At 43.5% G+C, this 104,963-nt stretch overlaps 3 protein-coding genes and 1 non-coding gene across 6 annotated transcripts in view; 1 reads left to right on the top strand and 3 right to left on the bottom strand.

The window, feature by feature from the left end:
* Positions 1 to 15,904: 15,904 nt before the first annotated feature.
* Positions 15,905 to 88,177, bottom strand: BLNK (B cell linker). Of its 3 annotated transcripts, XM_059660933.1 has the most exons (18): positions 87,883 to 88,177; positions 64,547 to 64,612; positions 62,104 to 62,143; positions 60,981 to 61,030; positions 52,990 to 53,030; positions 48,209 to 48,365; positions 43,975 to 44,135; positions 41,285 to 41,366; positions 40,052 to 40,123; positions 31,621 to 31,693; positions 30,798 to 30,825; positions 29,960 to 30,002; positions 27,288 to 27,372; positions 26,801 to 26,832; positions 23,853 to 23,929; positions 22,979 to 23,062; positions 20,723 to 20,878; positions 15,905 to 16,292 (listed from the first exon to the last, which is right to left on the bottom strand). In XM_059660933.1, exons 3-18 carry the CDS (start codon positions 62,136 to 62,138, stop codon positions 16,173 to 16,175), a joined length of 1,296 nt encoding a protein of 431 aa, XP_059516916.1. In that variant the 5' UTR covers positions 62,139 to 62,143; positions 64,547 to 64,612; positions 87,883 to 88,177; the 3' UTR covers positions 15,905 to 16,172. The 3 variants fall into 3 exon arrangements, with proteins under 3 accessions (XP_059516916.1, XP_059516915.1, XP_059516917.1); XM_059660932.1 differs by lacking the exon at positions 62,104 to 62,143 and having other exon boundaries at positions 87,883 to 88,174; XM_059660934.1 differs by lacking the exons at positions 64,547 to 64,612; positions 87,883 to 88,177 and having other exon boundaries at positions 62,108 to 62,126.
* LOC132215083 (U6 spliceosomal RNA) lies at positions 50,449 to 50,555 on the bottom strand. The gene has a single exon (XR_009448438.1). It is a non-coding gene; the product is annotated as a U6 spliceosomal RNA (small nuclear RNA).
* Positions 71,253 to 72,354, top strand: LOC132214614 (heterogeneous nuclear ribonucleoprotein A0-like). Its single transcript, XM_059661954.1, has one exon. The coding sequence runs from the start codon at positions 71,395 to 71,397 to the stop codon at positions 72,352 to 72,354; it is 960 nt and encodes a 319-aa protein (XP_059517937.1). The 5' UTR covers positions 71,253 to 71,394.
* A 5,369-nt stretch (positions 88,178 to 93,546) lies between the features above and the next one.
* The window catches only part of LOC132214176 (sodium-dependent serotonin transporter-like), a 16,581-nt gene continuing 5,164 nt past the window's right edge, over positions 93,547 to 104,963 (bottom strand). Inside the window, exons 6-13 of the mRNA XM_059660931.1 lie at positions 104,743 to 104,846; positions 103,394 to 103,521; positions 103,030 to 103,142; positions 102,212 to 102,343; positions 101,067 to 101,166; positions 99,271 to 99,371; positions 97,408 to 97,575; positions 93,547 to 94,694 (exon numbers count right to left, since the gene is read on the bottom strand). Of these exons, the coding sequence (XP_059516914.1) occupies positions 94,620 to 94,694; positions 97,408 to 97,575; positions 99,271 to 99,371; positions 101,067 to 101,166; positions 102,212 to 102,343; positions 103,030 to 103,142; positions 103,394 to 103,521; positions 104,743 to 104,846 (921 nt within the window). The 3' untranslated portion in view covers positions 93,547 to 94,619. The remainder of the gene's footprint in view (positions 94,695 to 97,407; positions 97,576 to 99,270; positions 99,372 to 101,066; positions 101,167 to 102,211; positions 102,344 to 103,029; positions 103,143 to 103,393; positions 103,522 to 104,742; positions 104,847 to 104,963) is intronic.

The raw sequence follows: 104,963 nt of genomic DNA on the forward strand, positions 1-104,963 counted from the left end.
GGTAGTCACTTTTTCGGACTTTGTTAGCATGGATTATTCTGAAGGAGCCAAACCTTTTTGGAGCTACTTTATTGCCAGAGGAGATAATTCAGAAACAAAACCCTCTATCCTTTTCTCTCTGCTGAAACTGAGCTAAAGATGCCTTTACAAAATATGATATTCAGTAGTTTGAGGTACTTATCTACACTAATAAAAGACAAACATGCAAATTGACCATACCTTCACGATGCCTTAAGCCATGGCCACCAGCCAATCAGAATGATTATATGCAAGTTAACCCGACCAAGATGACAGCCGGCAGCCATGGAGCTGGAGTGAGCAGGAGGCTTGGTTGCCCCAATGATGGAGGAAGCCAAGCTTCCCGGCCGGCTCTGAGCTCCATTCAAAGCAACAAAGTTTTAATTATAGAAGGTAAATAATCACCAGATACAGCTTTCAGCCCGCCGTGGCCACGGAGATGGAGCGAGCAGGTGGCTTTCCCTCCCGCCTGCCCTGGCTGGCTCTCAGCTCCTCTCAAGGCTACAAAGTTTCAATTACAGAAGGTAAATCCCAGAAAAAAAAAAGAGAGACTGGGAGCTTCAGTTGCCGGAGGGCTTGGCCAGCCTGCAAACGACCATCAGCCCCTCACCCAGGCTGGCCAGGCACCCCAGTGGGGACCCCCACTCTGAAGGGGGTGTGACCAGCTGCAAACATCCATCAGCACCTCACCCAGGCTGGCCAGGCACCCTAGCGGGACCCCCACCCTGATCCAGGACACCCTTCAGGGCAAACCAGCCGGCCCCCACCCATGCACCAGGCCTCTATCCTATATAATAAAAGGGTAATATGCAAACTGACCCTAACAGCAGAAAGACTGGGAATGACTGGTCACTATGATACACACTGGCCACCAGGGGGCAGACACTCAATGCAGGAGCTGCCCCCTGGTGGTCAGTGCTCTCCCACAAGGGGAGCTCTGCTCAGCCACAAGCCAGGCTGCCAGCTGCCAGTACAGCGGTGGTAGTGGGAGCCTCTCCCACCTACTCAGCAGCACTAAGGGTGTCCGACTGCAGCTTAGGCCTGCTCCGTGCTGGCAAGTGGACATCCCCTAGGTGCTCCCGGGGTGCCAGAGTAATGTCTAACTGCTAACAGGCCCAATTCCCCAGGGAGTGGGCCTAAACCAGCAGGTGGTCATCCCCCAAGGGGTCCCAGACTGCGAAAGGGCACAGGCCCGGCTGAGGAACCCTCCCCACCCCCTGAGTGCACAAATTTTTGTGCACCAGGCCTCTAGTTATAACTAGAAGAGTAAGTTTTATTTTTGCAATCTAAAATGAATCAGGAATTTGTTTTATTTTCCTCCCTATTTATCCATCTCCATTGAAATATGGGCCTCACTATTTGGCACTAATTTCAAAAAAGTTTTAAATTTTTTTAAAAAATATTTTTATTGATTTCAGAGAGGAAGGAGAGAGAGAGAGAGAGAGAGAGAGAGAGAGAGAGAGAGAGAGAGAGAGAGAGAGAGAGAGAGAGGAGAGAGAGAGAGAGCGCAACATCAATGGTGAGAGAGATTTCATTGATTGGCTGCCTCCTGCACGCCTCACACTGGGGATCAAGCCCACAACGTGGACATATGCCCTGATTGGGAATCGAACCGTGACCTGGTTCATAGGTCAACACTCAACTTCTGAGCCATGCCGGCAGGACAAAAAAAGTTTAATTTTTAAAGAGTTTACCATCTTCTAAGCATTCAGTAGTACAGAGTCAAATGTAATAATTTTTTAGTGAAATACTAGTGGCCTGGTGCACATTGAAAGGCAATTATTAGAAGAAAGATTTGTGCGGTAATTATGTTACTGTGAAAAATTACATGTCAAAATAGTATATATAATATAGTATAAAATTAAAATACAAAATATTTTAATATTGCAATTCGCCCTTTATAATAGAAGTGTCAGATGAAAGAAAAGTAGTAAAATGTATGTGAAAATAATATATAAATTGATTAATAAGTAAACAACAGTATAAAAACAAACGACAAAAATGATAGCAATGATTGATAAATTGAGTAACATGATGCAACAACAAAGACATGATATAAAAACAACAAAAGTGATATAAAAACAAAAACATAAAAAACATGATATAACAACTGGTAAAAACGACTGATAAATTGATTACACAATATTTGGTCTTCTGATACATTCTATCAATGACGCCAGCTTCTTTTGTCTTCAGAGATATGTTGTACCAATAGTTGATCTTAAAAGACATATTCTGTTGACGATGTTGCTTTCTTTCGGCTTCAGAAGTACATTGTGCTAATAGTTGGTCTTCAGATATATTCTGGTGTCACATGTGATTGACACCAGTAGAGCTTTATATGTATTGCGCATGCATGAGTCAATGTTTATTTTTAAACTAGTGGCCTGGTGCATGGATTTGTGCACATTGAAAGGCAATTAGAAGTAAGATTTGTGCGGTAATTATGTTACTGCAAAAAATTACATATCGAAATAGTACATAAATCTACACTAATAAAAGAGAAACATGGTAATTGGCGTACAACTGCTACCCTTCCCATTGGCTAATCAGCGAGATATGCAAATTAACTGGCAGCCAAGATGGCGGCCGGCAGCCAGGCAGCTGATGCGAACAGGGAGGCTTGCTTGCCCCAGCATGAGGAAGCCAAGGTTCCCCGTCTGCAGCTGGGGGGCTCTGAGCTCCTGAAGCAACAACTCCAAAAGATACAATGTTTCAATTATAGAAGCTAAAGGATGGCGATTAATTTGCATACTCAGGCTCTAAGCAGAGTGAAGCCAAACAGCCCTGAAGTGGCAGGGCAGAGAGGCCTCCCGGCCCGGGATCAGCTGAGCCGCGAGGCCTCAGGACCCCGGGATCAGCTGAGCCAAGAGGCGTCCCGGCCCCCGGAGCAGCGGAGCCAAGAGGCCTTCCAGCCCCCGGAGCAGCGGAGCCGAGAGGCCTCCCGGCCCCGGGATCAGCAGAGCTGCGAGGCCTCAGGACCCCGGGATCAGCGGAGCCGAGAGGCCTCAGGACCCCGGGATCAGCGGAGCCGAGAGGCCTCCCGGCCCCGGGATCAGCAGAGCTGCGAGGCCTCAGGACCCCGGGATCAGCGGAGCCGCGAGGCATCAGGACCCTGGGATCAACGGAGCCGAGAGGCATCAGGACCCTGGGATCAGCGGAGCCGAGAGGCCTCAGGACCCCGAGATCAGCAGAGCTGCGAGGCCTCAGGACCCCGGGATCAGCGGAGCCGAGAGGCCTCAGGACCCCGGGATCAGCGGAGCCGAGAGGCATCAGGACCCCGGGATCAGCAGAGCCGCGAGGCCTCAGGACCCCGGGATCAGCGGAGCCGCGAGGCATCAGGACCCTGGGATCAACGGAGCCGAGAGGCATCAGGACCCTGGGATCAGCGGAGCCGAGAGGCCTCAGGACCCCGGGATCAGCGGAGCCGAGAGGCCTCCCAGCCCGGGATCAGCAGAGCTGCGAGGCCTCAGGACCCCGGGATCAGCGGAGCCGCGAGGCATCAGGACCCCGGGATCAGCAGAGCCGCGAGGCATCAGGACCCTGGGATCAACGGAGCCGAGAGGCATCAGGACCCTGGGATCAGCGGAGCTGCGAGGCCTCAGGACCCCGGGATCAGCGGAGCCGAGAGGCCTCCCGGCCCGGGATCAGCGGAGCTGAGAGGCCTCAGGACCCCGGGATCAGCGGAGCTGAGAGGCCTCAGGACCCCGGGATCAGCGGAGCCGAGAGGCCTCCCGGCCCGGGATCAGCGGAGCCGAGAGGCCTCAGGACCCCGGGATCAGCGGAGCCGAGAGGCCTCCCGGCCCGGGATCAGCGGAGCAAGAGGGGTCCTGGCACTGGGATCAGCAGAGCAAGGAGACCGCCCAGCACCGGGATCAGCGTGACAGGGGGCATCGACCACACCCCTGATCGCCCTGCAGCTCTGTGCACGACAGGGCGGCGCCCCAACTCCCCAATCGGCCCTGCTCTGAGCCCAACAAGGGCTGCACCTAGGGATTGGGCCTGCCCTCTGCCACCCGGGAGCAGGCCTAAGCCAGCAGGTTGTTATCTCCCGAGGGGTCCCAGACTGCGAGAGGGCACAGGCCAGGCTGAGGGACCCCCCTTCCCCCCCTCCCCCAGTGCACAAATTTTTGTGCACCGGGCCTCTAGTCAACACTAATAAAAGAGAAAAATGGTAATTGGCATACGAGCTACCCTTTTCATTGGCTAATCAGGGCTATATGCAAATTAACTGCCAACAAGATGGCGGTTAATTTGCATATGTAGGCACAATGCAGGGAGGCGAAAGGGAAAGCAGGAAGAAGCCCCCTGCCACTGACAGTGATCGGAAACCCAGCCATTGGAAATACAAGCCCCCCAGCCATGATCGGAGAATCAGGTGCCTTTTCCGCCCTGGCCAGTGATAGCAGGAAGTAGGGGTGGAGCCAGCGATGGGAGCTGGGCACGGTCGAAGCTGGCAGTCCCAGGAGCTAGGGGTCCCTTGCCTGGGCCTAAAGCGAAGCCCACGATCGTGGGGCCGCTGCAGCTGCGGGTCCCCGCTGCCCGGGCCGGACGCCTCAGCCAGAGGTGTCAGGCCTGGGCAAGGGGCCGATCCTGCGATTGGAGGGTGATGGGGGTCAACGCCTGAGGGCTCCCAGTATGTGAGAGGGGGCAGGCTGGGCTGAGGGACACTCCCCCCGACACACACCCAGTGCACGAATTTCGTGCACCGGGCCCCTAGTATAGTATAAAATTAAAACATGTGTGATTGGTGCCAGCAAGCGCTTTATATGTATCATGCATATGTGAGTTAATGTTTGTTTTTAAATTGCCAGTGAATGTCATGTACTGGCTGGTCAGTCAGTTGGACAGTCAATGAATAAATCGTGATGTGGTTCATGTTGAATGTCAACAAAAACAACCAAATTCACGATCAACAATGACAGATTGAAACATGCGTGCGATTGGTGCCAGCAAGAGCTTTATAGGTATTGCGCATGCACTAGTCAACATTTATGTTTAAATTGCCAGTGCGCATCATATGTACCAGTTGGTTGGATGGATGGTTGGTCACTTAGCCTTTTATATATATAGCAGATTGTGGTTTTAAGGGATCAGTGAGGTTTTCCAGTAAGGTGTCCAATAGTAAATAAGTTGGGCTTTTGTAGGCTATTTAGTCTCTGTCATGACTACTTAGCTGTCATAATGCAGAAGCAGCCATAGATAATACATTAGTGAATGACTGTGCCTGTGTTTTAATATTTTTTTAAAATAGGCACTGGGCCAAATTTAGCCCACCAAATAGTTGACCAGACTTTGCTATCTCTCAAAATTTTGCTCTTTAGGTACGATTTTTTATTAAAAACAGAATGTTTGATATAGTTTCTTGTGATATACATCACCTATATAAAAGTTACAAACTATAAAAACTAAAATGTGTGTAAAGTTACCAATTTCGATGTGTTTGTTTAAAAGTGAAGAACTAAATGTAATGAAAATAATGACGGGTAAAGTAGATAGGTCATTTGTGTGCTGAGGGCAATGCAACTTAGGGATATTAATTTCATACAGCCAATTTCTGATTTTTAAGTAAAGTGATCCCTTTTCACCACTGACAACTGCTTGCTTAACTTGGAATATGTCCCATTTGTGTTAGGGTATTGGCTCTGTTCCTTGCCATAGCAATTTTCTAGGATCCTAGTTTTCAGCAAAATCCTTGACTCATTATCTAGCAAAACGTGTTGGAGAGATTTTCAGGGCATTATTTGTCTCTGGTTAGGAGTTTGGCATTAGCAGAAAATTTTCCCTATAATGGAGAGTTGAAATAGCATCAGTTTGATTATTTTGGTGCTTATTAATTCAAGTATGCTTTCCTTAACAATAGGACAATTGAGAAATAATCAGTATCCTTGGAGCGGTGTTTGACAGTCTTCTTTGAATTATTGTTTGACTAGTTTGGTGTCTAAAAGAGCTCTATAATAAATGCCCCAAAGTTAAGAATCTGCTTTCTTTAAAAAATGAATATCACTATTATGACTGTAAACTTTTGGGTGAATAGTGTAGGAAGAGTGTTAGTATAATGTACATCAATTTTTAAAATCATGATTTTGGTCAATATCAAGAATGTACTTACAAAAGAACAAAAAACAAAACCCACCTCATTCTTAGTAAAGACAGGTATAATATGTTAAAAGAGAAATTCCTTCTTAATACTTTAGAGTCCTTCAACCAAAAGTCAGGTTAAGTTCAGATTGCAACTCCAGTTGCTTCTTTCAATTAAGGAGTGCAACATAGATACCTGCTATCATCAATTATTTCATACTAATATAAAAGGATAGGAAAGCAAAATGAAAAACTTGGAGATTAAATTACTCTGCAAATGACTTGATTTCAATATTTTAAAAATCTAAAGGAGTACACTGAAAATTAGCTTTCCTGAACACTTAGCAGGAATCATTTGGGAAAAAATAAAAGAAGACCCACTTATAATAAAAGTATGGAACTGTCAAAAGGAAAAAGCCACAAAACCTAACAGTGATATACAGTGTTTCTGAGTGTGAGATTAAATATACTCCTTTTTGGTAGACCTCACTTTTCACACCTGTGTTCCACAGAAGGCTTATATTGATCAGGTGGTGGCATCTGGTAGAGGAATCAGCAAGCCTGCAGATAGATTGGTAGGGATTATGAAATCTAAAGCACAGACAGAAAAAAGAATGTAGAAAAAAATCTTCACAATGCATTCACAAAAATTAACTCAAAGTTGAACATAAACTAAAATATAAGTAGAAATGATAAAATTGATACTGTAGCAATAAATAGTTGTGACCTTTCTTTAGGCAAAGTTGTCTTAGATATGACACCAAATTCACAAAAACATTAAGAGCAATGGAAAGATACATAGAATTTTTATTAGAAGAGATTAGAACTGATCTATTTCATCTAGTTTGAATTAATATTAATTTAATTTCAATAATAAAACTTTACTCTTATATACCTTCATTTCTTTTTTTTTAAATTAAATCTTTATTGTTCAGATTATTACACTTGTTCCTCTTTTTCCCCCCATAGCTCCCCTCCACCCAGTTCCTATCCCACCCTCTGCCCTTAACCCCCCCCCCCGCCACTGTCCTCATCCATAGGTGTACGATTTTGTCCAGTCTCTTCCTGCACCCCCACACCCCTTTCCCCCCAAGAATTGTCAGTCCACTCCCTTTCTATGCCCCTGATTCTATTATATTCACCAGTTTATTCTGTTCATCAGATTATTTATTCACTTGATTTTTAGATTCACTTGTTGATAGATGTGTATTTGTTGTTCATACTTTGTATCTTTACCTTTTTCTTCTTCTTCCTCTTCTTAAAGGATACCTTTCAGCATTTCATATAATACTGGTTTGGTGGTGATGAACTCCTTTAGCTTTTTCTTATCTGTGAAGCTCTTTATCTGACCTTCAATTCTGAATGATAGCTTTGCTGGGTAAAGTAATCTTGGTTGTAGGTTCTTGCTATTCATCACTTTGAATATTTCTTGCCACTCACTTCTGGCGTGCATAGTTTCTGTTGAGAAATCAGCTGACAGTCGTATGGGTACTCCCTTGTAGGTAACTGAGTTTCTTTCTCTTGCTGCTTTTAAGATTCTCTCTTTGTCTTTTGCGCTTGGCATTTTAATTATGATGTGTCTTGGTGTGGTCCTCTTTGGATTCCTTTTGTTTGGGGTTCTCTGCGCTTCCTGGACTTGTAAGTCTATTTCTTTCACCAGGTAGGGGAAGTTTTCTGTCATTATTTCTTCAAATAGGTTTTCAATATCTTGCTCTCTCTCTTCTTCTGGCACCCCATAATTCGGATGTTGGTACGTTTGAAGTTGTCCCAGAGGCTCCTTACACTATCTTCATATTTTTGGATTCTTTTTTCATTTTGCTTTTCTGGTTGGGTGTTTTATGCTTCTTCGTATTTCAAATCTTTGACTTGATTCTTGCAATCCTCTAGTCTGCTGTTGGAACTCTGTATAATATCCTTTATTTCAGTTAGTGTATGCTTAATTTCTAGTTGGTCCTTTTTCATAACCTCGAGGGTCTCACTAGATTTTTCGAGGGTCTCACTAAATTTATTGGTGGTTTCACTAGACTTATTCAGGTTCTCACTAAATTTATCAGCGCTTTCTAGAAAATTCTTGAAAAATCTTAAAAGTGTGGTTTTGAACTCTATATCCAGTCGTTTGCTTTCCTCCATTTCTGTCGTTTGTCATCTGTTTCTTTGTCTCTGCATTTTTTATGCTTCCCTTTGTTGGTTGAGTGGCTTTCTGTGCTAGGTGTCCTACAGGGCCCAGTGGCTCAGCCTCCCCAATTACCTGAGGTGGGCACTCTTGGTGCACCCCTTTGTGGGCTTTGTGCATAGTCTTGTTATAGTTAAGCCTTGATTGTTGTAGGTATCACTGGGAGGAATTTACCTCCAGGCCAATTGGCTGTGAGAATCAGCTGTGTCTGCAGTGGGAGAACTTCTGTGCTGGAGACACCCTTCTGGGGCAAGACTTGCTTCAGTGGGGCTTTGGTGCTCACTGAGTCTGCCCCCTGAGTGTGTCCCTTATGGATCTGAGGAGTTGTAATCTGGATGGTCCCACTCTGACCACTGGGTACACTGGATCTTGGATCTCTAAGGAGATGCTAATTTAGCCTCTGCCTGAGGCTACCCAGCAGGAGCTATGGAGAGATTCCTCTTCTTTGTTTGGGGTTTGGACGTGCCCAGTTGAGGCCCAGCTGTGAAGCAATGCAAGCTGCTGTGGGGTCTTGGGCCTTTAGGAAGTTCTGGGTCTCTCTGACCCAGCTGCAATTTGTTAGGTAATTTTCAGATTGCAAAGGGCCAGGCCTTTCATATGTAAAAGCCTCTACGCACAGCTTGGGTTGGGGGGAGCGTCTCAAGGGATCAACAGGGCAGAGCAAGCAGCTATTGCTGATCCTCAGTCCTACCCTAAGAGGCCCTGGGTCTTAGTGTCCCAGCAATCGCTGCAAGCACCTCTGAGAGAAAGCCGCCCTCGAGTTCTGCCCAATGCCAAACAGTCCAGTTTCTCCCCGCATGAGTCTGGGTCCTCAGAGACTCACCCAGAACTGGTGTTCAGAGCAGTCGGGAGCTTGAGACTCCCTCCCGATTGAAAAAGACAACCATGTCCTCAGTTGCCAGCCCTTTCCACGTGCGCCGCGTCCTCAGCTGCCAGCCCTTTCGGTGTGCACCTCTGTACCTCTGCACTTTACTTCCGCACCTCCTCTGAGTCTGTGTGCTTTTCTCTTTCCTTCTAGTTGTAGAATTTCCACTCAGCCAGCCTTCCTATGGTTCTGGATGATGTCCGTTTTGTCTTTTAGTTGTATTTTTGAAGTGGTTGTGCGAGGCAGCAATTTCCAGTGTTTACCTATGTCGCCATCTTGGTTTCTCCTAAAAGGTTTTTGTATACCTTCATTTCTTTCCTCCCTGCTGTTATTGTCACAAATATCTTTACAAATTGTGTGCCCATCAACATAGATTTATAATTATTTATGTATTTGTCTTTTAAATTAGGAGGGGGAAGTTACAAATAATACATTTACTCTGTCTTTTATGTTTACCTGTGCTGGTATTTATATTTATCTTTATTCTATATTCTTTGTGTGGGGTTTAAATTACTATCTAGTGTCCTTTCATCCAGAAGGACTCCTGTAGCTGTTTTTCTTTTTTGTAGGACAGGTCTACTAGCAATGGGAATTATCTGACAATTTCTTAAATTTTCCTTTCTGAAGGGTAGTTTTGCAGATATAACTTTGGTTGTTGTTCTCTTCTCTCCCCCCTCCCCCCCCCATTTAGCACTTTGACTCATCTCACTGCCCTCTGGCATCCATGGTTTATTTATTGATTGATTGATTGATTGATTGATTAAGATATTACATATGTGTCCTTGTCCCCACGTTACTCTCTACCCCCCCCCCCCCCGCTCATGCCCTCACCCCCCCGTTGTCCGTGTCCATTGGTTAGGCCTATATGCTTGCATATAAGTCCTTTGGTTGATCTTTCCCCCTTACCCCTCCCCTCCCCTACCTTCCCTCCAAGGCCCGACAGTCCAATCAATGCCTCTCCGTCTCTGGATCAGCCCTTGTTCATCAGTTTATGTTGTTCATTATATTCCACAAATGAGTGAGATCCTGTGGTATTTATCCGCTCTCCAGTTCCATCCATGCTGTGGCAAATGGTAAGAGTTCCTTTTTCTTCTTCCTCTTCTTAAAGAATACCTTTCAGCATTTCATATAATGCTGGTTTGATGGTGATGAACTCCTTTAGCTTTTTCTTATCCATGAAGCTCTTTATCTGACCTTCTATTCTGAATGATAGCTTTGCTGGGTAAAGTAATCTTGGTTGTAGGTTCTTGCTATTCATCACTTTGAATATTTCTTGCCACTCTCTTCTGGCCTGCATGGTTTCTGTTGAGAAATCAGCTGACAGTCGTATGGGTACTCCCTTGTAGGTAACTGAGTTTCTTTCTCTTGCTGCTTTTAAGATTCTCTCTTTATCTTTTGCTCTTGGCATTTTAATTATGATGTGTCTTGGTGTGGTCCTCTTTGGATTCCTTTTGTTTGGGGTTCTCTGCGCTTCCTGGACTTGTAAGTCTATTTCTTTCACCAGGTAGGGGAAGTTTTCTGTCATTATTTCTTCAAAAAGGTTTTCAATATCTTGCCCTCTCTCTCCTTCTGGTACCCCTATAATTCGGATGTTGGTACGCTTGAAGTTGTCCCAGAGGTTCCTTACACTATCTTCATATTTTTGGAATCTCTTTTCTTTTTCCTTTTTCGGTTGGGTATTTTTTGTTTCTTTGTATTTCAAATCTTTGACTTGATTCTTGGGATCCTCTTGTCTGCTGTTGGATCTCTGTAAATTATTCTTTATTTCAGTCAGTGTATGCTTAATTTCTAGTTGGTCCTTTTTCATGTCCTCCATGGTCTCACTATACTTATTGAGGGATTCATTAAATTTATCGGCGGTTTCCATAAAATTCTTGAAAAACCTAAAAAATGTGGCCTTGAACTCTATATCCAGTTGTTTGCTTTCCTCCACTTCTGCCATTTGTGACCTGTTTCTTTGTCTCTGCATTTTGGCTGCTTCCCTGTGTTGATAGAGTGGCCCTGCGCGCCAGGTGTCCTGTAGGGCCCAGTGGCTCAGCCTCCCCAGTTACCTGAGGTGGACACTCTTGGTGCCTTGGTTGTTGTAGGAGCACTGGGAGGAATTGACCTCCAGGCCAATTGGGTGTGAGAATCAGCTGTGTCTGAAGTGGGAGAACTTCTGTGCTGAAGACACCCTTCTGGGGCAAGACTTGCTTCAGTGGGGCTTTGGTGCTCACTGAGTCTGCTCCCTGAGTGTGTCTCTTATGGATCTGAGGAGGTGCAATCTGGATGGTCCCCCTCTGACCACTGGGTACAGTGGCTCCTGGATCTAAGGAGGTGCTAATTCAGCCTCTGCCTGAGGCCACACAGCAGGAGCCACAAAGAGGCTCAGCTGTGAAGCAATGCAAGCCGCTGCGGGGCCTTGGGCCTTCTCTTGGAAGTTCCGGGTCTGCCTGGCTCGGCTGCAGTTAGGTACATTCACATGCAAAAGCCTCTGCCACAGCCTGGGTGGGGCGGGGTCTCAGGGAATCAAAGGGCGGAGCAAAGAGCTATGGCTGATTCTCAGCCCAGCCCTAAGGAGTCGCGGGTCTCAGTGACTGATAGTTGCTGCAAGCACCTCTGAGGGAAAGCCGCCCTCAAGTTCGCCCGCTGCCCGACAGTCCAGCTTCCCGTATGAGTCCTGGGTCCCCAGAGACTTCCCGGAACCGGAGTTCAGAGCAGTCGGGAGCTTGTGATTCAAAAAGACAGCCGAGTCCTCAGGTGCCACCCCCTTTCCGCGCGCGCGCTCGAGCCACCGTACCTCTGCACTTCACCTCCGCAGCTCCTCTGGCTCTCCGTGTGCTTTTCTTTCCTTCTAGTTGTAGAATTTACACTCAGCCAGCCTTCCTGTTTTTCTGGATGATGTCCGCTCTGTCCTTTGCGGTATTTTTCAATTGTTGTGGGAGGCGGCAATTTCCCGGTGTTTATCTATGCCGCCATCTTAGTTTCCAGCATCCATGGTTTTTGATGAGAAATCAGCTGTTAATCTTATTAATGTAATGTGTCACTTCTCTCTGGCTGCTTTCAGGGTTCTCTCTTTTTAAATTGATTTTTAGAGAGAGAAGATGGGAGAGAGAGAGAGAGAGAGAGAGAGGAGAGAAACATTGATTTGTTGATCCACTTATGCATTTATTGGTTAATTCTTTTAAAAATATTTTTATTGATTTCAGAGAGGGATAGGAAGAAAGAGAACACCAATGATGAGAGATAATCACTGATCGGCTGCCTCCTGCATGCCCCCAACTGGGGATTGAGCCTGCAACCCGGGTATGTGCCTTGACCGGAAATCAAACCATGACTTCCTGGTTCATAGTTGATGCTCAACCACTGAGCCACATCAGCCAGGCCATTGGTTGATTTTTGTATGTGCCCTGATCAGGGATTTAACCTGCAACCTTGGCTTATCTAGATGAGGCTTTAATCAACTGTACTACCGGCCAGGGTCTCTTTGTCTTTCAACAGTTTGATTATGATATGTCTGGTGTGCTTCTCTGAGTTTGTTGTAGTTGGAGTTCCTAGGACTTCATGGATTGTTAGATTAATGTTTATCATCAAATTCTTTCTGATGCATTCTTTTTCTTCTCCGAGTCTCACATTATGTATATGCTATTCTTTCTTTTTTTAAAAAATATATTTTATTGATTTTTTATAGAGAGGAGGGGAGAGGGATAGAGAGCTAGAAACATTGATGGGAGAGAAACATCAAGTAGCTGCTGTCTGCACTCCTCCTACTGGGGATGTGCCCGCAACCAAGGTACATGCCCTTGACCAGAATCGAACCTGGGACCTTTCAGTCCACAGGCTGATGCTCTATCCACTGAGCCAAACCAGTTAGGGCTGTATATGCTATTCTTGATGGTATTCCACAAATCTCTGAGGCTCTGTTCATTTCATGTTTGTTTTTTCCTTCTGTTTCTCACACTGGTGTTAGTTGACCTATCTTTAAGCTCATGGATTCTTTCTTCTGCCTTATCAAATCTGTTGGTGATCCCCTCTAGTGAATTTTTTTCATTTCAATTATTGTATTTTTTAACTCTATGTAGACAGTTTTAGAATTAAAAGTTTTTCCTTGCCCTGACTGGTTTGGCTCAGTGGATAGAGCGTCGGCCTGTGGACGAGAGGGTCCCGGGTTCGATTCCGGTCAAGGGCATGTACCTTGGTAGCAGGCACATCCCCAGTGGGGGGTGTGCAGGAGGCAGCTGATGGATGTTTCTCGCTCATTAATGTTTCTAAGTCTCTATCCCTCTCCCTTCCTCTCTGTAAAAAATCAATAAAATATATTTTTAAAAAAAGTTTTTCCATAACTTCTATTTTATATATTCTATTTGGTTGAGACATCATTCTCTTACTTTCCTTTTTGTCTTTAAACTGGTTAGTCTCCTTTAGCTCTTTGACTATATTTAAAACTAGAGGTCCACTGCATGGGATTTGTGCACTGGTGGGGGGCGTGGCCTGCAGGGATCAGCCGGCTGTGGGAGTAGCCACTCATCCCCATCAGCCAAGCAGTGCTCCCATTGTGGGAGTGCACTGACCACCAGGGGGCAGCTCCTGCATTGAGCATCTGCCCCCTGGTGGTCAGTGTGCATCATAGTGACTGGTTCACCAGTCGTTCTGGTCATTCTGCCATTTGATCACTGGACTTTTATTATATAGGATACATTAAAATTTTTGATAGAAAATCCAGAGGTTGGGCTTTCTCAGGATATTTATTTCTCTTGATTGCTTTTCCCTCTGTAGGGGCAATACTTTCCTTCCTTTGCAGCCTTGTAAATTTTTTGAAAACAGGTCATATAAGATGTTATAATGTAGCAACTCTGAAAATCAGGTACTCTACCTTTCTGCTCCCTTCCCCAGGGTTTGTTGTTGTTGCTTATTGTAGTCGTTTTTTGTTTGTTATTAACCTTTCTGAGTTAATTTTTAAAGTCTCTGTTCTTTGTCATGTGTGGCCCTTAACATTTCTCTTATGTTAGCTTAATGATCAGCTGCTAATTGGACAGAGATTTCCTTAAACACCCCAAATTAAAAAAAGTCACCCAGTGTTGGCCAAGACTCTCTAATTGTGCTTTTGTGGTGCATCTTTAAAACTCAGCCAGGGACTTTACAACTCTGCCTTAGCCTTCACTTCATATTTTGGCACAGTCTCCCGGTAAGAGATGACAGCTTGTGGCCTTCTCAGGTCTTTCCTTAGCACACACATGGCCCTGGCATCCATATAGCTTTCTAGATTCCCAGGAATATGTTGGAGCTTTGCAAAGCCCTTTTGGACATCTCATTCCCCGGTTTTTTAGTCTGTTGTTTGCCTGAACGGTTATCTATCACTTTAGGCAACAGCAACTAAAACATTTACCTGTTATACTTTTTAGAATTTCCACTATGTAGCATCTTTAGCTCTGGGCCAGCTTCAAGTCAGACTAAAGCCAGTCTTTTAGGAAGTTAGTACATTCTAAACGATTGTATTGTTTTTCTAGAAGGAAGAAAGAGCTTTCCAAACAAAATTTATAAAACCCATTTGTGTTTTATTTTATTGTCAAAAATGTATATGAATTATATTAGTTTCCTGGTGTTATCATAATGAAGTACTACAAGTGGGGTGACTTAAAAAACAAATTTATTGTCTTCCAGTTCTGGAGACTAGAAATCTGAAATCAAGGTGTCAGCAGGGCCATGTTCCTTTTGAATCCTGTAGAGAAATCCTTCCTTGCCTCTTCTTAGCTTCTGGTATTTACTGGCAATCTTCAGCACGCCTAAGCTTGTAAGTGCATCACTTGAATCCTCTGTCTTCACATGGCGTCTTCCCTGGGTATCTCTTCACTTTGTCTTCCCTCTGTGTATGTCTGTGACTGTGTCCGAATTTACCCTTTTTATAAGGAAACCTATCATATTCGATTAGGGCCCACCCTAATAACCTACATCTTAAAGACCCCATAAGGTCACATTCTGAGGTACTGGGGGTTAGGACTTCAACATATCTTTTTTGGGGAATACAGTTCAACTCATAACATGAATAGTCATCATGACAGTATATGACATTTAAAAATACAGTTACCTTTACAGGTGAGTCTGAGTTACTCATTACCTTCTAGCCTTTCAAAATCCTTTCAGAGATTGCTATATTATCCAGTGATCAAGTATATTCCTCATTTAATTATTAGATTTATCTTAGTTTATCATTTCAATGCTATCTAAAGTCAAAGTATATTCCATTTCTGGGATGAGCTACGATCTTGGATAGGGCTGCTCATAATGATATATCTTTTATTCCTTCGTGTTCATCAGTCTGCTTTCCTGCCCTTGTTCTGTGGGATGTTCCCTAGGCTTTTAGTCTAGTTTTGTCCTCATCTTACTTTGAACTGCATATCAAATTTAGGGTCCATATAATAGACATGCATATCAAAGAGGTATAATTATTTTAATAAGCAAAGTTAACAACATAATTATGGACAGAAACTTCTAGAAAGGTCATTTCTATATCTCCCACAGTTGGGAGTACTCACAAAAGAGAACCATCACACACCCCCCCCTTATCTGTACTTATAACTAAACATTGTATTTTATTTTCTACAAATAAAAATTATAACCAACACATAATTGTCGAGCATTGGCAAGTAGATGTCCTGGTTACATTAGTGCATCAGTGAGCAGTGTACTGGCCTAAATTTCCAGCTGCTTTGTTTTATCCAAGATTACTTTTTTCTTACTTTGAGAATGGAGTGTTATTTTCTTACATGATTGAAAATACTTTACACATGTTTCTTTTAAATAAAAACATTTATTGGGAGGATATTAATAGCACAATAACTCAGTCTCACCAGATATTAACAGTTCATCAGGTCAGGCAATAGAACAAGTCCATGTGAGCTTCTTCTAAGGAAATGGATGACCGCTCCAATAGCTACCTCCATCTTCTATTTTATTATGGGATGATTCATCATCCAAAATATGAAGCTTGGGGACCTTTTCTTAAAAGGAGAAGTAGAGCAAATATCCGAAGCAATGATGTTGACCTTTTAAAAAAAATTATGAAACTTTAACGGCATATTTCAGTCTTGTGGAATCCTTTGTGTTATTTTGACTGTCGATAAGAACCAGGGGACTATGTTGATGATTCTTGATAATTTCAGCAACACTTCCAAAATACTAGAGCAAGAAAACATAGATGAATTATAAATTGGTATTTATGTTAACTTTGAGCTTCACTCCCCCCATCTCCTTCCATTTCCTCAAATTAGTCAAAGTTATGGGGTCCCAGCTGACATACTACCAAAAAAATGTCTAATTTAACAAAGATTGTAACCTTCAAGGTGGCAGACGTTGGCCTTTCTTATATTTAATAATACTAAAAATACAGCCAACAGCTTCAGTTTATTGAGCTGTGATGTAATGTTTTAATATTACACTAAATAATGTCTTTATTTAGTGTAAAACTCATACAGTAAAATTTTCTACATTATTCACTGTTAAGTTGCACAGTCTTAGATACAAGGACTGATGTAATAAATTAATCTTAGAATTTAGTGTCAGGAAAGACTTATTTCCAAGATTCATGTTTTTGTTTTCCTTTTTTGAATGAATAAAGAAAGCTTTATAAACCATCATATTTCCCATTTTTGCTTCAGTGCCCAGTAAGGCTAGAGCTAAATTGGTGCCTAATTGACAATGGAATTTCATGTTAGGTTCTTACCATACATACTTATTTTTCTGCATACTAATTCCTAGTCTCTAGATCTTAAAGTTGTATTTTTCTGAAAAAATGATCAGTGCTCTTTTTGTCTATACTAATTCAGTATATTCGAGATATTCATGCATGTATGGTAACTGAAAATCTCATGATCAATAAAATACAGCAAACAGATGTTAGAGCTATAAAACTACTCAATACTGTATCTATACAATATTAAAACAGTTGCATAGCCCTGGCTGGTTTTGCTCAGTGGATAGAGCTTCAGCCTGGGGACTGAAAAGTCCCAGGTTCAATTCTGGTCAAGGGTACATGCCCGAGTTGTGGGCTTGATTCCCAGTAGGGGGCGTGCAAGAGGCAGCCAATCAATGATTCTCATCATTGATGTTTCTATCTCTCCCTCTCCCTCTTTCTCTCTGAAATCAATAAAAATATATATTAAAAAAACACACAAAACAAACAAACAAAAAACAGTTGCGTAAAAACCTTAAACAGTTAATCAATTGGTTACTTTTTCTACCCATATATATCCAAACACAAATACAGACAGACAGACTTTTCAAAGTATCCTCATGATTCACATCATGTAACTAAAGTTTTCACTTTCCATTCAGATGTTCGGTATATCGGAGAAATAATCTTTTTTTATTATAGATCATTTCAGTAAGAGTTTTAATGGACTCTGTTAATACTTCCAGATGACATTATAATAATACTAGAGGCCCGGTGTATGAAATTTGTGCACTGCGGGGGAGGGGGAGAAGAGGGGTCCCTCAGCCCGGCCTGCACCCTTTCACAGTCCAGGACCCCTTGGGGGATGTCCGCCTAAGCTGGCAGTTGAACATCCTTCTCCCAATCCAGGATCCCTTGCACCTTACTGCCTGCCTGCTCACTCCTTACTGCTTGGCTCACTGCTCCTTAGTGCTGTTGCAAAAGCGGGAGAGGTTCCTGCCACCACTGCTGTGCTTGCCAGCTGTGAGCCTGGCTTCTGGCTGAGCAGTGCTCCCCCTGTGGGAGTGCACTGACTGTCTGCTCCCTGCATTGAGTGTCTGCTCCCTGGTGGTCAGTGTGCATCATAGTAACCAGTCGTTCTGGTCATTCCGCTGTAACGGTTGCTTAGGCTTTTATTATATAGATACTACTTATTTTGGAATCCATAGGCTGGATATGTGGGGAGAAAGATAAAGCTCTGAACTATCCATTCTGAGGTAGGGATGAAGATTTTTTAGGGCAAGAGAAATTTCTGTTTACCAGAGTTTCCTAGCAGAACAGTAAGTCCAGAGCCCCTCTTAGAGCTTAGTTTTTATGAGAGAATTTCAGGACCTCTAAAGAAGACAGCTCCCTCACCCACCCTTAAGCCTCATAGAAGTACTGGACCCCTGAAGAGGCTTTAGAATGAAACCACCTGTCCAAAGACACTCTATTTTACTAGGGTCATCACCATTTCCTAGCACTGATTATTACTATGAGGAGCATTTATTTTAAAAGATTTGTCAGATAAAGTTGCAGTGAGAACAAAGGTTTTTTTGGGAGTAGGGAAAAAAAGCAGACAGTTCTGTTAGAGTGTAACCTAGGTTAATGATGATGCAATCTGCATTTCAAAACCCGACTTTAATCTCGATTAGTTTGTGTTTTCAGATTCAAGAGTTTTGCATTTTCTAACTCTCTGAGACTTTATTAAAAGCAAAATAAAATCCCAAACTATAAAAACGCCTAGAAGAAAACATAGGAGAAAATCTTCATGAGATTGTATTTGGCAATGATTTCTTGGACATGATACCAAAACACAGACAACAAAAGCAAACTTAAACTTAAAAACTTCTGTTCATCATAGATCACAATTAACAGAGTGAAAAATAACCTATGGAATGGAGGAAAATATTTGCAAATTGTCTATCTAGAAGGGGGTTAATATCCAGAATAAGGAAGAACTCCTACAAGTCAACAATAAAGACCAAATAACTTGATTTAAAAATTGGAAAAGCACTTGAATAGACATTTCCTCAAAGTTGACATACAAATGGCAAACGAACATGAAAAGATACTCAGATTCACTAACCATCAGAGAAATGTAAATTAAAACCACAAAGATCACTCATTTAGGATAGCTGCTGTTTAAAAACACACACCAAATAACAAGGGTTGGCAGGGATGTGGAAAATTTGGATTCCTTGTGCACTGTTAGTAGGATTAGGAAATGATGCAATCACTATGGAAAATAACATGGCAATCCCCGCCCCCCAAATTAAAAATAGAACTACTATATGACCCAGCAATCCCACTTCTGGATATATGTCCAGAAGAACTGAAAGCAGAATTTTGAAGAGATATCTGCACACCCATGTTCATAGGAGCACTATTTACAATAGCCAAGAGGTAGAAGTGGCCCAAATGTTCATCAACAGATGAATGAGTAAACGGAATGTGGTATATAATACAGTGGAATACTATGTAGCCTCAAAAAGAAAAGAAATCCTATAAAAAAGAAAAGAAATCCTGTCACATGCTACAACATGGGTGAACCTTAAGGATATTATGCCACGTGGAATAAGGTAGTCACAAAAGAACAAACATTGTATGATCCCATTTATATGAGGTATCCAAAGTAGTCAAATTAATAGAAATAAAAAGTAAATGGTGGTTGTCAGGGACTGAGAAGAGTGGGAAAGGGGGGTTTTCAATGAGTATAGAGTTTCAGATATGCAAGATAAAAAATTGTAGAGATCTGTTTCACAACATTATAAATATAATTAACACTGCTAGACTGCACACTTAAACATTTTATTATATGTGTTGGGTGGGGTTTTTTTAAACCATATTTAAGGAAAAGCAAAATAAAGAATACACTCATTGACATATGACCCTATCAGTTCATTTTACAAATGCTATTCTCCTGCCTGTAATCACTCCATCCACACATCAGTTCATTCATTTAATAAGTAGTTATCAAGCATCCACTGAAGCTAACCTTGTGCTATGGTTCTAGAAATATAGAGATGAACAAGACATAGTGTAGTCCCTGGCCTCATCTAGTGGAGAAGAGACACTTGAGAAGTTATGATACTTTCTAACAATTACTATCTAACAAGTGCTGGGTTTGGAATGGGTGTAGTTATTTCTGAAGGAATACTGAAAATAAACATTTTTAAATTTTTAAAATACTATTTTCTCTGCTTAGATTGTTCTTTCCACTTCTCATCCATTCCAATTTTCATTCCATTTATTCAAATCGGTGCATCATTCAAGACCAGAACAAGTATCATTCCCTTTCTGACCCCTTATAGGAACAAACTGGCTAAACGGAGATATAGTAAGCATCGAGTTTGGTACAGATTAAAGAGGAGTTGAAGTTCATGTTTGGTTAGTATTCAAGAAAGACCTACTGTGATGCTTTTTTCTTACAGCAGGCTCAAAAGCTCATTCTGGCCCAAGGGTATAGTCTAATGCTTCAACTCAGGTTATTGCATCTCTTCTGATCCTTCCCTGGTCATCCACCTTGGTACGATATTTGAACTGAGATCCTAATTCTTGACTTAAGAGCTTTGGACATTGATCTTGATTTTTACAACATTAATTCTAGTTGACATTTCAACCTTGATTTTTATGTTTCCTGGACTAAAATACTGAATCAGACTGAATCCACTAAATAACAGGGTAAAAGGACCAAGATGTAGTCTTAACATCATATCAGTCTTTCCTCCTTTCTGTTCTCTCATAGGATATGCTGCCCCAATATAGTACTTTATCTATTTATAACATGTGTGCAAGCTTTGGACCAAGTACTCTGTATCCTTTCTCCTCATCTCTAGCATCTAATATATGATGCTAGTATGATGCCATTGAGTTCAATATGTAGTTATAGAGTTGTATTAAAAGAGAAATTACTGACCTCTTCACCAGTTTTTTTCCTGCCCAAAGCATACTGTTTTGTTGCTTCAATAAATCGCACAGGGATATTGTATACTCGCTTATTAAAAAATACAACTAATGTATATGGCTGTTTGGAATCATGACCAGAGCTTTTCCGAATGAGAAATGATCCATCCTGTTTATTAAATGAAAAGCATAATTATGGTTAGTATTACTTACACTTCCACACGTTAGAAATAAGTTTATGAAAAATAGCTATGTTATACTTAAAATACAAATATTTATAAGTTTTTCTATTGTTGATAAGTTTGTTTTATTATTTTCCAAGAAAACACTTCAGTAAACTACATACTTATACAAAAATAAACATATTTTATACTTATATATGTTTATATATACTTATAAAAAATCCTGAAATCCATGCACTAAATAAAGATATTATGTTTATAGAATTTAGAAATGTGTGAAGGGACACATTAAGATCAAACCTAGAGGGCACTCTTGAACTAGGAACTATGTCCACAAGTTGCCTATGAATAAAAAAACGTTATCAAACAAATTTTACTCAAAAGTACTTGTAAGAAGAAAGTAGAAATTGTGGGTAAAAATATTTCAGCTGATAAAAATTCTCTCCTTCAAAACTTATATTGAAGCAGATAAAACTGTAACACAACATTCCAAATTGAAATATTTTATAAAATATTCTAGAATCATAAATTCAAAAATTATGAACAAAAAGACAAAAAACAGGAAGAAAAAAGCAAAAACAGTTGAACGAATTCTGCAAAGAAAATAGCCGGCTGGTGTGGCTCAGTCGTTGAGCATAGACACATGAACCAGAAGGTCACAGTTTGATTCTGGGTTAGGGTATGTGCCCATGTTGTGGGCTCGATCACCAGTAGGAGGTGTGCAGGAGGCAGCCAATCAGTAATTATTTCTCATAATTGATAGTTCTATCTCGCTCTCCCTCTCCCTTTCTCCCTCTGAAATCAATAAAAAAACATTTTTTTTTAAAAAAGATTTTAAAAAAAGAAAATAAAGAGAAAGACAAACCTGTCTCAGAAATTAAGAAACAATTACAGGATGCCCAAGGGACAATAGCTTCTGAGTGAAGATATGGAAACCACCAAGACAGAGAGGGGTGGGGGAGATTTTTAAAAAGTACAACAACAGGAGTGGTTGGAATGAAAGAGACAAAAAAGGTCCAAATGCATGTTATTTGAGTCCTTGAAGAAGAAAAACAAAACAATGAAACAGAACTATTCTTTGATACTATAAGAAAACATACTGGAAATAAGAGAAAACTTAAATCTATTTATTGAAAGGGCTCCCCTCTACCTGAAAAAATTGACCTGGAAAGCAACTCTGAGACATATTCTGGTAAAACTATTAAACTTTAAAAACAAAAAATATACAGAGTTTTAGACTAAAATATCAAATTACAGATAAGGACAAGAAAATAACATTAGCATCAGGTAGAAAAAGGCAATCCAGTGGAGCAACACTTAAGCCAGGGCTTTTATATCCAGCCAAGATTTCCTCCATGTATCAGGCTATGAAAAACAGTTTTGAATGTGCAAGAATTCAGGAAATAATGTAAACACTGTCCTTCCTGAGAATACAAGGTGAGCTTCATCAAACAAAAGAGATAACTGGGAAAGCCAGCAAAGGGAATGATGGAAAGCATTTAATATATTTAATTGTAGAGATAAGACTAAAACAAAGGTGGCACAAACAGTATGTAAATATTATATATTCTGACAAAGGGTGCAAGTGGAAAAAATGGCAGGGGAAAAGAGAAAGAAAGGGAAACTGGCACTTTAATCTTGGATTGTTCAAACCGTCCCTAGTGTTCCTACATGATTGGGCTTGGATGCTCCCAAAATCTCTTTCCAAGTACTTTGTGCCATCTTGACCTCAGCTTTTATCCCATGCTCTGGTCCAAAGTAGCCTGTTACTTTGCACTCCTGGATGGATCTCATGTAGCACCAAGCCTTTTAGAGATCTCCCGTGGAGGCTTCTTCTCTCTCACTGTAGGGAGAGCAGAGGAGCCTATGGATCCTTGAGGCAATGAAAGGACAAGTATAGATGAGATGGAGGAACAAAGAGGGAGATGCTTGAAAGAGAGGAGGGAATGGCAGGTCCTTCTGAGTAAGTGAAGACAAAAGATCCCTGCATCCGTAACTGCTGCAGTTATTTAATTAGCATATTATTAGGATGACAACTGTGCCTATTACAGGCTGAGGGCAGGATATGAGATTTTAAATGGCCAAACCTTGTTTGATCTGTATAATGCCTCTTCAGCAGACTTTCGATCACAGGCACCAGCATACCATGGCTTACAGTGAATGTCAGCTTCCTGTGAAATAGAGGGAATTGTTAAGCAAGAGATGGTCCTTCAAAGACACCATACCTTCTGTGCATGAATGACAGTCACATTTTGCCTAACTACATGTGAACCAGTATTGTCATGAGTTTATGCTTCCTTTGATCAATCACAGAGTTATATAATTGATTTTTCCCCCCATTTGGCCTTAGCTGCTAACCTTAGAAATTGAACATAAGAACTAAGTCCTGCGAAATTCCTGAACCATTCATTCCTTTCTCCTAAATAAGTTATGATCTCCCTTTCCATTGTGATCTCACTATTTTTGCTTTGTGGAGTGCTTAACAATTTCAAAGTGTTCTCACAAATGTTATCTTATTTGATTCTTGCAACTACTTTGAAAGCAAGGAGGATAAATACTGTCATCCCCGATTTACATTTGAAAAAGCTTAGAGAGACTTGCCCAAGGACACAGAGATTCCCTGCTCTCTTTATAGACTATGCTGCTTCAGTGTTTTAGTATCATATGCCTCCACAGACCTTCCTGAGAAAATTACACAGTTTCAGTAGAAACTGTGAGAGGAAGAACAATAGAAGGCAACACATTTCTTTTCTAGTTTTGAAGAACCACAAATTGTTATTTAGGGTATCTAGAATACAAAATGGAACAACTGGAGAAAGGTCTTAATAACGGGAAAAAATGTATTCTGTACCCATCAGTAAATGACAATTTAAAATACTCAAGCTTTACTCCAAACCCTCTCTTCTAAGAAGACAGGCCCTTTCTGCAGTTTACCGGTAACAATAAGAGTTCATTTCATACCTGTTCTGACACACTGGGATTAGAGGAAAAGCTGGGTAATGGGACATCCACAGTTGGGCTACCCGCTTCTGGAAACCCTAAAAGGGATTTGGAAAATCAATGGATCTCTGTTATTTCTTGAGCAGTTACTAAACCTATACTTCAACACTATGGTGGTTGCTGCAGGGTACACACACACTGAAAAGTCACACACACACCCAAAAGCCTTAAGAGCAATGGTTCTGAAAGCATAGTCTGAGGCTGCAGGGAATCCCCAAGATCCTTTCAGGGGGTTTTCCATGTCTTTTTCAAATACAAAGCTCTGTGAAGCCCAGTTTTCTTCATATACTTCAACCAGAAAAGCATAGTGCAGTAGATTGAATGTAGAGGCAGATAGGAGAGTCCAGTTATCTCTATTATTCCAGACATTAGAGAGATTTAAACACATGTAAAACAATGCCACTCTCTCCATGAATTGCTTTTGTTTGGAAGATATAGTTATTTTTCATAAAAATATGTTATTTATGTTAACATGCAATGAGTTTAATGGATTATTAAATGTGTTTTAAATGTCTTAATGAATACATTCAATATCAATAGGAAGACATAAACTAAAGTTTTGGGGTCTGATTTTAAGAGTGTTAAATGGTGCCAAGGCCAAAATGTTTGAGAATTGCTGCCTTAGGCATAAATTCAGTCTAAGAGTGAAGACACATGAAATAGAGAAAATTCTTAGCTGGTGTTCGTTCGTTCATTCATTCATTCATTCATTCATGATTATGTGCATGATCAAGGCATCGGGATTATACAAGTCAACAAAACAGCAAAATGCCCTGCCCTCCTGGAGCTTAGTCATAAGTGCTATGGAGAAAAATAAGCAGGGAAGGGGGTTGGAGGAAGCCTCTGACCAGTAGTATGTTTAAATACGCTGGTCAGGGAAGGAAGGCCTCACCGAGGTGACACTTGGGTAAGATCTGCAAATGGAGAGGGAGGAGGCATGTCCTATCCCAGGAAAGAATGTTTTAGGCAGAAGGAGCAGTAAGTGCAAGGCCTGGCATGTGTGAGGAAGAGAGAGGGGGCACTGTGCCCAGAGTGCAGGGAGGAAAGGAGAGAGCAATACGGGGTAAAGTCAGGCAGGAGGTGATAAAGGAACCAGGGTTGTGGGACCTGGTGGACCCCTGACATGCCTTGAGCGTTCACAAGCATGGTATGGGAAGCTTTTGGAGGTTTTTGAACAAGGCAGTAATGGGATCTGCTTGTCTTTGAACAAGATCACGCTGGCTGCAGGGCTGGAAATAGAAGAGGGAAAGAGCCGAGAGAGGAAGCCAGCTCAGTATTCTGCACCCCCAGGCAGGAGATGATGGTGGCTTGGAACAAATGGCATCAATGGAAGTAGTGAGAGTTGGATTCCAGATGTCATTTGAAGAAATAGCTGGAATGTCTTTAAACAAAGCAGGTGAGGAGGTCAGGGTGACCAGAGAAACCAGAGCTGTCCTTAATTAAAAGGCAACGTCTGCAGGAGAAACGGGTTTAGATACAATGAGTGCTTCTGATAAAAGTGTCCAAACGTTCACAGGAGACAGCAGGATGTTCAAAGTAACAGGAGGCAGCAGGAGGGGCTTGCAGGCCCAGCAAGGTTGGGTCTGAAGGAGGGGCCTGCTCTAGGGGTTGGGGAGGAGCCAAGGATGGTGGGCTCTCCCAAGACATAGTACAAGATGTGTGGTGGTTCCTGCGGTCTGGGCATTTGGAGTTCTAGGCTGACATTTTCAGAACTATAAATATGTGCCAGTTCTGTTCCGTTTTCCACATCTTAGCTCATTTTGTCCTCACATCAGCCTTTTGTGGGAGGAGCTATTAGACCCATTTTGCAGAGGAGGCCCATCTAAAAAGAGGTTCTCATTGCCACCATTACTCTCTTCCCCCATACTCTGCTACCTTGCTATGTTTTTCTTTATAGCCCGTTAGCATTTATTTGATGTTATATAATTTATCTGGTTGTTTATTTTGTCCTGTCTGTCGCCTCCAGTAGACTAGAAGCTCCATAAGGGCAGGGACTCCGTTTTATTCGCTACTGTTATTCCCTGTGTCCAGAACAGTGCTTGGTACATGGCAGATGGCCAATAAATACTAGCATTTACCAATTGAAATAATGACTTTGGGATGGAAACAATAAAAGGTATAATAAAGCTTTACACAGTAAAACATAGAATTTCTATAGCCCAACTATTTTCACTTTGTGTTCAGAATTTTAAAAAAATTATATTTAGTATAAGTTTCATGTAAGATGAATACAAAATTAAATTACAAGCTAAAGATCTGATTTCTATTCAGTATAAATCCACAAAATTTTTTGGTATATAACAATTATTTTTTGTATTTAAATTTATTGAATCTTAATTATTTTGGAATATTTTCCAAATTACCCATGTAAGGTAGGATTTGTTGTTTTTGTTTTTTCCCCCCTACATTAAATAGAAAGCAAATCAAGGTTTGGGCAGTAATGTTCTACAGGCCTAACTTACCTGATTCATATATTTTTAGGGTGATGTAATGTTTGCCTTGGGAAAATTATCCAGATATTTTCCAAATCTTTTCAGGGTACCTTTTGTAGATCGATTTTGTGATCATTAAAATGTATGTTAGATTTAATTTAAATAGCTATTATTTATTGAGGACCTTCCATGTACCAAGCACTATACCAAGTACTTTCTATAAATTGTTTTAATCTTCTTTTTCATCTACAAATGAAAAAGTAAAAATTATCTCAAATCTATCTACTTTTCAAAACAACTCCATGAAAAATATTCTTGGCCTCATTTTACAGATGAAACAAGCTGAAGGGGAGACCAGGATACTAAGATCCTCTAGTTGGAGGTGGCAATGTTGTGTTAGAATCCAGGTGACTCAGACAGGAAGATCCAGCCTGAACTATTACCTGATATTACTCTTCATGACTCCATAGTACTTACTTGGCAGAGGTATGGGTTTTTGGTGGACTTGTCTGAAAGGAAGAATTTAAAAATTAATTAAAGGGCAAAGCACAGGTGAATAAGTTTGACTTTCTGTTTACAGTGAATTCTCTATGAACACTCCCATCACCAAGGAATCAACAGGAATTGCCAGTGAAACAGATCTAAAGGTAGGAGAGGCACCAAAACCTTCAAGATAAGAAAAATTGTTCCCTTTACTTTTGAAAAAGGAGGAGCCTTGACTAAGGCATTATATTTTAGTTAATTCCAATAGTTAAGCTGAAAATTAGGTCTCTGAGATTCTAAGCTGTTCTTTTAACGTTGCCTACTTAAAAGCTGAACACCCTTTAAACCTTAATTGCAAAGCAATGACATGTCAGATCTTTACCAAGCGCCACAAGCGTGGGCCACTGTGTGGTGTAACCCTGTGGGCATTAATGCCTGCAGCGACAAGTGGAAGCTCGTTTTTAAAGGAAAGGATTCTTACTTCTGGGCAGGAGGAAGCACTGGTGACTGCATAGCTTCTTGTCTGTGACTAGACCCTCGGTGGCGTTCAGCAGGTACAGGTTTTTCTGTATCAAGAAAGTGCTCATATTAGAATTAGAGGGAAATGTCCGTCCCCGTGCCCAAACCTAGCAGTATCAACCGATAAGCACTGGATGTGGTCAGATGTCTTCCGATGAACATATTTTTACCAGGATGCTATCTGTGTGTGCACCTGTCAGTTTGGTGATGTGTTTGTGCTATTCGACCAGGACTTTCCCGCTCCCCAGTGTTACAGGCATACCCTACTGCCTCTATTTTTATCTCTTAGCAAGGAACATGGGGGCTGAACCCATGGATTTGGACCTTTCAGTGTGTGAGTTCAGGCAGGAGACAGAGATGAGCAAGTTTTAGCTACCTACCTCCTGCTTTCTATGTGGCCCACACAAAGGTGTTACCACACCCTGGGTGTGTCTTCATTAGTCATAAGATGCGACTATAAGGAATTTCTTAATGATAAGTGGTAAAATATGACATTTTAAAAATGATCTACTCTTTTTGAAAAATTAATACAGCAAATTCAAGGTTATCTCGATAGCAATGTTCATCTCTTGTACATTTCACCATGCTTTCTTGAGGGGGAGAGGAAGAGGAGGAGTTATAACTAGTACACAGGGAAATGGGCACCACCCAAAATGTAAGAAATTTATGTTGATGTCCATTGTGAACTTGCAGCTGAGCCATTAATAGGTGTGATTATAAATTATGTGATGCTTTATCCTCCCTCGAGTTTGGTCTAGGGCAGTGATGGCGAACCTATGACACGCGTGTCAGAGGTGACACGCGAACTCATTTTTTTGGTTGATTTTTCTTTGTTAAATGGCATTTAAATATATAAAATAAATATCAAAAATATAAATCTTCGTTTTACTATGGTTGAAAATATCAAAAAATTTCTATATGTGTCACGGCACCAGAGTTAGGGTTTTTCAAAATGCTGACACGCCGAGCTCAAAAGGTTCGCCATCACTGGTCTAGGGTGTGTTAAAATCTGGGTATGTCCATGGTGTGTCCCCTGCTTGGAAGAAGGTTGAGAAGTATGGCTCTCTTGTTATAGGAACCCACAAGGAATAAAAGTAGTAAGATTCTAAGCAGTCCCGGGTTTTGTGCGGTGCACTGAGACTCAGAAGCCTTGGACCTCTGACGACCGTGCTTCAGGTTTGTGGCACATCACTCTGAGCTTCCATGGAGGCGTTTTGTTCACAACCTAACAACTTGGTAGTTTCAGAAGGAGAAACAATGAACCCATTAGGTCCCCACAGCCTTTGATCACATCTTCTTGGCCCTGCTGTCCTGGAGGCTGCTCCCCATTTTGGGTTTGGATGGCCATTGCTATGGTCTTGAAATGAGTCACTAAGGAGATGGCATGCCAACCTCCTGCACTGGGAACCCTTTGGGAATGAGGACATCTGAGCTGCACAGAACATGCCATGAGCCCTTGCTGAGGACAGCAAGGAATGGAAGGACCGCAAGGCGAAAGTATCAATGGAAAGGCAGACGAAAGCAAAACATCAGAAAGAGAGTGATACTTGGAAATAGCTCTTCGGGGAGAAAAGCTGTGTGAGCCAATGTAAAAGCCTATTGAAGAAATTAATGATGAGAACAACTAAACAGACAGGGGAGTTGTAATGGACATTCAGAAAATGTCCACTGCCCATCCTCAAAGAAACCAGAACACTTTATGTAGATCTGCCCATATTAACTCAGGAAGTGGTGAGAAGAGCACTCCCTAAGCTTTTAACAATAGTTAAAAGTGTGGAATCAGATGGGTGCAGGAATTTAACACTTATGTAGTATTTTAAATGTTGAGATTATGGATGATTCTTACTTCTTTCTGTTTTTCCCCCTAGGATTTTGCAAATACAATTTTTTAAGTGGTAATGTTCTAGTAAAAAGTAAATGTAAGGTTCGAGGGTTAGGATAGAACAAAAAAGGGAAAGCATTTGAAGATGTATTAAGACAAACATTTGAACTCTGAAAACATTATTTTGAAAACTTAGCAAAAGGACTGGTTCACATCAACAGGTTTTTAAAAGTTTCATTCCTTAACCAAACAATTAGTCTAAGATACACGAGTGGCCCTGAGTTAGTCTTCCCACCAATGGAAGGCGATGGCCCTGCTTCTGGCAAGCATACCTGTCAGCAAGCAGGCAGGTTTGAGGTGTGTAGTCTGTAAGCCACCCCACAGATGCTTCCCAGGCAAGCTGAGGTCCTGACCACTGCTACTCACTAGTCATTGCAACAGGAGGCTACTTTGTTTAGAAAATTGAGTTGTGCCCTGACTGGTTTGGTTAGGTGGATAGAGTGTTGGCCTGTGGACTGAGGAGTCCCAGGTTCAATTCCAGTCAAGGGCATGTGCCTTGGTTGTGGGCACATCCCCAGTGTGGGGTGTGCAGGAGGCAGCTGATCCATGTTTCTAACTCTCTATCCCTCTCACTTCCTCTCTGTAAAAAATCAATAAAATATATTTTTTTTAAAAAGAAAAAAGAAAATTGAGTTGCATAGTTACAGTTACCTTAAAAATAATGACAGAATTTAGAAAGACATTTATATAGAAATCCTCAATTAAAAAGACTTTTAGGGCCACACTCCTCCTTTAAAATAAGATAGATTTACCTTCACAAACACTTGAGGCATTCTGTTGAGAGGCAAGAGGAGTCTATTAAAAAAAAAAAAAAAGCGAAGATATTCAATACAGTTGAAGGTGGAAATAAAAGTCAAAGCAATATTATTGAAACAAGTATTTGAGGAGAACATTTCTCTGATGCAAAGCCATTCTTTTAGTCATAAAAACAACAATTAGAATGCAGTCTCCAGTCTAAGCTTTGCATTAAGTGACAACTCACTGGAGGTGTCTCATGGGAGGAGCAACGTGGTCTTGGTGTTGGGCCTTCCCTGCTCTGTCAGTGGGGTTGATGGATAGCAGGACCCCCAGCAGCTGCTGGGCAGTAGCACTTGTGCAGTGGGAATCCAGCATATGGCTTTGTCTCAGGGTTTGGTGGCTGATTATAAATGTCAGGCTACAGAGTGGATACCAGGTCAAGGTGGGCTTCCTTGAGTAGTGGACTGCTCCAGGTTCCCTTTGTTCTGGCCAGAATTTGAATTTAGTCAGGCCTGCTTGTGCCTGCTACGCAATTGCCAGGTCCCAGCCAGAGGGTTGGAAATGGACACAGGGGAACCCCAAGGGGAAGACAGATGTTAGGGGAGGCCGACCCTGGCGGCTGATCTGCCAGGGCTACTCAGTAAAGCTGCCGGGGTCAATGAGGATGAACTCCCAGGCAGCATCTTCCCAGGCTCACTGAGGATTCCGAGTTTTTCTAGGACTGCCCAGACAACACCTTCAGGGCTAATATTTCTGTGTTCACCTTTGCTGGGAGCATTGTCAACTTTAAATAAGTGGGTACCAATAAATACTGGGAAATAGGAAGTGTGTTTCACTGCAACAGTAACTTACCGTCTTCAGTGTTGTAGCTGGCTTTTTCCTGGGGGATTAAAAAAAAAAAAAAGATTGGCTTTGTTGCAACATGAAAAGATAAAGTAGAACTACCTGCTTATCATTTTCTTCTCAAATTTAAATTAGAGCAATGAAAGTGGTACGAGTGTGTAGGAAGGTCTCCTGGAAGGGCGGAGAGGGAGGAAGCAGGATTCAGTAGTGCCACGCCCTCCCCCCCAACCCCCCACATAGGATCCACTGGCAGATGGCAAAGGGGTTAATTGGGGATAAACAGGAGCACCAGTAGCCAGGGAGTCGGCATAACTGAGCTCCTATTCCAGTTCTGTTACGAATTACGCTGTGACTCAGGCCTCTCTGTCAGCTGTGAGGCCACTGTCAGCTGTGAGGCAAGTCGGAGATTTAGTTTCTTCATCTGTAAAATGAGGACCAGACTCAGTGTTTTCAATGTGCACACAGAGTCCTCCCCTCCACCAACAGCACCCCAGGCTACTGCTTGGGGATGGAGACTGGAGATATGAGGGTGGCCATGCAGGTGAGGTTGCAGCTGGCACCCCCTCATGCCAACTTCCGCCTGCTTCTAGGTGTCTGTTCTTTACTAAACTTCTGCCCAGGGTTTCATTCCGAACAGAGAAATCCAAGACCAACACAAGTTTGATCATCACTGTGGTCTGTGGTCCTGCAGGTGTGCTCTTCTGGACGGAAACAGTGGAAAAGCACCCTCCACCCCGATTCCCTTTGTGGCTCCATGCAGGCCCTGCTCACAGCAGTGGTGGCACCATCCACTCCCATCTCACAGAGCTGCTTGTCTGTGGCAGGTACTCACCCGGCCCTGGGCAGTGGGGACGGCACAGCCGGTAACGAAGACGACTTAGTGTCCCAGGCCCCGCTGCTTCGACCTGCACAAACATGTACACAGGTCAGTCTCAAGTTCTGAATCTGGGGCTGATGGTCACAGGGAGGCTGGCCTTAGGGCAGGCTCAGAAGTACACATATTTATTCTTTTCAGTAAAGCATGTATTGAAGCTACTGGGGAAAACCTTTTAGGCCTGCGGTTCTCAACCTGTGGGTCGCGACCCCTTTGGGGGTCGAACGACCCTTTCACAGGGGTCGCCTAAGACCATCGGAAAACACATATATAATTACATATTGTTTTTGTGATTAATCACTATGCTTTAATTATGTTCAATTTGTAACAATGAAAATACATCCTGCATATCAGATATTTACATTATGATTCATAACAGTAGCAAAATTACAGTTATGAAATAGCAACAAAAATAATTTTATGGTTGGGGGTCACCACAACATGAGGAACCGTATTAAAGGATCGTGGCATTAGGAAGGTTGAGAACCACTGTTTTAGGCAAAGGTGATGAAACATTTTAATAAATATCCACTTATTGGCTCAGAACTAGGATGTAAATTAGGGACTTGGTCATAGATACAGAGAACAGACTGATGGTTGCCAAAGGGAAGGGGTTTGGGGGAATGGGTGAAAAGAGTGAAGGGATTGAAAAGTGCAAATTGGTAGTGAAAAAATAGTCATGGGGATGTAAAGTACAGCCTAGAGAATATGGTCAATAACATTAACGTTTCTAAGTAACTTCTCTTTTCCCCCATGGGACAAACCCAGAGTCTCTGATTCTGTGGGCTCAGTGAGAGCCACACAAGGAGTCCTATGGGAGGGAGCCAGGAGCTCACACTTGCAATACATGCACACCAGAGGTGCCTAGAGATGAGGCACAGACCTGCCACTCCTGATACACACTGGTGGATATCGCTCATTCATAATCACACAAGCACTGACACCTGCACCTAACTTCACATTCTTAGATACTCATTCATTCACCTGACTTCTCAGGGCTTTTGCTCATTGCACAAACAGACAAATTGAGACAAGTTAAGCTACTGTCCTGATCTAATTTCTGAGGTCACAGAAGGGACCCAAAGGGCCTTGTCCACTGCATCCCATTTCCCCCTGCCCAATCCTAAAGATAGAAGCCAGACAATCACTATGAGGGAAAACTACGAGACAGGCAGCGCTTCATCACTGGGGCAGAGAGCAGGCCTGGAGGCGGAGAGGCCAGAAGCTAAGCCAGCTCCCCTCAGCATATCCCGGGCCTCCTCTTAGGCCCATGCTCGCCTGCCTGCACATTACTGCTCAGTGAGACAAAGCCTATTTATTGAATTAAATTGAACTGGAAAAGTATTTTATGAAGAACCTACATTTATAAGTCCAGAATTCCTATTGGACTTAAAGAGGATACTCTGCAAATGCAGGTTGGACTTACCCTTAGTCTATGTTATTTTGGTTTGCGAGACAAAGCACACATAAGTAAACACTGAAGTAATAATCAACTACCAAGAATTCCTGAGGAGCTGGTGTGCAGGAAGCTCTATGTTAGGGGCTGGGGAAGAGGGAAGAAGTAACGCTAGGCCGCTGCCCTCTCAGAAGTTACAACAGGAGAAAACGTGTACCTCATGCCACCTCATCTGATAGAACCACCTATTCTAAACACAGAAAAGAAAGGCCTCAAAAAGTATTAAAAATAGAGATCTTTATGTTTATTCTCATGCACTTGACCAGAGACCTTCAGGCTTTCCCACAGAATCCACCTGCTCTTTCTCCACACACAATTGTTTTTTTTCTCTCTCAATTATAGTTTACATTCCATATTATTCTGTATTAGTTTCAGATGCACAGCACAGTGGCTAGACAGTCACACACTCTAAGAGTAGTCCCTCCCCTGCCCCAAGCACCAGCTGGCCCCATACAGAGCCTGGAAGATAGTATTGTCCATATTCCCCACGCTGCAATCCGCATCTCTGTGACTGCTCTGCAACAGCCAACGTGTACCTCCCAGTGCCGTCTTCTACACACCATTCTTATGTAGGGCCCATTTCCATAACGCTTAGCGGCACAGAGTGGGTGGTGTTGATTTCATGAGCTGCCTCCCGACTCCCTATAAAGGAATGCCCCCTCCCAGGAGATTCCTACTTACATGTCACCTGACCTAGATGTGATTTTCAAAAAGAGACTACATCTGGAATTTGTAACATTGCGCGTGACAATAAACTGAAATATCATCTGAGTATGTAGTATGAGTCCCACTATGTTCCCTTAGCTACTGTATCAAATTGATAGTGTTCTTCAGTTCTTCATAGCTGAGATGGACCTTAAAATACATTTGGTTAGGCCATGGCAGAGCAGCTCCGTTGGTTGGAGCATAGTCCCAATACACCAAGGTTTTGGGTTCAATCCTCGGTCAGGGCACATACAAGAATCAACCAATGAATGCAGATAAGGAAACAACAAATAGATCTCTTTCTCTCTAAAAATCAACCAATCAATAAAAATACACTTGGCTACTCATAGATTTTAATGAAGATTTCAGGGAAGAGGAACAAAAACCTTCCCTGAAAAATAAGGAAGTGTAAAGAAGGTCTAAGTCAGAATTTCCTCCCAGGGGTTCTCCTTAACTACCAAGGGCCCATGCGGCCTGGGTTCATTATCATTGTCACATCTGCTGCCTGGCTTTTCTACGCAGCTTCCCTCTTCATATCTCCAACAGCCTGCCAACGGCTTCCTTCCCCTTCCCTCCTTATAAATAACCTCTGCGATCAGATGGGAGGACAGGCCCATTCTCCTCTGGTGGTGCGGAGGACAGACTGGTGGAGACCTACGGTCTTGCATCAGGAAGACAAGGTTCTAGTTATTTCTCTGCCAGAAAACTGGCTGGGTGACCTCTTACAAGTCACTTTCCCAGTTTCCCCTCTGTGAAACGGGGACACCACCACCTACCTTACCTAACTCAGAGTTACTGTGGTAAGATAATAGGACAACTTTTTAAAAAGTATATATTTTTATTGATTTTTAGAGAGAGAGGAAGGGAGAAGGGGGGAGAGAAACATCAATAATGAGAATCATTGATCGGTTGCCTGCTGCACGCCCCCTACTAGGGATTGAGCCCACAATCCCGGGCATATACCCTTGACCAGAATCGAACCCAGGACCCTTTATTCCACAGGCTGACACACTACCCACTGAGCAAAACCAGCTAGGAGGATAATCAGACAACTTTAAACATGTAAAAAATTAGCCAAATATAAAGTAACATTGTTGGAAAGGGATTAAAAATATTTGAGGTTTAAAAACATTATGTTAAGTAAAAAGAGCCAGATGGAAAAGACTACATATTTTATAGCTCCATCTACATGAAATGTCCAGAAAAGACTAATCTATAGCAACAGAAAGCAGACTGGTGGTTGCTCAGGACTGGGGGTGGGAACAGCATTGGCCATGAACGGGCATAAGGGATCTTTTAGCTTTGAGGTGGGCACGAAACTTTCTAAAACTGGATTGCAGTTATGGTTACAAAACTCTGTAAATGCAATGATTTACAAAACTCATTGGATTGTATGTGAAAAATAAGTGAAAAATTGTAAGTCATAAAGAAACTCAGTAAATATTATTGCTGTTTCTGTGTTACCATCTTGTTATCCACCACCACAAGTACCTGAGCACCGTACCAGGTACTTTAAATGTGCCTTCTCTAAGCCTCACTTAATATCCAGTGGAGCAAACCGAGTCTCAGAAAGGCTACCAGGCAGGGCTGGGGTTGAACACCAAAGCCATTTGAGTTTAAAGCCCAGGCAGCACTTTCCTTTCCAGCCAGTGCCTCATAATGCTACTCGGGGGCATGATTTGGTGTGTGGAATCACTTGCTGCTTCTCCCTCCATTGGGGAAAGATTGGTGAAACAGAGGTCTGTTTAAAAATAAAAATAATTAATAACAAAGAAACAGATCTGCTTTTGTGGATGCTCATGGAGGATGGAGCATGACTCTTCTATTTAAGGGCCAGTGACCCTTTCTGCTGTGCTGGGCCTGAAGTCAGACCCAGGACCACGAAGGGATAGGACAACCTAGTACCCTCCTCATGGCCAGTAGCTCCCCTTCCCCAGTCCTGACAAGCAAAGAAGTATTCAAATGTTGCCAAGTGTCCATGGGGGGTGGTGAGGGGAGGGGGGGCAGGCAAAATCACTCTCAGTTAAGAACCAAATTCTTGGTTGGAATACTCTGAGGAAGAATTTGGGAATGTGCTAGAAGGAGACATGTCCAAAAGCATAATGACAAAAGTGAAAAATAAGTTTTGTTTTAATTGTGTTGAGGAAAATATTATGTTAATAATGATACAACATTGCAGGCTTTGGACGAGCTGGTACTTACCCCAGTTTCTCAACTAAGAAAGTAATGTACCCTTAGTTTTTCCTTATACTACATATGTTTTATGCATCATTCTCTTTTTAGTTTTACATATGACGTTGGTAAGTTTCCATAATTCTTTTCTTTTTAGATGTTTTTTTAAATTGAATTGATTAGGGTGACATTGGCTAATAAAATTATATATGTTTCAGGGGTACAATTCTATAATATCATCTGATTTTCCCTAATTCTTAATGACTCCAATGTTGGCATTCTAAGCCCTCGGGATTTAACTGCCTTTTAGCTGTTATAGAAAACACATTATCATTAGGGGCTTGCACACCAGCTGGAGCCGCCCTTACTACTCTCAGGCGCTGCATGGACTCTTGCAAAATAAAGAGATTTAATTGAACAGCTTCAGGACAATTTTGGCGATAGTTAACATTTAGCTTACATATTAGCAGGGAATTGTAAACTCCCAAACTCCTCCCGTTTTAGGAAATAAGAACATAGACTGCTTTTTAATGCTATTTACTTAGAGACGAAGTTCAGAAATACAAGCCCTGTTTACCCTCTTCTGACAAAAATTACAAATCAGTCAGAGGTTGCAGCACCTCCTTCTAAATGCTCATTTAGAGATAAATCACCGTGGGTGTGAGCCTTTCAGTTTGTTTAGAGCAGTGGTTCTTAACTGGGAGTGATTTTGCACCCCCCACCCCCTAAACACACACACACACACACACACACACACACACACACACACACACACACACGGCAACGTCTGAAGACTTCTTTGTTTGTCAGGACTGGGGAAGAGGAGCTACTGGCATCTAGTGGGCAGAGGCCAGGGATGCTGCTAAATATCCCACAGTGTACGGACAGCCCCCAGAGCAAAGAATTATCCAGCCCCAAATGCCATACTACTGAGGCTGAGAAACCCTGATTTGGAGGAAAACTTTATATGAAGAGGAAGATACACAACTGTTTCCTGAGATATGTACAGGATGCTCTGCCAAGACTGTTCATGGATTTAGGCAGGTTAAACTAGGGGATCTGAATAATAACAGTGATAAGTAACACATTTTAGGAATCATTTTAGGAATGTGATTCATATGTCTTTACCCATTTAATTCTCACAATACCTCTAGGTGCAAGTGGCATTTTCTCCTCCATTTTTCAGAGGAGGACACTGAAAACCAGCAAGGTTACTTAGCTTGTTTGAAGTCTGGTATATTGTAAGGGTCAGAGCCAGGACCTGAGCCTCTGGCTTTGGAGTGTGTGGTCAGTCCTGCTCAGGGCTTCTCAGTCTGGAACACACAGGGCAGGGAGAGCCTGCCACTGTACCTAACTCACTATGTAACCCCCAGCAAGCACCTTCACAGCCATCAAAGAGCCAAAAGCAACATTAACCAGAGGCAGCAACATGGTGTGGTACTTGGACAGAAACACCAAGCTGAAACCTTAGCCCTTTCATGATGTCTATCGGGGCACTGTCGGAAGCTTTGAAAGGATCACAGAGGGTAGGTTATTCAAAGACACACACAAGTAGTCTAATCATTCAAATGATCTCGCTTCCTCCTTCTCCTGTACTTTCTCCTGTCTGTATCCAACAATCATATAATCAGGACGTTATTTTCTTGTTCAGGCTTAGTTTCTTCATCTGATACCTCTAGCATTAAATACACCTATACTAGATTAATAGAAAATGAACGAACAAGTCCAGTGGGCCAATGCCCTCATGATGGTGCCATGTGATTCTTTAAATATTATCGCCAGTGTTGGGGACTCAGCCACTCTCACCACCAACTGACCCATCCACATTTCAGCACCTACTCTGAGCCAGTTGTGTGTAGGCCCTGGAAACACAGCTGTGAGCAAGACGTGACACTGATGTTTTTATAGGAGAGAGAGAGAGAGAGAGAGAGAGAGAGAGAGAGAGAGAGAACTCAGGAGGGATCGGGAGTTAAAGGGGGAGTGTAGAGAACTAGAGGAGTGCACACCAAGGGGGATCTAGCCCAAAGTGGGGTCAAGAAAGGCCTCCTGAGCAAGTGACATTCAAGTCAATGTATTTAAGGAGCTTTCAATGTAGTTATGGAGATTAGACTAAGACACAAAGTAATTAGAGGACAGGTATGGGGCCAGTGTAAGTGGGATGAGAGGACAAAGGAAAGCTCTCTCAGGGCTACAGAAACCATAGGAGGCTTCCTGGAGCGGGAGACCTCAGGCTGGGCCGTGAAGGATAGTTAGAATTTGATGTCATAAAGGTGAGAACACAAAGACCAAAAGGTAGGACCCATGAAATACAGAATGATTGGAGTATTGGGTGTGTTTTAGGAAGAAAAAGTCCTTGTTTGGTAAGAGCATTTTAAGATGCAAACACCACAGATGATTAAACTGTTCTTCCAAAGGAGGGTGCAGGCCTTCATTTATCTATTTCAATAAAAGATTTTCTGTTCCAGTCATAGCAGCCCTTCTCCTCAGTAATGAGTCAGGAGTATCCATTTCAGCTGGGATCAAAGCAGTCATCACCGATTAGATGATATTGACATTTGATCCTAGGAGTTCAATGAGCTGGACAAGATGGCCCTGACTGTTACTCCCGAAATATAAAGAGCCCGTGACTTTTGAGGGAGAGGAGAAATAAGACAAGAACTTGTGAAGAGGTTGAACAATTGCACAAGAAATGAATCTAGGAAAAGGTTGAAAAACATAATCTTCTTTCATGTTTTCTCAAGGATCATGGTTCAGGAAGCAGAGCTCCATCTGCCAATCTCTTGTGTTCAGCCTTTAGCTCTGGAGGGGAGGAGCGGGGGGGGGGAGAGAGAGAGAGAGAGAGAGAGAGAGAGAGAGAGAGAGAGAGAGAGAGAGAGAGAGAGAGAGAGGATGAAGGGGAGAGGGAGAAGGAGGGAGGACTGGAGAGGAGGCTCCTGAACCTCTCTGTGCTGTAATAGGGTGGATGTGTAGGTACCACTCAGCTTCGTGGGCTTCAGTTTGGGGGTTGCCAAACCCTACGAGAACCACTGGGAGTTCATGGTTCAGGTAGTGGTTACATGGTAAAAACCAACTTTGTAATGGAATAAAACTGGCAACATATGGAGGCATTCAGAAGCTTAGTCTAGTGACCAAGAAGAGAGCCTAGAGCAAGGGTGTGGCTAGTGACACTCACAGGCAGAAGGTGTGAGGTGATTAAGTAAAGGAAGCCTGGACTAGGGTGGTGACAACTAAAATAGTAGAAAATTTCCAGGAAAAATAACCAGCAGCCTTTGGAAAGAACACAGGCATGCCGAGACACTCAGGCTGGAGGCCGACAGGCAAAGAGCAGTAGGGATGCCCAAAGGGTGATGGGTGCACTGGGAGGTAGTGGGAATGTCAAGGTGTTCAGAAGGAAAAGCAGGTCAGCATTGGACACCAGAGCTATCACCAGAGACAAGAGAAATAAAACCAGAAGAATTAATGAACCCTAAAGAAAACACATACCATTTCTTTTGTATTTTGCAGGATTTATTTGGGTGGAGATGTTTAATGTAAAAAATAATACCCTTACTGAGCACCTACTGTGGGTTGAAAGTTTCACACTCACAATTTCAGAATTCTCCTGCCTCAGTGCACTAACCCCATTTACAGGCCCAAAGTGGTACATCTGGTAACTGGGATTCCAACCCAGATCTGTCTGGCTCAAAACCACGCTCTTAACCACCACCATATTCTGAAAGAAGAGCAAGGGCTGAGGACTGAATGAGGCAGACATCCTCAGTCAGGGACAGAAGAAGAAACCAACCAAGTGCCCATGAGGTAGGATGAAAACTAGGGCTTGTCTAGTAGAGGTCCAGGTACATCAGAGGGAGCGGGGAGGGCTCCTTCAACATGGGTGCCACCAGACAGTACATGAGGATGAGGGCTTCTGCTATCATTTATTTAAATATACAAGCAATTATTTCTTAATATTTGATCTCAGTTGTTTATCTTATTTGCAATAGATTAAAAACCAACCCCCCAAATGTAATCATTCCATTATTTCAAAAAAAACAGCACATCACACATATACTTTACCTGAAGCCATCACTGGAGGAGGGGCTGGCTTCAAGGAGTTACTTGGCTTGGTTGATCTATTCACCATGGGAGCTTAAACACACAAATATGCACAGAATGATTATAGATACAGTCCACTGAAGGGGATTCCCACTTACGGGAAAATGCATTGTGGAAATGATGGGTCAGACTGGAGAGTTTGGAGGGAATAGGAAACATACTCATTAAACCTATAAGCCATTAAAAAGCCTCCTCAGAAAACAACAACAACACACTGTTAGAATGAATATATTAATGATTAAAGGAACAATGAAATATTTTATTATAGGAATTTTGTTAACGTGAATACTGGCTTGGAATTCCCTTTGCCAAACTGGAGGTGTAGGAGGTGAATACTTTTTTTTATAAATTAGAAGTGTATTGAACCTAATAGTGAAGGGGCCAAATTAGCAGCCCTACCCTCCCTGCCACAGCAACTCATACCATTTCTTTTGTATTTTCAGGATTTGTTTGGGTGGAGATGTGTAATATGTGTTTATTTTCATGGTGATGGGTGGCCAGGAATTCAGGTGGGTCTTCAAGCCGTTGGTGATGTGTAGGGAATGCAGGAGAGGGTTGCGACATAGTGGCAGTGTGAAAACTGAGCACTGCTACTCTAGAGTTTATTAGCTGAATAATGTTCCTTGAAGAGATATCCCTCACACGGGAGTATATTCCTCATAGTGACTATATCCAGAGTAAGCAGGCGCTGTTCCACGGAGGATACGCGGCACTGGCTTTTCAACATAATTTGTTTGTAATTGCATTTGTTATTTTCTGGAGCATTTACAAACAAAATGTTCCTGAAATAGCACTAAATTTAAAGACTCAGGATACAGAGCATATTTTACTCTTTCATATTTTTCAGGCCTCTGCAGAAATTGTGCCTGGTGCAATATTTGTAAGGCCGGCATGGTGGCTTGTGACTTTGTATTAGGTTTTGTGAGATATCCATTCCAGTTGAGGACAGCTAACGATAAGCACCTAGGTGCTTTCATAATTTAAGATGGGAAGAGGACAGAAGAAGAAGGGAAAGACTATGAAATTCAGAGATGGCTCACTCAACCTGTCAAAGCAAGCAAATGCTGTGGACACAGACGAGAGAGGCCTGAGCACCATCACTTCTGAGCCCCTTAGTGCTTGCTCCCAAATAATCTCATATACCCCCCATCAACTGGTAGAAATGTTCAGGTGCTTAAGACTACAAACGCTTGCCTTTTTCAGACGGGAGTGAGCTGCTTTCTGTGGGATGAATATAGTTTTCATCTTCATCTTCTACAGGGACCACATAATCAGCCTAAAAGAAATGCAGAAGTGAATGAGAAGAATGCTGTACTGTATGGCTACTGTATGGGAAGAAGTGATTAAAAAATATCTTTACTGAGATATAATTTATATACCATTAAATTTCCCTATGTAAAGTGCATAATTTAGTGGTGTTATTTTTCCTTTTTTTAAAATTTAGTGGTTTTTAGTATAGTTGCAGAGTGTGAAACCATCACTGTAATCTAATTTTAAAACATTTTCATCACCCCAAAAAGGAATGCTATGCCCATTAGTCACTACCCATCTCCCCGCTTCCCATGACCTAGTCAACCAATAATCCACTTTCTGTCTTTAATATTTGCCCATTCTGGACATTGGTGTAAATGAAATCATACAACATGTAGTCTTTTGTGACTTCTTTCACTTAGCATAATATTTTCAGGGTTCCACCATATATAGGATATATCATTGCTTCATTCCATTTTATGGCCAAATAACATCCATTGTATGACTATACCATGGTTTGTTTATTCATTCATCAGTTGATGGACATTTGAGTTGTTTTCACTTTTTGACTATTATGAATAATGTTGCTATGAACATCCATGTACAAGTTTTTATGTAGGTGTACATCTCTCTTGGGAATATGCCTAGAATTCCTGGGTCATGTTGTAGCTCTATGTTTAACTGTTTGAGGAGTTGCCAAACTCTTTCCCACTAGCAATTTCTCCACATGCTCATCAATACTTGTTGTCTGTCTGTCTTTTTTATTATAATTATCATCATGGATGTGAAGTGGTATTAACTATGGTTTTGATATGCATTTCCCTGATAGTTAATGATATTGAACATCTCAATTCCTTTGACCATTTTGAATTGGGTTGTATGTCTTTTTATTATTGTGTTGTAAGAGTTCTTTAAATGTTCTAAAAATAAGTCTCTTATCAGATATATAATTTTAAAAAATGTTCTCCCATTCTATAAGTTGTCTTTTTCCTTTCTTCGTGGCATCATTTGCAGCACAAAAGTTTTAAATTTTGAAGCTCATTTAATATATATGTTTTTTTGTTTCTTGTGCTTTTGGTGTTGTGTCTAAGAAATTATTGCCTAATCCTGTCATACCTGTTTTCTTGTAAAAGTTTTATAGTTTTAGCTCTTGCATTTAGGTCTAAGGTCCATTTTTAGTTAATTTTTTTATATAGTATGAGAGTTCCACTTTTATTCATTTGCATGTATCTGCACAGTCATTCTAGCATGGTTTTTTTTTTTTAAAAAAATGATCCTTTCCCCATTGAATTATCTTGGCACCTGTGTTAATAATCAATTGATCATAAATATAGGATATCAAAAAATGTATATACACACTTTGAATACAGGCAGTGTTTATTAAAATACATTTCATTTTAAAAATTGAGCTATCAGCTGTTAAATTGTGTATACATTTTTTTGGGCACTCTGTATAGGGAAGGAATGATTTTTAAAAAAATATATTTTATTGATTTTTTACAGAGAGGAAGGGAGAGGGATAGAGAGTTAGAAACATCGATGAGAGAGAAACATCGATCAGCTGCTTCCTGCACACTCCCTACTGGGAGTGCAACCAAGGTACGTGCCCTTGACTGGAATCGAACCCAGGACCCTTGAGTCCACAGGCCAATGCTCTATCCACTGAGCCAAACTGGTTAGGGCGGGAAAGAGTGATTTTTATATTGATATGAATCTAATGAGGTAATCAGATCTCAAAAGTCATTTTACAACCTGCCTTGGTGGGTAGCCAAGATGAGTACCGAGAGAAAAATAAACTAAACCTTTATTGAGCACTTGTTGCCAGGTGTTCATCTGAGTACTTTATATGTGTTGTGTCATTTAATCGTTATAACAACTTAATAAAGCAGATACTACTATCAGCTCTCCCTGCCCACTAGGGGTTTCCTTTATACATTCCACCCCTCTGCATCTTACAGGAGGACTGTGGAGGAGCAGAGAGAAAAGGTGGAGGAATGAAAGCTAGGTGGGGTGGGGCAGGGCAGAGAGGCAAAGGAGAATAAAGGCAGGAAACGATCTTACAGAGGAAAGAGAAGATCTCAGGAAACCAGGGGAAGAGAAAGAGGATAATAAGAGGGGCATGGAACCAGTATTGATATTGTATCATGTGCCTCCAGGGATTGAAAATGCAGCCCTAGCCAGTTTGGCTCAGTGGATAGAGCGTCGGCCTGCAGACTGAAAGGTCCCGGGTTCAATTCTGGTCAAGGGCACATGCCTGTGGTTGTGGGCTCGATCCCCAGTGAGGGGTGTGCAGGTGGCAGCCTATCAATGATTCTCTCTCATCATTGATGTTTCTATCTCTCTCTCCCTCTCCCTTCCTCTCTGAAAGCATAAAAATATATTTTAAAAAAAGAAATGCTTACAATAGGTCATATATGCCATTTTTTAGAGAAATAAAACCACACCCTTTCAGCATAACATTGGAGAGTTAGAGGGTGGCAGTGAAGGCACAAAGTGGCTAGTGCTGGCCAGAGAGCAGGGATGGAAGGAGGAAGACATGCCCGGTCCAGACTGTCCTGATGCCTCCCTCCCATCCCACACCATATCCTGCCTTCCACTAGGTTTGGGAAGCCATCAGATGGGATTTACTTTACCTCATCCTCAAGATCCTTGGGTTTTGGTGGGACTTGAGGTTTCTGCAGAGACATCGAGGTAGGCATAGTGGAGGCCAGCCTCGCCTTAGCTGAAGGCCAGCTGGGTTTACTGGGAAGGGTCTTGTTCAAGGGTGGAGACTGCCTCTGGCTTGATCGGTTGTCTTGAAAGGAAAAACAAAGCATGAAATGAAAGGGGCTCTGGGTCATTCCCTGGAAGGAAACCACTGAGCTCTAGAAAGTATAGAACCTCCAGCACCTAAGTAGCCACAAATGAATCAGGGCATTCCTTAAAAGAGTGAAATGACATGTTAGGTAAAAAGTTTCAACTGCCCATTGACTTACATTATAAAAGGTAGAAGAAGGTCCTCATAAAGAACATCCTCCCAGGGGAGAGAGAGAGACCCATGGGCTCAAGAGAGCTGAGAGCCCAGGACCTGCCCACCAGGGGACCTGAGGCCCTCAGCAGCATGAGGGTCTAAGAGGGGTGCTCCCTCATGGTTTCACACGCTCCATGAACCTTAAGGGCAGAAATTCTCACTCCCACTTACACACAAGAACCACATGAGAGCTTTAAAAAATGCCAAGGCCCAGAACCCACCCCAGACATAACTGATCCTACTCTACATGTTTGACCTTCTGGAGTAGGATCTAGCATTACAGATTTTTAAAGGTGCCCCAGGTTATTCTAAGGAGTATTCAGGGTGGCAATTGTTCATCTGGGTGAACCTACATGTCCCCCCCTCCCCTCAATGATTTCTCTCAAATCATGGAGAACTCATGAGTTCCCCCGTCCAGGACTGTCCTCACGCAGGTATCAGGGAAGCAGTGTAAGCTCTGAAGCCAAATGGCCCTGAGTTTGGTCCCCTGCTCTGCTGCTGACTAGCTGCACTCCTCTGGGCTAGTTGTTATTCAATTTCTTTGGGACTCATTTAAAAAAAAAATCTTTATTGTTGAGATTATTACAGATGTCCCCCCCCCCATTGTCTCCTTCCACCCACTTCCCGCCCCTTCCCAGGCCTTCACTACCCTATTGTATGTGTCCATAGATAATGCATATCTGTATATAAGATATTTGTTTAATTTCTTCCACCCCCAACCACCTACCCTCTGAGAATCGTCAGTCTGTTCCATTTCCATGCCTCTGATTTGATTTTATTTACCAGTTTATTCTGGTCATTAATTTCTTGTTCATTTATTTTGATTCAATTGTTGATAGGTATGTATTAGTTGCCATTTTGTTGTTCATATTTTTTATCTTTTTCTTTTTCTTCTTTAAGAATACCCTTCAACATTTCATATAATACTGGTTTGGTGGTGATGAACCCCTTTAGCTTTTTCTTATCTGTGAAGCTCTTTATCTGACCTTCAATTCTAAAGGATAGCTTTGCTGTGTAGAGTCATCTTGTTTGTAGATCCTTACTATTCATCACTTTAAATATTCCCTGCAAGGATCTCATAGTTTCTGTTGAGAAATCAGCTGACAGGCCTATGGGCATTCCCTTGTAGGTAACTAACTGTTTTTCTTTTGCTGCTTTTAAGATTCTCTTTTTGTCTTTAGCCCTTGGCATTTTAATTATGATGTGTCTTGGTGTGGGCCTCTTTGGGTTCCTCTTGTTTAGGACTCTGTGCTTCCTGGACTTGTAAGTCAATTTCTTTCACCAGGTAGGGGAAGTTTTCTGTCATTATTTCTGTCAAATAGGTTTTCAGTATCTTGTTCTCTCTCTTCTTCTGGCACCCCCCCTATAATGAAATGTTGGTACGCTTGAAGTTGTCCCAGAGGCTCCTTACACTATCTTCATATTTTTGGATTCTTTTTTCTTTTTGCTCTTCTGGGTTGGGTGTTTTTTGCTTCCTCATATTTCAAATCATTGATTTAATTCTCAGAATCCTCTACTCTACTGTTGAATCCCTGTATATTATTCTTTTTTTCAGTCAGTGTATGCTTAATTTCTGACAGGTCCTTTTCCATTTTTTTAAAGGTTTCTAGAAAATTCTTGAGTAACCTTATAACTGTGGTTTTGAACTCTATATCCAGTAGTTTGCTTCTTCCATTTCTTTCATTTGTGACATGTTTTTTGTCTCTCCATTTTTGTCTGTTTCCCTGCGTTTGTTTCTATGTATTGGGTAGAGCTGCTAGGTCTCCTTGAGTTGGTAGAGTGGCCTTCTGTAGTAGGTATTCTATAGGGCCCAGTGGCTCAGCTTCCCCAGTCACCTGAGCTGGGCACTCTAGGTGCACCCCTTTGTGGGCTGTGAACACAGTCTTATTGTAGTTGAGACTTGATTGCTGTTGGTGTCACTGGGAGGAATTGACCTCCAGACCAATTTGCTGTGAGAACCAGCTGTGACTACAGTAGGAGAGCTGCTGTGCTGGAGACACCCCTATGGAGCAGGACTTGCTTAAGAGGGACTTTGGTGCTCACTGAGTCTGCCCCTTGAGTGTGTCGCTTATGGATGTGTAGTTGTAATCTGGTATGGCCTGACATTGACCAGTGGGTACACTGGCTCTTGGGTGTCCAGGGAGGTGTGAAGTTAGCCACTGCCTGGGGCCACACAGCAGGAGCTACAGAGAGATCTGAAGATTCCTTCTCTTTGTATCAGGTTTGGAAGTGCCCAGATGAGGCCCAGCTGTGAAGCAAGGCAGGCTGGTGCAGGTGCCAGGTCTTGGGCCTTTTATTGATAGGTTTAGGGCTCCCTGACCCAGCTGCAGCTTGTTTGAGAGCAAGGTCAGGTCATTTATATGCAAAAGCCATTGCACACAGCTTGGATGGGGTTGTAAATTGGATGAGGTGAGGTTTTAGGGAATCACCAGGGTGGAGCAAACAGAAATGGCTGCCAGCATAAGAACAATGATCCCTGCGAGCACCTCCGTCTGGAAGAAAGCTCCCCCAAATTTCTGCCCCAATGCCAGACAATCCAGTTCCTCCTCGTATGTGTCTGTGTCCCCCAAAGCCTCACCCTGGTGCTGGAGCTCAGAGGAAGCAGGACCTTGTAAGTTCAGTTGTGCCTTTTAAGAGGAACAGCTGGGTATCCAGCGGCCTCTGTGTCAATGAGCCCCAATCCCCACTGGTTTTTACAGCCTATAGGGAATTCTTTTCCCAGCTCTGGGACCCTGGGTTGGGGGTCTGGTGTGTGGCTGGGGTCCCTTGCTCCTCCCGGCAGCCTCTGCCGAGATGATCTCCCTCCTGATTAAAAGAGCCGTGCACACGGGTGCCGGACCAGCCCCTTCCATGCCTCTGCACCTCCTACCAGTCTCCAGTTGTAGGACTTCCACTCAGACAACTTCCCAGTGGTTCTAGATGATGATTGTTCTGTATTTTAGTTGTAATTATGATGTGGTTGTGGGAGGCAGCGAGTACAGACGTTTACCTATGCCACCATCTCCCTTTCTCACATTCCTCATTTTTAAAATGAGGATCATCATATCCACCTCAGAGAAAAATTGTTTGATTTGTCATCTCTTCTGCCTGCCTCAGAAAACCATGTGGGAGCCCAGCCAGTATGGCTCAGTGTTTGAGCGTCAACCCGTGAACCAGGAGGTCATGGTTCGATTCCCAGTCAGGGCAGATGTCTGGGTTGCAGGCTTAATCCCCAGTGTGGGACATGCAGGAGGCAGCCTATCAATGATTCTCTCTCATTATTGATGTTTCTCTCTCTCTCTCCCTCTCCCTTCCTCTCTTGAAATCAATAAAAAAAATACATTTTTTAAAAAGCCACATTCAGGCCTGGAGGCCAGACCTGAGCTTTTGTCCATTTAACCTACGAGGCTAATTCCAGGCTTAGAGCTCCTCACCCCCACCCCAGTTAAAAGTCTGCGGTCTAGACCCAGTGTGCACAGCAGCCAGTGTGGGGGTGGGAGTGGAAGGAGTGGCCGTAGCAGACACTGGAATCCTTGATGGCCATCCCTGTTCAGTATAGACCTCTCAAGAGAAATGTGGAACCTTGTGCACAGGAAGCCTGAAGAGAAGTAGGGACTAATCTCGGGGTGGATTTCTCAGACTGTTGTGAGTTGGGAGCAACCATCAGGGTGTTTTCATTGATGCTTTGTCTGTTTCCAATATTCCTGATTTAGGAAGGATAGTTTCCCCCATCAAATGGACAGGTTTGCCAGCTGGGGCTCCATTACCTGAGTGACCAGATGACCCACCTGGAGGTGGTGGGAATGGGAGGTTTCCCCACCAACTTGGCCTGTCCCCACCTCCCCGCTAAACACCCAGGGTCTGGGGGGCCGCCTCACCTACGTACTCGCCCCTGGTGAAGGGCAGGGCTGGGTGAACTGTCCTCGTCTCCTGCTCGACAGGCGGTGGCTCATAACTGTCATCGCCAGTATCCTCAGCGGGCAGCACGTACATCTCGGAGTCGGAGTGCTCGTCGGGGTTTTCATAGTCGCTGTCCTGCAAGTGCAGACACTGTGCTCAGGGCCCAGCTGTGCCTGGTCATCAGGACAGACCTGATCTGGAGGGCCAAGCTGCCCCCCCGGTGTTGGGATGAGGAAGCAAGGCCTGGACGGGCTGGCTCAGATGGGGTGGGAGCGGGGGTGGGGAGTGGGGGCGGGAAACCAGGTGGCTGACCGTGGGAGAGAAAATATATTTTAAGAAGACAGAAAGACAGAATAACCATAGGTTTTATTATTATGAAGGCTGACAGTTGAGAGAAAAATAAGTTTAATAAGGATAGGGGAAGGGGACACACAGGAAAACATAAATACCTTTGAGAAGAAGAAGTTAAAAGAAAAAAATATATACATTTTAAAAACAGAGCTGGTAAGCTAGAGGGGCTGGGCTTCACACAGACTCAGAGTCCACTCTCTATTCTTTTACTAAATATAAATTATATTTAAGTTAAGATTGAAAAATACATTGACATGTTTGTCCTAAAGTTCAAGCAGTTGGGAAGGATGTAATGAAGCCTCCTTTCCAGCCACTCAGTTCCTCTCTCCAGAGGCAAACAGAACCACTAGCTTCTCGTGCATTTTGTCCAGAGCTAGCTTATGTGTATAGCACGCACGTGTATGTTTGTGTAGAAGAAATATTTGGTTCAGGAGTTAAGAGGTCCTCCAACCTCTGTGTCCATTGCCCTCTCCCCACTGCTGCCTGGCAATGCATGACCCACACATGATTTTCCAGTGAGTGGGTGATGCATCCACCCTTTGGCCCGTTTCATTTACTTGCAGTTGTATAACACTGATGCAGGGGTAGCGTTTCCTTCATGGCTGTATCCTCAGGGCCTGTAACAGGGCTGGCACATGATAGGAGCTCAGTATGTTTGGAATGAATGAATTAATAAATACATGAGTGAGGCCTATGCTTTCTTCCTCAGTCTGTAGGGGGATGGGGAGAGGAGAGGAATAGGGTGAAGAGTGGGATAAGAAATGAGAAAGGAGGCTGAAAAGAAGGTGTGGTTGTTCTTGTCCTAGAGTGGGAGAGAAGGTGGATGGAGTGAGATAAGAAAATTCCTGTAGGGGGATTTTCCCACACCCCAATCCCAGTAATAGCAGATTGGGGGCGAGGGTGCGGGCTCAGTAATCCTTCCTGAACAGGAACTTAGGAGGAATAGAATAATGATAGTAATGATATTATTCTTATAACTGACATTTCTATGTGCTGTATACCTCACTTACTCCTCACCACAATCATGAGATAGTGTTTTAAAACTCTCCCATTTTATAGTAGAGGAAACTGAGGCACAGAGAGTTGAGTAATTTGAGTCTGCAATCTGTGTTCTGAGAAGTCAATGACTATTCTCAGACGGGGGATCTAGGAGGTGATCTGAGAGTGAAAGAGTGGCTGAGGGAGGCTTATCAGGCAAGAGCCTGGCTTCCCAAGGCCAGCGTAGGCCAGCATGAGGTGGTTTGAGCCCTGCTCATCCAGGCCAAGGGCCCAGTCACTGCTGTGGCAGCCTCTCCGGGAAGCATCAATGCAAGTACTGAGAAGCAGCTGCTTTAATTAACATCTGGAAAGTGAAAGAATCAGCAGGGACCTGGACCCATGTGCCTGAGAAGGAGACGGTTTGGGCATCGTCTCAGTTCTAATGGACCAGGGATGGGACTTCTGAGACTTAATTACTTGGCGGCTGAGGAGCACTGTGTGTCCTGGGGAGGACTCTGGGGTCCGCAGCCCCTCAGGCTGGGCAGCCTGAAAGGGAGGATCCCATTGGCAGAGGAGGCAGAAGGAAGGGGAAGAGGGACTCCATGTCAGCTGTTCCTCTGACACTGGGCTGCCCACCAGATGGAGGCAGGAGGACAGGACTGAGACTATATGTCCAGGACCCAGCATAGGACCTGCAATAAGGCAGGTGCCCACCACACAGCTATGGAATGAATGACTGAGCTGCTGCCGGGGCTCTGCAGGGACTGAGGAGGCAGGAATGGCTCTCAGAAGTGCTGGGCTGGAAAATCGATTCTCTGGGCGATGCACCAGGAGCCCCTTCTGCTTCAAACACAGCAGAATACATCGAATGCCTTTTTATTTCTTTTTTAAAACTATGGCACGCTTCATGAATTTGTGTGTCATCCTTGCACAGGGACCATGCTAATCTTCTCTGTATCATTCCAATTTGAGTATATATACTGCTGAAGTGAGCACATGAATGCCTTTTTATCAAGAGAATAAAAAAAGGCTATGTTCAAACTTATGAGAGTTTTAAAAAAATCCTCTTCCCCTAAATTATTATAAATTCTGGCAAATGAAATTTAGTCATTCATTCAATATTCAACAAGTGTAATATGTTGGATAATCTGATGGAAACTTGAAGAAGGGAATGTGTAATAAGATAAAAGTTCAAGTTGTGCATTTATTCATTTAATCAGTTATTAATTATTGATTACCTAGTATGTGCCAGGCACTGTGCTTAACTCCCTCACAGAAATTATATTCTAGCAAGGGAACCTGATGACACACAAATAGTGAATAATAAATAATAAGTAGACCTTTAACCATATACTAGTAAAATGTCTATCACTAGTGATAGATGCACTTAGGGCAGTGGTTCTCAACCTTCTGGCCCTTTAAATACAGTTCCTCATGTTGTGACCCAACCATAAAATTATTTTCGTTGCTACTTCATAACTGTAATGTTGCTACTGCTATGAACCGTCATGTAAATATCTGATATGCAGGATGGTCTTAGGCGACCCCTGTGAAAGGGTCGTTCAACCGCTAAAGGGGTCACGACCCACAGGTTGAGAAATGCTGACTTAGGGGAATGGTCAGGGGCCTGAGACCATGCTGTGGGGGGCGCGATTCTACCTTGGATGGAGAACCTAAAAGGCCTGCCTGAGGAGACATTTAAACCAAGCCTGGAGGACAAGAAGGAGCTGACCAAGCAAGGAAGAAGGGAAGGCTGCTCTTTGGTTTCTCCTCTTTTGTCTTCTTTTTTTCTGCCTAAGGGCCACGAGTCTGAAGTCACTGAGGCTGGCAGGGCCTTGGCTTTTGTGGGAACTAAGGGCAGGCTGTGCGCCTGGGCTATGATGAGGCCTTGGCAGGGGGTGCACTGGGGGTGGGGAAGGCGGGACAGGTCCACAGGGACCAGATTTCACAGAGCCTAGAGGTGTTACAACAAGTCTGGATTTCGTCCATTAATGTCAAAATAATTGTGAGTGAATGTTTCTCAATCCTTATTCCAATTGGTGCCTTGATTTTGGTGGTTTGACTTTGAGATACGTCTTTTCCTCATCTTCAGGGTGATTTTATTTTGTGCTTCCTAATTTCCCACTGTGTGCTTTTCCTATTCAGCCAGCAAGCTAAATTTCCTTGGCTTCCCTCAGCATGAGGACCAGCTTCTTAACTTTACTAAGATGTGGCTCAGTGCGTGCAGCCAGCAGGGGGCGCAGTTGCAGTGCTTCTAAGGGATCAATGACAGCTGGGCTCTGGGAAATAACTCCATGCCCAAGTGACTTGCCTTTAGAGAAGCCATTTATCCTCTCTTAAAAAAATATTTTCTCTGCAGTCGAAAAGGGAGGAACTTCTGTCTCCTTATACTCAGAGTAAACTCCAGGTGGTTTACACAACATGAGCCCCGGCTCAATTCTGGGCACTGGACAGGGGTCCCCAGTTCTCATTCTGGCTGATGAGTAACTGAACAACAGTGGGCAAGTCATTTTCATTCTTTTGGCCTTCGTTTCCTTATATGATATGTTGTCGTGTAGAGACCTTCTTGGATCCATTCCAGATTGGATTCACAGGCATGAATTTGACATATGAGAAATAATTATTGGGAAGAAAAATTTCTTGGGCTGTCTTGTCCCTATAAGACTCAGCCTAAGGGAAAAGTGGCTGCTGGGGTTTTGTGGGTTGTAAAGACACCTTGAAGAGGTTTATAGTTAATTTGGACATGTTACCCCCACGGACCCCCCCTCCTCCCCCGCCCAATGTCATCATGGCCAGGGCCCCTCTCTCAGTCTGGCCTCCGATGCTCTGCTAGCCTGCTCGGTCACAGCAAGCACCTTGGAGCCTGGGTTTGAGATCTGAGTGTCTGAGTGAGAATTTTGGAACTGCAAGTTAAATTTTTCATGCCTTCGTTTCTTCAGTTGTAAAATTGGTGGGGCTAATATTCAAAATGTTTAACAATGGCCCTGAAGAATGTCCCAATGCCCCTAATGTGCCAGCATTTACTCTTTGGTTATTGGTTTGTTTGAGCTTGTGTGCAGGGGCCAGGAAGTGATGGGCACTGGGGAATTCAGGAGGGAGGCATTTGCTAACTGACATGGAAATATTTAAACAGTTTACCATCTATTTTGGCCATGCTGGTGAGTACTCTGGATATCAGCAGAAAATTGGGATAAGAATGCCTACAGAGGGCTGTAGTGGGGCTTAGGTGAGGCAATGCACATAAAGCTCTTCGCCTGGCATGGCGCAGCTCAAAGCAGCCTGTCGGAGGTTATTGCTGCCATGTCTGCAGGTGGCCCGGCCACCTCCTCTCTGTGATGTGCAGCTGACCACTAGTGTGTGACTCAGAAATAAACCCTTAGAAAAGCCCTGGTGGAAACAGTACCCTCCTCATCCCAGGAGCAATACTTACAAAGTCATCTGACCACTGCTCCTCTTCGTCAGCAGGGCTCTCTGAAATGACACGGAGGAGGCAGAATGCATAAACATAAATCTCAGCTGGCAGCTCCACCCTGTCCACAGCACCTGCACCTGCCTTCCCTGCCTTGGGGCTTCCTGGTCCCCTTTACTTGACCTTGAACGGTTATTACAGTCATCTGATATTCATTCACTTTCAAATCCTTTTTTTTAAAAAGTCAGTTCTCACAGCATTAAGAGAAGTCTCGCTGGGAGCAGAGAAATGGTGCATTTGACCCATGTCTATCTTTGTCAAGGGACATTTTGGGGACCTTAGAGTAACCCAGTAGGAACCTGTAGTTCATACTGGGTTGCTCCCAAGGATTTCTTTGAATCAATATGTGGATGGTGCAGTAAGAAGAGCACTGGACCTGGAGTCAGACCTAAATTCTCATCCAGGCTCTGTTCCTAATCAGATGGAGAGTGGGCAAGAACAACTAACACCCAAGATCAGATAGTGAATAGTTGAGCCCTATGGGCTGACTTCCAAGTGCAAGCTCTGAACCCCAGTGCCATGCTGCCTCACTGTATTTGAGCTCCAGGGTGCAGGCACCATCCTAGACTCTGCAGGGGTATAAAAATGGATGTGACAGCCCAGCTGGCATGGTTCAGTATTTGAGTGTTGACCTATGAACCAGGAGGTCACAGTTTGATTCCTGGTCAGGACACATGCCTGGGATTGTGGTCTTGATCCCCAGAGTGGGGAGTGCAGGAGGCAGCCAATCAATGACTCTCATCATTGATGTTTCTATCTTTCTCTCCATCTCCATTCCTCTCTGAAATCAATAAAAAAATACTTTTTAAAAATTGATGTGGCTAGCTAGTGTAGGGGGTGGAGTTGGAGGCCTGGCTATCTGTTGGCTCCTGCAGAAATCTCTTGTGAACCACCTGGCCCTCCACTGTGCATTCAGGTAAAATCTAGGAAAAACCAGAATGGCCCCCCTCTGGGCATCATGACACACCGAGGCAGTAAAGAGACAAAAGTATCATGTGGTAGAGGTTATTTGATGGTGCCCCTCCTCTCCAGCTACACCCGTCTTCCGGTTCCACAAGCAGCTCACAGCATCATCTGGTTAAATGGCCTTAGAGGTTAAATGCAGAGTCACAACCTTGCAGGCCATTGTCCAGACTAGAAAGCATGACAAGCCAACGTACTAGATCTAGAGTAGTGGGTAGTTTTCCAGCACGTCAGGGAGCCTCCACGGTTTGCAGGTGTTTTAGAACCAGGCTCCCTGGGTTCCAATCCTGGCTCTGGTTTTTGCCACCTGCTTGGCAGTGGACCAGTACTTTAGTGTTTAAAGTTCCATTTCCCCACCTTAAAACAAAGATAAGAATAGTGCCTGCCCATGTTTTTATGAGAGTCAAGTAATATAATACATGTGCTTTGGCACACAGTAAATGCTGTATCGGTATTACTTGTTGTTGTCTTGGGTATTGATAATTCTCAATAAACCCTCAAAACAATTTCAATTCTATTTCATTCTAATGGCAACCATGTGGTATGGCTACCACAAAGACGTGGAGCTAAGATGGCCTCTAGTGTAGTGGGTGAACTTTTCAGGAGGGTAAGTTCAAGTTTAATATGGGCCAGGTGGCTCAATTTGGGGTGTGGGATTTCCTGCCCTTGTCAAGAAGCTGAGAAGCTGGTTGGGCCTCCTTTTTGGGGAAAGCCTCTCCTCCTGTGTCCTGGACCTGTTTGGGGGCTTAGGCTCCATTGACTGTGTCATAACTTCCTGCCACACAATAAAGGGACTTGTCCCCTTGCCTCACCCAGGCTTTGCAATTCACATGGCCCTCCCAAGCCTGTGGACACAGCACCTGGCACTTACACGCTACAATGGCCACAGTGGCCCCCATCTCAGTGTCTGCTCCAAGCTAAGACATGTAGGGTCCAGTGTCTTGCTTAAAAGCCTGATTCTGTGATTTGTTAGCAGTGTGACCTTAGGTGAATTGCTTACCCTCCAGGCCTCAGTTTTCTCATCACTAAAATGGACATGATTAGTAGTACTTATATCATATGGTTTTGAGAGAATGAAAGTGAAAGGACACATGGAAAGTGCTTAGAGGCGTACCTGACATAGAGTTAGGGCCCAGTTATTACTATTGATGGACTTTATCCCTAATTCTCACAATAACCTGAAGGATAGGTAATCTTATCTCTAGATCGGGGAGCTGAGGCCTGGGGAAGTTACAAAAGTTTTCTTGGTTCACGCAGTGCTTAAGGGACAAAGCCAGGATGCCACCCCAAGTCAAAAGGACCCCAAAGTTCCAGGTATTCTCACTGAGCCACCCAGTACAACAGTAATAAAAGACCTGGAGTTGAGGAGAACAATTGTGTATCAGACAGTCCAGGTGGTGTAAAATTTCCTGATAAGTGTCTCAGCACCGAGAGTCATGGCCAGTGCTGGGAAAGATCGAGAAAGGTGTGGTCAGTGAAGGCATGAAGCTTTGTGTCAAAGATGGAATTGGACTGGGCCCTGAAGGACCAGTGGGACTTGAGCAAGAGAATGAAGATGAAGGAGGGCATCTCCCTCTCATCCCCTAAGACAGGCTTGTGTGCCAGGCCCAGAAGTAGGACTTAGAGCTGAGGGATGGAAGGGGCATCCATAAGACACTGATGTGCACAGAATGAATGAGCCCCACTGGAGAGTCACAGGAGAATTTGCCAGGAGGAAAACAAAGCTAGAGTCACTGCCAGCCAAGGGACACTGTGGTCCTAGTTACAAGCTGGAGATGGGGAGGCTAATGAGTATGGTGTTTGAGTAACTCAGCCATGAAGACATGAAGGCTGAAATAGACTGGGGGTCTTGGGGAGGGGAGGGATGGCTGGAAGGACAGCAAAGGGCTCTGTGGAGTGATCTTGATTGAAGGGGTGAAGGCAAGGGGATGAAGTCAGCCTTTCGGTTCTGAGTCCTCAGGAGCCTCAGAGACTGCGGGGCTGTGCTGGTGGCATCTCGGCCATGGACTTTCAGGGTGCATTCCACAGCTGGTGTCTGACACATAGCCTCAGCTGTGGCTCTGACTCCACTCTGGCTGTGCCCTGGACCAGGAGTCCTCCCATTTCTCCTCCTACAGAGCTGGTGGTGGGACGCAGGGACCAATGGGAAGACTGCAGTGGGACGCAGGAAGGGAAGAGGGAAGGCAGGTGGACCAGCTTCGGTGGTGGGGACAGATTCAGGGCAGGAATATAAAACAGAACTGTAAGGCAGGGGAGGCTGTGAGTGGACAGTCCCACTAGGTACACCCTGAAAAGATAAAGGAATGTGACTTAGTGTGGAAACTGAGGCCAAGGCCAGATCCAGCCTGGCTAGGAGAGGTGATTTGAGTCTAAATGCATCTTTGAAATTCCCTTTTTTTGGTATGTTTATTCATCCCTACCCAGGGCCCTATTAACAGGGTGGTGAGTGTGCATAAGAGGGGGACATAGTTGTGGCTTAGCCATCACCTGACCGTGTGACCTTGGCAGTCACTTTGCCTCTGTGGTTTCCAGTTATTCCTAACACGAAAAGCTTGAATTGGATGATCGTCTCTAGGCTATAAAATACCTTTGAGTCCAAATTTCATTCCTTTATTCTTAGTTCCATGAGGCAGGACTGATGTGGAATCAGCTCTCTCCATGTGAACTTTGTTGGCAGCACCAGTTAGAGTATAAATGAGGAGACGGAAAACCAAGTGAATGCTGGCTTCACCGAGGACATGGAAGAAAAAGCTGTGCTATATTTCACTTCCTTTGTGGACAAAGGGTTGTTATGCGTATCCCATTCTTCTGTGGCAGACATTTACCCAGAAATCCCTGTGCAGGTAACTTCCTCTGCCCACCCCCATCACTTCTCTGATGTCTTCCCTGCATGACATCAATGGTGGGAGCAGAGGGTGGGCCTCCTAGGGACAGCACAGCAGCCTCTGGATAGCAGAGCCCAAGTACACAAGGAGAGAGGCCTTATTCAGTTCTGACCTCTCGGGGCTTGTGCAGGGATCACGGGAGCTTCTGCAATGACCTCAGCAGGCTCTGGGGTCACCACGACTGGTTCTCTACACACATACACACCCGCCAGCTCCTGAGCCAGACAAAGACACTAGAGGTTGTTTAACTATGAAAGCACAGGAACTGGAAAGCAGGTTCTGGTGTTATTGTCAAAGGCTCTGGGGGTTCAAAATAGTAAGAAATTACCCAGAAAAGTGTAACCATCTCAGCTTGGGTCAAAGGGAGGAACAGCAGGATGGGAGCTGGGGTGGGTTTCCTGTAGTGGCTGCAGTAACCTTGGGCATGTTACTTAACATTCCTGAGGTGCATTTTCTTCATCTGGGAAACAGGTTTGACCAAGTATAAGAGGCTAATTTTTAATGATAATTTTGTGTGGCCCATGAATGATGTCATAAATATCCAAATGGCCCTTGGCAGAAAAAGGTTCCTCACCCCTGTAAGGAGAGGAGGGACTGTGGTGACTCTTCTGCTGACCACTGTGGGCATTGGCCCTTTCCATCCTCTGCTTCCTGAAGGTCTCTATCACCAAGGTCAACACATTTTCCTGGGTAGAGGGTGGGGAAGCCATTTGCTTCCGGGACTGGAAAAAGGACATAATTCCCATATCTGGGGGAGAGAGGTGGGGCTGTTTCAGGAGTCTTTGGTGGACTCAAGGCCTCCAGAGAGTGCCTGACTGGGCTCTGGGGCTCTGGAGGTCTGGTGGGCTAAGGTCTCCAAGCACTGGCACGTTCAGGGACCTTGCAGACCCCCTACGTTCAGGAGGAGCTGTCAGGGTTGTTTTCCAAGGCCCCGGGCTTGTAACTGTTTAGGGTCCCCAAGGCTCAGAGGAAGCAGCTGGAAATGCTTCTAGAACATGAGTTGGGGGCGGGGAGGAGGGGGGCAGAGGGAAATGGCAAGGGAGGTACTCACTGCAGGTGGTGATGGTGGTTTTGCCAAAAGGACCTTTTTGGGGACTGGGTGTCAGAGCAGAGGAGAGTAGGCAAGGCCTGGGTGAGGGGATCTCAGCAATAGGATGAATTTCTGAGATCCAGGAACTACCATGGATTTGACAGTTCAGGAGCCGCAGTAAGGACAGAGTTGGTGGATTATAGCAGGGTTTCTCAAATTTAATATACAAACATTCAGATCCCCTGGAGCTCTAGTTAACATACAAAATTCTGATCCCTGAGTTCTCAGTGGGGCAGAGTCTACATTTCTAATCAGCTCCCAGGCAATGCTGATGCTGCATGCTAGGGATTGCACTTCAAGCAGCAAAGGCTTAGAAGACCCAGCTGAGACCCAGAGAGATTAAGTACAACCTGGAAGAGGCAACTTCCTAAAGCCAGGGGAGTTTAGGAGAAGCTTTGGTCACCCTGGGCCCGGGGCTCCAGAGGCTTGTGTTGCTGTGCGTGTGCAGTATTAGCGTTGGGGGAAGCTGACAGAGCTTCTTGTTCAGTCCTGTGTGATATAGAAAAGGAGAGGAGAGTGCTTGGTCCAGGGTTACACAGCCTGTGGCTAGGCACTGAAGGACCTTGTATGCAGGCTCAGTGGTTGGCAATTCCTCCTGCTGCTGATGTAAAGCCATGAGAATATAATGCAAAGGCATTTCAGAACAACTCTTGGTGAAGGTTGAGAGGACCACATGGGATTAGGAATTAACAAGACTATTTGGAAGCTTCTGTACTGGGACACGCAGCCTGTAACAGGGCTCTGAGCTGTAGCTATGTGAACAGAGAGGGACAAACATATTTGAGAGACACTTAAAAGCTAATAGGATTTAGAGATTATTATTATTATTATTATTATTATTATTATTATTATTATTTTGGTAGAGGGGGAAGGAAGAGAAGAAATCAGTGATGATCTCTAGTGTGTGGGGGTTAGGCAAAAGGATGAATAAATGATGAATGTTACCTGGCTTTTGCCCAAGTAAAAAATACAAGAGAAGGAGGGGTTCGTGTGGCCATCAGGACAGACTATGAAGCCACAAGAAAATGGGTCTCATTTATATCCTGCCAAGGCTGCCTGTCCCTGACTGGCCCGGACAGGTTTGGGAGGTCATCCCAGGAGATGTCCCAGCAGAAAGTGGGTCTTGTTTGTGGTACACTGTGGTGGGGTAGGTCTAAGCATTGGATTGGATGTTAGACTGTTTGACCTCTGGGGCTCCTATTAAACCTGACACTCCATGATTTCATATTTTCCCATCAAAGCTTTGGGTACTTAACAGGTATAGCCTGCTTGGTTTTCTTTTCATTTTTAGAACTTGGAGAGAAGAATAAGGGTTTTTTGTTGTTGTTGTTTTACTGAGGGCTATATAGATCTGTCCACATCTAAGAAATCTTTACATTTAAGCCATTAAAAACATATTTTAGACCATAAAAACTACCAACCTCAAGAGTAACTATTCTCCCCTGATGAAGTTGATCCTACTTGGAATGGGAAAGAATCGAGTAACCATGTGCCACCAATAATTTATCCCCACCCCCTTCAAATATCCATTTTAAGTTCTTTATCCAGGAAGCCTTCCTTTCCCCACTTCCCCCACATCCTCCACATCGGATTAGATTAGATACTTTTGTAGAACTTTGTGCTTCCCGATCACACTGAAATGTAATTGCTTTTAACACCATCTGTCTTCCCTTCTAGATGATAAATTCTGTGAGTGTTGCGCTATCTTGTTTAGTACTGTGTTTCTACCTGAGACCTTGCATGTGCCTGGCACATGGAGGATGCTTAATAAAAGTTTGATAAATAAATGACAGGATGGATGGATGGTTGGTCAGATGGATGGATAGGATTCGGTCATTCTTAAAATTAAGATGGACACCTTTTGCCCTATCTGGTTTGGCTCAGTGGTTAGAGCAGGGGTGGGCAAACTTTTTGACTCGAGGGCCACAATGGGTTCTTAAACTGGACCGGAGGGGCGGAACAAAAGCATGGATGGAGTGTTTTTGTGAACTAATATAAATTCAAAGTAAACATCAACACTAATAAAAGAGAAAAATGGTAATTGGCGTACGACGATACCCTTTTCATTGGCTAATCAGGGCTATATGCAAATTAACTGCCAACAAGATGGCGGTTAATTTGCATATGTAGGCACAATGCAGGGAGGCAAAGGGAAAGCAGGAAGAAGCCCCCTGCCACTGACAGTGATCGGAAACCCAGGGGGGAGCTAAGAACTGGGGGCAGGGCAAAGGTGGCCCTGGGGCCGCCTTTGCCCTGCCCCCCAGCCGTGATTGGAGAATCAGGTGCCTTTTCCGCCCTGGCCAGTGATAGCAGGAAGTAGGGGTGGAGCCAGCGATGGGAGCTGGGCATGGTCGAAGCTGGCAGTCCCGGGAGCTAGGGGTCCCTTGCCTGGGCCTAAAGTGGAGCCCACGATCGCGGGGCCACTGCAGCTGCAGGTCCCCGCTGCCCGGGCCAGACGCCTCAGCCAGAGGCGTCAGGCCTGGGCAAGGGGCCGATCCTGCGATTGGAGGGTGATGGGGGTCAACTCCTGAGGGCTCCCAGTATGTGAGAGGGGGCAGGCTGGGCTGAGGGACACTCCCCCGACCCACACACCCAGTGCACGAATTTCGTGCACTGGGCCCCTAGTCATTACATAAAAGGGTACGGTCTTTTTTTTTTTTTTAGTTTTATTCATTTCAAACGGGCCGGATCCGGCCCGTGGGCCGTAGTTTGCCCACGGCTGGGTTAGAGCCTTGGCTTGTGGACTGAAGGGTCCCGGGTTCAATTATGGTCAAGGGCACATGGCCAGGTTGTGGGCCAGTAGAGGGTGTGTAGGAGGCAGTCAATCAAAGATTCTCTCTCATCATTGATGTTTCAATTTTTCCTTCTCCCTTCCTCTCTGAAATCAATAAAAAAATATTTTTGAAAAATGAGCACCTTTTGTTTCCATGTGAATAGAACATAGTTCTCTTTTCAAGAAGTAAATATACACCTTAAATTAGTCAAGAATCCAAGTATTTTAGAAATACTCTTACCAGAAGCATAATCCCTTCGAGGAACACTTGGAGGTGCTTTGACTTTCAGCCTGTGGGAAACAACCATTAGACAAAAGGTCAGTGGGTAGGACATCTGTTGTCAAGGCCCACAATATAAGCAGATATAGAGAGAAGAGATAACGAATAGAATAATGGCTTTTTTTGGACCCATTACTTCGAAAGACCAAATATATTGAAAATGTAGCCAAGCCATTAATCAGAGGTTTTCCAGCTCTCCCCTTGTCCCCAGAGCAGAATGTGGCTGTGACTTGGCAAAGGTGAAGCCAAGCAGAGAAAGGGCTTTGAGAGGTCAGAGTATAAGCACTGAGTCCAGAGGTTTAAGGAAGATAAGTGATGAATGTTGATTGGTTGATAGGAAGGTAAGGGAAGATGTACTCTATTTTAATAAATAATTAATGAACACTTTAATAGGAAAAATTAGTTCTCATGAGCACTTTAATTGTAGGTTGGACTGAAATTATTTTTGTGCTATTGAAAAACTGACAAATAAGTGAGCAGTGAGTATCTCTAGGTTGGGGATTGTGACATTTCGCTTAGTTAGAAGTTGAACTGCTTCAAGCTCTTTCAAAACTTCTGTGGTATCTTTATACACATATAAAACATTCTGAATATTCACAATCCTTTCCCACTTATTAAAAGAAGGAAGTTAAAATTACATTTTAAAAATGCATCCCAATTTTTAGGCTCTTTATGAGTATTGGCAACACCTTCCCTTCCATTACAGGTATTTGAAATGGTAACAGTTTATGGTGAATTATTACTTTTAAAAACAGTTACCAATTTTATTTGAGAATGATTTACTTAATTAAAAATTTTAAATATATAAGTAAAACCTATATCCAGTAGACTTTGTTTACTAAAATATCACATCCTTTAGACGCAGCATACAGTATAAGGTAATCATCATACACAAAGCATATTTCATTGCTTGGAGAAAAAAACAGAAGTTCAGAAATTCATGTTTGATTACAAAAAAACAAGACTTATAAACCAGAATTGTAATGATGCAAAAATAACAATATTTATATTTGTGTCGAAATCCTGCTTTTCGTTTTCCCAAAGACTCTCACATCTATTATTTCATTCAATTCTCATAGCAAACCTACTAGCAGGGTGTGCTGGGGAAGATACGATCATTAGACCTGTGATGAGGTCGAGAAGAGAGAGAGAGAGAGAGAGAGAGAGAGAGAGAGAGAGAGAGAGATTACCAAAGGTGTTGTAGGGAAGAAAAACAAAGCAAAACTGGATCTGGGCCATGTCTATTCATGGACCAGTAAAATTTCAAAAAGCACAAACCAACTATTACCCACTTTTGTAATCATTTCCTAAAAGAAAAGGAAGGTTATTTTAATTCTACCCCCACCCCCGACAAATATATGAGGATCATCATCTCAGAATAAAGGACAGACTCAAGAAAGGACTGGGTCACTGAACACAGGCCAGGAATAAAAGGTGTGGCTTGGGCCCCACTTAGCAGCCAGCAGCTACACACCAGCCCCCAGCACCTCAAGGTCCTTACTTTCTCATTCGGCCGTGACCAGTGACGACTCTGTCACAGTTTTGGGTTAGGAAACCAGTGTATTCAACCATGCTTCCTCCTTTCAAGGTGGCACCTGTTGCCTGGCAACGAGTGAGAGCTAAGAACTACAAGTCACTTCAAACCAAAGGGCCACTGACTTCACCAGGGGTAATGACTATGGCAGCCATATTTTCCAAGCTGAGAACAAACACAGCTTGTCAAGTGAAAACAAAAAGTGCAATGGGTATACTGCAATGGAAACTGCCTGGAAAAATTTGAGCCCTGTGGCTGCTGTAAGTATGACTGACCATGGAATGGCCATTTTATATAGAGGCTTCATACTATTGAGAAAACTGCTGCATTGTGAAACTGGCAGCTGTGAGATAATCTAGAATTGCTAGTGATTAAAACAGTGATAGTGGGGCTCTCTCATTTCAATGAAATTCTGAAACAAATGAAAACAATCACACTCCTCTCCTCTCCCAGTCACAGGACAGACAGGAAGAGGAATTCTCCTCCTCCATGATGACTATTGCCCCACAAGCAGACCATTTTAACTATTTTACGACGATCACTTATACACATTGAGGCCCATTTACATTTTATAGTGTGAAAAAACCACAAAAGTGATTTCTTACTTTTAAGTTTTGCAACGACCAAAAAGAATGAAGATACTCTGTTCTGAAGGCAATGTACTTTCATACACCATTGGTGGTACAAAATTTTGGGAAAGCAAATTGCTAACATCCATAAAGACTTCAAGGGCACATATCCTTCAACCCAGAATTTCATTTCAGGAATTTAGCTTTCTGGTATACTCAGAGTCTGCAAAGGATATTTATTAAAATATTATTTGTGGCAGTTAAACTGAAAGAAGTGCTCACAAAATTTTGATCTTATCTAAATTGATATTATCAAATTGCCCTCCAAAAATGTTCTAGTTTAAATTCCCAACCTTTCCCCCCATCTTTAAAAAATATCCAACAATATATGCTTGGTGAAATGAACAATAATACATTTCTAGTAGATTATTAATCAGCTTTTTAAAAGGGAATATGGTTTATTTTCACATACCAACCAAAAAAGATGTGCATGATATGCTATTAAGTAAAATCACCAAACAAAGCAAGTTGGTAGAATGGATTATAAATATGATACCATTCATGATGAAAATGTTTGTGTGTATAGGCATGCATTGTATCCATGTCATTGTATGTACATGTCTGTATAAGCTTATACATATAGATTTATATACCAAACTCACACATGACAATGTCCATGGGGAGTAGGTTAAAGTGGGGATATGAAGAAGTAGAAACTTTTGACTATACAACTCTGAACTCTGGTTATTTCTTCCCTCCTGGTGAATCTGTATTACTTTCTTAAAAAAAACACAACACAACTTAAAAACTTAACAAATAACAGTTCCCCTTTCTGCTTGATTTAGATTTTGAGTGTCAAATGCGAGTATGTACAATATTATATACAATTTCTCTTCTCTTAACAAAAGCTTAAGAGTTTGGGGTGTACAGGAAGATGGAGAATTCTAGCTTTCCCTCTACAAGTGCCAATTGAAAACACCATTTAAGGCAATAACTGAAAAAGCAGAAATCAAAATATGGAAGAGAGGTATGGCATCCTAAAGGAGCTTGGGCTGTGTTCTTGTAACTTCTCTTTAGGATTTTTCCAACTGTGTCCTCGTGACCCTTAGCTGAATGGTTTTGGAAGCTGATGTCCTACTTCAGTAAACGTCATTTTGACATTTGCTCAGCACCTCAAATGGCGTTGCTCACCCTTTGAGCAGTGAGGGGGGAAGTGAAGTGCCCCGAGAACCACCGCGTTCACTCAGCAGGGTTCCTGAATGTGGCTCTGAGCGCTGTGGACTCCGCCAGGAGTAGGAAAGGGTTACATGCTAAAGAGGTTGCAACTCCTCACTCGGAACCAGAGAAGTTTGTTTTTTCCCTTTCGCAGGCTGGCATAACATGTTCAGATAAGTGCTCATATAGTGCTCTGGAGTCTAACTTACTTTTTTATTTTGTTCATTATTCCACCTTCATTGTTTTTAATATCATGGACCATCTTTTGAAGCTGCCTGTAAGAGACAAAAATTAAACATAAAATATTAATAACTACGTTGATTTAAAAAAAAATCTTCTATCCTATTGAAAAGAGAGACAGAACCCTACAATAAAATCCCAAATAGCATGAATTATATTGTATTTCTTTAAGTTTAATTAACCATATTTAATTGAATTGACCATCTGCTACTAGAGTAGAGGGAAAGGGTGACTGATTCTATGGTTCTATAAGGAATGTGGTCATTGGGCCGTGGCCCCATCAGGCATCTGTGAAGGGGAATTCTGATTCCAGGGGTGTCTGTTCTGAGGAGACATGTGAGGTCCAAGCCCTCTGATCCCATCATAAGCCTCATTGTTCATCACTTACTGTCCTCTCAGCCCCTATATTGCAAGAATGGGGCTATTTTGAAGCTCATAGGATAGGCTGAAATCAGGTCCAAATTTTTTTTCATTAACTTTACTAGGTAGAATTTGGAAAAATTCTACCTAGTAATTTTAATTGTCATTTAAAAGTTACACACATAGAAAATCCATAAAGAAAATGATTAGTGAATTTGGTTGCACAGGTATTTGAAACTTCTGTAGAACAAAAAGTAACATGCACAAAAATCAAAAGATAAATGACATGTGGAAGAAATATCTGTAACACATAACAATAATGGTAATAATTACAATAATGACTACAATTTTTGATTTACAAAGAAATCTTACAACGAAGTAAAAAATGATTAACGATTCAATAAAAAATGAGCAAAGGATGTGAACATATCGCTAACAGAAAAACATAAGTGGGCAATAGACCAATGAAAAGATATATATGTATTTTTAAATATGTTTTTATTTCAGAGAGAGTAAGGGAAAGGGAGAGAAAGATAGAAACATCAATTTGCTGCCTCCTGCGCCCTCTTTACCGCCCCAACCCCCACTGGGGATAAAGCCTGCAATGTGACCCCAGCAAGTGCCCTGACCAGGAATTGAACTGGTGACCTCCTGGTGCATGGGACGATGCTCAACCAACAGAACCACACTGGCTGGGCCCAATGAAAACATATCATTTATATTTAAAGAAATCTAAATCAAACAACAGTGAGATATGCTCTGCTTATCAGACTGGCCAAACTTAACTCGTGTGATAATACCCATGGTTAATGAGGGTATGAAAACACAGATATTCTTGGGAATGTAAATTGTTACAGTCATTATCTGTCAAAATTTAAAATGTCCATGCCTTTTGACCCAGAAATTCCACTGTTAGGAATTGTCTTCTGAACATGGTCATAAAATTATACTATTATATAGATATCCACATTGTACACATATAAGCATTATCTATAATAACCCTCATCCTTTCTGCCTTCCCCTGAAAAAACCTGGAAACAACCTAAACACCCATCAATCACTAAAAGGGAACTACTTAAATAAACTTTGATAAAGCTATATGACAGAATACCACAAACCCCTTTTTTAAAAACAAACATCTGTATTGCTGGTGTATAAAAATCCCCAAGAAATATTAAGTTAAATAAAAATGGAAAAGGAGGAAGAGGAAAAAAGAAGGAAGGGCAGTTCAGAATAGTGTGTAGTATGTGCCATCTTTGTCGGGGGGGGGGGGGGAAAGGCCATATACATGCATATGTGCTGGTATGTGCATAATTTTCTAGAAAGATACACAAGAGGTCATTAAAAGGTGGTTTTCAGAGCCAATGGAGTGCTTTTACACAGATTAGAAAAGGGAACCCCTTGTCTCTGGATGGACACTGCCCAGTAGCAGGGCACACAGCTTGGCAAACAGACAAGGGGATTTCAGGCCCTACCAGTCCTTATATCTGGACAGTGAGGACTGGTGGCTTGGAGTGGGGAAGGGGGCTCCTACTTTATAAAAAGGAGACTTTTACTTTACAATGAAAACTTTTCTATAGTATTTGACTCTTGATAGCATGACCTTAGTGTATGCCTTTTAATCTGTTTTACATACATATATACAGAAGCATGTTGACAGGATTGGAGGATCAGGCCATGTTTTATTTTTTTTCCTAATAACGTGGCTCTGCCCTGAGAGTGTAGGATATCTGAATTCACCTTTCAGGCAAGCCTTTCCTTTGTTCTGCAAAAACTGTTTGACTGGGTTTTAGTTAACAAAATGGAAAGATTATACACAATCATTGTACCCAGAGAAAATCGTGATTTCCCATAAACCTGCATGCAGATGTCTCTGATTCTGGAAGCTGGGCCTTCTGTTGGGTAATACGAATAGTGGTGCACAATTAAGCTTAGCATAGGTCTGTAAAACCCTGTGGGTTGAGGGGTGCCTGGGAGGAATGTTTTCTGGTTAGGTAAGGATTTAGAACCCATATGCTACGAAGCTTTTCGGTGTGGATGGAGCCATTCAGAGCAGTGGTTCTCAACCTTCCTAATGCCGCGACCCTTTAATATAGTTCCTCATGTTGTGGTGACCCCCAACCATAAAATTATTTTCATTGCTACTTCATAACTGTAATTTTGCTACTGTTATGAATCATAATGTAAATATCTGATATGCAGGATGTATTTTCCTTGTTACAAATTGAACATAATTAAAGCATAGTGATTAATCACAAAACAATATGTAATTATATATGTGTTTTCTGATAGGCAACCCCTGTGAAAGGGTCGTTCGACCCCCAAAGGGGTCGTGACCCACAGGTTGAGAATTGCTGGGTTAGACAATCATATACTTTACAAAGCATTTCCCCCAAAATTCCAGTACCCACATGGAACTATTGGGAGATAGTACATAGTTGTTACAGAGTAACTTCCCACCTGCCAGCTATTAGTAGTTATTACAATAAGAAAATCTCTGTTTAATCTGGATTTAGGATTAAAGAAGGTCTCATATTAAAGCAACTCTTTGCAAACAAAAAGAGCAGGGAACTTCCTCCTCCTTCTTTATCCCTGAATCTTAACCTCGGGTCTTTTGCAGCTTTAAGTTTATTTTATGTACCCTAAATTAGTAGCACTAGTTATTGGTCATTGAATCTCCAGTCTAATAGCAATTTGTGAAATATTATTTGGTTCATGTGACATCTTTTGTATCTTATATCTTAAACTGTTTTGGGGGGTCCTAAACTGAAACTAGTTCTAATGCTTTCGTTTGTGAAAGTAATACAAGCTAATTTTTTTTAATATATTTCTTTATTGATTTCAGAGAGGAAGGGAGAAGGAGAGAGAGATAGAAACATCAATGATGAGAGAGAATCATTGATTGGCTGCCTCCTGCACACCCCCCACTGGGGAACGAGCCCGCAACCCAGGCATGTGCCCTTGGCCGGAATCGAACCTGGGACCCTTCAGTCCGCAGGCTGACGCTCTATCCACTGAGCCGAGCCAGCTAGGGCATAAGCTAATTTTTAAAAATTCATATGATCCAGATAGGTAACAAGTGAAAACTACTCATAATTCTTTGCTGGGAACAGGGAAGATCAGAGAGCTGGGAGGATCCTAAGAAGGGGATAACTGATTTAAAGTTTTAAGATGAAGAGACCTAGGAGCTGGATTCTCATGCAAAATAGAAATTCACCAGGCAAAAAGAGTGAGGAACAGCAGCCTGGTAGTGGAACAGCAAGTACAAAGGCTCACAGGTGAAATTGTCTGGGGTGTTGGGGTCTAGGGAGAAGTTGAGAGTGGCAAGAATTGGGGTATTGGAGGGAGGGGTATAGTAAATATTTAAGCTTGGGGTGCAAGGAGTTAAGGTCCAAGGAGATGGGGTTTATACGTGGTGGGAAGCCCTTTCAGAGACCTTTGCTCAGGGGTGTGTCCTGACTGGGGAGAAGAATGGATTAGGGGGAGGCCTGGGCATGGGGACACTGCTGGCTGGGAGATCAGTATGAAGGCAATTCTCCTGGGCCCCAGCCCAAGCCATGGCCATGGGATAGCAAAAGCACTGGGGTAATGTTAGGAGTGTCCTTTCAGGCCTCATCTGGGCAGAAGAAACACTTGGTGGCCACAAGGCCAACAGCTCGCAAAGAGAAATTTGCCTGGACACAGTGCGCTGCCCCACCATATTGGGGCCTAAGGCAAAATAAATCAGCAGTACTAGTCCCATCTTCAGTTTTGTTTAAATCCTCACCCAAGGATATGTTTTTATTGATTTTTAGTGAGAGATAAGGAGAGAGAGAGAGAGAGAGAGGGAGAGAGAGAGAGAGAGAGAGAGAGAAACATCAATTTATACATTCATTGGTTGATTCCTGTATGTGCCCTGTCCAGGGATTGAACCTGCAACCTTGGCATACTGGGATGACACTCTAACCAACTGAGCTACCCAGCCAGGACTAGTCCTGTCTTCATTTAAAATGTCAATATTTTCTTCAAGAGGGATTTTTTTTGTATTAATTTTGATTTTTAAAATATTATACTAAATACAGTAAAATATTATACTAAATTATTTTTAAAATATTATACTTAATACTGAATTCGTGATAATTCAATTGATGTTTCTTCCTTTTCAGGTTTAACTCATTGGAATTAAAAATTATACGAAGTTTATATACATTTTTTGGGACACCCTATATTGTTTATCTTGATTTACTGATTTTGGGGGGCTCCCTTAAAGTTTAAGGTTATTATTTGTTTTACACAAGACATGTGTTTGTTATTTATTCCAACACTCTGTGAATGCACACTGAGCAAGGCATATGCAGGGCACAGAGCTAAGCTCAACAGATCTTGCCCTCTTGGACTGTAATGCAGGAGAGAGGTCCCAGACTAAAATTTTGTGACTTGTGTGAAACCTGGGGACAGGTATAGACAGAGAAGGGTGATTCACACAAAATATCTCCCTTTGGGTAATTTCTGTCTCAAAGCTGAAGTCTCTGGCCACCATCCGTCATTTTGAAACAGAATGGCACTTTTTAGTGACTAAGCTGGTATTTGCATGCAGCAGAACTTGCCCCCAGTTCCCCCTCTGTCCCTTTCATAGCCTCCGGCCCAACTTCCTCGTGCCCCACTTCCCCCAGCCTGGCCTTGCTGTGACTTTACTGATGTTATATTTAGCTTTTCAAAGTAGGCAGCCAAGTCTGCTTCCATCTGGACAGTGAGTCCACGGTAGAGCCGGCACAGGAGTTTCGACAGTCCCTTCCATGGGTGATAATCTGAGGCAGCCTCCCAAGGCTGAGTTGGCACCCCCAATGCCATTCACAGATGCAGGTGCTGAGGCCCAGAGAGGTCATCCTGCTTGTCTCAGATCACACAGCTTTGAGAGCCTGCTCCTAATTTTGCCTGTCATTAAGGTAGTCACAGAAATTTGGCAGTGTGGCAGCCTTAAGGAATGTCCTGGGTCAACCTCCTTTCTTGTAAGGGAGGAAACTGTACTGTAGGGAAATGTTGCCATTATACCCTGTTTTTTTCCCTTTCCAGACATGGCTGGAGTCTCCCGCTAGAGGATCAGCTTTTCCGTGGCAGGGATTTCTTCCACAGCCCAGAGCCACAGTCACAGGCAGAGCCCAAGAAGCCACACCAGTCAAACTCAGTTAATCAACAGCAGCAATGGTGAAAGCCAGCACTTACTGAGCATGGATTATGTGCCAGGTACTTTGCAGGCATTATCTCATTTAGCCCTTACAATTCTAGGTAGGCCCTATAATCATCCCCATTTAAGAAAATTGGGATAAAAAATAACCACATAAAAATTACCACCGTAGCTATTTTTATGTGTACAGTTCAGTAGTGTATTCACATACACATTGTATATGCACATTGCTGTGATTATCCCCGTTTTATAGATGAGAAGCTTTCTCCAGGAAGTTAAGTAATTTCCCCCAGGTCCTTCACCCAACAAACGACAGAGATGGGACTCAAAGTCAGGCTATCTGACATGAGAACTGTGGGGAGCCGATATAAGGTTAAGCCTCGGACTGACCTGTTGGCAAAGTCACAAACACGTCTTCTCCGAGTCTTAAACAACCCAATCCGAGAGGTGGCCACTGATTTACACGCGCTGTCATTTAAAAAGTAAAAATGGGGGAATTTGCCGGAAGCCGGTCCACCCTTGCTGCTTGACGCAGTCGCTGCAGGGAAGAAACATCTGCACAGCTTATGTTTCAAGGGACCTGGCGTATATGGCATATGTTTGCTCCCCCTCTTAGCACTATGTGCTTTAAACAGACCCACCTCCCCGAGAAAGGTTGTTTCCCCAGGTGGGGATTTTTTTCCCCCTGGAGTTAGGGATTAACAAGACTAAGGAAGGGAATAAATCTGTAAAACCCCTTAACTAAGTGCCAGTCGGGTAGTTAATCACTTTAACTACGAACAATCATGCTTAAACTACATAATCTTTACTTAGGATAATCTCCTTCAGTTACTTCCTTGTAGCTTAATAGAACAATAGAGTAACCTTGGAATGGAGATAAGAAACGCCCTAACCTTTGGGATAGAATGGATAGGATTAAAAATCAACTGGTATAAATACAGATGTAACAGGACAATAAAGACAGACCTGGCTGTGATGATCAACTGAATGCTGCCTCCATGTCATTCCTTCTTCGCCGACTCCATCCACACCTTTGGGAACCCCTGGACCTGCTGGCCTTGATAGGGGATCGGAGGTGGCGGTAGCTGGGCCTTGGTTGTCTTCCAGTCTTCTCGGCTCGCCCTCTAGCCCACATCTCTCCCCTTCCCTCCCCGTCCCTCTTTCCCTTCCCTGTCTGTGATCGGCGGTGGCGGCTCCAGCAACGGCTGGGCCCCATCTGTGAAGAGGCCTTGGCCAACGATAACGGGGACACCTCGGAGCTCGCAGGGCGGGGGGAAGGCCCGGGCCTTGGAGATGGAGAATTCCCAGTTGTGTAAGCTGTTCATCGGCGGCCTCAAGGTGCAGACGAGTGAGTCGGGCCTGCGCGGCCACTTTGAGGCCTTTGGGACCCTGACGGACTGCGTGGTGGTGGTGAACCCCCAGACCAAGCGCTCCCGTGGCTTCGGCTTCGTGACCTACTCCAGCGTGGAGGAGGCCGATGCCGCCATGGCCGCCTCTCCCCATGCCGTAGACGGCAACACGGTGGAGCTGAAGCGGGCGGTGTCCCGGGAGGATTCGGCGCGGCCCGGTGCCCACGCCAAGGTGAAGAAGCTCTTTGTCGGGGGCCTGACAGGAGACGTGGCCGAGGGCGACCTGATGGAGCACTTCTCGCGGTTCGGCACCGTGGAGAAAGCCGAGATCATTGCCGACAGGCGGTCCGGCGAGCCGCGCGGCTTCGGCTTCGTGTACTTCCGGAATCACGACGCGGCGGACAAGGCCGCAGTGGTCAAGTTCCATCCGATCCAGGGCCATCGCGTGGAGGTGAAAAAGGCCGTCCCCAAGGAGGAGATCCACTCCGGCGGGGGCGGCTCCCGGTCGGGCCGAGGTGGCCGGGGCGGCGGCGGTCGCGATCAGAACGGCCTGTCGAAGGGCGGCGGCGGCGGCTACAACAGGTACGGTGGTTACGGCGGCGCCTACAACAGGTACGGTGGTTACGGCGGCGCCTACAACAGCTACGGTGGTTACGGCGGCGGCTACAACAGGTATGGTGGTTACGGCGGCGGCTACGATGCCTACGGAGGCGGCGGCGGCGGCGGTTCGTCCTACGGCGGAAGCGACTACGGTGGCGGCTTCGGCAGCTACAATCAGCACCAGTCCGCCTACGGGCCCATGGAGAGCGGTGGCCGAGGCAGCAGCTGGGGCGGTCGCAGTAACAGCGCACCTTACAGAGGTGGCTATGGCGGTGCGGGTGGTTATGGAGGCAGTTCCTTCTAAACAAAATGTTATTGTCCGTGTTGACTTTAGGGGTAGCTGTTTTCAACAACCCCAGGGTCAACTCCTGAGTTCCTTTCCCTCCCACCGCCTTCCCCGTTTGCCCTTGGGGGAGCCGCTTCTAAGGCTGCTTACCCTTAGGGGTATTGCCCTGTCTGCCTGCCACCTCTCCAAGATGGACTCTGCCCCACCTACACATTTTTGTGTTGGTTATTGATAGACTCTATTTTTTTATTATTACTTGGACCTTGGTCGTTTTTATACTAGCAAAATGTCTTGTTTTAATTTGTGTGTTTTTTGGGGGGGTGGGGGGAGTGAACTTGCTGATTCTGTAGCCAAAACCTGGGTGGGGGTTGTGGTGGGGGGTTAGTTTACTTTGTTGTAAGGACTTGATACCTGGCTACAGCGTTTTCTATGAAATCTACTTGGATCCCATGCCTGAAATTTGGGAGCATATGTACAAAAATCATTTTTACGTTTTATTTTTAATAAATCATTGTGTTTGACCGTAAAAAAAAAAAAAAAAGGAATAAATTCGTAAAACCCCTTAACTAAGTGCCAGGCAGGTAGTTAATCACTTTAACTATGAACAATAATGCTTAAGCTACATAATCTTTTTTTAAAATATATTTTATTGATTTTTTACAGAGAGGAAGAGAGAGGGACAGAGAGTCAGAAACATCGATGAGAGAGAAACATGGATCAGCTGCCTCCTGTATGCCCTCTATTGGGGATGTGCCTGCAACCAAGGTACATGCCCCTGACCGGAACTGAACCTGGAACCCTTCAGTCTGCAGGCCGATGCTCTATCCACTGAGCCAAACCAGTCAGGGCTAGCTACATAATCTTTACCTAGGATAATCTCCTTCAGTTACTTCCTTGTAGCTTAATAGAACAATAGGGTAACCTTGGAATGGAGATAAGGAACGCCCTAACCTTTGGGATAGAATGGATAGGATTAAAATCAACTGGGATAAATACAGATGTAACAGGACAGTAAAGACGGAACCTGGCTGTGATGATCAAGTGAACGCTGCCTCCGTGTCATTCCTTCTTCGCCGACTCCGTCCACACCTTTGGGAACCCCTGGACCTGCTGGGGATGAACCCCAACAGAGAACCTGTGCTCTCAACCACCCGTGGGTGTCACCTTCTAACTTGTTTAAACTTGGTCCCTAACCAGGGCAGGTGACCAGCTGCCTCTTTGGGACCTTCCTCTCTGTCCCTGCAGAAGGCATCCAGTCCCTCTGCCAGCCATGTACTTTTTACTGGGGACACACGTGCCCTTGCTTCGTCCCCAGGGTCAGACTTGTTGCTGGAGGGAAGCATGGAATCTTAGGGCTTGTTGCAGTCTTTAGGGAGGGGCAGAGAGAAAAGAGAAAGGGACCGATGACCGGAGGAGGGGGAAAGAGAGATGGCGATGTATGCAGGTGGCAGGAGGGACTGTGGCATGAGCTCTCTGGTGTCAAAACATGCTCAGAAGTAAAGGGGAGAGAGAATGAAGATGGTGGCATAAGGTATAAACCTATGCGTGCTGCCTCCCACAACAACATTGAAACTACAACTATAAGATGAAACAGCTATCATCCAGAACCACGGGAAAGCTGGCCGAGTGGAAGTTCTACAACTAGAAGGAAAGAAAGAAGGGCATTGAGACTGAGTAGGAGGTGCAGAGGCACCAAGAACAGATGTACAAAGGCGGGCGCCAGGCGGCTGCACCTGGGTGCGCCGTTTTTTTTTTCAATCAGAAGGGGATACAAGCTCTCAAATGCACTGAGCTCGTTTAAGGCGAGATTCTGAGGTCCCAGACTCCTACGGGGAGAAACTGGACTGTCTTGTAGTGGGTTAGAAAGCGAGGGTGGCCTTCTCGCAGAGCTGCTCGAAGGGATCATTGTTGCTGTGGGGGCGTGGCACTGGGGGACTCAGACACGCAGAGTCAGTCATGGAGACGCGAGGAGTCGCCGCTGATGACAACCATTGCTGTTTGCTCTGCCCTGGTGATTCTCTGAGACCCCACCCCACTCAATTTACATCCCTGCCCAAGCTGTGCCAGTGGCCAAAGGAATCACCTGTGCTTTTGCAGCCTAACCCAACATACTGCAGCTGGGTCAGAGAGCTCCAAAACTTCCAAATTCCAAACAAAGAAGAGAAATCTGTTGATATCGCTGTAGCTCCTGCTGGGTGGACCCACACAGTGGTTGACTTGGAGATCCAGGAGCCAGGGTACCCCTGGTCAGATATCAGATTTCAACTCCTCACATCTATAAGGGACACACTCAAGAAGCAGACTCAGTGAGCACAAAAGCCCCACTGAAGCAAGTCCTGCCCCATAAGGGTGTCTCCAACACAGCAGTTCTTCCACTATAGACACAACGGGTCCTCACAGTCAGCCAAAAATGCGGAGACAAAGAAACATGTCACAAATGAAAGAAATGGAGGAAAGCAAACTAATGGGGGGACATAGAGTTTAAAACCACAGTTATGAGGTTACTCAAGAATCTTCTACGAACCTCCGAGGAACTTAGTGAGACCTTCAAGGATCTTAATGAGAATGCCAAAAAAATGGAAAAGGACCAGTCAGAAATTAAGCATACACTGACTGAAGTTAAAAATAAAATACAGAGATCCAACAGCAGACTAGAGGATCCCAAGAATCAAGTCAAAGATTTGAAATACGAAGAAGCAAAAAACACCCATCCGGAAAAGCAAAATGAAAAAAGAATCCAAAAATATGAAGATAGTGTAAGGAGCCTCTGGGACAATTTCAAACCTACCAACATCCAAATTATCGGGGTGCCAGAAAAAGAGAGAGAGCAAGATACTGAAAGCATATTAGAAGAAATCATGACAGAAAACTTCCCCTATCTGATGAAAGAAATAAACTTACAAGTCCAGGAAGCAAAGAGAACCCCAAACAAAAGGAATCCAAAAAGGACCACACCAAGACACATCATAATTAAAATGCCAAGGGCTAAAGACAAAGAGAGAATCTTAAAAGTAGCAAGAGAAAAACAGTTACCTACAAAGGAGTACCTATGCGACTGTCAGCTGATTTCTCAACAGAAACCATGCAGGCCAGAAGGGAGTGGCAAGAAATATTCAAAGTGATGAATAGCAAGAACCTACAACCAAGATTACTCTACCCAGCAAAGCTATCATGTAGAATTGAAGGTTAGATAAAGAGCTTCACAGATAAGAAAAAGCTTAAGGAGTTCATCACTATCAAATCAAGAATATGTGAAATGCTAAAGGATATTCTTTAAGAAGAGGAAGAAGAAGAAAATGGTAAAGATAAAAATGATGAACAACAAAGTGACAACAAATAAATACCTATCAACAAGTGAACCTAAACATTAAATCAGAATAAACTGGTGAATATAATAGAAGCAGAGGCATAGAAAGGGAGTAGACTGACAATTCTTGGGGGGAAGGAGTTGTGGGGGGTGCGGGAAGAGATCGGACAAAAATCTTACACCTATGGATGAGGACAGTGGCAGGGGGTAAGGGCATGGGGTGGGATGGGAACCAGGTGGAGGGGAGATATGGGGGGAAAAAGAGGAACATCTGTAATAATCTGAACAATAAAGGTTTATTTAAAAAAAAAAAAAAGAAGTAGAGGCTGGAAGCTGGAAGGAGGCCTGAGCACCACAGCCTTGTGTGTCCTTTCTCAACACCCTGGTCAGAAAGACAACCGAGGAGTCCTTGGTGGAGTGAGTGCGTGCACGTTGCACGTGAGCATCTCACAGCCTGGGTTGTCTTACTAACCACGTATTAAATGGGGAACGTAATTTGCAAGTTTTTCCAGACACTCTGCCATTTTTTTTCTTTCCCCTACTGGGATTTGCAAATATTTTGTGGTAGTCTTTGGCACGTCCAAACTGCTGATCTGGGTTATAAGCAGACAGAAACTGGGCTGACTGGGCACAACCATGAGTAAGGATGATTATACTAAATCCCTGAATCCTTAAAAAAACCCAAAATCCTGGAATGCTTTACCCTATCAGAGGCAGCTAGGCATGGGGCCCATCACCCTGAACCAATGAGATGACAAGGAAACCATGCTATATTAGCTTTTAAATTTCTTAGAAGATTTCATTTGATGTGACACAAGTTGTCTGGCTTTCCCTGTCCCTGGTTTTATGGGCAGGAGCCACTGGGTCTTAAAGGGCTGCTGTGCGTTCCTTCCTCTTCACACTGAGTAAACCTATATAATTCTAGAAAATGAATGTGTTCAAAGACTTTGAGCATGTTCTTTTCAAAATTAACCTAAGGGGGGAAAATGAGTCGTAGCTGTGTGTACATGGTACACTACAATATTGATACCCACTTGTCTAGGCATCCATTTGCCCAGCTAAAGTACTTTCAGGGAGTAAATAGTATGGGATGGTATTTCCCATGTACTGGAAAAAATTGACTCAGTTAAGCTCATTTCACTGGGCTCTGCATAAAAGGATATTGGGGGCCTTGGCCGGTTCGGCTCAGTGGATAGAACATCGGCTTGTGGACTGAAGGGTCCTGGGTTCGATTCCAGTCAAGGGCATGTACCTTGGTTGCAGACTCCATCCCGGGGCCCTGGTCGGGGCGTGTGCGGAAAGCAACCAATTGATGTGTCTCTCTCACATCGATGTTTCTCTCTCTGTGTCTTTCCCTCTTATTTCCACTCTCTAAAAAATAAATGGAAAAATATCCTCAGGTGAGGATTAACAGCAACAAAAAGGATATTGGAGAACATGATGTGTAGGGATTGAAGTAGAAGCAACCTTTTAATTATTAAAAACCATTCAGAAATGTTTATTGATAATACATTTTTTAAACATTTGAAACAATATCTAATTGGTCAAATAAGAATATGATCATGGGTCTCTTAAATAAACTATTTTAAGTAAATATGGAAAGTTTCAATATCAATTTTTTTATTGTGGTAAAATACACACAATATAAAATTCACCATTTCAAAGTATACAATTCAGGGGCATTTAGTCATTCCCAGTGCTGTACAATCACTGCCACCACCTAGTCACAGAACACTCTCGTCACCCCGGAAGGAAACCTCATACACATAAAGCAGCCTTTAGCAATTTTGAAGCAGATTCTTTTTCAATCAACTGTTGGGGTATTTGCATGAATAGTTTTTGTTTTAATTCTGTTAAGAGGTTGTCTTCAGAATTCATCAGGCATGTTAGGCCCAATCATCTGGGATTGACTTGGCAACTGTAATGATCTTTGAATGTGGAAACAATGTGAAATCAAAAGTCTTTCCATTGTAAAAAGAGAGCTTTGCCCATGAACAAGCTAAAGAGGCCGTTTAAAGGGCAACATAATCACATATGGGTAAGAGGTTCAGTTTTCCAATGACTTAGTATTCCATTTTCCATCTTCCTTTTTTTTTTTTTGGAAGTACATTTCTCATGTTTGTATTTGATTCTCCAGTATTTATTTGCACTACAGTAAAATGACAATTTCTTTCCTGTTCAGTATTAAATATGGACATTAACATGCTTTATGTGCTTGAAAGATTATTCTTCCTTCTGCAACGTTTTACACTTTGAACAAAGTGAAGTTGTCAAGTAAACAACAACAACAAAAAATTGAACATGGGAGGACATTTCTTCTGACTTTGAACTCTAATCCTCTAGTCCAGCGGTTCTCAACCTGTGGGTCGCGACCCCTTTGGAGGTCAAACGACCCTTTCACAGGGGTCGCCTAAGACCATCGGGAAACACATATATAATTACATATTGTTTTTGTGATTAATCACTATGCTTTATGTTCAATTTGTAACAATGAAAATACATCCTGCATATCAGATATTTACATTATGATTCATAACAGTAGCAAAATTACAGTTATGAAGTAGCAACGAAAATAATTTTATGGTTGGGGGTCACCACAACATGAGGAACTGTATTAAAGGGTCGTGGCATTAGGAAGGATGAGAACCACTGCTCTAGTCCAAGTACCCTTAAGTACCCTTAGACATGGCCTCCCTGGGAATTCCTTTACGTAGGGAATTGTTGCCTCCCCGCTCTGACCTTTCCCTCTTTCTTATCACCACTTTCTTGAACAATGTTCCATTCTTTCAGCTAACAACTGTTGATTGAGCCACCTCAGTCTGAGCTGGCTCAGATCACTGATTCCTGCCTGGGTGTTAGTGACAGATAACACTAATGCCTAAGCCTGTTATACTTCATGCTGTCTAATTCTGATCCAAGAATCAGAGACACTGCCTTATCCAACTGGATGCCATGCTAATGACGCAATTTGGGGCATCAGGAAAGCCCAGGCTAGGAGGATTTTAGGGGGACATTCACTGAGCTCTCTTTCTAGTCAACATAGTTACTGTTGCAACACCCCCATTATGGTATATATTATCATTCCCATTTTCCAGCTGGTAAAGCTGAGGCTAAAAGAGATCTTTTCAAAGGCCATGAGCTCGTAGGGACAGAGCAAGTACCCAAACCTAGGTCTGCCTGATTCCAAAGCTCATATTCATTCCAGAACAGCAAATACACCTCTCTGAGCACTTCTTAAATTACACCACATTGATCCTGTACACTCAGTCCACAGGTAAGACTAACTCTGCTCCTTATAACTCATTTTCAGATTACATTCGTGTTCATTATTGTGGGAGCATTCTTTATTTTATTCATTTATTTATTCAGATAGAGCAATGCTTTACTCACATGGAGAAGAGATAGAGCAAAATCAACATCAGTGGTGTGCAATGGTCCCTTGTGGCTAACCCCAGCTCCCTGCAGCCATTTGGCCTGCAGGTAATCCTCTCTCCTGAAAGGCAGTGGTGTGCCTGAGGGCCATTGCCATACTTGCCAAGGCAGAACAAAGGAACAGGAGTACTCCTTGAGCATGAAACCGGGAAAGATATTCTCAAACAAAGTGATAAGCTTGGCACAGCCTGCAAGAACTCCGTATCTCTTGGTAAGGAAGTATTCCAGGCCCAAGGGCCATTCTTATGTGGTTGAGTGGGGCTTTGAAATACTGCACGCGGGAGACTGCCTCTCCCAACAATTCTTTATTGGAATTACTTGATTAAATGTCTTTCTTCCCAGTGGACTTTGCATTCCTCAAAGGCAGTGACCAGATCAGTGCTCGCTGTACAGTACATGCTCAATAAATGTCTCTTCACTGAAGAAAGGAAAGAATGAGGGATGAATGAATGAAGCCGTGAATTGCCGATCAGACAGCTGTCAGAGGAGAGAGGGGTTGGGAGACTAGATGAAAGAAGGTGAAGGGATTAAGAAAAAAAACCACCCATATATAATATATAGCACATATACACAGGCAACGATGTGGTGTTAGCCAGAGGGGAAGGGGGTTGAGGGGCTAGGCGGAGGTGGGCAAAGGGGAGGGGGGAGAATGGGAACAGAAAGGGACTTGGCTTGAGGCAGTGGGCACACAATGCAGTGTGTAGATGATGTTTCCTTGAGTTGTACACTTTGCAACCTATATGGTTTTATGAGCCAATGTCACCCTAAGAAATTCACTTAAAAAACTTTTAAAAAGAGAGAAAGAAGGGGTAAAAAGAGAAGGCAACTGCAGAAGTGCTAGTCTCAACACAATAAGACACTTGGAAGAGACCTAAATTTAGCACCTGGCCAGTGGAAGAATTCTTTAAAACTACATCAAACACATCTGAGTAAGCGTGGGATTTAAGTTTGGACCTGGAAACATGTAAAAGCCTGAAATACTGACAGCATGATTGGGTAGGGCTTCACTGGGGATCCTGACTAGTAAATTGGTTGCCTTTTAATTTAAAAAAAGTCTAGTAAGATTTTAGAATACAGACTAAGTTAGAATGTTTAATTGGCCAGTAAATGACACAGGGGAAAAAAAGCAGGGTGTGGCCTACTCATCTTCCTGGCTGGCAAACATTGAGGTGTAGTTCTAGAACAGGCTCTGCTGGTGCGAGCTTGAACAGGTAACTTCACCTCTCTGGGCCTTGGCTTTCTTACCTGAGAAATAAAGGGGGCAGAAGAGATGGCCTCTCAGTCCTGGGCAGGTAAACCTCTATGATCTGAGTAGGGGCTTCCCCATTGATGTCCATGTCCCTACACATTGCAGGGGGAGCAGGCTCAGCCTCATGGCTCGTGGAACCCATGGCCAGCACTGGCTACATAATTTCTGGGGCCAGTGTATTATGAAAATGCAGGGCCCCTTGTTGAGTATTATTCAGAGTTTCAAGACTGTGACAGCACGGCATTAACCCCAGAATGGGGTTCTTGGGACATAGGCCCTGTGTGAGTACCTGGCCACACTACCAGGGAGCTCACAGGCCCCTGCTGCATGTGGGAAGGGATGCTGTCTGGATGGAGTAGGTCTGGGGCCCCAGCTAGCCTGGGGGAGGCAGGAATGCCCCTGGGGTTATGAGTTCCTTTCTCAGGAAAGTGGCTAATGGAGAAGCCTGACTCACCAGGGAGGTACATGTCCCTGAAGCTGGCTTCCTTGCCTTACTTTTGAAATTAGCACTGAAACAGCCATGCTGGGCTGAAGGAAAGTGGCTTATTTGGGGACCTAGACCAGAAAGGGTTATAAAAAACATTGGAGTTAAAAATAAGCCTGTAGGTGTAGCTGCCCACAGATGCCCTTTTGGAAGGGAGGTGGGGTGGGGACAGGTAGGAGAAGGTGGGCCAGACCAGGAGAGCAGGGGCCTGTGGGAGGAGCTCTTTGGGAGCAGACAGCCCTCAGCTGTCAGTGGCAAGGCTATTTCTACAGTTGCCAAGAATACTGAAGCCCCTTTAGCTTGGAGGCAGAATCTGGGATTAACCAGGAGCTTGGAGCATCTGACATTACATCAGACAGCAGCCCCGTGCCAGCCTGCATCCCTCACCTTCCTGATAGCACAAGAGAATCAGGAAAACTGTTTTTCTGACATCTGGATAAGATCAATACCAACTTAAGAAGTCATGGGGAATGGCATAGGGGGAGATAGAGGATTGCTTTATAATAGAACTGGAATAAGCGTGTGTGTGTGTTTTAAGCTGCACCCTCAAAACCCATCCATGATTTTCATAAAATATAGATCACTGGTCCCAGGGAGACCCAGAGGGTGAATGCTGCAGCTGAAACTATCCCAGATGATAGTTTCCAAATTCATTCCTCGCAGACACAGCTGCAGAATCTTCATATGTGACGGAGAAGGCATTAAAGCAGCGGTTCTCAACCTGTGGGTCGCGGCCCCTTTGGAGGTCGAACGACCCTTTCACAGGGGTCGCCTAAGACCATCGGAAAACACCTATATAATTACATATTGTTTTTGTGATTAATCACGATGCTTTAATTATGTTCAATTTGTAACAATGAAATTGGGGGGCACCACAACATGAGGAACTGTATTAAAGGGTTGAGGCATTAGGAAGGTTGAGAACCACTGCATTAAAGGATAGACAAACAAATACCTGTCATCTCCCCTCCATGCCTTGATTTGTCTTTATTGGGCAGTGTTCCACCCATGGACCTCAGGGCAATGCAAGCTGCTCCAGGACAAGAACAGGATGTCCACCTCTGTCCAGAATTTGACCATTGGGTCAGATCTGTGAGCCCTTAGGCTTTTTAATAGCTATGTCGTCACTTTCTATCCCAGCTCTGAGGGTTTCCACTGAAGGAAACCAAGTCTGCTTACAGAGGTAGAAGCAGAGACTATTCCAGGAGGATCTTATGTCTAGAAATTATTTCCTGCTCCCATTTCTCTACCCAGGAGAGAACAACATGTACCTCAATGGTGCATGTAGTTCGTGGAATCCAGTTTTGTTAGAAACAAAGTATTTTTTTAAAAAAAAAATCATTAAAATATAGGCCCGAGTACTTCTAGCCCTTTCCCTTGGCAACCCTTCACTCAAACCATCTCTGACCAAGGAAAATCAGTCCAGTGAGCAGAGGCTGCATCAATTGCAAAGTTACATATATTATGTTCTAAACTTTAAGTAGATACTGTCTATAAAAATATGCAAATGGATATGTGCTTGGTCTGAATCAGAGATTTCCAACAGTAGCACTATTGACATTTTGGGCCAGATAATCCTTTGCGATGAGGACTGCTCTGTACAATGAAGGATGTTTAGAAGCGCCCCTGGCATCTACTACTAGGTGCCTATAGCACCTCCCTCCCCAATTGTGACGATCAAATGTCCCTAGAGGGCAAAATTGACCCTGGTAGAGAACCACTCATCTCAATGATGCAGCTATGTCTAGGGTTTATTAAAAAGCCAAAGAAAACCATCCATTGTTTCAATTTCCCTATAACAAGCTGTCATTTACTTTCTCTTTTTTTTTCTAAACTGTACTCTTTAATAAGGCTAGATTCTTTGATGTCATTGCATAAGGGCAATAGTTAGATCCTCTTTGAAAATGAACTAAACTAGTAAATTCTACAGAAGAGGTTAGTCATCTGTCGAGGGTGCGGGGAAAGAAGCAAGAGATTGTCTGTAAATGTGTCTGAAGCATTTGGTACCAGCCTTGTCTCCTCTAATCCAATGATGTGGGAGGCAGGGATGGAATGTAATTGCGGTTCAGTTCTTGGAAACCTAATTAATTGCATCATAGCCCATTTGGAGATCGGTTGCATAGAGGAAGGACTTGTTCAGACATGGCACACAGGTGATCATTGGATTCAGGAGAGGGCGTGCCTTGGATATGTGGACTCTGGTGTAGATTTTCCTGGCACAGCCATGGGTGAGAAAGAGTGCCATGAGTTTTTTTAGCTGATGATTCTGAGATACACACACACATAGTAAATATCTAATAATGTGGCTCCTGTGTGGCTTTTCCATAAGGACAAAGAGGCTTTGTCTGAATAGTCCATCCATCTGTATGACACAAGATGGCCCAGCTAAGAGGATTCTCAGATGACACAATGCAGTGTGAGGAGAATGGAAGCCTATTGGATCTCTATCATCAGAAGTGGTGCCTCCTTTTTGCCTTCCCACATCAGCACTGGCCTTTAACCCAAGCTTATAAAGGAGGAGAGGAGTGATGCCCCCAGACACGTGTGTGCTCAAGACTTGCTCTATCCACCGTGAGCCCCTGGACAAATATTCTCAGTGTATTTCAGTCCATGTTATTTTATTTGGTCTTCACAACAAGCCTGTGAGGAGGGCATCTCTAGTTTTATTTGACATTTGAGGAAACTGAGGCTTAGAGAAGTTGAGTGACTTCCTCAGGACCCATGGTTGGTAACTGGCAATTGGAATTCAGCCCTTTTGGGCTCCAATTGCATTGTCCTTCTAAATACACCAGTCACCATCTAGATAATCTCATCTGGATGCTCTCTAGAATCCTCTGGCCCCAGTGTTCAGAGGTGGGCAGTTTCAACAGATTAAGAAAAGAGTTTGAAAACAGCTTGTCTCAAATACATGGATAATTCATTCAGGAAATATTCCTGAGAGTCATGGGATAAAATAACAATGTTAGGAAATGTAACATATGTTAAGCATGGTCTCCATGCTTAAAGGATCACACAGAGTTGAGAGGGACTTTGGGAATTATCTGGCCCAAACTCCTTGTTTTGTAGATGTGGGACACAGGGGAGATGAAATTCTATTCAGGATGCTGTGGTAGAAAAGGAAGATAAGGGCATATATGGAGGCATCATAAAGGAAAGATTATAGGGTGTGGTAGGTGAGTGGAGATGCAGAGAGAAGGATGACTTTGGGTTGATGATGTAACTATTGACAGAAACAAGGAGGACCAGAGAGGGCGCTAGTGCCAGAATGGTGAAAAGAAGGTGAATTTGTTTCTTCAGAAATTGGTATGTCAAGTAACTAGAAACTCCAATTGAGAATTCCAAGACCTGAGAAGAGAAGTCATATCCTAGAATTTGTTAAATCAGATCTCCAAGTGAGAGTCCTAGCATTAAACCCAGACACCCATGACAGGGCTCTGTCATGCTCAACAGTTGCATTAGCCTCTAAGATTAAGGCGGAGGAGGGGTGTTTCTCACATCTACAGTCCATGCAAAGCTTAATGCCACAAATGTCAGAATCAACAGGTAAAATAACCAAAATAGCCAGAAAGAAGAACTGAAACTAACATGACATTTATCAATGATCAATGTAAAGTCCCATGTTTATGTTCAGAAAATCAATTGCATCCTATGGAATTAACAAGAATAATAATATTGATATTAATTAAATATCATTTTAAAACTACCATTTTAAAATCCAATATTACAATGTGCCAGATTCACTATGTGTCACTGCTTCACAAAATAATTTATTTAATCCTTTCAGCAGCCATATGAGATCGATACTGTTATTATCTCTGTCTTATCAGCTGCAGAAAAGAAACTGGGACCAGGGATATTAAATAAATGTACCTAAAGTTAATATGTGTCAGTTTGACTGAAAACTACTGTACTCTTTAACCAATAAGATAAGAACTGTGGAGACTTGGCTTAACCAGACTCATGTCAAAGACCCTTTGCATTTGTAAAAATAAGTGAACATGTGTTTTCAGGTGCTTCAAAGAAAAATACAAAAGCACAGATGATGAGTCTCTGGGAGGATATTAAAAGTACAAAAATATAAAATTTCCTTTTAAACTAGTTTCACTAACTTGAAAAGAACATAGTCAATGTAATCAGGATTGTAAATTTCGAATGTTTACCTAGAAGTGTAAACTTTTTATGACCATAGGAATGTTTACTGTGGGAGAATTGAGAACCCAGGTCTTAGCTGGGTTTCTGATGATATACTTATCTCATAAAATCCAGGGAAAATTATGGCTAATAATAAACTAGAAGATCCTGAGGGTTTATGAATTACTACTAACAGAGAAACCTACTTTCTGTAGTGCCCCAATGGGAGAGAAAAGGGGAGAATCTGTGCTCACACATTTCTGTGGTCCAGTATAACTTAGCCACCGCACCTTCCTCAGTTCTTCCATAGCACAGTCTCAGGGTGCTACTGATCCCCAACGGTGTTCATCGAGGAACCTTCTCTTTCTCCTTCATTCTGAGGATCCCTTGTTTCTTTCCAATCCTGTCTTCCCTCCTTTCCTTGGCTGATTCTGTTTTTCCTTCATTCCTGGTCACTTCTTCTGCTCCAGTTTTTTTTTTTTCAGCCCTTGGACTATTTCCCCTAGATCAGGGTCATCCCTTTTAGCCACCCTTGATAGATACTCACTATCTTTCTATGTTTGTGACTAAGAATTTAAGCAAAGTCTCATATAAACTTTGATAATCCTAAGAGTGTATATACACAACTCTCCACTTATATTGTCATCTGGTGCCAAATAATTGCACAATTAGGCAACCTTTTGAATTGATGTTAACCAGTTGGGACAGAGGATTTAAACCACAGGGATCAAGTATTTCATTTACCTATTTCTCACTCTCCCATGTAATTACAGAAAAAGAGGTAAGATGGTGCTTTAAGTCCATTGTGCTTACAATTTCATTTCTTTCAAATGTTCCACGTTGACAGTGCACATTTTACCAAAATGGGCCAATTCTGTAAAGACAACTGAGTAACCAAGTGGAAAAAAAAAGTTATTTCTGCCTAAGCCGATGAGTGTAGTGTATGATTATCCACAATATAATTTTGTTTTTCTACCCCATAATCTATGGGTGTATATTAACTATGACCACTCTATGATCAAGCTGGATTTTGTCCCAGAGGGAGGGACCATCAAGTGATTTAGGTTCTATTGCTTTTCTTTAAATTCCCATTTGTATTTCCTGAAAGAGGTTCTAAGACTTAGTATAGCTCCAGGTTATGGAATATCTCTAAGAATGACCTATAAAAACCCTCCTGCTCATTGGAGACAAGACCTAATATCCATTCCTTGTTAGTTTCTTTGGCATGTCTTCCCTACCTCTTCTTCCCTTTCCCTCTTCACTGCTGTGCCCCAGATCCAGGCCTGCAACACTATATGCTTGGGTTACTTAACTGCCCCCACCTACTGAGTCTCCCTGCCTCCAGTTTCCCTCCCACTCCAGTCCATCCTGCCAGCTTCCTATAAGTTTGCTGGCGTGACACTCTAACAGTGTAACCCATTCTCCAACCTTGTCCTCCCTGTCCTTTGTAATCTGGCCCCACCCCATGCATCTAACCTTATCGGGAACTTCGGGTCCTGCATGCTCTACTCTGTTGTCTGTGCTGGGCAGAAAACTCTCACTATCTCACCATGGACCCTTCTGAAGTCCAGCTCCACGTGTCAGCTTCTGTATTTCCTCCCTCCCAGGACATAATGCTTTCCTTCTATGGTTATCTTACCTACCTCTCAGAGCCTAGCTCTTCTTTCTAAAATTAAATTTATTGGGGTGACATTGGTTAATGAGATTATGTAGGTATCAAGTGTATAAGTCTGTGCTACATGATCTGTATATCTAACTAAAAAGTTTCTGCTCAGCAAAGGAAACCACCAACAAAACAAAAAGGCAACCAACCATATAGAAGATATTTTCAAAGCCTAGCTCTTGAAGCAAGCACCTTCTCCCTGAAACCTTCTCCAGCTACTCTAATTCTTTTCTTATATTACTACTTCCATTGTTTTCCTTGCTCCCCTCCCATGAGGGTGTAGAAACTTGAGATCAAGGGCTTGACAGAGTGCCTTCTTGTCCCCTGTCCCTGCAGATCAGCCACAGACACCCAACAACATGCCCTCAAAATGGCTGACTTAGCGATACCGCCTACAGATTTCACATCAAGTTCACCTCCAACTGCATTTACCACGCACCTATCAGGCATACGGCCCATATTCTAACTATGAAGGGCTGTCCTTTTGCCAATGCCAGGATAATTTCTCTTAAATTTGGTCTCAAAAGTTTTAATTCCTTGATATTTGTAATAACTTACTTGCTACACAAGTCACAACTGTGAAAAATTGAAGTTCAAATGGTAGTTGGAATATAAAACAGTCATTGAACATTTTAAAAGTTCCAGTCTCCAAAAACCACGGTGCCCTTACAATGAGACAAAAAGAAGCGTTTCAAACTCAAAATTTGGGAAGTTATCTTTTCCATAGATCAAAGAAGTTTCTTGATTCTTGCCCTTGGGTCATTTCTGATTTATTTGTTCTAAGTGGATTTTTATAGATAATTGTTACACTGACATAAGGACATGAGAAAACCAGACCCAATCTCCCCAAAACACTTGTGATATATACCCACAAAGTAAATTAATAAAATGATTACAACAACCCTTAACATTGCATAGCAATCTACAATGAAATTGTTGAGGACCAAAGTAGACTTTTCCTTAGCAAAAGCTTGCTGTATTCAGACTCTGAAAGCTGATCTTTTGTAGAATCTAAACTTTTGACTTTTTTTTTTTTTAAATTTTCTCTCCAGAGCTTTACACTTTATTATTGGCAACAGCCAGCTAGAACAAACCCACTTATTCCTACACTCTTCTTAAAAAATCCTGCCCACTTCCCTATAGCAGTTGCCACCCACTGCCTTAGAACTAGAAAGTATTCTAGGATTTCAGTTTTTCTGCGAGGCAGTAAGAGCATTGGGAAAAAGCAGAAGAAGAAGGAGAAGAAGAAGAAAAAAAGTATTGATTGGGGAGAATCTTACCTCAACTTTTGACTGGCAGGGACAGTTATTTTATTAAGCTTGTCCATTCTTTTTGGTGATGATAAGAGCCACAAGTGACCGTCCAGTGGTAACGTCAGCAGTCCCTGGCCCTCCTAGGGAGTAGCATGATAAACCTTTGTTCTCAAGGGCCCCAGTCACTCGAGTCTGATTTCTGCGAGTTCAGACTGCTGGCAAACACCCTTGTACCAGGGAGAAGTAAAACTTGCTCGAACACATAGCTAAGTTTCATGTTTCTACATAATCATGTGATCTGGGGAGCCAGCCAGCTTGGCTGACTACTCCACGTTGTGTAAACTTTAATAGTGAAACCTATTGGACATGCAAATTTCTTTCCAGCTGCTTTCTTTTATAACCAGATTTGTAACCAGGTCAGGGCAAGCTCTGCTGGTCACTACTTCCTGTTGTCTCAAACACATTTAGTCCTATTTCCAGCAGGTGTCACGCTGTCCCCAGCAGCTTCCTGGGCTCAAGAAAAAGCAGAATAATCCATTCCATCTGAAGGTTTCTTTGGAACTTTATGCTCATTTGCATAAAGTCATGGGTAAACTTTTCCACTTAAAGATGGAAATTATATGAAAATGGCATTTTTATATTGTTCTGCTTGTTCCTTCCACCTACCAAATATTTTTTAAAGTATTTAAAATAAACTCCATCATAAGATATATGTCCTCCTTATCAGGCTGGTGGAGTCAGGAGTTATGCCGATAGCCAGATGCTTGCAGACAAAACCAGGATGTACCCAAATGTCAGCTGAGAACAAATCCAACAATCTCCCAACAATGCAATTCTGACATCAGGCCATTTGGAAGCTCCCTAGAAACAGGGTGCCACTCTCCTCACTGCCTTTGTCCCCTTCTGCCCTCATCCCCTGCTCGCTATCACCTGCTCACCAGACCCAGTGGAGTGCAGACCTGGGAGCAGTGAGGGCATCCCAAGCACAGCGGGTGGGGCGAGGAGCAGCGAGGAGGGAAGCACGCCTGCCCGGGCTGACCCACCAGAGAGGTCCACTTCCCTCTGGAAGACTCGCCTATTCCTTTGACCTATTCTGAAACCTCTGATTTGTTTGTCATTCAGAGAGCAGAAGGCAGTTTAAGGCCAGGGAAGAAGGAAATACCTAGACACACTCTCCTGTAGCGAGCAGGAGTGCCCTGCTCGCCTTTGTGAGTAGGAACACATTTTCCACCATGATCCAGGTGACCAGTCCTCTCCCCAGTCTAAAGAATACACAGAAAGGACAAAGTAGAGGGCTCCCAGGTAATTCTCCTGTTACAGACCCAAGATAGAGGAGGAAGAGACAAAGGAGAGAAGACAAAAGGAAGAGGAGGAGGAGGAGGGAGGCAGGGGTGGGGGTGCTAGAGCAGTAGCAATGGCAGAGGTGGAAGCAGTAGATGGATTTCTTCCTTCCTGTGCCTCACCTTTGTACAGAGGTTCTGTATTTCTCCAGGTACATCTTCATTATTTACATTCATGTACTACATCTGAATTTCTAGTTCGACCAGATGTTTAGGAGCTGAGTCCTCAGAGCTATTGAAGGGTAGGGCCCTTCTGCTTGGCCAAGCCACCAAATTGGCTAGTCCAGCAAGAGGGCAGACAATCTTCATAAGAAACATGAGAGCACGTGTCGCCTGCAATCATTTATTTTCCCCAAACAAACAGCTCAATATTCTTGCAGTGTGTCCTGAAGGAGCTCCAAACTTCCTCCCACCCTCTTCCCAGAGTTCCTAACTGAAACCAGCATGTAATGTCATCTGGGTACATCCTGATGAAGACACATGTAATGTCATCAAGGATCAGAAAAACCAAGCTTCACTGAATGAAATGATGATAATCAGCTTGTTCCTTCTAAATAATGGTAACGTACACTCATCGGGCACTTGATTTTTCTCTCAACCAAAACTCTGCTCAGCACCTGGGCTGGCAACTTCTTATTTTCCCCAGAGAAAAAGACTGGGGGCAAGAGTTACACTTCTGCTTTTTCTTTTTACAGCCACTTGTCTTTCTTCTTTTTACTGTATTTAGTCTGACATGATAAGAATGAGAGTCTACTTTTTCAGACTGGACACTTTGCCCCATGCGGTGTGTAGCGTGACAGCCACAATGTTCCAGGCTGTCCCAACCATTCAGCAGGTGTAACCGGTTTCCCACGGAGGTCAGTGCAAGCATGGAAACCGAGGACACTGAGTCTCAGCCAACACTTATAAAAGGAATGAGATCACAAAACATGGTTTCCACAGCACATGAAGAACAACATATCATGCCAGAACAACATATCTATGCTCACTGTGCCATGTCTCTACCTACATGGCACAGTGAGCATAGACATTGATTAATAACCAGATTAACAGATGAAAAATGGATAATCCCAACCTTAAAGGAAACTGAGAAGTCCTATACACTGCTGATAAAAATGTAAGCAGGTGTAATGACATACTTACCTATGACACAGCATGGGCCATTGACGTAACTAAGCACGAAGAGTATTCCATGTACATCAAGGTCATGCCCAAGAATTGTCATTGAAGCACCATTTCTAGTAGAAAATAAAATAACCCAATTTCCTATCAACAAGAGAATGAATAGATTAGTTGTGGCATATTCATGCAATGGAGTACTATTACACAGTGAAAAATGAGTGAAGTACAATTGCATTAGTATGAATAAATAACAAAAATAATTTAAGCAATAAAGACAAGTTAAAAAGATCGTATAGCATGATTACAGTTATACTAAGGTTAAAGACATGTAAAACTAACTCATATAATTTATGACATGTGCAGATATAGTCAAACCAAGGCAGGGAACAACAGATGTAAAATTCGGGAGAATGGTTATCAAGGAGCAGGATTGGAGTGAAGGAGCATACAGGGCTTCAATGGCAATGCCAGTGTCCTATTTCTTGAGTGGTGGGTACATAGGTACCTACTGTAGCTATTAAATATTTAACAAAAACAAATGAAAGAAGATCTGGACTAGAATTATGGTCCAAAGCCAGGACAGACTGCCTAAATCTCAGTTAGCTCTGTAAGATGATGTCTTGAGAACAAGAAGACAGATAATACTGAAGCTTGGGATTAAGACCAGCCCTGATTTCTCTTGGGCTCTTTTCCTTGCATCTATTAATGATAAAAAACAACAACATGCTTATTGAATGCTTTCATGTTTGTGTATTATGATGACATTCATTTTACAGGTGAAGAAACTGATTTATAGAGCCCAAAGTTATGCTACTCATCAGTGGAAGAGCTGGGATTCAAGACTGTTTCCATAGTCTTGAGGACACTGAATCTTAGCCAACACTTATAAAAGGAATGTACATGGAATGTACATGGAATATTCTTTGTGCTCAGGAATGTACAAATGATGTACATGGAATACTCTTTGTGCTCAGTTACGTCGATGGCCCATGCTGTGTCATAGGTAAGTATGTCATTACACCTGTTTCCATAGTCTAAGCTGCCAATCAGAGGGCTTTATCATTACACAAGAGATCGTGACTCAGTAGAGGGCCCTGTGCTGGCATTAAAACACCAACTTAACCATGACCATGAGGAATCACTTAGTCTCCCTGACCTCAGTTTCTCATCAAGTATAGGAAAGGGGATTCAAGGAGAGTTCAGGCTCCTTCTTGGCATCTGGACACTGGTCCGTGTGCACGTAAGTTAAATTCCACCAGTGGAAGCACTCTCCATTTCCAGAAGAGAAAGCTCTGATTGTCCACACTAGATTGCTTCCCAAAGCGGGGCTAGGTGTGTGGCCTAACACAGAGCTGTGGAAGTAGTCTGAGTCCTCACTGGAATTGAGAGATCAGCTATTGTTTACCCTCTCTGTCCTGCCATCCACCTGCTGATGGCTTTTCCCTTGCCAGGTCTGGTTTAGCAAACTGCCAAAGAAAGTAGACAGGGTGTAGCATTGGTACTATGCAGTATGGTTCTAACCACAACCTACTCCCATGATAGTCAGCCTCACAACAACTCTATGAGGGGGTGTTATTATCATTCCCCATATTATGATCTGAAGCCTGAACCTCAGAAAGGTGACATAACTTACCAGAGGCCATTCATCTTCCTGACTCCTGAGCCTTAACCCCCAAACCATCATTCACTCTCTTTCCTCTCTTGTGCTGGCCCTACTTGGGGTGGGGTGGGGATGGGCATGTGTGTGTCCTGCAGGTACAGTGGCCTTGGCAGTTTTCTGATGCATGTGAGCCAAAGTCGCAGGAGCTGGCTGTTTGTCAGATGCAGCTTGGTTAACTGGCCAGTGCCAGTTAGGGGCCCAGAAGGAGAAGGGAGCCTGGCTAAGCCAGTGGGGGAAAGTAACAGAAGAGGCCATGGAAAGGCAGAGAGAGAAAACGAAGTGTGGCAGATGCTGGTAGCAGTCTGTCTGTTATCCTTTGTGGGAATTTGGGAGGCAGGAAGGGAGAAAGAAGGAAGAAGAGAACAGTTCTGTGACTTAAACAATGGGAAAAGACTCTTTAGATCTTAAGCTTTCACTTTCTGTGACACAAATCAGTTCCCTATTTTATCTATTCAGTAAACTCAGTATTCTTTACGTCAAATTAGCCTGGAGTAAATCCTCTGTATATTAGGAGAATAACTTGGAAGAAAACAGCCTTTCCTCATTGTATCAGTCTAAGTCCCTGGTCGGCAAGAACATTACAATAGCCTATAATCAGGATAGAAAATTCCTGGCCTGTATGTCGTCTTCACCTCCTTCCTTCTCTTTTGTCCTCTGAGCCAATCTGCCAACAAGATTCTCCTTTGTAATATTGCCACCTTTGCCCTGCTCTCACTCCAGCCGTGGCCCTCACCTGGATCACTACTCAACCTCCTATTACTTTTCTGTAGTCAGATCTACCCCATTCTCATTTCCAGGCCTTGTTCCCAGATAAGGAAGAAGAACTATAAATGGATAAAACCAAGCCTCTGCTATATGGATATTCTTTCCATAGGCGATTAGAATTAAATTTGATTTACATATAGGACTGAAGTGATATGGGGCTAGATAATTGAGTTGTTTTATCATTGATTAGGCTTTATTCTCTTTAAGATTTTGATAAAGATGGCAATAAAGTTCAGCAAATGCTAAAGTCTGGCCCATAAAAAAGGGTGTGTGAGCTCAAGTAGTGTCACTGGGAAAAGAAAAGGAGGCAGAGCATGTTGTAGCAATTATACTCTTCAAATAACATACATCCACAGTTGAGTAAGTGGAACTTGTTATGTAAGAAAACTTAGAGGAAATTCATATAGTTTGTAATGGGCACAAAATATTGGAATAAAGATAAGTAAGGATATCCTGAAACACAGTACACACAGACATACATGCTCACATATACAAATTATTTTTCAGTTTAGTTCCTTATATCTGCCTCTCCTGACTCCCCAGCAGCACATGGATTACAGGGCTCTAGCAGATCCAGCTATAGAATTCTGTGCTCTTCAGAAAATATATGGCTAGCAAGACAGCATTCCTGTTTTCTCCTACATGGTCTATGCATCCATGAACAGTGACAACTTTAGAAGAAAACAAGGGTCAGATACTGTTACCAGACAGGGTCTAGGCCTGGAGGGGTCTGCTTTGGGCCAGCCAGTAGTATGTGGGTTCTTGACTCCGTGCAGGAAAGATTTCACAATATGAGTCCAGGTGATTTTGAGAATATGTTTATTAAAGCTGGGAAAGTGCAGCAAAGGAAGGGCTTTGGTAGAAGAAGCAACAGGAGAGAGCCTAGGCAGGACTGCTTTGGCTCACTGAGAAATAGAAGTCACAGTAAAATAGGTGAGCCAAGGTGGGGCTGCCATTAGTTCACTGTAAAGTCAGAGAAAAGGGGGCCTTGGAGACAGGTTCAGGGGGTTAGCCTGGGTGGGATGAGCTGCCATTGCCCGTTGCCCTCCTGGTTGCAAGTCTTGCGGGGACCCTTAGAGTTTAGGAGAAAGATAGCAGAGATAAAGGCATGGCTGTGCACTAGGGAGAGTGCACAGTAGGTCCTTTGTCTTGAGGCTTTTTATCTTTGGCAGGTGGGACTCCTTGGGGAGGTCTCAAGGGAAGGTCTTAACAGAATATTCATTAGCTTTCCACATGTGTCCTTGAATATGTTGATTTGTCAGGGTTATTTTCTGGTTGCTTTTATTGTTAAAGAACGTCATCGAAGAGGGACTGAGGCTGGTCTGTCCTGGGACAGTCTGGAATGTAAACAGTTTGCTCCTAAGTGTCCTTGGTTAGGGAAGATAAAACCTTGTGATTCATTAGCTGGCTGTAAATTGCTCAAATTGTTTGGCCTTGCTTAATTGTCTCAGTTTCCCTTATTCCACTTGTCAAGGAATTTCCCTAGCTTCTTACTATCCCCCCACAATACTAATGATCATAACAACAAATGATACAGGAGACATTCACAGACTTGATTCTCTAGACCTAACCCTAACTGGTATATGGTGGTTCTCATCACCTCCATACACACCCTCATGCATCCAAGATAGTCCAGTTCAGCTGCATCACAGAGTGTAACATGGTAATCTGTCCGGGAGACCTCACAGCAACAAGTGGCTGGAGGCTGTAAGAGTCTGGGCACCACAGTCCTTTGGGGCTGAGTCTCTATGAAGAAGGCCCTTCCATTGTCAGGCTTAGCTGGAAACTCATTCACTTAGAGGGAGAAGATGAGGTGGGACTTGTCAGAACTGGGGGCAGAGGTTGCTGGGAAGCTACTTTCCTCTCACTGAAGCGTCTTATGCGGCATTCAAGTGGATGTCCCCACAGGGAGTTTCTCTTGGTTTTTCTGGAGTGATACTTTTAATAATACGCTGTTGGGAAGAAAATATGATTTTACAAACATTCTTGTAACTTAACAGTCCTGAAAAAAAATTTTTCAACATTAATATTAAAACAGTTTGGCATTTAATAGTAAATTGGAATAGTCTCTTTGACTTTCCTTAAGAAGGAAATTTCCAATTTATTCATTCTCAAGTAGGAATTAAAATTGAATATTCAGGAACTATAAGCATCTGTAAACTAATTTTGAAAGTCATTATATCACTAATGGGAGAAAATGATAAGCCTTCAATAGAACCTCTGCTAGGCTTATAACATGCCTTTGACAACCTGGGAAAATGCATCTTTTTTTTTTCCTGGTAGGAGGAGGTTTCCTATGGCCACATGGGGTTTGGGGGGAAAGAGTGAGTGCTGGATCCTGGCCTTCTGCCAGGTGGTAATCTAAGCAATGGGTCCCTGTTGAATGCTTACTTATGAGGAACCAGTATCAGTGTGTAAGTCACCAGGGAGGGGCTTCTGTCAATGACCCAATCAAGCTGATTTTCCAACCTTGAGATTTGCAGGCTACAGGTGCATGGGATACCCTCCAAATTATAGGTGAGCAAGTTGGTGGCTCACTCCACAAACTCCAACCTTGTGTATGGCTAGGGCCCAAACGAGTTAAACAATTTACCTTTCTCTTAGTCATTTTTTTTTACCCATACCAAAATTTCATATGAAGCCTCCCTCCCTCATAGATAAAATGTTACAGACCATTGAGTATGGTATTCATGATGAATTATAGTCCCTTGGTGTTTTTGGCAAAAAAACACATGGCATGCTTTATCCCTCTCAGAGACCAAACATGCAGCATGGTAAGGCGTTTGCGGAGTCCCACAATAAAGAAAACTATTTCACTTGCCTTAATCCAGCATTTGCCAAAACTTTGGAAACTAAATCTTTTCCCCAAGCATAAGGCCTATTGATATCCCATGGAACTACTGCTCCTTAAAATATACTAACATTTGGCAAATGTTAATCCAGTCCAATGAGCACATTTTAAAGATGAAGAAACTCAGGCTCAGAGAAGGTGCATAGCTGATTAGGTCTTGTCCCTCCCAGCCCTCCTTGGCTGGCTGTAACATGATACTTACTGATAACCCACCATTCCCTATCTGGTGACCTATGGCAATTTGCCTTGATCTATTACTAATAGCCCTACAATCAGCCTCACCTTTATTATTAATGAATCTGAGCTCTGTTAATTATATACCTTTGGGTGGCATTTCCTTATGACCAATGGGAGGGATTTGCAAGAAAGATGACAAATATTCGAGGTGCAGTCTGTGACCAAAGGATACTAACATTTATTAACCTGAGTTCCCACCCCTGACCTTGGCGTCTGGGTTTGAGTCAATAGAACCAGTGGACCATCATGACTGCCATAAAGGACAACCTGAAGATATAAATGTAGTGACTCTAGGTAGGTCTGAGCATGTATTTCAAGCAACACCAGAGCCCAAGGCCCTTTGGGAGGAATGAGGTGGTGACAGAACGGGTTTGGATGAAGGAATTTAGTAATTCCTTGCAGAGTTCTGTTCACCTAGAATTCAGTTTTCCTGTTTGTAAAAATAAATGAACTCAGTTCTCAAGAAGAGCTGATGTTTAATTGCCTCATGTTCTCTTGCTTCATGTTTCTTTTAAAATGTTTTAGGAAGATGAGTGTATTGGTCTCTAAGAGCCCAGGGACCATCCCATCTCAGTTCTCAGTTCTCAGTTCATTATAGAATACCATCCCTCCTCACTTTCCACAAGTACCACTCTTCCCCTTTGAGCTATCCCCTGCGAAAGCATCCACCCTCAGACTTGTAGGTGACCTAGACTACTAACTTTAGCAACAGAGGATGAAAAATGGCAACTCATCTTTCCCTAACCTCTAGCACCAATGTCTACACTTAGCAAACTCTTAAAGGCAAACTGAGGACACAAGAGAAACTGCACCTAGAGTGAAAGGGCCTTGGCCCAGGAATCAGAAGGCCTGGATTCTGAGCCTCCCTGTACTGTGTGTCCTTGGACAAGTCACTGAAATAAGGAAATTTTGAGCAGCATTATTCTCAGCCTCCATACCTTTGTCTCCTAATAATACCTGTCCACCCACCTCACAAGGTATTTTGATGACAAAATGGGATAATCTACATGAAGATGCCCTGGAAAAAGACACAATCTTATACAAATTGTCATGTTCTGTTATTAAAAATTTTACAGCCCATTATTAATTAAAGAAACAAACCTTGCTATAATGGCAACTGTTTTTTTAAACTCTAGTGCTTAAGCTAAAACTATGATGTTATTGCAACATCCTTATTTAGTGATGGTTTTCAAAATAGCCCTTGTTACATTGCTGTTAGAAAAAATGGCCATGGACATTTCCCACCATGATCTCCACTTAAATCAAAATGTGTGTATTGCCCCAGACACCACAAATTTGATGTCCACGCCAATGGCAAGCAGGAGGCAAAGTAGTTATCCGGTAAGTTTAGGACGCTACTCACACCCCGCACTGCGCACTATGGTGCTCTTGAGTTTCCAGCTCGCTCCTTTGCTGTTGTATTTGAGGCTTATGGGGAATGCCTGACAGTGGCAGCCATCAGAGGTCTGCATGTTGTATGTGGGGGACTTACCTCCTGTGAAGAGAGCATAACATGCGAACCCTTTTCTCCTCAGTTACCAGTCTGAACACACACACATGCACACGCACGCACACACCTCCATCAGTGTCCCTGGAGTGATGATCAGCCGGTAAGTCATATATGTGGGGATGCAGATGAAAGACGAGGTTCCGATGCAGTAACCCAGGATGATACTCCAACGAGGATAATTATACTGGAAAAGTCGTAGCTGTGGCGGGCTCATCAAAAAACTGCAAATGACAAACTAAAACAGAAATTCCAAGAAACATTAAAAATAACATCTGTGCAGCCAGAGATAGTTCTGGTACTACGAACACCAAGTGTAAAGCTAAGATACTTTCGGGAAATTCCCCAAATATGATATATCTTAGATTGAACTCTCATATAAAAAATTCACTGATTTCTGTGCCTAATTTTCTGTGAAAATAAAACAGCCAGGTGCTTATCTTGATTCCCCCCTACCCCCCACCTCAACCTCCACCGTGGGGATGCCAAGGCCTCAGAATGTTATTTAAGGGAATTACAGCTCCCCATTCAGGGCAAAGGGGAAGAGACCGGCATCCGTCAGAAGTGTCTGGGCTCCTCGAATCAGACGGTGGAGCAATAAGCTGGGCAGCCCCTCCACAGCCCCTGCCAGGCTTCAGGCTTCCTATTCCTCTTTGCTTTGCTTTCATTTCCTCCTGCACTCCTCGGCTGTGATTGCTTTTGGTCAGATGGAAGGTACCTATGTCCAGGGCTGATAATAAGGTTCTTAAGACCCGAAGAGGACTTGAACTCCTGGGTCTGTGTTCCTCCTCTCCCCGGTCCGTGACTCTCTGCTTTCTGCCTTAAGCCTGGGATTTCAACAAGGCTGGCTGTGCCTTGAGGCTTCTCAACAATGAATGACTGCCTGCCATCGGCCCTCATAATGAAAGAAGTAATGGAGGGAACATGCAGCTTAATACACTCTTTACTTTAAAATTCTGTGAAAATTTTGACCAAGAAAAACTCCATGTCATGCTTCCAACATTCAGGCTCTGAGTTTTCTTATTTCAGTTTGGTTTTTAGGGAAACCGATGGCATAAATATCAGTTTTTACCTAGTATCCACTATGCTAACATCATTATTGCTCTAGATTTAATTTAATTATTTTATAGTCATAAAGAAGACAATAATGTAAATTATTTGTGTGGTTGCCCGGCCGGTGTGGTTTAGTGGTTGAGCATCAACCTATGAACCAGGAGGTCACGGTTTGATTCCCTGTCAGGGCACATGCCTGGGTTTCGGGCTCGATCCCCAGTAGGGGGCGTGCAGGAAGCAGCTAATCCATGATTCTCCTCATTGATGTTTCTATGTCTCTCTCCCTTCCTCTCTGAAATATATATATTTTTAAAAATGGACACAATATTACTGGAACCCTTCCCAGGGCCTCAGGATAAACTCTTCCCCGGCCTTGAACAGCTCTTACTTGCCATGTAACTTTGGATCCTTTACTTAACGTCTCTAAGCCTCATTTCCCTTCAATGTAAAACAGGGTATTAGAACTATACTACTTCATGGAATTATTGTGAGGATTAAAAGAGCAATGGGTATATAAGTTTTGCACTAAGGCCTGGTCCTTAATGTTCAATAAATGTTATTTATCATCATTGCTGAACAGGGGAGTGAAGCGATAAGGTGACTGAGGCCCAGATGACTCTGTGTCAGAAGAGTGGCTAACCATGGGGGTCACAGCGACTGGGAGGGACACAGGAGGGGCTTCTGAAGTGTTGGCCCTGTTTCTGTTTCTTGGTATGGTCTTGGCTACAAGCGTGTGCTCAATTTATAAAATTTCATTGAGATGTACACTTAGGATTTGTACCCTTTTTGTATATATGTTACACTTCAATAAAATTTATTTTTTATGTGTTTACATGGACCTTTCTCCAGGGCCAGAAGGAGGAGGAAAATGACAACTCACCAGAAGAAACAGAGGGCTGATGGCCACCCAGCAGATCCTCCAAAACCACCCGGGGCTGAAGCCCAGCATTTCCTTCACTTCGCTGCAGAACTGAGTGATGCCTACAGTCATCCGAAAGAGAGAGATTGATCGACAGGAAGAGGACATGGACTGTCTGATCCCTTGATTCTCAGAGAAGAAGCAGCTCTGAAATTTCTCATGGGAGGGGCTCAGGGCACCAATCTGGTCTGAAAGTGGGACATTGGACTTGTCACAGAACTTCATTTAATAGCAAGCAACACAGAGTGGGAGAGTAGGTGGACATTCGGGGAGAAACCGAAAGCCCCCTCTTGGTGCCCACACTGCCTTTCTAAGATCTCAGCATATATTTTATTTTATTGTTACTGTACAAAAGAAAGTTAAATTTTGCCTAGGAATGATGAGCCTGCTCAACAGAGACTGACTTGGACCATGTTAACCATGTAGTGGAAACTTCCAAGAGAAAATTTTAACCACACTATGGTCCATTCACGTGCCAGGTTGCAATCAAGGTTCCTCTATAAAGGAAATGGCATGGAAGTAGAAGTGAGACTCTGACTGGTGAGAAATTGAGAAGGGAAGTTGCTCTGTGTTTACTTTCCTGAGAGCACCCAGCAATAGCTCGGGCAGGTCTACAGTGATGCACACACTTTGTTGTCTGAACTGCTGAGGAGATGGGGAGGACTTCTTTTTAAAAAACTGAACTCACATGCAACTCAAAATATGGGGACCCCTTCCTCATATTATGCAGAAGGACGAACAGGCTAATGCTGATTTACTATCATAGAAACTAGGAAAATGAATACATTTCAGAATGAAGTAATCACTCCTTGATTTTAAAGATAAAGACAGGCATCTCTGGCCAAAACCAGTTTGGCTCAGTGGATAGAGCGTCGGCCTGCGGACTGAAAGGTCCCAGGTTTGATTCCGGTCAAGGGCATGTACCTGGGTTGCGGGCACATCCTCAGTGGGAGATGTGCAGGAGGCAGCTGATCGATGTTTCTCTCCCATCGATGTTTCTGACTATCTATCTCTCTCCCTTCCTCTCTGTAAAAAAAAATCGATAAAATATATTAAAAAAAAAAAAAAAGACAGGCATCTCTGAACCTGCTGTCTTTATTCACTTCAATTGCCAGTGCCCTCCCCATCCCACCCAGAGGCTCTTGGGACTCCTGCCAATGGACCTGTGTCAGCTCACTATCTCTGTTCCTGTTGGTTTCATCCTTATCAGATTCCATCCCAGGACCAGGAGAGTTGTGGTTTTTTTTGTTTAGTTTTTTTAGGGCAGATAATCCAAACAGGAACATTCTTGCCTCTTCCCTAGAAACTAAGCTCTTAAACTCTGCCTCTTAAACAGGTCTTGGAGGGAGCTCTTACTTGCAAAATTTAAATTGAGGGCCACTCTGTACAATAGTCCACTCTGCAAATGCATTCACTGTGCGCTAGTTTCTCGTGTTGTGTCCAGCTCTTAGAGCCAGCCAGGATCGTAAGCATCCGCTGTGGCTGAACTATTAGGAAACCACTTTAGCCTGTCTCCACTGGGTAGACATTTAAACTCAGAAAGAAAAAATGTCCTCCCAAGGGTATGAGCAACCTGCTGTAGAGAGTGCTGAGGAGATGGTGACCTGTTTTGGAAGAAGGTGCTCAGCCGAGCTTATCTTACAGGGAGGTGGCATCTTGCACACTGCCCTGCCCTTTAGTGAAATCAGCCCTTTTCTATTCTGGGGGCTTCGGGCCGATGTAGAAAGGACAGTGGCTGGTGGAAGGAAGCATCTTACCGTAGAACCAAAACACAGCAATGGCTTCTAACAGGGCAACGGTGAGCACCGCGGGCCCTGTGGCGTACTCCTCCAGCAGCTTCACCACGTAGGCCCCACCCTGGAAAGGAGATCGGGACCCTGGTTGCGGGCCCTCTGAGGCATTGCCTCTGCTTTCCCATAGGGGCCAAAAGAAGCTTCTTAACTAAGGGTAATTCTGGAAAATGCCCACCTTGGACCTAATGTAAGTATCTCTCGGACTGGCCTTCTCAGGCTGGGCCGGATTTCGCCCCCTCAGACACCTCTTCTTCCCTAGGGAGCACTCTCTTCTTGTCTCCTCTCCCCACTTAGTTCTAAGGGACTAACTCAAAAGGGCCTTGATCAACTTTCTTCAATTTACCAAACACCTACCATGTACTCGACTTTGGAGAATGCCGGTCCCTAAAGACTGAATCTGGGAGAGTCCACAATACCAGACCCCCTGAGCACCTTGGCCACACCTCTGCCTTCTGTCCTAACTCACAAACCCCTTGGGTCCTGCTCAGGATGTCACCATCCACCGAAGCGCCACAGACTTTGGAGTCATGGCTTGAAGATGCATATCTGCAAAATCTGCCTTGAGCCAGGACACAAGCCCGGGATCCTGTGGGTTCTATCTAATGCCCGCTGTACAGTATTCGCTTCATCTAGCCGCAAACAAACAAACAAACCCTGGAGAGGGTCTCGCTTCTTCACCATTATGAATTCTCTGGAGGAGGCAAGGTGACATTACAAACATGGGACACCAGCCTCCAGATGCTCCGCATGTGAAGACATGAGGGCATGATTGCCATGAAAGCAGCTCTAAGGACTGGAAATAGACCGGAAAAGCAAATCTTAGTTTTTCTCAAGATATCCTGCCAACCCTGAAATCTAATTGGATTTTCTGTAAAATGTGAAGAGCCTCCGGATAACTAGCACAGATTCTACAAACAGGCGCCACCAGAACCAGCTTTTCTTTTTATCCTTGATGGCAAGCTTTTTATACGCAGTCACAACCTTTTATAAGCCCTTCTTTTAGCCCCAAAGCCAGGGCACCCTGTGGGATGGAAGGAAAGGAACGGCTTCATGTAGTGTTCTGTTGCCTCTGGGGAGGCTGACTCAAAGCTGAGGGTCGTGGTACTCACAAAGGTCAGGGTGGCCAGGGACCCAAAGAAGCAGGTAATGACCACACCAAGCACAAACAGCTCCCGGCGCTTGGACCAGATGTGGGGAAACTCATCCAGCACACCGGTGACCACCGCCTCCAAGCCTGCAAACTGAGACACACACACAGATGGTCACAGGGAGGCTTTGGGACAAATCTGTTACCTTCTAGGACAGCAAACAGGAGGGAGAGATGAAGACTGCCGAGTGACCAGCCAAGCTGGTCATGACCACTTCCCCCTGTTCGTCAGCCCTCCCTGGAAGTATATTTTTCTGTCTACACTCTCACTTAGAACCCATCGCAAAGGACATGAAGGAAAGAAAATATAGCATATGGACAGGACTTTTTACGTGAGGTCTCTTGGGGAGCCTTTAGTTGCACCAGAAAAGCCAGCTCAAAGCCAAGTGCAGAGCATCAGGCTGAATGTTGGGTGGCAGGGCACTGAGACACAGAGAGACCTTGCCTTGGCCATCTGGTCAAGCTGCTGCCATCTGGTCAAGGGACAGTGGACAGTAATAACAGTTTACATATGCTGAGCCCTTGGCCTGTGCTTGTGTACATACACACAGTCACCCCATTAATGACTCTCTAGGATACTGGAGGATGATAAGCACAGTTGATGAGGATTGAACAATGGGCTGGGGGAGCCCCTGGGGTGAGGGCTGGGGGGGGGGGGGGAACAGGCCAGGATGGAAGGGAATGGGTACACCTTCCTCCTTCCCCTCCCCTTCCTCCTCCCCTCCTTTCCCCGCTCCTGTTCTGCCTCCCAGAGCCAGATTTCCCTCCCCGTCCACTCACTGTGCTATCCAAGCCCAGTGTGATTAACATCAAGAAGAAGATGATGGCAAAGAACGTGGACGCCGGCATGTTGGCGATGGCTTCTGCGTATGCGATGAAGAGGAGGGTGGGGCCTGAGACAGAGGGGAGAGAGGAGAAGCCCACAGTGTGGTCAAGGCCCCAGTACTGGGTACAAGGGAGCCGCCCCATTCCCACCATGGCCTGGAAAGGGTTGAGCTCCCCGAGGCATTAAATTTCTCTAAAATCTTTAGAAATTTTAAAAGAAACATTTAGAAATCACTCAAAAGTTAGATACTGAAAAGATCCAACGAGTAGCAAAGCAATTCATCGGGAGGGACGGACCTAAACAGAACAAAGGTCCTACCCGCATCCTTGGCCACCTCGGACACATCCTCCTTCCGCATCTCAGCCATATATCCAAGCACCGTGAAAATGACAAAGCCCGAGAGCAAGCTGGTCATGCAGTTCACCGCACTGGTCACCAGGGCGTCTCTGGAGCAGAAAACCCAAGGGGCTGAGGCGTTTCCAAGTCAGGAGCCTGAGGAGCATCTGCCTCCAGCTGGGGCAAGGGTGAGCAGGCTGCGCAACAGGGACTTCAAGCCTGTGCTGGTGTCCCCGCCCCCACTCCCAGCGCCCGGCCTCCAGGCTGCTGGGATCAGCCTCGGAGCACAAGCTGCCATGGTCGGCGCACATGGCAGGGAGGACCGCAGCTCAGGGGTGGGTTTCAAATGCAGTCCTGTTGCGAACCAGCACACCGTCCACCCCTCGGTATCAAACACGGCTGCTCTGAAGTGGGGCCTGGGCTGGAGTGGGAGCCAGAAAGGGACCTTGGCCTCACATTTGTGAAGTCCTCAGATTTAGACTTTTGACACCATGTTCAAATGAGGTTACAAGGCTGCCACGGTGATATCCTGACACTTTTAACAGAAGAGCTCATCATCGGACTTCTGGCTGGTGTCCTAACGCAAGGCCATATCTCTTGGGTTGTATGTAAATTCATTTAAAAAAACACACACACAAAAAAACAAGTTCTGTAATTGTCTTATGAATAGCACAATTTGATTGCTGCACCTTGCCATCTGTGATAGAACATTAAAACAAAGCCCACGCTAAAGATGATGAGTGATATTTAAATCATAATTGGTGCAATGCTCTCTGTTTTGTCAACATTTCTGAAATAAGATTTGTCACAAAAATTATGGCATTTTTGTGTTGGTCAACATAGTTCAATCATTCTTTTGTGTATATATATAGGATGTCCCCCAAAATGTATACACATACATTGTTAATAGCTCAATTAATGTTTGTTTTCCTTTTCAGATTTAACCTATTGGAATTAATAATTATTCAAAGTATGTATACATTTTTTTGGGGGGATACATCCTATATAAACAAGTTATCACATTATAATTGTGTTGTTAAATACAATAAGTCAAATATAAACATTTAGTGTCTGTTATAATTTTTGTAAACCTGCTTTAGAATTTCTGAATTAATGTTTTTAGTATATAGAGACTCTCACAAAGTGGAAGTGGCCTGGGGCCTCTCTCAACCCCTGAGTGGCCCAGATGAGGCTCTGGCTATGGGTGAATTGGTCAGGGACCTGTGGCACCTCTGAGGGCCAGAGTGTCAACATGGCCGGAGCCCAGCCAGGATGGAGGCTATCGGTTCCTTCCACTTTTCAGCTTTGCTTGGAGGGCCCGTGATACTCACTGATAACAGTTGTTGTTGAACTTGTTGTAGCTAGCAAAAGCCAGTAGGACCCCAAAGCCAGGACCAAGAGAGAAGAAGATCTGAGAGGCAGCAGCTACCCACACCTGGAACACAGCAGGGGTAAGGAAAGGGCTGAGACCTGGGCCAACACGCGGTGCCAGCAGGGCCAGCACCCTCTTGGCTGTGTACAGACACAAAGAAGCAGCTCTCCAGGCTCGTTC

Source organism: Myotis daubentonii, chromosome 13, assembly GCF_963259705.1.
Source record: "Myotis daubentonii chromosome 13, mMyoDau2.1, whole genome shotgun sequence".
NCBI classification, from domain to species: Eukaryota; Metazoa; Chordata; class Mammalia; order Chiroptera; family Vespertilionidae; genus Myotis; species Myotis daubentonii.

Bases quoted from the DNA above. Each gene is read 5' to 3' on its own strand.
- LOC132214614 (XM_059661954.1), top strand. From the start codon at position 71,395: ATGGAGAATTCCCAGTTGTGTAAGCTGTTCATCGGCGGCCTCAAGGTG.
- BLNK (XM_059660932.1), bottom strand. From the start codon at position 87,929: ATGGACAAGCTTAATAAAATAACTGTCCCTGCCAGTCAAAAGTTGAG. The intron at 41,367-43,974 runs GTAAAGTAAATC...CATTTCTTTTAG, and splicing joins CCAAGGATCTTGAGGATGAG to GCTGATTATGTGGTCCCTGT. The intron at 30,003-30,797 runs GTAAGTTACTGT...TTTTTTTAATAG, and splicing joins CAGCTACAACACTGAAGACG to ACTCCTCTTGCCTCTCAACA.